The 144,179-nt window shown below is 38.5% G+C and overlaps 2 protein-coding genes and 1 long non-coding RNA gene across 8 annotated transcripts in view; all 3 read left to right on the top strand.

Moving 5' to 3' along the window:
- LOC131106868 (rod cGMP-specific 3',5'-cyclic phosphodiesterase subunit alpha) overlaps positions 1-3,186 on the top strand; it is a 21,696-nt gene extending 18,510 nt beyond the window's left edge. The window contains exons 20-27 of the mRNA XM_078788415.1: positions 1-62; positions 148-248; positions 1,135-1,242; positions 1,300-1,363; positions 1,456-1,530; positions 2,453-2,536; positions 2,616-2,775; positions 2,922-3,186. The exon at positions 1-62 is cut by the window's left edge and continues 26 nt beyond it. Of these exons, the coding sequence (XP_078644541.1) occupies positions 1-62; positions 148-248; positions 1,135-1,242; positions 1,300-1,363; positions 1,456-1,530; positions 2,453-2,536; positions 2,616-2,775; positions 2,922-2,959 (692 nt within the window). The 3' untranslated portion in view covers positions 2,960-3,186. The remainder of the gene's footprint in view (positions 63-147; positions 249-1,134; positions 1,243-1,299; positions 1,364-1,455; positions 1,531-2,452; positions 2,537-2,615; positions 2,776-2,921) is intronic.
- A 1,726-nt stretch (positions 3,187-4,912) lies between these two features.
- Positions 4,913-41,226, top strand: LOC131106890 (uncharacterized). 6 transcript variants are annotated; one of them, XM_078788548.1, is made up of 9 exons: positions 4,913-5,534; positions 5,620-5,734; positions 5,805-5,962; positions 7,394-7,650; positions 7,771-7,858; positions 8,835-8,947; positions 9,177-9,293; positions 9,448-9,544; positions 16,379-17,971. In XM_078788548.1, the coding sequence occupies exons 2-9, from the start codon at positions 5,644-5,646 to the stop codon at positions 16,574-16,576; spliced, it is 1,119 nt and encodes a 372-aa protein (XP_078644674.1). In that variant the 5' UTR covers positions 4,913-5,534; positions 5,620-5,643; the 3' UTR covers positions 16,577-17,971. The 6 variants fall into 6 exon arrangements, with proteins under 6 accessions (XP_078644674.1, XP_078644676.1, XP_078644673.1 ...); XM_078788550.1 differs by lacking the exon at positions 16,379-17,971 and adding an exon at positions 38,120-38,485 and having other exon boundaries at positions 4,913-5,734; XM_078788547.1 differs by having other exon boundaries at positions 4,913-5,734.
- Positions 41,227-58,574: 17,348 nt separating this feature from the next.
- Positions 58,575-119,395, top strand: LOC131119525 (uncharacterized). The gene is made up of 3 exons (XR_013625428.1): positions 58,575-58,684; positions 103,481-103,653; positions 119,326-119,395. It is a non-coding gene; the product is annotated as an uncharacterized LOC131119525 (long non-coding RNA).
- Positions 119,396-144,179: the final 24,784 nt, after the last annotated feature.

The raw sequence follows: 144,179 nt of genomic DNA, 5'->3' as shown, positions 1-144,179 counted from the left end.
ACGGCTCATCCATCTTGGAAAGGCACCATCTTGAATTTGGCAAGACGCTACTAAGAGACGAGGCATGTTGAAGCACACACACACACACACACACACACACACACTTGTGTACAAGCGTTTTGATGACGTATGCGTCCCGTCTTTCAGTCATTGAACATCTACCAGAATCTGAACCGCCGCCAGCACGACATCGTCATCCACCTCATGGACATCGCCATCATCGCCACGGACCTGGCGCTCTACTTCAAGTCAGTAGGAGGGAACAACTTTTAATGTTCCTTTTAAGAAGTATGACTGGTTATGATATGGGTGTCCAAAGCATGACGCCGGGCCCATTTGTAAAGATAATGGTAATGGTTTAATTTCATTTGAACATGCATCAGATTACAATTGAATGCATCACATAATCAGTTCACAGTTCCACATGTCCAAAAGGAGTAGGAAGAAGTAAAGCTTATTAAATCCTACCCCTCCATCTGGTACTTTTACAATCACTTACTGTTACACTTGTTCACTTCCTGCTTTGCTATTATAATTTAAGGTTTTTTTTTTATAATTTTAATAAATTTTTTTACAATCAGTAACTGTTACATTTGTTCACTTCCTGCTTTCCTAATATAATTTACGTTTTTTTTATAATTTTAATTTAATTTTTTACAATCAGTAACTGTTACATTTGTTCACTTCCTGCTTTCCTAATATAATTTAAGTTTTTTTATAATTTAAATTTAAATTTTTACAATCAGTAACTGTTACATTTGTTCACTTCCTGCTTTCCTAATATAATTTACGTTTTTTTTATAATTTTAATATAAATTTTTACAATCAGTAACTGTTACATTTGTTCACTTCCTGCTTTCCTAATATAATTTAAGTTTTTTTATAATTTTAATTTAAATTTTTACAATCAGTAACTGTTACATTTGTTCACTTCCTGCTTTCCTAATATAATTTAAGTTTTTTATAATTTTAATTTAAATTTTTACAATCAGTAACTGTTACATTTGTTCACTTCCTGCTTTCCTAATAAGTTTTTTTTTTCCCAATTTTTTATTATTTTTGTGTCATGTACCGAAGTATGAGATGATATGACCATACACACGTACACATAAAGTTGTGCGTGTTTGTTGGCAGAAAGAGGACCATGTTCCAGAAGATCGTGGACCAGTCCAAGACCTACGAGAGCTGGAACGACTGGACCAAGTACATGATGCTGGAGACCACGCGCAAGGAGATTGTCATGTAAGCAAACACAAAACACACAAATACGCACACAATTAAGCTGCGTCTTCCTCGCAGGGCGATGATGATGACGGCCTGCGACCTGTCGGCCATCGCCAAGCCTTGGGAGATCCAGAGCAAGGTGTGCGGGACGAACAGCGGCTCCACAAAGGATGATTCTGATGAGTTGTGAAATGTGTCGATTAAATGTGTTATTTCCCTCCCCGCCTGCAGGTGGCGCTGTCTGTCGCTGCTGAGTTTTGGGAGCAAGGAGACCTGGAGAGGACTGTCCTGGAACAACAACCCATTGTAGGCCTCGCATGGATCCTGTTTGCTTTACACCAGGACTGTCCAAAGTCCTGCCAGGGGTGCTATCCATTCTTAGCGGATTTTTTAATTTAAAAAAATAATAATTAATTAGATTAAAAAATATATATTTTGTCACAAAAAAATATTCAAAAAATCAGCAATAATTTTACAAGAATATAGTTAAATTATTACAGCAAAAAAGTTGTAATCTAATGAGCAAAAGGTGGAATAACATTGGAATATTATCCGGATAAATAACATGATTTTAATTGTATTAATTTGAAATATTTAAGAAAAAATACTTTTTGTAACTCAAAAAAAACCCAGCAAAAATAGAAAAATCTGCAATAATTTTACAAGAATATAGTTAAATGTATTAAAGCAAAAAAAAATGTAATTTAATGAGAAAAAGGTGGAATAACGATGGAATATTATCAGGACGAATAACATGATTTTAGTTGTATTAATTTGAAATATTTAAGAAAAAATACTTTTTGTAACTCTCAAAAAAACCCAGCAAAAATAGAAAGATCAGCAATAATTTTTCAAGAATATAGTTAAATTATTAAAGCAAAAAAAGTTGTAATCTAATGAGAAAAAGGTGGAGTAACGTTGGAATATTATCAGGACAAATAACATGATTTTAGTTGTATTTATTCAAAATATTAAAAAAAATACTTTTTGTAACTAAAAAAAAAAAAACCCAGCAAAAATAGAAAAATCTGAAATAATTTTAATTAATTGCCAAAAGTTTGGGCACCCCTGGTTTTATGCCACCTTTTTGGCCCACCACACAAATTTGGCCACAAGTAGATTTGGCGCCACCTGTTGACCCTCATTCATAAACACATTATAATGGGACTTAGCTAGTGGTTCCAGCTTTGTACAGTAGACCCTTAATGACTTTTTTTTTGTCCTCCAGCCAATGATGGACAGAAACAAAGCGGACGAGCTTCCAAAGCTCCAGTGTGGCTTCATCGACTTTGTCTGTTCGTTCGTTTACAAGGTAAGAGTCACGATTCCCTCGAACCGACTCAAACTCCACTCAATGAGCGCCGTAGTCGAATGACGCGTTGGTGGCGCAGGAGTTCAGCCGTTTCCACACGGAGATCACGCCCATGCTGGACCGACTGTTGAACAACAGGAAGGAGTGGAACGCTCTGAAGGAGGAGCACGAGGCCAAGATGGCCGCCATCACGGCGGCCAAGGAAGAGGCGGCGGGGAAGGCCGCTGCTGCCAAACAAGGTGGGCATTCAATTTGTGCACTTCTTGTACTTTGAGTACTCATGTACTTTAAGTGTACTGACGGAAGTATTCCATTTTGAGACACAGTGAGGGAGATCTTTCCTCAAGAGAGAGCGTCTAATTTGCGTTTTTCTTTCTTCCTGCAGCGAGTGCGGCCCAGTCAAAGACGTGTACTCTCAGCTAGCGTGGTGACATCTACTGTACCATAAATATTAGTCTGACTGTAGCTTCACTGCACATACGTAAAGATACCATAACTATTCTAGATACGATATAATTAGACTCTGTATCAATCATACAGCTTCCATGTATTCAATGATTAGATGTTATGTAGATGCGCTTATTCTAACAAGTGTATCGTTGCTGACCAAAGAGTAGTAAATAGTAAATGATGCTATTTTCATACTGAAACATGTTTGTTGTATTTTGGCATGTTTTAGATTGTGAGACTGCATTCTACTAGATGCTACATTTGAGAGGATGCTACATTTAACTAGATGCTACATTCAAGTAGATGCTACATTCAAGTAGATGCTACATTTGACAGGATGCTACATTCAAAAAGATGCTACATTCAACAAGGTGCTACATTCAACTATGTGTTACATTGAACTAGATGCTACATTTGACAGGATGTTACATTCAAGTAGATGCTACATTCAACACTGTGCTAACATTCAAGTAGATGCTACATTTGACAGGATGCTACGTTCAAGTAGATGCTACATTCAGCTATGTGTTAAATTTAACTAGATGCTACATTTGACAGGATGCTACATTCAAAAAGATGCTACATTCAACAAGGTGCTACATTCAGCTATGTGTTACATTGAACTAGATGCTACATTTGACAGGATGCTACATTCAAGTAGATGCTACATTCAGCTATGTGTTACATTGAACTAGATGCTACATTTGACAGGATGCTACATTGAACTAGATGCTACATTTGACAGGATGCTACGTTCAAGTAGATGCTACATTTAAGTAGATGTTACATTCAAGTCGATGCTACGTTCAAGTAGATGCTACATTTGACAGGATGCTACATTCAAGTAGATGCTACATTTGACAGGATGCTACATTCAACAAGGTGCTACATTCAACAAGGTGCTACATTCAACAAGGTGCTACATTTGACAGGATGCTACATTGAACTAGATGCTACATTTGACAGGATGCTACGTTCAAGTAGATGCTACATTCAGCTATGTGTTAAATTTAACTAGATGCTACATTTGACGGGATGCTACATTCAAAAAGATGCTACATTCAAGTAGATGCTACATTCAACAAGGTGCTACATTCAACTATGTGTTACATTGAACTAGATGCTACATTTGACAGGATGCTACATTCAAGTAGTGCTACATTCAAAAAGATGCTACATTCAGCTATGTGTTATATTGAACTAGATGCTACATTTGACAGGATGCTACATTCAAGTAGATGCTACATTCAGCTATGTGTTAAATTTAACTAGATGCTACATTTGACAGGATGCTACATTCAAAAAGATGCTACATTCAACAAGGTGCTACATTCAGCTATGTGTTACATTGAACTAGATGCTACATTTGACAGGATGCTACATTCAAGTAGATGCTACATTCAGCTATGTGTTACATTGAACTAGATGCTACATTTGACAGGATGCTACATTGAACTAGATGCTACATTTGACAGGATGCTACGTTCAAGTAGATGCTACATTTAAGTAGATGTTACATTCAAGTCGATGCTACGTTCAAGTAGATGCTACATTTGACAGGATGCTACATTCAAGTAGATGCTACATTTGACAGGATGCTACATTCAACAAGGTGCTACATTCAACAAGGTGCTACATTTGACAGGATGCTACATTGAACTAGATGCTACATTTGACAGGATGCTACGTTCAAGTAGATGCTACATTTAAGTAGATGTTACATTCAAGTCAATGCTACGTTCAACTAGATGCTACATTTGACAGGATGCTACATTCAACTAGATGCTACATTTGACAGGATGCTACATTCAAGTAGATGCTACATTTGACAGGATGCTACATTCAAATAGATGCTACATTTGACAGGATGCTACATTCAACAAGGTGCTACATTCAACAAGGTGCTACATTTGACAGGATGCTACGTTCAAGTAGATGCTACATTTAAGTAGATGTTACATTCAAGTCGATGCTACGTTCAAGTAGATGCTGCATTCAAAGATGTAGGTGCTCCATTACCCAAGATGGTTTTAGAGCTGTGGCCATTATTCGTGATTGGCCGGGCCCTGCAGATTCTTGGAAGGTAACCCCCACAAATAGCGAGGACACAAAAATGTGTGAAAATGAACTTATAGAGAGCTAAAAAATGTCAATGACGCCATGCAAGTGTAAACCTGGTATGGATAAAATCCTTTAGATGTGACTTTAGAGGCGTCAACACTATAGTCCTGCTTTTACTTTACAGGTTTATAGTCATAAAAGCAGATGAAAACACAATCAAGTAGTACTCAGGTGTGGTGTTGCACATGTGACTCACTAAAATGTGTTTTTACCTGCCGGTGGTATTTTCCTCAGGCGTGTAGTTTACTTTTATTAAAGTGCTGACTTGAGGTTGCTTTTGTTGCTGTAAATCCACCACGCTCAACACAACATGCCCCGGCTTTGCAAAATCACTCAGTTTAAGGACGAAACTCAGCATCCGTGGGCTGAGACACGGCTTTTGTTTTGACAACAACCAGCGGGATTAACGCCGCAACGTACCTTCTGGGTAAAAAATACTCCAGTCTGCTTGAAGTCTCCCTGGGGAAGGTCTCAGGTGTGCATTTGTTTGACCATTGTTTGATCACGGGAAGGCGCTGGAAGGTTTAGAGGGCACCATGAGAAGGTTTTTCCGAGCGCAGAGGGACGAGGACTACAGCCAGATCCAGTATCTGACTGCCAAGTGCACCCGTTTGGCTCGTGACAAAGGTAAGCGGAACATCTACAATTCCACCTTCCGTCCTCTGAGTGACTTACAAAAGTGCTGCTGTGCTTGCAGCCATGTCGGACAGAGAGGTTTTGGTGTCCAGAGAGCGGGAGAAGAAGCTGCAGAATGACTTCCAAACTGTAGCGGCTCAACTTTTCCACCTGGAGAAGACAAACTCGGAGCTCAGGAGGACCCAGGAGCACCTAGTTGCCACCATTCATCAGCAGCAGGTGAGGACACAACAAAACCAGATGCAGTACAGTGGATCCACTTGCACAACCGATATAGATACTGTAATTGGGGGGAAAGTAAGGGACTTAAGATAGAACCTTGGGGTACTCCACATGAAATTTGCATGTAAAGCCGGGGTGTGCAACTTTTTCGCTACCGGCCACATATTGGAAAATGAAAAGATGTAACTTTGCCACTTTAATATTTTGTTATTATATTATATTTATTTTGCAAAGAAGGAAAAACCTGCACCTCAGCTTTGTCATATATACGTGAAAAGACATATTATTAATATCAACATTGCTTTTTTTTTTTCAATTAAATATTTAAACTTCTTAAATAATCAGAACAAACTTCCTATCCTATTAATTTTCAAAAAACATCATTTTTGTTTTGGTTATTTCTAACAATATTATGACAAAAAAAGAGCCAGTTTTACTCACTTATGGAACTAAAATTATATTATTTTTCCTCATAATATTACAAGTATATACTCGTAAAAATTGTATTTTTTTTTCTTAAGAAAATTACAGCTCTTTTTTCCCATTTTTGCTTCTGCTGTTTTTGTTTTTTTTTTAATATTTCAAGTTTTTTTTCATTTTATTCACATAATTTCCACTTAATTCTCATAATATTCTATATTCTAATTCTCATAATATTCTCATAATATAATGCCGTAACCAGGAAAATCCGAAAGACAAACAAAATATACTTCTGTAACTTTATTTTGTTTGTTTCTCATAATATTACAACTTTGAAAATATAATAATAATAATAATAATATAATTATTAATTAATTAATTAAAAATAATATAATATCTAAAGTTTATGCTACTAAAATACCATTAATTTTCCTCATAATATTAGGACATTGTACTCTTAAATTATTACTATTAATTCATGTAAAAAAAATTGTATGTAAGATTTTAGTTATATTTATACTCACTTTAATATATATATTAGTTATATTTATATTTTAGTTGATGAGAGGGTATTTTTTTATGCATACAATTGTCCAGCATGACCATAACAATAACGAGCAGCAATGGATGTATGTGCCAAGGAAGTGCCGAGCTTTTGACTGCAAATATTCACATCGTTTTTAGGTGAAAGTTTGCTACCAGAAGCAGCAGCCGCCAGTTTAAATAAACATATTTTTTGACACAAACCCAAGTCAGATTTCTTTTTTTTTTTTTTTTTCTTTTTCCATGATGATTACTTCATGATGCATTGTGCTCTTCTCTTGTTTTCATTACGGAGGTGCTCTTATAAACATTTCTGAGGAATTTTTGCTCGGCTGACTCACTCCTGCCTGGCATCAACAAACATCACATGTCACGTTGAGGCTTGCCATGAGCTCATTCGATGAACTTTAGACCGATGTTCGAATCTACGTACTTTATAAGCTATGTGTATGTATACCTTCCTAGGAGCTGGTGGAGCGCTTGCAGCATCGTGCTCTTATTCTGGTGGAGGAAAGCGAGCGAGACGCCGAGCTGCTGCGTCAGGTAGCTTCAGAGCTGCTGTACCTTCAGAGCTCAGAGGTGCAGCTGGAGGGCCTGGTGGAGGAGCTGCATGTGGAGGCCCGGAACGGAGGTGATGCGGATGACAGCCTCAGGGCGGAGCTGCACACCGAGGCCCATTGCAGAGATGTACTGACAGAGAGCCTCCTGGCGGAGCTGCAAAGGTGAAAAGCGTTCCATGCAGATCTTGCACAAAAAAAAATGAAATACAAAGTTATTTAGGTAGTAAATACTCAAAACTAAAAGCTTTATTTTCTTAAAAATGACTTATTTTCCGCCAACAGCAAAAAGGGAGAGTTAGAAGAGCTTCGGGACGCCAACAAGATGCTTGTGGAGGAACTGAAGCATTCACGTGTTGCGTATGAAGAACAGGTGAGTCAATGAAGGACAATGTTGTGAAATGTGGGCCCTTTAAAACCTAAAATGAGCATTGTTTTCATTATTATTATTATTTATTATTATTATTTATTATTATTTATTATTATTATTTATTATTATTTATTATTATTTATTATTAATTATTATTTATTATTATTTATTATTTATTATTATTTATTATTATTTATTATTATTATTTATTATTATTTATTATTATTATTTATTATATTTGGCAATATTTTTGTGCAGCTGTACCTAATGATATGCCCCTTTTTTGTCATCAATACACATATTGCAATTAGAACTATGAAATATATCATGCATTTAATCTTAGAAATCATGTAGGCCAATAATACCCCCAAAATTTGTTTTATTTCCCATTACTTTTAATATGAAGTTAAATAAAATCAGAATATTTGTAATTTTGTAATATATTATTTGTCTTAATTATACATTTCTGGATAAATGTAATCATAAAATATATAATGCATTTAATGCAACACATTATTATAGTCCTAAAGTACATAAAATATAGCAAAAATTCATTTAGTGTTATAAAGAGTGTAATACCATGCAGTGCCGCTTTTATCCAGCAGAGGTCAGCATTGTCCACACTTGTCTTGTAGCTGGCAACGTTGCTTTCAAGTGTTGGTTGTTTTTTTTTTTTGTCTTTGTCAACCTTGAAAGCCAAGTTCCTCCACAAATGATGAAGATTAGGAATCGGGGAAATCGTGAAACGCTTCTCTCTTAGGATTTTTATTTTTATTATTTTTTTAAACAAAATTTACACTTGACTTGGAGAACTCCACCATAGCAGTTCATCAAAGCACAAAAGCTCCAAGGTCTACACAATCTTTCATTGTATGCGCACACATCCAAGAGCATTAAAAGCATTAATGAGAACATGTCATTATATTTAATACATGTCAAGGTCAGTGCGGGTATGAATGCTAAAGCCGTGTCTGTGAAGGTGAAGGCACTGCAGGGGCAGAACGACAGCGGCGTGAAGAAGCTGCAGGAAACGTTGGAGCAGTTGGAGTGGCTGTGTCAGCAACAACGTTATTGGATGGTGCACATCAAGAGGTGAGCTGCAATGCACTCTGGTTCAAAGTTCATCACACACACACACATTTGGTATGGGTGGGTAATTTGGAGTTTTCAATGCTAGCTCTTGTTGCATTGCATTGCTATTAAAATTGTATTAATTAAAAATTGTAAACATTTTCGCTATACGGGACTTCTCATGCATGTTACGCCCCCCCCCCCTAAAATATGAGAAAAATACTGTAAAAGGACTGTGTGTACTTGCCAGGTTCAAAGACCGCTTGATCACGGAGAGAGAAGATCTGGTGCAGCAAGTCCGCACCTTGGAGAGAAAGGCGGGAAAATGGTCGCACAACCGCCTCCTACAGGACGCCAACTCTCATAGGTTAGAGAATGACATCATGTCATTTATCTTTTTTTTTTTTTTTTTTTTTACAGTAACGCAAAACAACTTCCATGTGTTGGAAAAAGTATAAACAGGTATGACAAAAAAAAATGACCCGCTAGTGAAAAAGTTGAAATCTGTGTATCATCCTCAGAGGCTTGTCCTCGTGGGAGAATAATGACGAAGAGGAGGAGATGGACCCTGAGATGATGTCAAAGATCACGTACGACGAGGCGCACCCTGTGGACGAGGTAAGAGTCTTTCTCGATGTTATGTGTTGGATCAAAAATAAATGGATCAAAAAATTGACTGTAATATTGTTTTTTTTAAATAAAATAATTTTAATAAAATAATAATTTTTAAAATATTTTATTTTAAAATTATATAAAATAATTTTAATTTTAATAAAATTAATAAAAAAAACAATATTACAGTTAAACAACTTACCTCGGTTCTAAGGCATTCAGAAGGTGCATTCAAAGATGTTGTGATGATATACAGTATTGTAGTATCCTACACCGGCCACCAGGTGTCAGTAATACTCCACACGCGACCCTCGTGAGGATAAGCAGTAGAAAATTAATGAATGGAGTACTGTACAGAACAGGAAGTGAGTATTATAGTATATTATATCTTATTTATGTCTTATTTTGTCTTCAGATGTGTACTGTATAGTAATATGAGTAATATGTGTAAAGGGGACATGTCTAGATGCCTCTAATAATGTTAAAAATGTATTTGAACGTGGTAAAAAAAAAGTGTTTTATATGCTCTAATTACTAAAATATTCCAATTATCAATAAGGAATCTTATTTTGTGTAAATTTACTTACCATGGTTGGGTTTGGAAGGGATTAACCGTGGAAAAAAATGATTCCATTTATGAATGAGAACTAATTAAAATGGAAATAAAAAATTAAAATTAAATAAAATTAAATTAAATAAAATTAAATAAAATTAAATAAAATTAAATAAAATTAAAATAAAATAAAATAAAATAAAATAAAATACATTAAATTACATAAAATAAAATAAAATAAAATACCCTCTTTCCTCTTAGAAATGGTCAACTTTTGCCTTTGATGGCCTTCAGCTGGTCTATTCTTGGACAATAAAGACTCACGTTTCCGTATAAGAACCCAAAAAGCTAAGCTGTGTTTTCCTCATTAGGAAAAGATTCCCATCTGGAAGGCTTGTAACAATAAGAAACTTGGGGAAAAAAATGGTTGGACATTGAAGAAATCATATGAAAACATGGTGGATGACCTAAAGAGAGTGGCGTCTGGGTTTTTGGTGGCGGGACAAAAATACATAAAAATAAATAAATAAATAAATATTTCTCAAGTTGCAGAACCTAGACGTCATCTTAGATGCTTCTGTGGGCGTCTCATCATCGTGTTTTTGTCCTGCGGAATGGGACAAACACGGCGCTAATAAGGAATTAGCATATTAGCAGTGCTAGCATGCACATGTGGACGTGCTGTGGTGTTTTTGTAGAGTTGGCGTGGTCAGTGACACAGGTGTGTGGAGGCCGTCTATCATCCGCAGTGGACGCTTACGCTTTTTGGCAGCGTGCGGCGATGTAAATCTTTCACAAGCTAAGCCGAAGAGGCCGCCGTCTCTTCCTCCAGGCCCTCCTCGCTCGCCAGGATCCGCCCCTCCCCCCCCCCCCCCCCCGTACTTACCGCTACAGGTCCTGCTGGACCTCATCTTCTGAGCTTTTGCAATGTCCGACCTTGAGGAGGAAAGCAGGTGAAAATATTGGAGACGTTGCTTCACAGCGGGCGAGCGGCGTTGCCAGATAGCTCAAATGTTTTTTTTTTATTGTGTCTGTCTGCGGCGTATTTTAACTTTAACAAAGACATAACTCTGACAATCTGTCTTCAACGGCACGACGCAGGCAACGCTAGTTTTCATGATTTCAGGTCGCCGTTCGCCTTCCGGGAATCCTGAGTTCAAACGTGGAAATGAGAACAAAACTGATGCATCACAGCCTATAATAGCAATCTTCTAGATAGTTCAGAGTGACTATGAACGAGATAAAAACAAAAAAAATTTTTTTAGACATTTTCTAATATTTATTTGTTTATTCATTCATTTTCTACCGCTTATTCTCACAATGGTCGCGGGGGGGGGGTTGCTGGAGCCTATCCCAGCTGTCTTTGGACAGCTGGACTGGTCGCCAGCCAGCCAATCACAGGGCACATATAGACAAACAACCATTCACACTCACATTCATACCTATGGACAATTTGGAGTCGCTAATTAATTAACCTAGCATGTTTTTTTTTGGAATGTGGGAGGAAAACCGGAGTACCCGGAGAAAAACTACGCATGCACGGGGAGAACATGCAAACTCCACACAGAGATGGCTGAATTGTGGAATTGAACCCTGGTGTCCTAGCGGTGAGGTCTGCGTAATAACCACTTGTGCACCGTGCAACCCATTATTTCATTTGTTATATATTTATTATTTTTCATAATTATTATTATTTTTTTTATAATATATGTTAATTGGATATATTTATTATATATTTAAAATTATATTAGTATTTATTTTTATGGGGACAAAAAGTAAGAAAACATTTTTTTTGTGTTTTTTCTTATGTGGGAGGGTCCAACAAGACAAGAGCAATATGTGCTTTTATGTTTTTTTTATGTGGAATATTTATTTGTAATTTTATTAATTTTTTTTAATTAAAAAAAACACATTTATTTCAGAATGTTAATTTTAGAATTTTAGAAAATTTTATGTACTAGGAATGTTATTATTATTATTATTATTATTATTATTATTATTAAAAAAAATGTGGTCCACTCAGGATGGCCGTGGTTTCAGTCTGCATATTCCTTTCATAGCAAATGGAAGGGAAAGTTTTCCAAAGGTTTGTTTAACATTGATGTCTGTTATTATACGGAGAACATTCCGTAACATTGTCTCATTGTCGTACGAACAACAAGCGGTTGCTTTCGTACTTTGGGTGTGTTTGCTGTGATTTATAATTTCAGCACTGACAGCACTTTGCAATTTTTTTGATCCTTGTTGAGTATGAAGTGTCCATTTATTATCTGACTGGAATCTTCCCGTGATGTCCCAACTCTAAAAGAACCATGACCCCTTTTTTAATAGCATCTGAGATCTCCCGTTCACGGTGACGGGTTTCCATCGTTGGGGTCGTGCGGGGATTAATTGGAACTCCGATATAAATTAAATCTTCCAGATGAAACACTCTTAATACACAAAGTATTCATTCAGACTTACAGTACTTATTTGTTGATATGATGCACACAGAGCGAGGAACAACTTGTTCCTGTATCCTTCCTGCTGCGATCTCATTCTACTGTGAGGCGTTCAGGCGCACTCGGAATTTTGAGTGTTAGGTGGTACTTGTTTTTCATTTTTATTCACATACTCGTCTGTGTGATGACATCATGTTTTTAAATATTTATTTTATTTATGTTATTGGTTTAATTGACGATGTACATTAATTAGCATTGTTGGAAATGTACCAGAATTAGCCAAAACGCTATTTATTTATCATATGTCGTCTGTGGACAGATATTAAAATCTGGCTCGCTAAAAACAGCGGTACAACAATGAAAATATAAAAAAATAAGCACTTAATTCTTATTATGTGCAGCAAACAAAGAACTTTAACTTCAATGTTAGCACCACAGCTAATACGCTAACAAAATGTACCAGAATTAGCCAAAACGCTACTTATTTATCATCTGTCATCTGTGGACAGATTTTAAAATCTGGCTCGCTAAAGACAGCAGTAAAACAATTAAAATATATTTAATATGTCAAATTTCATGTGCGGCAAACAAACAACTTTAACTTCAATGTTAGCACCAAAGCTAATACGCTAACAAAATGTACCAGAATTAGCCAAAACGCTATTTATTTATCATCGGTCATCTGTGGACAGATTTTAAAACAATGAAAATATATTTCAAATTTCATGTGCAGCAAACAAACAACTTTAACTTCAATGTTAGCACCAAAGCTAATACGCTAACGAAATGTACCAGAATTAGCCAAAACGCTAATTATTTATCATCTGGCGTCTGTGGAAAGATTTTAAAACAATGAAAATATATTTCATATTTCAAATTTCATGTGCGGCAAACAAACAACTTTAACTTCAATGTTAGCACCAAAGCTAATACGCTAACAAAAAGTACCAGAATTAGCCAAAATGCTATTTATTTATCATCTGGCGTCTGTGGACAGATTTTAAAACAATGAAAATATATTTCAAATTTCATGTGCGGCAAACAAACAACTTTAACTTCAATGTTAGCACCAAAGCTAATACGCTAACAAAAAGTACCAGAATTAGCCAAAACGCTATGTATTTATCATCTGTCGTCTGTGGACAGATTTTAAAACAATGAAAATATATTTCAAATTTCATGTGCGGCAAACAAACAACTTTAACTTCAATGTTAGCACCAAAGCTAATACGCTAACGAAATGTACCAGAATTAGCCAAAACGCTATTTATTTATCATCTGGCGTCTGTGGACAGATTTTAAAACAATGAAAATATATTTCATATTTCAAATTTCATGTGCGGCAAACAAACAACTTTAACTTCAATGTTAGCACCAAAGCTAATACGCTAACGAAATGTACCAGAATTAGCCAAAACGCTAATTATTTATCATCTGGCGTCTGTGGACAGATTTTAAAACAATGAAAATATATTTCATATTTCAAATTTCATGTGCGGCAAACAAACAACTTTAACTTCAATGTTAGCACCAAAGCTAATACGCTAACAAAAAGTACCAGAATTAGCCAAAACGCTATTTATTTATCATCTGTCGCCAGTGGACAGATTTTAAAACAATGAAAATATATTTCAAATTTCATGTGCGGCAAACAAACAACTTTAACTTCAATGTTAGCACCAAAGCTAATACGCTAACGAAATGTACCAGAATTAGCCAAAACGCTAATTATTTATCATCTGGCGTCTGTGGACAGATTGTAAAACAATGAAAATATATTTCATATTTCAAATTTCATGTGCGGCAAACAAACAACTTTAACTTCAATGTTAGCACTAAAGCTAATACGCTAACGCAAGGTGATCTGGGGCCGCCGTGACTTATTAGCATCAACCTGATTTTTAATGCTGTTATCTTAAGGTCAGATGATGTTTCTTTAAACGTCGAAGAGGAACGTAAATAAAGTTGCGGGCTCCTAAATGAGTCTAGGAGGACCTTTTTTGATTATTTTCTTTTAAGGCGAGATCCTTCCTGGACAAAGAAGAGTCTGGAACGTGACGACACACACGGCTCTCTGGGGGTGAAATAGAAATGTAAAACATGGAGATATTCATCAGAGGACGGCTGCCAGTTCCCCTGTGGATTTGTAGTCCGGGCCAAAGTGGAATTTTTCGTTTACTTTCAGTTTAGGTCGACAAAGCTCTTGCGAGGAGCTTTCACACAGTGACAGTGACGCCGGAACGCCGTCTTTGTTTGGAATGACGTTTGATGGACAATTCTGAAGTTTGCCAATGCCTTCAACTTGTTAGAGTTTGCTGCTTTTCAGGACTGTGGATGTTTTTTTTTTTTTGTCCCTCATGGCCCAGATCCCAAACCATCCTGGTGTGCTTCCAAAGCGGCAGAGATGAGTAATAATAAGGAGCGCAGGCTGGCAATTGCCAATGGCTTCATTCCACTTCACCTCGTATGCTAGCTCTGCTCCTTCACGGGATAATTAATATAGTTTTTTTTTTATGAGAGAGAATCCTGCTGGAGGATCAGGGACCGCTGGAGGGGAAAAACATTAGGATATAAGAGACTTCCAGTCTTGCGTAAACACATCCCAGGATTTATAAAACAGACGTTCCAGTCGTCTGGTAAACCTGAGATTCCGTCTACAGCAGATTCCGATTTTTGGGTACCTAGCCGTTGGTGTGTACAAATTTCTGGTTCGGGACAGGAAGTGTAAATTCAGCACCTTCACATGCCCGGATAGTTTGAAGGAGAGATCTGGATGTACGGAATGTCTCGGAATCACAGCTAGCAAGACGCTAGGGAGAATCCAAAGCCTAGAGAGGTTCTTCTGTGGGTAAAGTCTTGAAAGACAAGCGGATAAGACAATAGAGATCCATCCATCCATTTTCCTCCGCTTATCCGGGTCCGGATCTTAGTAGGGAAGCCCAGACTTCCCGGTCCCCGGCCACCTCCTCCAGCTCCAGCAACCGGGAGGACACCAAGGTGTTCCTAAGGCCAGCTGTGAGACATAATCCCTCCAGCGTGTCCTAGGTCCTAGGTCACCAGGGAGGCGTCCGGGAGGAATCCGGACTAGATGCCCGAGCCAACTCATCTACATCTGAGCTCCTCACCCTACAATAGAGATGAGGAATCAAACTTCTTCTCCTTTTCTTGGGAAGTTTCATGCCAGCAAAGCGTTGAGCCCACTAGAGTGACCAGGAGCGGGAACCTCCTTTGGCGACTGGTTGATCTGCAGGATGTCTTTGTTGGACCAACCGATCTTCAGTCGGACTCTGACGGTTCAAACTCCTGAGCATTGAGGATGTTGAGATGGTCAGTTCTTTGGCCGTAGAACCTCAATGGTTCTGAGGGTATGGAACTCAAAGCCATGGATATGGGAAGTCTTGTCCATGAAGGAGCACTGGCACTGTAGATCCGGAGATTGGTGCTATGGGGAAGAAATCATAAAAATCATAAAAATCCAAGTCATTTGTTCCAGCAGTAATCATCAAAGTATTCTTCCAACACAACGACTGGTCTTATCAAGCAAAAAGTTTCCAGCATGTCAAGCAGACATAAAAATGCTAAGTAATTACTTACATATTCCGTTCAGTAAACATCACCGAGATTTATGTCTGTGATGTCAGCTGTCTCGAGTACGGGAATAAAACTACCTTTCATGTGGCTCAAACGCTTTTCATAACATCCAAACGATGAAGCAAGCATAAATTTAAGAGTTCGCGACCGGGGTCGAGGTTTGCGCACAGATGCAGGCTGCAAACCGCCTGGCACCTGAACGTCACACCGTATTTGTGTCAAAATCAATTTCCCTTCTTGGTTTTCCGTATGTAGTTTGAAGCGACGGACAACGCGCTGGAAAACACGAGCGATCATCAATATGTCAGCGGCGAGAGATGCTTTCACATTACCGGAACACGTTCATGGACATGGAAGAACATCACCGAGGTGGCTCGTCAAAAAGAAATACAGTACCTCCCAGTTTGTTTGGTCACCAGTAGGATTTTTATACTGGACTCTACTGGAACGTGAATGGTTGAACAACTTGAAATTACTCAAAATATACACTATCCCTCCAAAGTTTGGGATGACTTGGGAATGTTTTTGTGCAGTCTGAAGTCCAGCATCCTGAAGTCGCCGCTCCACTGTTGATACTGACACTGGTGTTTGACGGCTACTATTTAGTGCAGCTGCCAGGTGACGACCTGTGGAGGCGTCTTTGTCTTCTCTCTCAGATATTTGTGCAGCGTTTTTCTGTCCTTGTTAGACCCAGTTTGTGCCGCTCTCTGAAGGGAGTAGTTAACAGCATGGTAAGAGATTTTAGTTTTAGTTAATCTATTAGCCTTATAAAATGATGAACTTGGATTAGCAGCCATACCAGGAGATTGATGCAGAGGACTGACAGTTGTTGATAGTAGGCCTCTATGCTAAAATGTACATACTTCTTTCAAAATCATATCATTCATTTTCATTGTTTGGGAAATGGAAAAAACTGTTTGTAAAATGCATGAAAATGTGTTTTTCTTTGGAAAACACACTCTCAGATATTTGTGCAGCGTTTTTCTGTCCTTGTTAGACCCAGTTTGTGCTGCTCTCTGAAGGGAGTAGTTAACAGCATGGTAAGATATTTTAGTTTTAGTTTAGATTTTTAAATGGGTTTATTAATCATCTATTAGCCTTATAAAATGATGAACTTGGATTAGCAGCCATACCAGGAGATTGATGCAGAGGACTGACAGTTGTTGATAGTAGGCCTCTATGCAAAAATGTACATCCTTCTTTGAAAATCATATCATTCGTTTTCATTGTTTGGGAAATGGAAAAAATTGTTTGTAAAATGCATGAAAATGTGTTTTTCTTTGGAAAACACACTCTCAGATATTTGTGCAGCGTTTTTGTGTCCTTGTTAGACCCAGTTTGTGCTGTGAGAATGACGGAAAGTGAGTTCGATAGGAGGATTGTTACGGTGTCCAAGAGGCCAAGATCATAATGGAGCCAGATGAGGTTGCTCGGGCATTGAGTCAGGATGGACGGGAGGGGTTCAGACCACGTCTGATGGGTAGGAAGTCTTGGGGTAGACCATTGGAGAGGTTTCACTGCATGATAACGGTTTTAATACAGGCTATGTCTGTTTCTGTTATTCAGACTGACGAATGGTGATGGTTTTTATTTTTTTTCTAAGACTCTTGCTACTGGAAATTGGATGAGGTATTAGAAACTCTTAGAAACTTTTCCTGCTATAAACTTTCCTTTTTCCGTTTGGAAGCATTGATTATTCCAGGCTGTAAAAATGCAGTATTTTTTGCTAACCCGGTCACCCGTCGAACTTTTCTCCATTAATTCAAAATGTTGCACGTGATTACAAACACATAAAATAAAGCTTCACTGGAATCCTGAATGAGGAAGCAAATTTAGTGCGCATTTTTTTTTTTTACTCCAACTTCCTGTCGTGGCCGTAGTTTGTGTTTATTGTTTTTGATCATCCTCACTCTGCGTTTATTATTTTTGCCCTCAGGCGGGGAGTCCTGTCAACAGATATCAAAAACCTCCTTGAGGATTCCAGTCTGCAGCCTAGACAAGGTCACCTTCTTCTTCTTCTTCTTCTTCTTCTTTGTCTTCTTCTTCTTCTTTGTCTTCTTCTGCAAACAATGTAGTGCAACACACGACTTTGTCAAAATAAAAGCATTCATCACCATTCATTCGTCATCTGGAATCTTCCACCACTCCTCCATGCTGGAGCCTATCCCAGCTGTCTATGTTTTATGAATTATTGGAATATTGTGGGAAAAGTTACACTATTATGGAAATTAAGTCAAAATATTATGGGAATAAAGTCTTAATTATGAGAGTAAAATATTCAAGAAGAAATTTGAAATAGTAATGGAAAACAGCTGTAGTTTGATGAGACTAAAGTCCAAATATTCAGAGAAAAAATATTTTAAAATTATTAAAAAGTAGTAAAAATATTCAAAATAATTTGTAGCATAGAATTGAAATATTCAGTAATTTTTAAAAAAATTTGGAATATCATGAAAAAGTAACAAAATCAAACTCATTCATTTTCTACCGTTTTTCCTCACAAGGTTCGCGGGCATGCTGGAGCCTATCCCAGCTGTCTGTTTTTTTTATTTGTAATATGAGAAACACAAAACAATGAATTATTGGAATATTGTGGGAAAAGTTATACTATTATGGGAATTAAGTCAAAATATTATGGGAATAAAGTCATAATTATGAGAGTAAAATATTCAAGAAGAAATTTGAAATAGTAATGGAAAACAGCAGTAATTTTAAGAGACTAAAGTCCAAATATTCAGAAAAAAATTATTTAAAAATATTAAAAAGTAGTAAAAATATTCAAAATAATTTGTAGCATAGAATTGAAATATTCATAAATTTTAAAAAAAAATTTGGAATATCATGAAAAAGTAACAAAATCAAACTCATTCATTCATTTTCTACCGCTTTTCCTCAAGGTTCGTGGGCATGCTGGAGCCTATCCCAGCTGTCTTTGTTTTTTTATTCTAATATGAGAAAAACAAAACAATGAACAACGCTGTAATTATTGGAATATTGTGGGAAAAGTTATACTATTATGGAAATTAAGTCAAAATATTATGGGAATAAAGTCATAATTATGAGAGTAAAATATTCAAGAAGAAATCTGAAATAGTAATGGAAAACAACAGTAATTTTATGACACTAAAGTCCAAATATTCAGAGAATTTTTTTTTTAAAAATATTAAAAAGTAGTAAAAAATATTCAAAATAATTTGTAGCATAGATTTCAAATATTCAGTAATTTTTTTTCAATTTTGAATATCATGAAAAAAAAAATCCAAATATAATTCCGGTAAGAATATCATAGTGTAAGTCCCTGGACTCTTCACACGCTGCTGACCCGCGGTGGGCACGGCTCGGCGGGGTACGGGAGCGTGACGCCAGGGCCTCAGACATCTGCTCGGACGGTGTAGTGCGGCAGGTGAAGCGCGGCGGCGACGATGTTGGTTCCAGTTGCTGGGCAGGCAAAAGACTGCTATTGTCGTAACGGAGGCCAACATCAGCGGCCTGGAGGACAGATGTGTTCCATCCAGACTTGGCGTTCCCGTCTGCCGACTGTTGACACTGGCAGCACCCACGTTCCCCTCGCAAACCGTGACGAGCATTCACGCTAGCCGTCGACTTGAAAAGATTCATCAGAACCTTCATTCAGACCAGCGAGCGTCGGGTCTACTTTATGTCTCAAACCTGAAACATTTGAGGAGCTTTTCTTCCTCTTTTTGCCTGCTGCCGTCTTTTCACACCACGTCTCAAAGACGGCAAAGGACATGTCAGACAGGAATCCTCCATGCACTGTCAGATGTTGTCATGCACTTTTACATTTCTTTCACACCACTTTCTTCTCTTTTTATATCCGAGGAAGCCAATAAGTAGCAGGCCAGTGCCCTGCAGGCGCCATCATGGTCGGAAAAAGAACATCCATACATGCTACAATACTGTTTGCTACACTCTGGCTTGGCTGCAGAATCATGTGACTTCTCACAGCCAATCGCAACTTAGATTTCAAAGAACATTCTATGTCTTTATTTTATTTTATTTTATTTTGAAATCCTCAATTCAAAAGTTACACACAAGTAACTTTTGTAAATTTTTATACACGTGTATAAAAATTCAATACTTAAATAAAGAGCTTAAAGAACATTCTATGCCTTTATTTTATTTCATTTTATTTTTAAATACTCAATTCAAAAGTTAGCCATAAATGACAAGTAAAAAATTTGTATAAAAATTCAATACTTAAATAAAGAACTTAAAGAACATTTTATGTCTTTATTTTATTTTATTTTATTTTATTTTATTTTATTTTATTTTATTTTATTTTATTTTATTTTATTTTATTTTATTTTATTTTATTTTTAAATACTCAATTCAAAAGTTAGCCATAAATGACAAGTAACAAATGTGTAGAAAAATTCAATACTTAAATAAAGAACTTAAAGAAATGTATTTTATTTTATTTTATTTTATTTTATTTTATTTTATTTTATTTTATTTTATTTTATTTTATTTTATTTTATTTTATTTTATTTTATTTTATTTTATTTAAGAACATCAACATAAAGAACATCTATACATGCTACAATACTGTTTGCTACACTGGCTTGGCTGCAGAATCATGTGACTTCTCACAGCCAGTCGCAACTTAGATTTCAAAGAACATTTTTTATTTTATTTTATTTTATTTTATTTTATTTTATTTTATTTTATTTTATTTTATTTTATTTTATTTTATTTTATTTTATTTTATTTTATTTATGTATTTATTTATTTTTTAAATACTCAATTCAAAAGTTAGCCATAAATGCCAAGTAACAAATGTGTATAAAAATTCAATACTTAAATAAAGAACGTAAAGAAATTTTATTTTATTTTATTTTATTTTATTTTATTTTATTTTATTTTATTTTATTTTATTCAAAAGTTAACTATAAATGACAACTAATAAATAAATAACAAGGTAAAAACACATAAAAACAAGGTCGCCTTTTGGTGTTATGCCTAAATCGGCCACTGGAGGCCACCCTTGCACCACAGTTCGCCAATCCGAGTCGTCTCAAATCTTCAATGTGTCTTCAATTAGCAGCCCAGTCAACACCTTCCCCTCAATCGGAATGTCAGCTCAGCCTTTGCTTTCTTTCCGCTTTCTCTCCCCTCTAATCACTATACAGTCACAAAATTAACTACTTCTTGCATTCGGGGGGGGGGGGGGACACATTTTTACTTTTCACTGTCGGTGCCTCGGAACGTTGTCATGGATCTTATATGTCCTGATAGTCCATAAAAGTGATGGTCCTAATGCGTACAAATGGCAGGAATTCAGCGTTTCCAACCGCAATTAGATGTGGATCACAGCGGGAAAAGAATGAAGTTCTAGACTGGAATCTTGACAAGTACAATTATCTTTGGATTATTTCTCTCGTTTAAAAAAAAATTATATCAGTAGTGAAAACCACATCTACGAAGTAGCACTTAATTATTTGCCAAAATAAGCATTTTTCAGCAAGTAAAAAGGCTAATTTAGAATTAAAAAAAAAAAATCAAAATCACTGTTGCACAGCTAACACATAAAAAAAGCACAAATTTAGCCGATGCTAGCGTGTCGTTGACATTGACGAATGCGCCGCTATTGACATCGCTAACACATTGATGGCCTGCAAACACGCAACAAGCAAAGGCTAACACGCTGTAAACGTTCAGATAACGCCACACAAAGCTATCACGCCGCTAACATATCACTAGCATCGCGGTCTGGACCGGACCGCTTTAAAAACATTTTAAAAATGATTTTTTTTTTTTTTTTTTTACACATTTTTGCACAATTTTTCTGTGCAAATCCTTCATCCAAAGATTCTGCTTTCAATAAAGCTGAACAATAAAAAAAAAAAAAAAGAGTGCGTGGCACGCGTGCTACCGCCGCCACGGCGAGGAATATGTTAGCAATTAAAAGGAATATTAATGCGCGGGTGACTCAGTGTTTGTGAGTCAGTGTTGTCGTACGCTTTGTGCACGTTGCCTGGCAATGATACTGCAATCTTCTGATAATGACTTTATTGCAAGTAAATTTATTATTTATATTATATTACGACTAGATTATTATTATTATGTTTTTTTTACATTTTTTCAACATTTTTTAAAATTTTTTAACTTTTTTAAAAACTTTTTTTTTAAGTAGTTTTAATGTAAATAATCAAACTATGCTGTATAGTGTATAATTGTAGTGCCATATTGTTGGACTAAATGATGGCGGATGTATCAATGCCAAGAAAAAGAAAAAGCGAGAATGGTGACATGGGAACTGAACCATGTGCATCTCCCCTGCTGGTCTTGCAGCGACGCGGTCCCGGCTGTCTGGGATCCGGAGCCGTTCCAAAGGCACGGTACCGCTCTTATAAAAGATTGAAGGACAGGCTGGAAAAATGAAGGCGGTGTGAGCCAATGCAGATGTAAATGGTCTCTTTTACTCTTGTCAATCCCGCCAAAAGCTCACGTTTCCACCTTCTGTTTCCTGTTCACACCGCAACCGTCACAAACACTTTTATTTTTTGGACAGTTTAGGCCAAGCTGGTTGTACTGGTTTGGAATCCATTACAATATTGGCAACTAAATACCTGCCTTTAAAGTGTCGCAAAACGTCAGCAAATCGCCGAGATGTCAGTGCAGTTAGCATGGAAGCCTTCATTCTGCATGAAGTTTTTATTTTATTTTATTTTATTTTATTTTATTTTATTTTATTTTATTTTATTTTATTTTATTTTATTTTATTTTATTTTATTTTATTTTATTTTATTTTATTTTATTTTATTATTAAATACTTAATTCAAAAGTTAACCATAAATGACAAGGAACAAATTGTATAAAAATTCAATACTTTATTGCCTAGATGTCAGCACAGTTAGCATGGAAGCATTCATTCTACATGAAGATTTTATTTTATTTTATTTTATTTTATTTTATTTTATTTTATTTTATTTTATTTTATTTTATTTTATTTTATTTTATTTTATTTTATTTTAACTCTATCCAAAAAAATGCTAGCATAAGTTGCGGATTCACGTTACAAAAGCAGTACTTGTTCAGCATCAGTTAGTTATGGACTCCTATAGAGCAGCTACACACAATAACCCGTACAAAAAACTTTCAAGATCTTCCATAATTTGCACCTATTCCAGTTGTATTTCCTTGGATTTGTGCTTCTTGCCAAAACTGTTTTAATTAAATTTTTATTTTTATTTTTATTTTTATTTTTATTTTTATTTTTATTTTTATTTTTATTTTTATTTTTATTTTTATTTTTATTTTTATTTTTATTTTTATTGTAACTGTTGCACTTTGCACTTTAAATTTATTATTTTTGTTATTATTATGATTAATTTATTCCACCCATGGCCCGCCTCCAGGCACGCCCACGAACTAACCACTTTTTCTAATATAGTGGGTATAGGAGTTGATAATAAATGAATAAAGTATTTGGAGTATTTTGTTAAATATATACATATTTAATATTAATATTTAAAAATATATTTAATATTTAATATTATAGTATTTTGTTAAATATATAAATATTCAACATTAATATTGTTAAATATATAAATATTTAATGTTAATATTTATAAATATATTAAATTTTTAATATTATAGTATTTTGTTAAATATATAAATATTGAATATTAATATTGTTAAATATATAAATATTGAATATTAATATTTATGAATATATTTAATTTTTAAATATATAAATTATATATTGTTTTTCCATGTAGTTCTCACGGTGGCGTGCTAACCATAAACCTCTCCAGAGCTGCACTAAGCCAAATTCTCCATTGAATGTTAGCGTGTTTAACAATAGCGTACTTATTGGCTTCTTGGGGTAAGAACATGCAGTAGTCAGCACGTGGATTCAGATCCAACGTCATAAATCTGCTCCAACGTTTCCTGGCCGCTTCACCTCCGTCATTTGCAAAATGAAGAAAATTGCCGGGGCAAGTGCTTGGACCTGGTTTGGGGGGGGCGCGGGCGTCTACGCCAACGCACGTAAAGCTCTTTAGGACCAGCGGCTCCCTAAAAAAAATAACAATATTCACTGCAAGGTGTTTCTGTTTCATGGCTTCATGTCAAGGGTTGGCGGTTGACTCCTACACCTCAGACAGTCTGACTATGAAAAACGGGGCAAGGTATGTGGGCGTTTGGAGTCTGGGGGAGTAAAGTGTGCTATTATCCACTTTGCAGGTTTTTCCAAGAGATTCCTTCTATGGATGTACTGTACTGGATGCACCGTTAGCGACCATGTTGGGAGCTCTTTTTCTAACAACCCGGCTTCAGGAAGTGAAAAAAAAAAATCACTATGTACGGTATCATCAAAACTTAAAACGTACTTATTCAGTAAGGGCCACCAGTGTTTACATAGCATACGATCCCGCTTCTGACACCAACATGGTGAACTCCAGGACCTCAGCTGCAACTCCTGCAACCTTGTAAAATCTTACCAGATCCAAAAAATGAGTGTCTTAGATTGTTTACATAGCATACGATCCCACTTCTGACACCAACATACTGAACTAATATATTATCTGACTGCCGGAAAGTGCGTTTCGTACAAGAAAAAGGCAGTAATATCGTAACACTCATAGTCCATCGAGATAATCACGTTACCGTTTGTGTGTTAAGCATGTTTACATAGCATGTGATCCCGCTTCTGACACCAACAGGGTGAACTAAGATAGTATCTGACTGCCGGAAAGTACGTTCTTACAAGATGGACTCGCAGTCCATCGAGATAATCACTTGACCATTTGTGTGTTTTAACCATGTTTACGTAGCATACGATCCCGCTTCTGACACCAACACATTGAAGTAATATAGTATCTGACTGCTGGAAAGTATATTCTTGCAAGAAAGAAAGACTCATAGTCTATCGAGATAATCGCTTGACCATTTGTGTGTTAAGCATGTTTACATACCGTACGATCCCGCTTCTGACACCAAGACGCTGAACTAATATAGTATCTGACTGCCGGAAAATGCGTTCTTACAAGAAAGTAGCCGTAATATCGTAAGACTCATAGTCCATCGACATAATCACTTGACCATTTGTGTGTTACCCACGTTTACATAGCGTACGATCCCGCTTCTGACACCAACAAGCTGAATTAATATATTATCTGACTGCCGGAAAGTGCGTTTCGTATAAGAAAGAAGGAATCGTAGTCCATCGAGATAATCACTTGACCATTTGTCTGTTAAGCATGTTTACATAGCATACGATCCCACTTCTGACACCAACACACTGAACTAATATAGTATCTGACTGCTGGAAAGTGTGTTTCGTACAAGAAAGAAGTACTCATAGTCCATCAAGATAATCACTTGATCATTTGTGTGTTAACCATGTTTACATAGCATGTGATCCCGTTTCTGACACCAAGAGGGTGAACTAATATAGTATCTGACTGCCGGAAAGTGCGTTTCGTATAAGAAAGAAGGACTTCGTAGTCCATCGAGATAATCACTTGACCATTTTTGTGTGTTAACCATGTTTACATAGCATGTGATCCCGCTTCTGACACCAACACGATGAACTAATATAGTGTCTAACTTCCGGAAAGTGCATTTCGTACAAGAAGGACTCGTAGTCCATCGAGATAATCACTTGACCCTTTGTGTGTTTAGCATGTTTACATAGCATACGATCCCGTTTCTGACACCAACACGCTAAATCTAGTATCTGACTGCCGGAAAGTGCATTTCGTACAAGAAAGAAGGACTTCGTAGTCCATCGAGATAATCACTTGACCATTTTTGTGTGTTAACCATGTTTACATAGCATGTGATCCCGCTTCTGACACCAACACGATGAACTAATATAGTGTCTAACTGCCGGAAAGTGCATTTCGTACAAGGACTCGTAGTCCATCGAGATAATCACATGACCATTTTTGTGTGTTAACCATGTTTACATAGCATACGATCCCGCTTCTGACACCAAGAGGGTGAACTAATATTGTATCTGACTGCCGGAAAGTGCGATCTTACAAGAAAGTAGCAGTAATATCGTAAGACTCGTAGTCAATTGAGATAATCCCTTCACCATTTGTGTGTTAACCATGTTTACATAGCATGTGATCCCGCTTCTGACACCAACATCCTGAATTAAGATAGTATCTGACTGCCGGAAAGTGCGTTTCGTACAAAAAGGACTCGTAGTCCATTGAATAATCCCTTGACCATTTGGATGTTAACCATGTTTACATAGCGTGCGATCCCGCTTCTGACACCAACACCCAATGACTATAGTTCCTATTAGAAAGGTTGGCAAGGCAGCTTACGAAGCGGCCATCCCATCTGTTTATCAGAAGATGGTCCACATTGTTTCCACGGTTACCCCTAGAAACAAAGTGCTTCCAACCAACAGATCATCTCCGCTAAGCTTTGGAGGTACGCTGCGTGATGGTTTGAGTCCAGACCAGTAAATATCAAACCCTGTTCAAGCCAAAGTGGATGAAAGATGGACTGCAGCGGTTGGAAGGTGGCGTTTGGATCGCTTTCTCTCAAGACGCTCAGCATGCGCCCACGCCAGTGATGCCTCACCACGCCAAAACTCCGAGCGAATTCACTGTCAGCTGATGGATGAAGTTATTCTGACGAGCTCGGGGGCAGCTGGCACGCGGGTGGATGCGAACCGGCGGCAAATCAAACCCAGCGAGCGAATCGTGTGATTGTTTCTCTCGTTGGCAAAGAGGGAAGGAGACATGAACGATGATGTGATGGACTCGTGCAGACGGCTTTGGAGAAACGAGCTGCGATGGTGTTCCCATCACGAATGTTCCCACGACGTGTAGACCACATGTTTTATACGCAAAAACATGGGAACGTTGGTGTTTGATCCACCATGTCTGCTTTCCAAGCTTCCTTGGACGACCTTTGGCGAGAATGAAGGGGATCGTCGCGTTAGTCAGAGGCGTCACTAGGTTCTGAGGACAGGGGGTGGGGGGGCCTTAGCCCCCTGAATATGCACAGGATATGAATGAATGTAGTTGACGTTAAAAAAAAAAACAAGAACAGGGGTATAACTTTCCCACTTTTGGACAGATTTAGTAGAGATAATTGTTTTAGGACAGCGTTCAATTATATCAATTATATAATAATACAATTATTATAATAATTATTATTATATTTATTATATTATTATTATATTATATATTATTATTAGATATTATTGGATATTTTTTATAGATTTTTTTTTACAAAAAAATCTGACAAATTTTATATAATAGAGAAAAAGCAGGCTAATAAGCAAGCCAATAAGCAGGCTAATACTAGCCTACTGCTAGTAGTAGTAATAGTAGTAGTAATAATCAGAAGAAGAATAATGATGATAGTAATAATAATAGGCTAATTAATAATATAATAATTATAATAATAATTATTATATTATTATTATTTTATATAATAATAAAATAACATATATAGATAATATATATAATATATAAAATCACATATATATATAATAATTATTATATTTATTATATTACTATTATTAATATATTATATAGCATTAATATTATTATTATACTATAATAATAATATTTATTATGTTTATTATATTCTTGTTAATATATATATTAATATAATAATTATAATATTATAATACTAATTATTATTATATTTATTGTGTTATTATTATATTATGCTAGTAGTAGTAATAGTAGTAGTAATAATCAGAAGAAGAATAATGATGATAGTAATAATAATAGGCTAATTAATAATATAATAATTATAATAATAATTATTATATTATTATTATTTTTATATAATAATAAAATAACATATATAGATAATATATATAATATATAAAATCACATATATATATATAATAATTATTATATTTATTATATTACTATTATTAATATATTATATATCATTAATATTATTATTATACTATAATAATAATATTTATTATGTTTATTATATTCTTGTTAATATATATATTAATATAATTATAATATTATAATACTAATTATTATTATATTTATTGTGTTATTATTATATTATATATTATGAATGTTATAATTATATTATAATACTAATTATTATATATTTATTATATAATAATAATATAATAATATAATAATAATATATAACAATAATAATAATATAATAATAATTATAATTATTTTATGGACGCTGTTAGGGACCAGAAGTGAGCAAAAACATGAAAAGCAAAAAAAAAAATGTTTAGAAATAGAAATTAAGTCTCTTTCATTCTTTATTTTTATGTGTTATTTTATGTCATAAGCACTATAATCGCCTCAACTTTGCCCCCTAGTGGCTGCAGCTGTGTATTACATAGCTAATACTGCATTTCTATTCATTTTTTCAACGCTTTTTTGCGTGCATATTTATTTAAAGCGACCCCTGCGGTTGTGAATCAGTGTTCTGGTATGCCTCGGAAGTTTCTGGAAAAATACACAACCTCGGAAAGGTTTTCGCCGCGTTTCCGCTTTTCACTTTTTAAAAGGGAAACAGAAAAAAAAAACCGGCGGCATTGACCTGAATGCACCCCCCCCCCCCCTCCAATCCCCGAGTTCCGTCGGCTAGCGCAACGACGTTCCCGACCGAGTGACGCTTGCTTATTCTGGACCGGCTTCATCCTCGAGTCCGACTGCCAGACAAAACCCGAACGCGAGCTTCCAGGGAGCAGCGACCACCAAGAATAACAAACATAGCTAAATACGTTAGAGCGAGCTAAAATAAGCACAGCGAGGATGGCGTTGGTGGCGTGGGCGCGGGACCAGCCTTGGGAGTAAATCCCCGGGGGCGGCCGCCTCGGAAATTGATTAGGCCAGAAAAACAGAAGCATTGTGGGTAAAGCTTTGGTTAGGCGTTTTATCTAAGATGTGGCTTTAAGCTAATAATATGGTAATTAGATCAATATGTTTGTAATGATTGCGAGGAAAGGGGACACCGGGCCGGCCCCTGGTGGGGGTACGATGGTCGACCCAGATCTTGGTCTTTTGCAAACAGGACATAAAAGAACGCAATCTTTATTTTAGGAATGAAACATTTTCAGGAAAACAGCCATTGTTTGCTTTGAGTGGCAAAGCTAACATCCATCGTTATTATTATTATTATTATTATTATTATTAGCTATGAGCTTTCATATTCGCATAAAATCATAGCACATTTGGCACTTAGTGTGACACTGCTAGGTGCTAGCATGCTAACTGTTAGCATGTGATTATTTTAGTTTTACTCATAAAACGCTAATTTATGCATGGCATGATGTAGTTCCACTAAAAATGCCCTAGCACTTTTGACACTTATTGTGACATTGCTAGATGCTAGCATGCTAACTGTTAGCATGTGATTATTTTAGTTTTACTCCTAAAATGCTAATTTATGCATGGCATAATGTCGCTCCACTTAAAATTCCACAGCATATTTGGCACCTAATGTGACGCTGCCAGGTGCTAGCATGCTAACTGTTAGCATGCGATTATTTTAGTTTTACTCATAAAATGCTAATTTATACATGGCATGATGTAGCTCCAGTAAAAATGCCCTAGCACTTTTGGCACTTAGCGTGATGCTTCTAGGTGCTAGCATGCTAACTGTTAGCATGTGATTATTTTAGTTTTGCTCATAAAATCCTAATTCATGCATGGCATGATGTAGCTCCAGTAAAAATGCCTTAGTACTTTTTGCACTTAGTGTGACGCTGCTACGTGCTAGCATGCTAACTGTTAGCATGCAATTATTTCAGTATTACTCATAAAATGCTAATTTATGCATGGCATGATGTAGTTCCACAAAAAATACGTTAACCCATTTGGCACTTAGTGTGGCACTGCTAGGTGCTAGCATGCTAACGGTTAGCATGCCATTATTTTCGTTTTACTCATAAAATGCTCATTTATGCACGGCTTGATGTAGGTCCACTAAAAATGCCTTAGCACTTTTGGCACTTATTGTGACGCTTCTAGGTGATAGCATGCTAACAGTTAGCATGCGATTATTTTAGTTTTACTCAAAATCCTAATTCATGCATGGCATGATGTAGCGCCACTAAAAATGCCTTAGCACATTTGGCACTTAATGTGACGCTGCTAGGTGCTAGCGTGCTAACTGTTAGCATGCGATTATTTCAGTTTTACTCATAAAATCCTAATTCATGCAGGGCATGATGTAGCGCCACTAGCACATTTGGCACTTAATGTGACACTGCTAGGTGCTAGCATGCTGACTGTTAGCATGCTAATAATACAAACCAAGGTAGCACTGGAACTGCATTTCAAGCATAACGAGTGGTCGGAATCCTTTAGCTAGCTCTGACTCCATCTTGGATGAGAGGCCAAACTGTCCAGCGGACATGAGAATATTCCCAGGGAACGTTTATGGAAGACGTTCCCGAGTCAGAAAACATGTTAGCGTTTGGCTAAATTCATTCATGCTGAGATGCGGTCGTTATCTTCCATACATATTTAGCTCTCGAAGATTTTCATTGAGTTCTTTCTTTTTTTTTTTTAAATGGGCCCTTTTTGTGCCGCTGTGCCAAAAAATGCCCCCCCCCCGCCCCCCCACATGTCCCAAATAGAGACACAGACATCAATCCCAGCGTGTATTTTTGAAGGTATAATATCCGCAGAGCAAATTATGGCTGAAAGATTTTTAGACTCCCAAGAACCGCCCTCAGAATATGCATTTTGCGTCTGTAAATAGATTGTAGTGTGAGCGTGGACCAGAACCACTGGTTTATGGACCAGAACCACTGGTTTGTGGACCAGAACCACGACGGGCGGATCATTTATCAAATATGACGAATCTTTCATAAGCAACACAGCATGCTGGTTAGTCCCTCTCCTCGCTTTCACCCCCCCCCCCCCCATCTCCATGCAACCCTGACAGCTCGCCACCATGCTAAGGTTGACTCCAGCACGAGCAGAGCCAACTCTAGTTTCACTCTTTGTCGTTTAAATACCCTCCCCCCCCCCCAAAAAAAAACAATATAGCACTGCCTTGGCACTTTGTTGTTATGCACACTAACTGTTAGCATCATAGCATTTTAGCAATCTTACTTGCAAATTGACACGTGGCATCCTGTATGTAAACTATAGCAAGGCTTTAGCATGTTTGATACTTAATGCAGCGCTGCTAGGTGCTAGCATGCTAACTGTTAGCATGCCATTATTTTAGTTTTACTCATAAAATGCTAATTTATGCATGGCATGATGTAGACCCACAAAAAATGCCTCAGCACATTTGGCACTTAGTGTGACGCTGCTACGTGCTAGCATGCTAACTGTTAGCATGCCATTATTTTAGTTTTACTCATGAAATGCTAATTTATGCACGGCATGATGTAGACCCACAAAAAATGCCTAAGCACATTTGGCACTTAGTGTGACGCTGCTACGTGCTAGCATGCTAACTGTTAGCATGAGATTATTTTAGTTTTACTCATAAAATGCTAATTTATGCATGGCATGATGTAGCGCCGCTAAAAATGCCCTAGCACTTTTGGCACTTAGCGTGACGCTACCAGATGCTAGCATGCTAACTGTTAGCATGCGATTATTTTAGCTTTACTCATAAAATCCTAATTTATGCAAGGCATGATGTAGTTCCACTAAAAATGGCTTAGCACATTTGGCACTTAGTGTGATGCTGCTACGTGCTAGCATGCTAACTGTTAGCATGCGATTATTTCAGTTTTACTCATAAAATGCTAATTTATGCATGGCATGATGTAGTTCCACTAAAAATGCCTTAGCACATTTGGCACTTAGTGTGACGCTGCTAGGTGCTAGCATGCTAACTGTTAGCATGCCATTATTTCAGTTTGATTTCTAAAATGCTAATTTATGCACGGCATGATGTAGTTCCACTAAAAATTCCACAGCACATTTGGCACCTAATGTGACGCTGCTAGGTGCTAGCATGCTAACTGCTAGCATGCGATTATTTTAGTTTTACTCATAAAATACTAATTTACGTATGGCATAATGTCACTCCACTTAAAACTCAGCATATTTGGCACCTAGTGTGATGCTGCTACGTGCTAGCATGCTACGTGCTAGCATGCTAACTGTTAACATTATTTCAGTTTTACTCATGAAATGCTAATTTATGCACGGCATGATGTAGTTCCACTAAAAATGCTTTAGCACATTTGGCACTTAGTGTGACACTTCTAGGTGCTAGCATGCTAACTGTTAGCATGCGATTATTTTCGTTTTACTCATAAAATGCTAATTTATGCATGGCATGACGTAGCTCAAAGTGCAAAGCATGAACAGCCCCAAAGTTTTTTTCACGAATATCATGGCCGTTGCGGTGGGACGGCGAGGAAGTGAAGCCGGCGCGGCGTTGACGTGAAGGTGAAGGTTGCCAGTCGTAGTGCGGAGGATGGGAGGCAGCTGCTTTATTCAGGGAGTGACACGGCGAAGAGTGACGGGACAGACGTGAACCGGCCCGTGTGTGAGGTCTTTGGTGGTCGCCGGGTGCAGCACAAGGCCCCGCGGCGACGCACTTCCTCCTCCACTCGCCCGTACGCCCATTTCCTGTCTGAGCAGGAATATTACGCCAACCGTAATGACATGTAAAATAATAACACGATGAAGACACTCGGCCTCCGACCCCGGGCGGATTTAGGTCCGACTTCAGTGGTGCGTGGAGGGAATCAGTGCCTTTGCTTCATTATGTGTGGGCTCAGGAAAGGGGGGGGGGGGGGGGGGGGGGCGTTGTGGTCACGACTCAATTTGTCCCATATGAGGACGAGCTGAAGCTGCAGGGATGACTTCACTGTTGTTGTGTGCTCGCGTTTTGGCATCTCAGCTATGCAAAATGACTTTTTTGGTGTGACATCACTGCTTTTTAAACTCGTGGATTTATGTAATCCTTTATAACGTAATCCCTCGTTGATCACAGTTAATTGGTTCCAGACCCGACAGTGATAAGTGAATTTCAAAGAAGTAGGATTCCTTGTTTATAAATGGATTATTTGACAACAGCATATAAAACCTACAAGCTTCTAAGTTTGGTTTATAACATTATTAGAGCCCTCTGGCCATGAAATAACACCCCTATGGTCACCTTTATACTACGTGATAAGTGAATTTCAAAGAAGTAGGATTCCTAATTTATAAATGGAATACTTGACTACAGCATAGAAGACCTGCAAGCTTTTAAGTTTGCTTTATAACATTATTAGAGCCCTCTGGCCATGACATAACACCCCTATGGTCACCTTTAAAATTCATATTTAAGCAAACTGTAGGATTTTTTTTGCCTTAATTAAGCATTTTAGGCTGCACGGTGGTCGAGTGGTTAGCGTGCAGACCTTACAGCTCGGAGACCAGGGTTCAATTCCACCCTCGGCCATCTCTGTGTGGAGTTTGCATGTTTTCCCTGTGCATGTTTTTTTTTATTCTGGGTACTCCGGTTTCCTCCCACTTTCCAAAAAAAAAAACATGCTAGGTTAATTAGCGACTCCAAATTGTCCATAGGTATGAATGTGAGTGTGAATGGTTGTTTGTCTATATGTGCCCTGTGATTGGCTGGCTGGCCACCAGTCCAGGGTGTACCCCGCTTTTCGCTCGAAGACAGCTGGAATAGGTTCCAGCAACCCCCGCAACCCTTGTGACGAAAAGTGGTAGAAAATGAATGAATGAACATTATTAGAGCTCTCTGGCCATGAAATAACACCCCTATGGTCACCTTTAAAATGCATATTTAAGCAAACTGTAGGAATTTTTTTTTTTTGTCTAAATGAAGCATTTTAAGCTGCACGGCGGTCGAGTGGTTAGCACGAAGACCTCACAGCTCGGAGACCAGGGTTCAATTCCACCCTCGGCCATCTCTGTGTGGAGTTTGCATGTTTTCCTTGTGCGTGCATGGGTTTTCTCCTAGTATTCCGGTTCCAAAATTCCAAAAACATGCTAGGTTAATTACCATTACTCCAAATTGTCCATAGGTATGAATGTGAGTGTGAATGGTTGTTTGTCTATATGTGCCCTGTGATTGGCTGGCTGGACACCAGTCCAGCGGTGTACCCCGCCTCTCGCCCAAAGACAGTTTTTGGAATGTGGGCGGGAAGCAGGAATCCATGGAAACGCTGCATGAACGGGTTATTGTGTGTAGCTGCTCTATAGTAGTCCACAACTCAATACAAAGTGCCATAAATTAGCATGTGGTCCCCTTTTAAAGAAAAAAACAATAATATTTCAATCATAATTTTCTATATTTTGATTGAACTCGATTTATTCCTGAAACTTTATCATATAAAATATAAAAAATGTTGATTTTTCGATGTTTTTGCGGCGTCGCTTTAATCGCTACTTCCCAAGTCGAATCCGACCCAAGCAAAAACTTGGCGCTGTAAAAAAATAAGATTGTCTTTGGCGCATCGTCTGAGGCGCAGGTACTCGGTGTTCACCTCCAGGCTCGTAAGCCCGCGTCTGGAAGAGAAGCTAACATCTCCGTCCAAGAGCGCCGCGTGATGCCTAAGTGGCAACTTTTCAACGCAGCAAGGAAATGAAAAAAAAAAAAACAAGCAAAAGGCTCCTTTTACTTCATTACATCGAGTCCCTAGAAGTTTTGAGATGGTGGAAATGAGAGGTTTTTGCAGTAAGTCGTATTAGTCATCATTAGCTGCGTTTTGATTTGTTTTCCAGATTGTTGCCGACCCGTATCGCTCCCAATTCTGTCATCGCTCCCCAGATAGATGACGTTTTTTTTCTCATAGAACATCTTTTTACGCGTCTTCGTGTCGCTTCAATTATGGATCACATTTAATAGCTAACATATGTGACATTATGAGCACTTTTATTGTGATATATGTCATGTTTTGTTATGATTTTGTGTCGTGTTAGCCCGGCGGGTTGCTTCAGGAAATGAGCAAACGACTACGAAAAAAAAAAATAGGATGCTAGGAAACAGGAAACGGATAAAAGAAATATAAAACAAATTTATTTTATTACTATTATTATTTTTCTTCCAGTATGTGTAACGAATCTCTGTACTTGTATTCAGGAACGTGCCTTCAAAATAAAGTACAACGCAAACTACGTGAAGGTTAAGACGTTAAAACGCCTGCTTGCTGTTTTTGAAGATCGTTATAAAGGTCATCCACCTTTCCCCCTTTTTAAATATAACCTGTCACCACGTCAGTTTATTCTGTTAGCTTTTTGCGATTAGCATCGAGTTACCTGACGTCACATTGACTTTGACCTTTGACCTTTTGGAGCATGAAAATCTAATCAGTTTCAGGCCTAATTTGACACAAATACGCTCCTGCCTGGAGGAGACGAGAACTGACGTTTGGATGAGCAACCAAAGCAAGAAATAAAGTTTTTTCCGGACTATAAGTCGCTCCGGAGTATAAGTCGCACAAGGCCAAAAATGCATAATTAGGTAGAAAAAAACATACATAAGTCGCACTGGAGTATAAGTCGCACAAGGCCAAAAATGTATAATTCGGTTGAAAAAAAAACATACATAAGTCGCACTGGAGTATAAGTCGTACAAGGCTAAAAATGCATAATTAATTAGGTAGAAAAAAAACATACATAAGTCGACCTGGAGTATAAGTCGTACAAGGCCAAAAATGCATAATTTGGTCGAAAAAAACATACATAAGTCAACCTGGAGTATAAGTCGCACAAGGCCAAAAATGCATAATTAGGTAGAAAAAAACATACATAAGTCGCATTGGAGTATAAGTCGCACAAGGCCAAAAATGTATAATTCGGTTGAAAAAAAAACATACATAAGTCGCATTGGAGTATAAGTCGCACAAAGCCAAAAATGTATAATTCGGTTGAAAAAAAACCATACATAAGTCGCACTGGATTATAAGTCGCACAAGGCTAAAAATGCATAATTAATTAGGTAGAAAAAAAACATACATAAGTCGACCTGGAGTATAAGTCGTACAAGGCCAAAAATGCATAATTTGGTCGAAAAAAAACATACATAAGTCGACCTGGAGTATAAGTCGCACAAGGCCAAAAATGCATAATTAGATAGAAAAAAACATACATAAGTCAACCTGGAGTATAAGTCGCACAAGGCCAAAAATGCATAATTAGGTAGAAAAAAACATACATAAGTCGCATTGGAGTATAAGTCGCACAAGGCCAAAAATGTATAATTCGGTTGAAAAAAAAACATACATAAGTCGCATTGGAGTATAAGTCGCACAAGGCCAAAAATGTATAATTCGGTTGAAAAAAAAACATACATAAGTCGCATTGGAGTATAAGTCGCACAAAGCCAAAAATGTATAATTCGGTTGAAAAAAAACCATACATAAGTCGCACTGGATTATAAATCGCACAAGGCTAAAAATGCATAATTAATTAGGTAGAAAAAAAACATACATAAGTCGACCTGAAGTATAAGTCGTACAAGGCCAAAAATGCATAATTTGGTCGAAAAAAAACATACATAAGTCGACCTGGAGTATAAGTCGCACAAGGCCAAAAATGCATAATTAGATAGAAAAAAACATACATAAGTCAACCTGGAGTATAAGTCGCACAAGGCCAAAAATGCATAATTAGGTAGAAAAAAACATACATAAGTCGCATTGGAGTATAAGTCGCACAAGGCCAAAAATGTATAATTCGGTTGAAAAAAAAACATACATAAGTCGCATTGGAGTATAAGTCGCACAAAGCCAAAAATTTATAATTCGGTTGAAAAAAAACCATACATAAGTCGCACTGGATTATAAGTCGCACAAGGCTAAAAATGCATAATTAATTAGGTAGAAAAAAAACATACATAAGTCGACCTGGAGTATAAGTCGTACAAGGCCAAAAATGCATAATTTGGTCGAAAAAAAACATACATAAGTCGACCTGGAGTATAAGTCGCACAAGGCCAAAAATGCATAATTAGATAGAAAAAAACATACATAAGTCAACCTGGAGTATAAGTTGCACAAGGCCAAAAATGCATAATTTGGTTGAAAAAAAACATACATAAGTCGCACTGGAGTATAAGTCGCACAAGGCCAAAAATGCATAATTAGGTAGAAAAAAACATACATAAGTCGCATTGGAGTATAAGTCGCACAAGGCCAAAAATGTATAATTCGGTTGAAAAAAAAACATACATAAGTCGCACTGGATTATAAGTCGCACAAGGCTAAAAATGCATAATTAATTAGGTAGAAAAAAAACATACATAAGTCGACCTGGAGTATAAGTCGTACAAGGCCAAAAATGCATAATTTGGTCGAAAAAAAACATACATAAGTCGACCTGGAGTATAAGTCGCACAAGGCCAAAAATGCATAATTAGATAGAAAAAAACATACATAAGTCAACCTGGAGTATAAGTCGCACAAGGCCAAAAATGCATAATTAGATAGAAAAAAACATACATAAGTCAACCTGGAGTATAAGTTGCAGGAACAGCCAACCCATGAAAAAAAGTGTGACTTTTTGTCGGGAAAATACGGTATATAAATTTACATATAAGTCGCTCTGGAGTATAAGTCACAGGAACAGCCAACCTATGAAAAAAAGTCCAACTTATAGTTCGGAAAATACGGTATATAAATTTACATATAAGTCACTCTGGAGTATAAGTCGCAGGAACAGCCAACCCATGAAAAAAAAGTGTGACTTATACTCCAAAAAATACGGTATATAAATTTACTTATAAGTCGCTCTGGAGTATAAGTCGCAGGAACAGCCAACCTATGAAAAAAAATTGTGAAAAAAAAAAAAACACTTTAAAGAGTATAAACAAAAAAAGAGATAATAACTTCCATTTCCATGAGTTGCGTTCAATAACATAACAGGAGGCAGGTGGCGTTGAAGCCACTTCCAGAATCCCAAAAGTATGAATTCACGGAATTTCCACCACTCCCAGCTTGTAAGGAAGTGGGTGGTCATCCGTCACCTTTTGAAGAGCGACATGCTTTCAACGCTCATCGTGTGTTTTTTTTTTTTCTTCCAGCAAATATCCATTGATGGATGTACTTTTCCTGGTTCTTTTCCTATCCAGACCTCGTTAGATCCTGGCCTGGGCCTGTTATGCTCTTCCAAGGTTCCTCATCGGGGGCCTGCTATTGCAATCAAGCCAAACCTGCTCAGACATAAAATATAATGGACAGGGAGGAGGGAATGTCAAGAGTTATTGGATCGGGATGAACCGTTTCCTCTTTTGCGTTGGTTCCGTTTTGCTGGGATTTATTGGTCTCACAAAAAACAAAAACCCCCGACCTGAACGCCACGGCTTTGTTTGACGTCCAAGCGTCCAAGTGAGAATCGACCCGCACCGTCGTCATCCTCCTTGTCACCGCGCGGCTTTGTCACCCATGTTGTTTACATCGGGTTCCACTTTTTAGCCCAGACTTCCCGGTCCCCCGGCCACCTCCTCCAGCTCCACCGGGAGGACACTAAGGCGTTCCGAAGGCCAGCTGTGAGACATAGTCCCTCCATGTCCTAGATCTGCCCCGGGGCCTTTTCCCGGCTGGGCATGCCGGGAACACCTCACCAGGTCAAAGGTCCTCAAGCTATGTTGTCTAGGGCTATACGCCCCTGGTGGGGTCTCCCAAGGCAAACAGGTCCGAGGTGACGGGACAGACCAAGAGGAGGAACCGTACCTCGCCCGGATGTGGGATACCGGGGCGTCACCCTGGAGCCAGACCCGGTGGGAGGGCTTCGCAGGTGGAACACCAGGGAGGTGTTCCGGGAGGCATCCGGACTAGATCCCCGAGCCACTTCAACTGACTCCTCTCGATGTGAAGGAGAAGCGGCCCCACGCTGAGCCCCTCCCGGGTTGGCTGAGCTCCTAGGGTGAGTCCAGCTACCCTACGGAGGAAACAGATTTGGCCACCGAATACCAGGTCGCCTACGCATCCGCCCTTGACCGCCACCCAACATACAAAGCACCGGACCCTTATACTTCCCCCTCGAGGTGGTGGGTCCACAAGGGGGAGATCCCGTGTGGCTTCTTCGGGCTAGGCCCTGGCCGGGCTCCACGGATGAAGACCCGACCACAAGGCGCTCGCCTGCGAACCCCTCCCACCGGGCCTGGCTCCAGGGTGACGCCCCGGTATGCCACATCCGGGCGAGGTACGGTTCCTCCTCTTGGTCTGTCCCGTCACCTCGGACCTGTTTGCCTTGGGAGACCCCACCAGGGGCGTATAGCCCCAGACAACATAGCTTGAGGACCTTTGACCTTGTAGTTAATATAAACGTCATCATCCATATTCGACACAGCCCATTAAAAATAATAATAAGCATCCGTTTCCTTTTTAGATATCTTTTATATATTATAGACAGTCACTTCCTTAAAGGCCACGATGATGTCATTCGACATCCTCGCCAACGCCATCCAGGCCCATCATCATCATCATCATCATGGAGGATATTAGGGGAAAGTCCACAAGTAATGGTTTTGGTGGTTGGTGGGAATTATTTCTGGGAAGGACAAGGAATTTTTAACATAATGAAAGGTCCACTATGATGTAGTCTATCCATGCATTTTTTTTTGGGGGGGGGGGCATCAAGATCAGGGTCTTCAAACTGCACCCTGGAGGCCATGTGGAATCTAATACTAAGAATCCACTGGGCCGGTGCCAGTTGGTGCCAGTTCAGTTCACGCCAATCCATTTTGCCGTGGCGCCAAGTGTCACCAATAAGGTGCCTAGTGGCTCAAACTGCCTCCCAACTGGCTCGTGCTATTCTTGTAAAATGATAACTTGTTCTGTTAAGCTAGGAGTCCACTGGGACGGCGCCAGTTGGTGCCAGTTCAGTTCACGCCAATGCAATTTGCCGTGGCGCCTAGTGTCACCAATAAGGTGCCTAGTGGCTCAAACTGCCTCCCAACTGGCTCGTGGTGGCCCGTAATACAAAGGCGGCAAGAACATTTCAAAATGTTGAAAATTTTCGTGTCCATCAAGTGGAACCAAATTTTGCAAACAAGCTGCCCGCCTATTGGAATCCACTGGAATGTAATGGCACGAGCCAAGTTGCGCCAACGATGCTAGGAGTCCACCGAGCCGGCGCCCAATAATGTTACTTTCATCATAGTATTACATTTTTATTCTTGTAAAATGATAACTTGTTCTGTTAAGCTAGGAGTCCACTGGGCCGGTGCCAGTTCACGCCGATGCAATTTGCCGTGGCGCCTAGTGTCACCAATAAGGTGCCTAGTGGCTCAAACTGCCTCCCAACTGGCTCGTGGTGGCCCGTGATATAAAGGCGGCAAGAACATTTCAAAATGTTGAAAATCTTCGTGTGGAAGATCAAGTGGAACCAAATTTTGCAAAACAAGCCGCCCGCCTATTGGAATCCACTGGAATGTAATGGCACGAGCCAAGTTGCGCCAATAATGTTACTTTCATAATAGTATTACACTTTTATTCTTGTAAAATGATAACTTGTTCTGTTATGCTTGGAGTCCACTGGGCCGGCGCCAGTTGGTGCCAGTCGGTGCCAGTTGGTGCCAGTTGGTGCCAGTTGGCGCCAAATATTATGTGATTGAATCGTAGTGGCTCGCTGTTCAAGTCCATCCGACTTTTAAGGGGTGCATGTCTTGACACATTTTCCCACTTTTGTGTGTCGCGGTTTTCCGAGTAGAAGATGTCCAACATGAGGTGTCCTAATTTTTTCCTGATGGATCCATTCTGAACATGAAGAACAACAACAACATCTGGATCATAACAGAAAAGCACAAACAGACAAGAATCCTGAAAAGGTTCCAGACGACTTAAGCCCTTGACTAAACCGGAACGTTAAAACCCGACACGGCTCTTAAGGATGAACGACACGTCAGCTGGGAATGTTTCCACAACAGACCAAACATGTTTTGGAATTGAATTCCTTCAATTGAGATTTCCTCGCCAATGTTTGACACTCAAGGTGATAATTAGGACAACCTCGGTGGGGGATCAACCTCCCTACCGATTTGATTTTGGTCTGTTTTGGCTTTGGGCCACCTCCACGGGTTTGAACCATCTGCTCATCTCACCGGGTGAGTTAGATTTAGATGAGTAATAAATGACCTCCTCTTTCTAGAAGACGTCCTTCAGACGAGGAGAGTTGTGTGTGGAGTCTGACGTTCCAACTTCGTTGGAGCCCTGACGGACACATCCGCTGCCGGTCAGTGTACTCGCATGCTTTTAACCCTTAGATGCATAAGTGGGTCAAAAATGACCCGGTCAGGTTGTTTTCTTGAAATATCTTTGTAATGAAAAATTGTTATCATTTCATATTATTATTATTATTATTATTACAAATAAATATATAAAAATTAAAATACATTTTGTATTTATTATATAAGCATTTAATTTTCATATTTATTTTATTTTAAATATTTAGATTTATGCTCTGTTAAATTTTAAATAAACTTGTGAACTCAAATTAAATTCTAAAATTAATATATATTTTATGTATAATGTATATTTTTTGCATATGGGGAAAGTAGATTTAAATGATTTTTACATGCAAATCTATTTTTATTTCTTTTTCTTTTCTGTAAAGCGCTATACTATACTGTACTATAGCGCTATATTATTATTTTATTTTATAATAATAATAGTAATATTATAATTAGTACTACAAATAATACATACATAATAAAATACATTTTGTATTTATTATATAAACATTTTTATTTTATATTTATTTTATTTTAAATATTTAGATTTATGCTCTATTAAATTTTAAATAAACTTGTGAACTCAAATTAAATTCTAAAATTAATATATATTTTATGTATAATGTATATTTTTTTGCATATGGGGAAAGTAGATTTAAATGATTTTTACATGCAAATCTATTTTTATTTCTTTTTCTCTTCTGTAAAGCGCTATACAAATAAAATTATTATTTTATTTGTATTATTATTTTATTCTATAATAATAGTAATTATTATTATTATTACAAGTAATACATAAATAATAAAATACATTTTGTATTTATTTTATAAACATTTTATTTTATATTTATTTTATTTTAAATATTTGTATTTATGTTCTATTAAATTTTAAATAAACTAGTGAACTCCAATTAAATTCTAAAATTAATATATATTTTATGTATAATGTATATTTTTTTGCATATGGGGAAAGTAGATTTAAATGATTTTTACATGCAAATCTATTTTTATTTCTTTTTCTCTTCTGTAAAGCGCGATACAAATAAAATTATTATTTTATTTGTATTATTATTTTATTCTATAATAATAGTAATTGTTATTATTATTACAAGTAATACATAAATAATAAAATACATTTTGTATTTATTTTATAAACATTTTATTTTATATTTATTTTATTTTAAATATTTGTATTTATGTTCTATTAAATTTTAAATAAACTAGTGAAGTCCAATTAAATTCTAAAATTAATATACATTTAATGTATAATGTATATTTTTTGCATATGGGTAAAGTAGATAGTTCTAAAGTAAGTTCTGCTATAATGGTGGAGACCATGATGAAGTCAGCTATACAGACTATAATAAAAATTGCATATAATGTTCATAATAATAATAATAATAATAATAACCTTTCCTCTGCTGGAGAAGCAACCCAGTGAAAGGGAATATGTGACATACTTTAATAAAGTTTTGCTTCCCGCAATCCCCTCCAATGTCATTTAAAACCGTCCAGAAGCCATAATAAGCACGTAGAACTCCAAGCGGGTCTTATCCGCGGCCCGAATAGGAAAAACGTGACCTGTAATAACACACGCAGACATGACAGGAAGGGGATTTACCTGCACGGAAAGGAAATGAAATGTCCGTGCCCACGCTGGCAAGCAAACACACCACTGACAGCTCAAAGTCGTTTTTTTTTTGTTACAATTCATCTGTCAGCGACTTTAACGAAGGTCATTAGAGAGTCCAAGGCCGCAGACGTCGTAGCCGTCGTGACCGCGTCTTCTATCCGACCACGCTAACGCGTACCTGCAGCTCACGCTGAGACGACAAAGCGTCGCTTTCCGTAAAGTGCTGACCCGCTGAAAGGACTTTTATGTCTTTTCTTTCGAGCCGCTGAGTGGTTTTCCTGCGTAATTGGAGCGCACGCTTCAAACCTGAAATTTGCTGATTCACAAAAACTTCTTTCAAAGTCGCCATTGTGGAAAGGGTGGAGACGTTTTCCCAGCCGCTCCGAACCTGACATGTGTTCTCGACTAAATTGCCCAAATGGATTCTTTGTACGCCAACGCGGCGTTTCATCGCCGAATGGAAAGACGACCCTGACAAGAAGCTTTAGAGAACGGCGGGAAACCTTTCATTATGTCACAATTTGACGACGCCGGATGTGCCGCGAACGCCTCGATTGTTGGCGTACGACGGAAAAAGGCTGCGGAGGAAAGTTACGACTTTCAGAATGATGGAAAACTGGTGACAGAAAGTAAGAACTGGCAGCAAATCTTTGTCAAAATTAATACATATATAAATGTATATATATATACTATATATATATTATAATATTAATATAATTATATAAATAAAATAAATGAATAAGAAAAATTGTCCATGGTCTCTCCATGGTCTTTCCATGGTCTCTCCATGGTCTTTCCATGGTCTCTCCATGGTCTTTCCATTGTCTCTCCATGGTCTCTCCATGGTCTTTCCATGGTCTGTCCATGGTCTCTCCATGGTCTCTCCATGGTCTCTCCATGGTCTCTCCAGGGTCTCTCCATGGTCTCTCCATGGTCTTTCCATGGTCTCTCCATGGTCTCTCCATGGTTTCTCCATGGTCTCTCCATGGTCTCTCCATGGTCTCTCCATGGTCGCTCCATGGTCTCTCCATGGTCTCTCCATAGTCTCTCCATGGTCTCTCCAGAGTCTCTCCATGGTCTCTCCATGGTTTCTCCATGGTCTCTCCATGGTCTCTCCATGGTCGCTCCATGGTCTCTCCATGGTCTCTCCATGGTCTCTCCATAGTCTCTCCATGGTCTCTCCAGGGTCTCTCCATGGTCTCTCCATGGTTTCTCCATGGTCTCTCCATGGTCTCTCCATGGTCTCTCCATAGTCTCTCCATGGTTTCTCCATGGTCTCTCCATGGTCTCTCCATGGTCTCTCCATGGTCTCTCCGTAGTCTCTCCGTAGTCTCTCCATGGTCTCTCCAGGGTCTCTCCATGGTCTCTCCATGGTTTCTCCATGGTCTCTCCATGGTCTCTCCATGGTCTTTCCATGGTTTCTCCATGGTCTCTCCATGGTCTCTCCATAGTCTCTCCATGGTCTCTCCAGGGTCTCTCCATGGTCTCTCCATGGTTTCTCCATGGTCTCTCTATGGTCTTTCCATGGTCTGTCCATGGTCTCTCCATGGTCTCTCCATGGTCTATCCATGGTCTCTCTATGGTCTCTCCATGGTCTCTCCATAGTCTCTCCATGGTCTCTCCATGGTCTCTCCATGGTCTATCCATGGTCTCTCTATGGTCTCTCCATGGTCTCTCCATAGTCTCGCCATGGTCTCTCCATGGTCTCTCCATGTTCTCTCCATGGTCTTTCCATTGTCTCTCTATGGTCTCTCCATGGTCTCTCCATAGTCTCTCCATGGTCTCTCCATGGTCTATCCATGGTCTCTCTATGGTCTCTCCATGGTCTCTCCATAGTCTCTCCATGGTCTCTCCATGGTCTCTCCATGTTCTCTCCATGGTCTTTCCATTGTCTCTCCATGGTCTCTCCATGGTCTCTCCATGGTCTCTCCATGGTCTCTCCATAGTCTGTCCATGGTCTCTTCATGGTCTCTCCATAGTCTCGCCATGGTCTCACCATGGTCTTTCCATGGTCTCTCCATATTCTCTCCATGGTCTCTCCATAGTCTCTTCATAGTCTCTCCTGGGTCTTCCCTGAGGACCCCCAATGTGGATGCCTGAGCAGCCTCATCTGGCTCCTCTCAAAACGAAGGAGCAGCGGTTCTACTCCAAGCTCCTCACCTGATCTCCAAAGGAGATAAAAGGAGACCAACCAAGACAAGACAAAAAGGGCAAACACAAAGGTACACAAAAGCCAAAGATCTGACCCAACTCTGGCAACAACAAGCGACGAAAGGTATCGTCGCTCATGTCGATGTTTCAAACTTCGAAGTTCCGTACGACCTCAGGGACTTTTCGAGGTCCGTCTTGTAAGTTCCAGTTTCACAATCCAACCAACGTGGATTTTTTTTTTCCCATCCCTGACTTTGCCCATAAATCATCAGCAGCTGGAGGCCGCAGATGCGTTTCATTCAAACCCTCACAGTCTGGACATGATGATGGACATGAAAAGCAAATATTTCTGGAATATTCCTTTATGAAGTTTCCAGCTCTCATGCCTTTTTTCCTAGCTCCGTCGGAGCTCCTGTGTTGTCTTTGGATGCTTCAGTGTCAACAGCGCCGTGAAATGTTGTGTATTCGATGTCTGGAGATGGTCGTCCATGCAATCACACAATCTTTGCTTGTTTTTTCTTCCGGACTGTGAAGATGTCGCTGCAGTCTCTTATATATATATATATATATATATATATATTCGCTTTTGTTTTTTATGGTAGTACTTTTGGCTCCCAAAGACATCAGAGGAGGGCATGGAGAAACATCCACAGCAATCACTTCAAGCAAAAATGCAGCAATTTGCTTTTTTTGACTGCATTTTTATTGCACCGTCGGGATGATTTAGTCCCGCCTTCAAAGTCCTGTTGTTTTTGAGACCTAATAGGGAGTTCGGGCTACAAGAAAAACACTTTTCTTCACGTACGTTATTACAGCGGCTGTAGTCGACTGAAGTTTTATCTCTGGGAGTCGGCGTTGGCGGTGATGGCGTTGGCGTTGGTGGTGGGAGTCTGATAAAAACACGCCGTCTTTTCAAGAAGATGGGTGGTCTGAGGCGGCGGCACGGACGGGTGATTTGTGGTTTTGGTGGAGACTCAGAAATCAGAAGGGATAAGAAAAGATTTGCTTTTTTTTTCCTTCCTTTAACGGAAGGCTTGGAAGGGGGGAAATTGATGGGAAACACGGAGGCTAAGTGGCTATGTTGGTACTAAAATACTACCAGGACCGTTGTTGGGTATGTTATATGTTTTATTTTCTCGTACTATACCTACTATATTGGCTAATAGGAGAGTAAAGGTGGATATAGGGGTGCTATATCATGTATGGAGGGCTCTAATAATTCTAATAATGTCAAAAAACAAATTTACATGTATTTAGAAGGTTGTAAACTAGCTTTCTATGTCTTATATGTTTTATTTTCTCTTACTATACCTACTATAAGAGAGTAAAGGTGAATATAGGGGTGCTATTTCATGTATGGAGGGCTCTAACAATTCTAATAATGTCATAAAACAAATTTACATGTATTTAGAAGGTTGTAAACTAGCTTTCTATGTCTTATATGTTTTATTTTCTCGTACTATACCTACTATATTGGCTAATAGGAGAGTAAAAGTGGATATAGGGGTGCTATATCATGTATGGAGGGCTCTAACAATTCTAATAATGTCATAAAACAAATTTACATGTATTCAGAAGGTTGTAAACTGGCTTTCTATGTCTTATATATGTTTTATTTTCTCTTACTATACCTACTATAAGAGAGTAAAGGTGAATATAGGGGTGCTATTTCATGTATGGAGGGCTCTAACAATTCTTATAATGTCATAAAACAAATTTACATGTATTTAGAAGGTTGTAAACTAGCTTTCTATGTCTTATATGTTTTATTTTCTCGTACTATACCTACTATATTGGCTAATAGGAGAGTAAAGGTGGATATAGGGGTGCTATATCATGTATGGAGGGCTCTAACAATTCTAATAATGTCATAAAACAAATTGACATGTATTTAGAAGGTTTTAAACTGACTTTCTATGTCTTATATATGTTTTATTTTCTCTTACTATACCTACTATAAGAGAGTAAAGGTGGATATAGGGGTGCTATTTCATGTATGGAGGGCTCTAACAATTCTAATAATGTCATAAAACAAATTTACATGTATTTAGAAGGTTGTAAACTAGCTTTCTATGTCTTATATGTTTTATTTTCTCGTACTATACCTACTATATTGGCTAATAGGAGAGTAAAGGTGGATATAGGGGTGCTATATCATGTATGGAGGGCTCTAATAATTCTAATAATGTCAAAAAACAAATTTACATGTATTTAGAAGGTTGTAAACTAGCTTTCTATGTCTTATATGTTTTATTTTCTCTTACTATACCTACTATAAGAGAGTAAAGGTGAATATAGGGGTGCTATTTCATGTATGGAGGGCTCCAACAATTCTAATAATGTCATAAAACAAATTTACATGTATTTAGAAGGTTGTAAACTAGCTTTCTATGTCTTATATGTTTTATTTTCTCTTACTATACCTACTATAAGAGAGTAAAGGTGGATATAGGGGTGCTATTTCATGTATGGAGGGCTCTAACAATTCTAATAATGTCATAAAACAAATTTACATGTATTTAGAAGGTTGTAAACTAGCTTTCTATGTCTTATATGTTTTATTTTCTCGTACTATACCTACTATATTGGCTAATAGGAGAGTAAAGGTGGATATAGGGGTGCTATATCATGTATGGAGGGCTCTAACAATTCTAATAATGTCATAAAACAAATTTACATGTATTTAGAAGGTTGTAAACTGGCTTTCTATGTCTTATATATGTTTTATTTTCTCTTACTATACCTACTATAAGAGAGTAAAGGTGAATATAGGGGTGCTATTTCATGTATGGAGGGCTCTAACAATTCTTATAATGTCATAAAACAAATTTACATGTATTTAGAAGGTTGTAAACTAGCTTTCTATGTCTTATATGTTTTATTTTCTCGTACTATACCTACTATATTGGCTAATAGGAGAGTAAAGGTGGATATAGGGGTGCTATATCATGTATGGAGGGCTCTAATAATTCTAATAATGTCAAAAAACAAATTTACATGTATTTAGAAGGTTGTAAACTAGCTTTCTATGTCTTATATGTTTTATTTTCTCTTACTATACCTACTATAAGAGAGTAAAGGTGAATATAGGGGTGCTATTTCATGTATGGAGGGCTCTAACAATTCTAATAATGTCATAAAACAAATTTACATGTATTTAGAAGGTTGTAAACTAGCTTTCTATGTCTTATATGTTTTATTTTCTCGTACTATACCTACTATATTGGCTAATAGGAGAGTAAAGGTGGATATAGGGGTGCTATATCATGTATGGAGGGCTCTAACAATTCTAATAATGTCATAAAACAAATTTACATGTATTTAGAAGGTTGTAAACTGGCTTTCTATGTCTTATATATGTTTTATTTTCTCTTACTATACCTACTATAAGAGAGTAAAGGTGGATATAGGGGTGCTATTTCATGTATGGAGGGCTCTAACAATTCTAATAATGTCATAAAACAAATTTACATTTATTTAGAAGGTTGTAAACTAGCTTTCTATGTCTTATATGTTTTATTTTCTCGTACTATACCTACTATATTGGCTAATAGGAGAATAAAGGTGGATATAGGGGTGCTATATCATGTATGGAGGGCTCTAACAATTCTAATAATGTCATAAAACAAATTTACATGTTTTTTGGTCATCCCAAATTAATTCTATTTATTTATTTATTTATTTATTTATTTATTCATCTGCATGTAAAAATAATTTAAATCTACTTTCCCCATATGCAAAAAATATACATTACAAAAATATACATTACACATAAAATATATATTAATTTTAGAATTTAATTTGAGTTCACTAGTTTTTTTAAAAATTTAATAGAACATAAATATTTAAAATAAAATAAATTTAAAAAATGGTCATATAATGAATACAAAATATATTTTATTATTGTATTATTGTATTGTATTATGTATTATTAAAAAAATAATTATCATTATTATTATACAATATTATTAAAATATAATATAAAATTATTATATTTAATTATTATTAATTATTGATTATTGTAGTCATAATAATAATAATAATAATAATAATAATAATAATAATAATAATAATAATAATAATAATAATAATTATTATTATTATTATTATTATTATTATAGAATAAAATAATAATAATTTTATTTGTATAGCGCTTTACAGTAGAGAAAAAGAAACAGTCGAGAAAAATAAATAAAAATAGAGTTGAGTAAAAACAGAGTAAAAGATGCATTCAAATATTTTTAGCAATTTTATAGAAAAATATTAAAATTCATAAAAGGGTCACACGGGTGCAAAAAGAAGTACACCCTGGCTAATTACAGGAAGTAACAACAACAAACTTAAAATAAATTTAAAATTAAATAAATGTAAATAAATAAAAAATAAATGTAAATAAATTTAAATAAATTGAAAATAAATGTAAATAAATTTAAATTAAATTAAAAAATTTTAAATAATAAAAATAGTGAATATCAGTAGCTTCTAGCGCAGACGTCACCTCGTGTTTTCTTAGTTTTGTTTTTTTTAATCCGCCCATTCTTCGTTCCACGCTTTGTTTTCGGTGAGCACAAATTTCCAGCCAAGCTTCCTTGTGAGACCTAATCAACTCTTCCTGTTGGGCATGGAATTCCGAGATAGGCCGCGTCGCCTTGCGCTGATTAGGAGTGAAAATAAAAGCAAGAACCCCCCCCCCCGCCCCCCATATGCGCCCCCACCCATCTACTACACGGCCCGCCCCGTTTGTAGCGCCTGCTTGTGGCGGACCACATCAGTCACCGCAGGTCACCCCTCACTTCCTCTGCTTTCTAAACGGCGGCGGTGACGGACGTCTCCGAGCGCCGGGCTGCTTTCTTCCCTCGCTTGTTACCGAGAAAGTCAAAGCGTGTGAAAAAAAAAAGGCGCCCTGGGATGAAGAAACGATAGCGGCTGCAGACACATCGAAAATAAACCGCTTTCAATGGGTCAGTTTGCATGTCAGTACGCTTATTCCCCCCCCCCGGCTGCCATCTTTTTACTGCATTAAGACATTTTCCGGGCTGCACGGTGAACGAGTGGTTTGCGCGTAGGCCACACAGCTACAATACCCGAGTTCGACTCCACCCTCGGCCATTTCTGTTGGGAGTTTGCATGTTCTCCCCGTGCATCCTCGTACTATACCTACTATATTGGCTAATAGGAGAGTAAAGGTGGATATAGGGGTGCTATTTCATGTATGGAGGGCTCTAATAATTCCAATAACATCAAAAAAATGAATTTACATGAATTTAGAAGGTTGTAAACTGGCTTTCTATGTCTTATATGTTTTATTTTCTCGTACTATACCTACTATATTGGCTAATAGGAGCATAAAGGTGGATATAGGGGTGCTATATCATGTATGGAGGGCTCTAACAATTCTAATAATGTCATAAAACAAATTTACATGTATTTAGAAGGTTGTAAACTGACTTTCTATGTCTTATATATGTTTTATTTTCTCTCACTATACCTACTATAGGAGAGTAAAGGTGGATATAGGGGTGCTATTTTATGTATGGAGGGCTCTAACAATTCCAATAATGTCAAAAAAATGAATTTACATGTACTTAGAAGGTTGTAAACTGGCTTTCTATGTCTTACATGTTTTATTTTCTTGTACTATACCTACTATGTTGGCTAATAGGAGAATAGAGGTGGATATAGGGGTGTTATTTCATGTATAGAGGGCTCTAATAATTCCAATAATGTCAAAAAAAAATGAATTTACATGTACTTAGAAGGTTGTAAACTGGCTTTCTATGTCTTATATGTTTTATTTTCTCTTACTATACCTACTATAGGAGAGTAAAGGTGAATATAGGGGTGCTATTTTATGTATGGAGGGCTCTAATAATTCCAATAATGTCAAAAAATGAATTTACATGTATTTAGAAGGTTGTAAACTGGCTTTCTATGTCTTATATATGTTTTATTTTCTTGTACTATACCTACTATGTTGGCTAATAGGAGAGTAAAGGTGGATATAGGGGTGCTATGTCATGTATGGAGGGCTCTAATAATTCTAATAATGTTGAAAAATGAATTTACATGTATTTAGAAGGTTGTAAATTGGCTTTCTATGTCTTATATGTTTTATTTTCTCTTACTATACCTACTATAGGAGAGTAAAGGTGGATATAGGGGTGCTATTTTATGTATGGAGGGCTCTAACAATTCTAATAATGTCATAAAACAAATTTACATGTATTTAGAAGGTTGTAAACTGGCTTTCTATGTCTTATATGTTTTATTTTCTCTTACTATACCTACTATAGGAGAGTAAAGGTGGATATAGGGGTGCTATTTCATGTATGGAGGGCTCTAATAATTATAATAATGTCAAAAAACAAATTTACATGTATTTAGAAGGTTGTAAACTGGCTTTCTATGTCTTATAATTGTCCATAGGTGTGAATGTGAGTGTGAATGGTTGTTTGTCGATATGTGCCATGTGATTGGCTGGCCACCAGTCCTGGCTGGGATAGGCCCCAGCACCCTCGTGACTCTTGTGAGGATAAGCGGTAGAAAATGAATGAATATTTTTTAGTTTATGTCAAACCAAGTTTGTTTTTGTCATCGTTTGGATCATGAAAACATATCCAAAATGTACTTTAGAGTATTAATAAAGTGTAATATTTGCCTGGGTATCACGTAAGAGTAGTACTAAGGTGGTATTCCTCCCAGGTATGTTCCATCACGTAAACAGACAGGTGGCTTGCAGCTGATGGAAACTTTACTCCCGCTCGCCTGCTTGAGCGCCGCTCTGCACCTCCAGCCGTCCTCGTCAAGGTAAGCCCCCCCTTGTTGACCCCCCCCCGCCCACCACCACCACCCCAAAAAAACGATGCTGAGGTCAATTCCCAGCGGGGGCAACTGGATACGGTAGCCGGGGCAGCAAATGGAGCAACGTAGAGTTCACGGTGCGTAGAGTTTCATGTCTTGTTGACAGCCAACTGGGAGCCTGAATGCATCATCTGACACTTCTTTTTTTTTAGTATGCGGCCTTCATGGCGAGATACACGCCCACGCCCACGTAGGGCATAGAAAACCTGTTTACAACCTTCTAAATACGTTTTTTTGACATTATTAGAATTATTGGAGCCCACCATACATGAAGTAGCACCCCTATATCCACCTTTACCCTCCTATAGTAGGTATAGTAAGAGAAAATAAAACATATATAAGACATAGAAAGCCAGTTTAAAATCTTCTAAACACATGTAAATTCATTTTTTGACATTATTGGAATTATTAGAGCCCTCCATACATGAAATAGCACCCCTATATCCACCTTTACTCTCCTATAGTAGGTATAGTACAAGAAAATAAAACATATATAAGACATAGAAAGCCAGTTTACAACCTTCTAAATACATGTAAATTCATTTTTTGACATTATTGGAATTATTAGAGCCCTCCATACATGAAATAGCACCCCTATATCCACCTTTACTCTCCTATAGTACATATAGTAAGAGAAAATAAAACATATATAAGACATAGAAAGCCAGTTTGCAATATTCTAAATACATATAAATTCATTTTTTGACATTATTGGAATTATTAAAGCCCTCCATACATGAAATAGCACCCCTATATCCACCTTTACTCTCCTATTAGCCAACATAGTAGGTATAGTAAGAGAAAAATAAAACATATAAGACATAGAATACAGTTTACAACCTTCTAAATACATTTAAATTTCTTTTATGACATTATTAGAATTATTAGAGCCCTCCATACATGACATAACACCCCTATATCCACCTATATTCTCCTATTAGCCAATATAGTAGGTATAGTAAGAGAAAAATAAAACATATAAGACATAGAAAGCCAGTTTACAACCTTCTAAATACATGTAAATTTGTTTTTTGACATTATTGGAATTATTAGAGCCCTCCATACATGAAATAACACCCCTATATTTACCTTTACTTTCCTATTAGCTGGTATAGAAGGTATAGTAAGACAAAATAAAACATATATAAGACATAGAAAGCCAGTTTACAACCTTCTAAATTTGTTTTTTTTGACATTATTAGAGCCCTGTAGACATGAAATAACACCCCTATAGTCACCTATACTCTCCTGTTACCCAATATATAACATAATAAGAGACAATACAACATACATTAAACATAATATGGACCCACATTTATTTTATTTTTTTTATTACTTCCTGTTCTGGCCAGTATTTCCTGTTGTGGCTATTGTCTCAGTAATGTAACATTACTACTACACATTATCACGTCTTTGAATGTGTCTTCTGAATGCCTTATATTTGTATTTTGCTTCATTTAGCGATTGTTATGCTTTAAAATGTGTCAAATGTACTTAAATATGCATATTTATTCATTTATAAATATTTGTTTGCATTATAGAAAGTACAATAAAAATATGAGGTCTGTCTCCTCACCTCCTCAACGTTAAAAAAAAAGTATTTGATCTTAACGCCCTTAAAGCCGTCTGCTTCTGACACGCAGAGAAAAAGCTCACAATAACGAGGCGTTCACGTGACTCGCGCTATTCCAGCGTGTTTGCACAGGAGGTGGACGTTAGCGGGAAGATTTAGGAGCACCTGCGTGCGTGCGGCCTGCAGGTATGCGGCGATCCAGCTCTGCGGGCCACACGCGTTGCCGACACGCTCCACCACCAAGATGGAGAGCCGAGAAGATACGATACTGCCAGTAAATGTAAACAAAGTAGATTATCAGCATGTTATTGTGTGTAACGCTATCATTGGGGTATTTACTTGTTACATGTCGTGTTAAAAAAGGCCCTTATTTAAATGGAAAATATGGCCGCTAATACAAACCTAACATCCAAAAAGGATATATCGACATTATTATGTTCATTTCTATGAAATATTGGTCACATCAGGGTGCTTGCAGTTCTCCTCCTAGACTCTAGGGGCAGTAATTTCTACAACTCAAAAACAAGCTATTTTGCTTCCTGTTTAGTTGTAGTGAACAATGATTGTTGTTGGAGCTTGAAAGTGGAAAATAGTAATAGAATTTATTTATATAGATTTATATATTATATGTTATTTTATTCGCTTATAATACCCTTTCATATCATTATAAATTTATATATATAAAGTATAAATAAAATTATAAAATAAGCTAACACTCGTTGGTCAGCGTTATGTGAATGAGTCATGTGATTCTGTACACCCAATCAGGGTTTCATCTTTCGATCACATGACGCCCAAGAACCAATAAATAACAGGAAGACGCTAGACAAACACACATTGGGAAACACTTGCGTCAATGTGATTCCGTGCACCCAATCAGGATTCCACCTCTCGATCACATGACGCCTAAGATCCAATAGATAAACAGGAAGACGCTGGAAAAACACACCGGGAAACACTTGCGTCATGTGATTCCGTGCACCCAATCAGAATTCCACCTCTCGATCACATGACGCCTAAGATCCAATAGATAAACAGGAAGACGCTGGACAAACAAACATGGGTGAAACACTTGCTGCACAGGTAAGTTAAAAAAAGAAAAGAAAAAGTTATTTCAACGCAATAATTAGTTTTAACACTGCTGAATTAACTCCATTGTAGGCATCAGCTACCATTGTAGTGACTGGGAGGACTGCCAAGGAGCATTTCATGTATATATATATATATATATATATATCGAAGGGAACTGGTAAGTGTTGCTAACATTGGCTTCACTTAGCTTAGCTACCTAGCCTCATTGAAATGTGTGGGCTGGTTAGCATGAATAGCAAATGCTAGATTTTTTAAAAGGTGCAAATGGATTAAATATGTTAGAATTGTTGCATTTCTGTGAAAGGTTATATTGAACTGATTGTATTTTATCACCATTTTGAATGAGTTATGGATGAATACACTTTATTATTGTATAGCATTCATATAGAATAATGGGATGAATAATATAGTACAATATTATGTCATAGATTTTTATATTCTAGATACTTTATGCATTTAGTATATTATGAGTATTGTGAGCACACTGACACTTAACACTAACTAGTACTGCCTGTAGTCGGCAAGGATTGATTGATTGATTGTGGGTCTGTGTTTATACAAGACAGAATTTTTTTTTGGTACAGAAAAATTGATGGCAAGCTAAGCGTCAGAGCTTTTTTCTTTATTTTGTGTTTTTTTTGTGTTTTTTTCGTCATCACCGAGCGCTCTAAACACTAAAAGCATAAATGATGTTAAAGTTTATTATGGAGACAATTGACTTTCATTATATTTTCCACTTGTGGAATGAGGCCTTGCTAATCAACTGGAGAGTCTTTGCCAAAGTGACATGAGCTAGCAAATATTCCCAGTAAACCAGACAGCTGGAAGCGATTGTGCATTTTCGAGGCGGGAGGTCACGAGGCAACGACAAGCCGTGCGTGCGTGCTCGCTCGCCGCGCGTAATTGTTTTATTCTGAAACAACCTTGGAATGAGAGAGGGGTTACAGAATGTAATAATGCAAGAATGAATGAATGAATGAAGGAAGGCACTTGTTTTTCCTGGCGAGTACACGAGACCCTGAAGGCACCGCTGCACCGCGTCTGTTTTAAAATGTCCTTTCACACTACATTAGTAATCTCATTTAGTTGGTGAAACGTGACGCCAATGTGGAGGTCTTCTGAAGACGTGCTACCGTTCCTGTGAACTTTGGCGTTCCACGTCTGTCGTCTTTGCCACCCTTCACCACCGTCGTCCTCCCACCCCCTTCGTAAGCCGAGACCTTCGCTTGAGGATGCCAGCAGCTGAGCGGCAGCCATGACCTGTCAGGCGGCATTAAGTCTCAGCGTTGGTCGGCGTGGCGTCCAAAACAGACCTCCATTCAGGCTCTTTACCCTCGGGATGGGGGGACTTGACTTCGAAAAGGCCGCCCCCTTTTCCTCAACCCTGATATGAACCCTGAGAACGCTGCTTGCCCTCAACCCCGGTTGCCCTCCCTGAAGTGAATTTTGGGTAATTCCCTTACATAATGGGGCACTATACCGCCACACCAGAACGTTTTTTTTTTTTCTTTCATGTCATCAACATTGTTATATCGAGCAGAACCTAATCAAAAATACTTTATGAGGCATAGTGATGCAATTTACGGTGAAATTATTGTTGGATTTTGCACATACGTCATAAAACTATAGTAATATTAGACGTTTGTGTGTGTAATTCTGAAAGAAAAGGACATTACAAGCAGTTGTCTGAGAGCAGAAGTTTATCTTGGACCGGTTCCACATGGACTGGCCTCTTGGACAGAGATTAGGAACGAGCCACCCAGAGAGGCAAAGAATGGTTTTAATAAATTTACTCAGCAAATAACCCAAAGAAATACTTGTTTTCTTCTTGGGCCAAATGCAATATTTACTTTTTGGAAGCCCTGAAATGACCCATTAAACACCAGTTTGCTAAAGTGTACATTTGGTGGTTTAAAAACCTTCTCTGGAGATGTTTCGTTCATCCCCGAAAATGATCTTCATGAAATCTGCAAAGTAGGAAATCAGATGATGGTTATTGGAAAGCTAAAGTCATATTTATTAGGCAATCTGGTTCACTTCCATTGGCACCAGCATCAACTCCTGTTGCGCTCATGAAGTCTACAGACGCCTGGATCGAGGAACGGGATCTGAAAACCCAACTGTATTTGATGTTTACATCCAAAAACAAGAACTATGGCCGCGAAAACCGGCCATTGGACATCGGAATAGATCTGCCGCTCCTTGACGTCAAGAAAATCCAGTTGCGACGGTTTGTAGATAGCAGCTGTATCCTGGGATTATGTCTCGCAAATGGCCTGGGAATACTTGGTGGAAGTGGAAGAGGTTGTTGAGGTCCGGGAAGTTTGGTCTTCCCGACTGACACTGCTGCCCTCATGGATGGATGGATGGATGGATGGTATAATGTCTTTGAGGAAATTCCCGACTTGTGTCAGTCCAACGATTCGATTCTTGTGCCACACTTTCCACATGGAATGATCGGAACGATGGGGGGGGGCTCAGAGTGGAGCCGTTTCCAATAAGCCGAAGTCCAATAAAATTGGCTGTGGTTATCAGAAATCTAGACTTATAACTATATGGTAATGGTTTAATTTCATTTGAACATGCATCAGATTACAATTGAATGCATCACATCATCAGTTCCACATGTCCAAAAGGAGTAGGAAGAAGCAAAGCTTATTAAATCCTACCCCTCCATCTGGTACTTTTACAATCAGTAACTGTTACATTTGTTCACTTCCTGCTTTCCTAATATAATTTAATATTTTTTTTAATTATTTTTTTGTAATTTTTACAATAAGTAACTGTTGCATTTGTTCACTTCCTGCTTTCCTAATGTAATTTAATATTTTTTTAATTATTATTTTTTTATTTTTACAATCAGTAACTGTTACATTTGTTCACCTCCTGCTTTCCTAATATAATTTAATATTTTTTTAATTATTTTTTTTAATTTTTACAATCAGTAACTGTTGCATTTGTTCACTTCCTGCTTTCCTAATATAATTTAATATTTTTTTAATTATTTTTTTTTAATTTTTACAATCAGTAACTGTTGCATTTGTTCACTTCCTGCTTTCCTAATATAATTTAATATTTTTTTAATTATTTTTTTTAATTTTTACAATCAGTAACTGTTACATTTGTTCACTTCCTGCTTTCCTAATATAATTTAATATTTTTTAAATGATTTTTTTTTAATTTGTACAATCAGTAACTGTTACATTTGTTCACTTCCTGCTTTCCTAATATAGTTAAGTTTTTTTTTTTTCATTTTTTTTTTTAAATCAGGTACCGAAGTACGAGGTGATATGACCAATCCATTCCATAGTTTGATTCCACATACTGAAATGCTATGGCTTTTTAACGTAGTCCTAGCATAGAAGTGTTTCAGATTTAGTTCTTCCCTGAGATCATATTTCTCCTCTCTTGTAGAGAAGTACTGGATGACATTTTTAGCTAATGAATAACTTTTTTTACCCCGTTTATTTGTGGGCAGTACGAGGGTGGAAATCGGGTTGACTTTCCCATTTTATCCTGTGCTCATGAAGTCAACAGAAGCTTGGATTGAGTCATGGAGTCTCTTAACCAAAGTCAAAAGTCATTTGAGTTCAAGTTTCTTTCCGAGACCTGGACATGAACTAGTGGCTTTCGGGGGAAAGAGTGGACTGATTTGGGATGAAGTCTTTTAAGGAAAATCCCCAAGTACCGATGGGACGGTGGTGTCAAAAATCAGATACTCAAAAACAAACCTGTGAACGACAAATGAGAATCCAGATGGCACGATTTCAGAAAGAAAGAACCGATCCAAGGTGTCAGCCTGAGAGGTTGCTGAAGAATATGCGACAAATATCCATACGCAGATATGAATCACCGTCATATCTGTGTCGACTTATTTGGTTTAAGTATTTTTCAATACAATATTAAGACTGCTAAACAGATCAGAGCTTAAAGACTTACACGGTCGTCAACTTGACTGCAAGGTTTGAGAACCTTGTTGAATCCAGGTGGAATATTTATTTTTTTTGTCCTTCCCAGGAATCTCGAATGCACCATATAAGTGATGACACCGAAATAAAGAACTACCCTGTCTACCAAGAAGACTTTCCCACACGGCCAGACAACAACTTCCTGCACACTTTTTTTTTTACGTGGCGTTGGCCAGCTGTATCACGTAAGTCCCCGCCACACTGTCATGGCCGTGTTTCTACAGATTTCAATGTCGACACGCATCTCGGACTGCGGCGTTATTAAGACGTATTTCACACGGGCTTCCCACATTTGCCGGGAAAAATGTTTTTTTTTTTACGAGGGGTCGAGGTCTTAGTGAGTTAAATGCAATTAGGCGGTCATCTGTACAAACACGCTTGGGGGCAAGAACCACACAGGCGGGAGAGAGGGGTGGAAAAAAAAATGGACTCTGCCGCACGAGAGATGCCGTCTGACAGTTACACTGTCAAGACTCGTACATTCTTACTGATTGTCGCCAGATGTGCTGCCTCTGCTTCCTGTCATGTGATGGCACGGCAACACATGGACCGTAAATGCATTACACCCGGATAGGTGATTTGGTAATGGTGATGGAAATTAGGATACTTCCTGTCGCGGAGACACATCTGCTCAATGCTCTATTGTGAAACTCATACACGGTTTAGGGGGGTGATTTTATCAACATGGCATGTTCTTCGGACCTGGTGTGGGCTCCAGAGCTCGAAAACCTCGAAAAAACCAGATGGACTGTGTCAAGAAAGACGGTGTTTGACACATCATCCATGAAGGAAAACAACAAAAGCACTGATTGGATCTGTTAGGGGGGCATTCGGATCAACAAGTCGGACACTCATTCTGATAAAACTGCTGCCACGGAAACCCAAAGTAAAGATCAGCTTTTGTTTCCTGCTGCTTGTTTTCATCACCTTTTTTGCAGTGCTAAAGTTGGGAATAGGTACCCACAGATCTGTGCCATGCAAAAAAATTATGGAGTAAAAGTATGTCCAAAAAGGAGTAGGAAGAAGCAAAGCTTATTAAATCCTACCCCTCCATCTGGTACTTTTACAATCAGAAATTGTTACATTTGTTCACTTCCTGCTTTCCTAATTTAAATATTTTTTAAAATTAAAATTATAATTTTTAATTTTTTATTCAAAAATATTTCTTAGTTGGGGTAATGGTTTTATTTCACTTGATTCACTTCCTGCTTTCCTAATATAATTTGAGTTTTTTTTTTAATTTTTTTACATTTTTTTTATTCAAAATATTTCTTAAGTTGGGGTAATGGTTTTATTTCATTTTGAACATGCATCAGATTACAATTGAATGCATCACATAATCAGTTCACAGTTCCACATGTCCAAAAGGAGTAGGAAGAAGCAAAGCTTATTAAATCCTACCCCTCCATCTGGTACTTTTACAATCAGTAACTGTTACATTTGTTCACTTCCTGCTTTCCTAATTTAAGTATTTTTAAAATTATTTTTTTAAATTAAAATTATAATTTTAATTTTTTTATTCAAAATATTTCTTAGTTGGGGTAATGGTAATAATGTTTTTTTTAATTTGATTCACTTCCTGTTTTCCTAATATAATGTAATATAATAAAAAAAAAATATTTTATATTTTTATTTAAAAAATATTTCTTAGTTAATAAGCAAAGCTTATTAAATCCTACCCCTCCATCTGGTACTTTTACAATCACCAACTGTTACATTTGTTCACTTCCTGCTTTCCATAATACAGTTTAAGTTTTTTTTTTTTTTTTTAAATAATGCACCTCGTTCCGAAGTACAAGATTGTAGAATTTTAGTGGTTTTGAAACCGTGACTTTTTCGTGCCATTGTTTACCTTCAAACCGCTAAGCGGCCTATTCCTATTTTAACGTAACCCGAGGATAAAGTCAAAGTGAGTTGTAGAAGCGTTGGATGTACCGTTTAATTGCGGTTTTATCGGAATGGAACAAGAATTTTTTTTTTCTGAACTAATCAGAGATGGACTGACAACAATACGGATTCTGTTAGAATTTCGTGAGTCTCTCCGTTTTTTTTTGTTTTTTTTTACTTGAATGCGAAGTGATCCTCCAGCTGGTCTGATACTTCCAAGGTTTGTTTACATTCCCTTAAATGACTTTAATGTTTCCTGCCATATGTTCAGGGAGGTATATATGATATCTTTTTTTTTTTTTTTTTTTTTTTCCCCCAGCTCTAATTTACAGAAAGCTAGCTGGCGTTTACTGGCGCGTGATAGAAGCACGGTCGTGAAGGAGGACTGTTTGATGAAGTGACATCACAATGGATGCAGCGGCGGCGTACGAGTCTGCAAAAACAACCATGCGGATATTTGAGCTAAAGCAAATAGGAACGCTACTTTTTTTTTTTTTTTTTTTTTTTTTTTAAAGCTGCAAATTATGCACGGGCAGGAAATATTGAGTGACATCTCGCAAGATTCCTGAGCTAGCGTGAAAAAAACCCTAGCTCCATTTGAGCGTATTAATTGGTTGTTTTTGAAAAAAAAAAAAAAAAAAAAAAAAAAAAGTAAACGACATGTAACAGCTGCAGCTGGGCTACGTTATGAAAACAATGAAAGTGCTGCTTCTGATTTTTTTTTTTTTTTTTTTTTTTTTTTTCCCAGCCAAAAAAACATAACGTGAACCACACAGGAAAACGAGGATATGGTCAGTGCTCTGTCGAGGAAAGGTTTCTGGCCGAAGGATTTGGGTTTCCACACAAGCTGTCAAAATGTGGGTCAGGAAAACGCATTGAGTGGAGCTGCTGCAGGACCCGACTCGTGTGACTAACATACAACACCTGCGCGCTACATTGAGAACGTTCATGTCACTGAAACATAAAAACTTTATTTTTTTTTGCTAAGCCCGAATAGAACCTCGGTGCTCGGTTTCATAAGGCGGTACCGGGTACCGACACCTGCGGCTTAGCCTACAGATGCTAATCACATTTCCTTTACCGGATTTCATTTCATGTACTTTTTCAAGTGTTTTTTAAAGTGGTAGAAAACATTCGGCGAGAAAATGCTACAATTGTTCCTGTCGGGCTGTCAGTGTCGATTCAAGGAAGTTGACTTTTAGACGATGTTGACGTGTGCGATTGAAGAACGAGACGACACCAGTGCCAAAAGTGTCAGTATATTCCGCGGTTTCGATCCAACCCAAAGACCGTATAGGTGATGAGCAGTGGGGTCGGGGGTGGCGTGCCATCGATCTACATCGCTTTTTTTTTTTTTTTTTTTTACACGCCACAAAGTAAAAAAATGTGAGTGTCAGTAAATTGACTATATAAATTATATATATATATATATAATATATAATTTTTTTTCCCATAAGAAATAATGTAATAAATATATATATGACATATGTTCAAGTACTGTCCGTTTTGGTTATAATCAAGAGCTCGGACAGATGAAGCTTTGCATGCGGTCCGCTGGTGGGGATTGAGCTCGGGAGCCGCAATCGAGACCCGCCACTCGAGAGGAAGTGGTCACCTGCCAGAGTATGCGTGACCAGCAACACGGAGCCACTAAAACACGATAAGATCCGCATGAATCCCATAATCCCTGGCGGGCCCAAAGCACTTTTTTTAGGCCACCGTGAGGCATACATACCCTAGTACAAGGTTCAAATTCCACGTTGCAGAACACTCTTGAGTGTTTTTGGCTTTGCCTTCAAACTCTTTTGCTGTTTCTGCCATTTCTTTATGACTTGCCAAATAGTGAGAAGCCTTAAATCTGTTTGCACTGGCGGTGCTGAAAGAATGTACATGTGTTTCATTTCAACTCTGATAAGACCACAACTTGTCAGTCCGAGGCTCCGAGACGCGCCTCGCCTTGGGTTTTGTCGTTGCTGTGTTTTCTTAAGCTTTGGACGTGGCCGCCGTTTGTGTGATGATGGAGGAAACGCTTTGAATATTACGTCGTTTTGGCTTGGTGACATTTCGGCCTAATACGCACAATAAAACCTTCATTGGGTATTTAGTCATCTGAAATATACTTTTGGGGAGAAACCGGGGTGGTTATAAGACGTTGATGAGCGTGGAGGCCATGTTTCCATCAAGTCTCCGCTGGTCCAACGTGTTTGGAGGTAGAAGTCTTTGTGTTTCCAGTGTGTGGAGATACGGTCCAACTAGAAACTCGTTCCTTTAACTCTTAGATGCATAAGTGAAATATCTTCATAATTCATTTTTTTCATTTCATATTCCTCAAAAAACATTTTTTTGATTTCATACCATTCACATTTTTAACTTACTTTTTATACATTTTAAGAAATTTTAGTTTTTGTGTTACTACCCCAACCTTCCATAAGTGGGTCAAAAATGACCCGGTCAGGTTGTTTTCTTGAAATATCTTTGTAATGAAATTTTTTCGTCATTTCATATTCCAGGTATTCCACAAAAAAACATGTTTTTGCTATCATACCATTTTTAACTTTTATAAATTTTAAGAAATTTTAGTTTTTGTGTTAATACCCCAACCTTTCATAAGTGGGTCAAAAATGACCCGGTCAGGTTATTTTCTTGAAATATCTTCGTAATGAAAATTTTTCATCATTTCATATTCCAGGTATTCCACAAAAAAACATGTTTTTGCTATCATACCATTCACATTTTTAAAAATTTTAAGAAATTTTAGTTTTTGTGTTACTACCCCAACCTTCCATAAGTCGGTCAAAAATGACCCGGTCAGGTTTTCTTAAAATATCTTCTTAATGAAAATTTTTCATAATTTTATATTCCAGGTATTTCTAAAAAAAAAAAAAAAAAAACATGTTTTTGCTATCATACAATTTTTAACTTACCTTTTTAAAAATTTTAAGAAATTTTAGTTTTTGTGTTACTACCCCAACCTTCCATAAGTGGGTCAAAAATGACCCGGTCAGGTTGTTTTCTTGAAATATCTTCGTAATGAAATTTTTTCGTCATTTCATATTCCAGGTATTCCACAAAAAAACATGTTTTTGCTATCATACCATTTTTAACTTTTATAAATTTTAAGAAATTTTTATTTTTGTGTTAATACCCCAACCTTCCATAAGTGGGTCAAAAATGACCCGGTCAGGTTGTTTTCTTGAAATATCTTTGTAATGAATTTTTCATCATTTTATATTCCAGGTATTCCTAAAAAAAAAACATGTTTTTAATATCACAAAATTCGCATTTTTAACTTTTTTTTAAAGAAATTTTAGTTTTTGTGTTACTACCCCAACCTTCCATAAGTGGGTCAAAAATGACCTGCATGTATTTTCTATGGAATCCAATCGGAACCTTTGATTCTTATCAACTCCTAAATATAATACTAAATATCATACAAGTGATTATTCCTAACCAAAATTGGCATAAAAAGGTATTGATTCTAGTATGGGTCATTTTTGACCCACTTATGGAAGAGTGTAGGGTCCAGTCACTCGTGCATCTAAGGGTTAAGTACTGCATGGTTCTTCATGTTCTTCCGACCGGATGGACGACTGTGGTTGGTACCGAATGAAAGGGTGACTGGCATAGTGGTCGTCCCGACTGGAAAGTCGCTGGTTCGATCCTGGGTCACCGCCTTTCCGTGACCTTTCCGTACCGAATGTGCATTTAAAAAAATCCCTGTCAGCAAGTAGATCGGAAGATCCGTATAAATCCAGTGCATGCGTATGGGATATAATAAGAATAATAATAATAATATAGAGGGCGTAGAAAAGTACGCCAGATCCGCTCGGCACCGGTTGACCTTGGTACATATGTTCAAAGCCGCAAAGTCGTGTACCATTTGCGGTCTAACTTCTGTGGATTGGTAGTTCTCCGATACTTCAAGTCGTCCAGAGGGACCCCCGTTCTGTAGAAATCCGTTTTTTCTGGGGTTCTGTTCCGAGTACTTGTTATTCCTGTGGTGGAAATAGACCGGTGTGTGCTTTGGATGGCACATTGATCAGGCGCCTTTCTGCTGGGTCCATAAAAGTCTGCCTGAACATTTACGAGACCACCAAATGTGGCCCCTCCATGTTCTCGTCTCTCTTCCATTGAGAAAATCTCAGAGTTCCACCGAATTTTGGACTCTACTTTTTGAGTCTATACCCTCCAAGAACAATTCTGATCCCCGTCCCAGCCCAGCATCACCTGATGTACTATAGTCTAACAAGCACTGACAGATGACTGGATGCTGTGGAAACGAGCCCACTGGACCTCACATCTCGTCCACTCCGGATCATATATAAAAGAAACATTTGGGATTTTTTTTTTTTTCCGAAACCTTTTCCACCGTAAAAACGCTGGAAGAGCTCATCAGGCTTTTTTATGATACGACACCCACGAGAACGATAAACCGAAGCGTCCAACTTTGATACGACACTTTGAAATGAACCGCAGGATATCACACCGTAACCACGTATGTACTACGCCTGTACTGCGCCTGTACTGCGAATACTCAATCCACACCTAGCCTCGCATGAACTGAATATTTTAGTCGTATTTTAACACAATTGATGGATTCAACTTTGAGGTAAATGCTAACAAATACTTCAATTCAGGAACGTTGTGGTAATTAGTACCTCTGTTTTTCAGGTAGTGCTTCCCAAATCAGTCATTTTTTTAATTTAAAATTGTATTATTTTCTAATTTTTTTTTATAAATTAAACATTTTCTTCAAGATATTATGATTTATGTTTAATTGCAATATTTCTTGTAAAAATCTGGATTTTTGTAATAATTTACATTCTTTTAATGTTATGTTTGAAATATTTTTTTTCTTGTAAAATTATGTTTTTTTTCCCCACTATGCAATGTTTAGGTAAAATTAGTATTTCCGTAATATTCTGACTTTAATATTTCTCATACAATTACACTTAGATTAGGAATTTTTTTTAATATATATATTGAATTTCTTCAGTTAAAATTATTAAAATTTTATTATTTTCTAATTGTTTGTATAAATTAAACATTTTCTTCAAGATATGATTTTTGTTAAATTGCAATATTTTTTGTAAAAATCTGAATTTTTGTAATAATTGACATTGTCTTAATGTTACAACTTTATTTTTGTAAAATTGCGTTTGAAATATTTTTTTTTCTTGTAAAATTATGACGTTTTTTTTCCCCCGCACCTTGCAATGTTAATTGTTTCAGGTAAAATTTGTATTTCCGTAATATTCTGACTTTATTATTTCTCATACAATTACGCTTTCTCAGATTAAGATTTTTTTTTAATATTTTGAATTTCTTCAGTTAAAATTATTCAATTATTATTTTCTGTTTTTTTTTGTATGAATTAAACATTTTCTTCAAGATATGATTTTTGTTAAATTGCAATATTTCTTGTAAAAATCTGAATTTTTGCAATAATTGACATTCTCTTTTATTCTCGTAAATGTGTAAAGTGTTGTTTTTTTTTCATGTAAAATTATGACTTTTTTTTCCCCCACCTTGCAATGTTAAATGTTTCAGGTAAAATTAGTATTTCTGTAATATTCTGACTTTACTATTTCTCATAGAATTACTCTTTCTGAGATTAGGAATTTTTTTTTAAATATGTATTTTGAATTTCTTCAGTAAAATTATTCAAATTGTATCATTTTCAAATTTTTTTGTATAAATTAAACATTTTCTTTTGTTAAATTGCAATATTTCTTGTAAAAATCTGAATTTTTGTAATAATTGACATTCTCATAATGTTACAACTTTATTCTTGTAAAATTACGTTTGAAATATTTTTTTCTTGTAAAATTATGTTTTTTCCCCCCACCTTGTAATGTTTATTATTAAAATTAAATTTAACTAATTTAAAAATGTTTAAAAACTAATTTTAATAAAAGGTAAAATTAGTATTTACGTAATATTTTGACTTTACTATTTCTCATACAATTACACTTTCTCAGATTAGGAAAAAAAAATTATATATATTTTCAATTTCTTCATCTAAAATTACCAATTTTTCTTCATAATGATACAACTTATATTAAATTGCAATAGTTTCTTGTAAAATTCTGTTTTTTTTCAGAATTTTCTGACTTTGAATTTGTAACTTTAAGTCTAAATTTGTAATTTTTTTTCACATTTTCACCTTGTTCTTCTAATAATAATTGCAAAAAACATTAATAATAATTATTCATGTTTTTTTTGCACAATATTCCAGATTTAAACTTATAAAGAAAAAAAGGACGCAGAAAAGTGTAACATTAAGCGTGTGAATGAAGATTTTATTTTGTAGTTTCTTCATGCCTGAATTGCAGTATTCATAGTTCCTGCTTGTAGCCCCGCCCCTCTGTCTCTACTTTTGTCTTTTCCTTGGACCGTCGCTAGCCAGTGGAGCAATGATTCCCTGGATTACGTTGGATTTGTTCACTAAGTAGACTTTTATTGTGAAGCGTGTGGGATATTGGTACCAAAACCAAGATTTCCATACAAAAAAATGCGACATAGTAGTAGACATAGTAGTATTCTATGTGTATTTACTACACACAAGATACAGCTTTGGGTTTTTTTTTTTTTTTTTTTTGGTATGCGGTGTCTTGCTTGAATTAGGCATCGAAATAAGAATAAAGTGCGTGCGTGAGCCGTATTAATCGTCCTTCAAAGAGCGTTTGCGTGAAAGGAGAAACAATGAAGCATCTTGTGACATCCGACAGGAACACGCAACACGAACGGGACGCATCAAAGCCAGACTCAAACATCTGCAGCCAAGGCATGCGACACGCTGGTGCTTTATGGAGACACCGTATGAAAAATGCTTTGTTTATGTAATTAGCGTGTAGCACAGTAGCCCATTCAGTAACACAGTAACCCGAAAAGTGTTGCAGATTCACCGTCACTGCAGTTTCTATTGAGTGTGACTGCTAAATAACCCGCCACGGGGCCAAGGAAGACACACGTGTGTGGTATTACTATTATGTTTTCACTTCTTTTTACACTTACATGACAGTAAAGAATCATTTTCCTTGGAAGTCAAAACTCAAAATTTTTGATGCTGTTCATTGACGTCAACATTTTCCTGCACGAAGATGCTTTAGCAAATATGTTTTCTGCCGTGTTATGATGTACTTTAAAGTATTCCTTCACTTCTTTGAGTTCTTATTGGGTTCTGCTCATCGTTAGGATCTGCTGTATTGGTGGTAGTTTGACCCTGGAACATACATATAGACAAACAACCATTCACACTCACATTCATACCTATGGACAATTTGGAGTCGCTAATTAACCTAGCATGTTTTTTTTTTTTTTTTTTGGAATGTGGGAGGAAACCGGAGTACCGGTAGAAAACCCACGCATGCACGGGGAGAACATGCAAACTCCACGCAGAGATGGCCGAGGGTGGAATTGAACCCTGGTCTCCTAGCTGCGCGCTAACCACTAGACCACCGTGCCGCCCTATTTAACAAAATAGTGATATCAATTTGAAAAACAAAATACCTGCAATATCACAGTACTACTTTTGTAGTATACAGGTTCTGCTCATAGTTAGGATTTGCTGTATTGGTGGTAGTTTGACCCTGGAACAGACTAATTCTATTGCCATTATTACATTCATTTTTTACCGCTTTTTCCTCACGAGGGTCGTGGGGGGTGCTGGAGCCTATCCCAGCTGTCTTCAGGCGAGAGGCGGGGTACACTCTGGACTGGTCGCCAGCCAGCCAATCACAGGGCACATATAGACAAACAACCATTCACACTCACATTCGCTAATTAACCTAGCATGTTTTTTTTTTTTTTTTGGAATGTGGGAGGAAACCGGAGTACCCGTAGAAAACCCACGCATGCACAGGGGAGAACATTCAAACTCCGAGGGTGGAATTGAACCCTGGTTTCCTAGCTGTGAGGTCTGCGCGGTAACCACTCGACCACCGTGTTATGACATACTTTAAAGTATCCCTTTGCTTCTTTGAGTTCTTTTTGGGTTCTGCGCATCATCATAATGATCTGCTGTATTGGTGGTAGTTTGACCCTGGAACAGACTAATTGTATTGCCTTTATGACATATGTGAAATTTGATGATGTTTTCAGAGCTCAGCATCAAGTGAAGATAAATAGATTGTGTTCATCAGTCGGGTTTATGGATGTTGCTCATAAATGTTCATTAATGTCGGTTTGCCGCAAGCGTCCTCCGGAATAAATGCGAGAGAGACGCTTAGACGACCGCAAAAAAGCACACTGAAAGGAATTCCGCTCCCGAGTAAAGGATGCTTGTCGTTTCTGTTGGCTCGGTAGCCGGTCTTTACATGCGCTGTCAAACATTTGCAACATTTCTGCTTTTATTAAAGTTGAGATTTTTTTTTTTTTTTTTTTTTCGAGAAAGAGGGTGTTTTCCTGCTGACACGTTGAAATAAATGATGTGCTGAGCTGTGGTGCCCCCCCCCCTCTGTTTTCACAGTGGCCGCGTTCTGTACAGTAATCCGGAGCCTCTTGATTTATACGGACGTCCCCCCCGGATTAACACGTCTCTCAAAGCAGATTAATTCAGGACTAGCCGATGCGAGAAGACGGTCCGAGAGGAAACCGCAGCCTGGTTTTTCCCATATTTGTGTTGATTCTTCCTTCACGCCTTTACAAAGTTCATGTTAGCTACTGGAAAAACACCAAAGTCTGGAATTTTCTGCTTCTGGTTGGCTTGCTAAAGTCACTTTTACTTTCTCTAGTCCAGTATAGTCCTCAAAAGTCAATAGTTGGTCAAAGGACTGCAAGCTATTTGCGGCAGAGATGGCGTGAAGGAGGAGCTAACAGCTCATGCAGAAATGACATTTGTGCTTTTATGTGAGCGTCTTTTCGCTAGATTGGCTGTTTGACGCAGTTTCGGAAAAAAATATCAACGCCATCATTGTCTTCCTCGCTAGCACAGCAGGTGTGTAGGAGTTGTTTAAAAAGCAGTATTACAATGCCGTCTACTGTACAGAGTTGGAACGATAAAGTATGACCAGACAGTCCCGTTATAATGGGTTAATTTCTAAGCAAAATTAATATTAATTAATATTCACCATTTTTCTACTATTTTGCCACCAAAATTTTTTTACTGTTTTTCCACTATATTTTTCCACCATATTTGTTAGTCATTTTTCCACACATTTCTTTCTACTGTTTCATTGTTTTGAACCATTTAAAAATATTTGTTATATATATTTTTCAATTTTTTTTCTCGGTTTTTCCACTTTTTTATTACATTTTTACAAATGACTTTTTCACAATTTTTTTCCCCTATTTTTAAAACACTTAAATTTTTGTCTGCTGTTTCATTGTGTTGAACCATTTAAAAAATATTTGTTATATATATTTTTCAATTTTTTTTCTCGGTTTTTCCACTTTTTTATTACATTTTTACAAATGACTTTTATATATATTTTTTCACAATTTTTTTCCCCTATTTTTAAAACACTTAAATTTTTGTCTGCTGTTTCATTGTGTTGAACCATTTAAAAAATATGTGTTATATATATTTTTCAAATTTTTTTTCTCAGTTTTTCCACTTTTTTATTAAATTTTTACAAATTACTTTTATATATTTTTTTCACAATTTTTTTCCCCTATTTTTAAAACACTTACATTTTTGTCTGCTGTTTCATTGTGTTGAACCATTTAAAAAATATTTGTTATATATTTTTCAATTTTTTTTCTCGTTTTTTCCACTTTTTTTTAATTAAATTTTTACAAATGACTTATATATATTTTTTTTCACAATTTTTTCCCCTATTTTTAAAACACTTAAATTTTTGTCTGCTGTTCATTGTGTTGAACCATTTAAAAAATATTTGTTATATATATTTTTCAATTTTTTTTCTCAGTTTTTTCACTTTTTTATTAAATTTTTACAAATGACTTTTATATATATTTTTTCACAATTTTAAATTTTTTGTCTGCTGTTTCATTGTGTTGAACCATTTAAAAAAATATTTGTTATATATATTTTTCGAGATTTTTTTTCTCAGTTTTTCCACTCTTTTTTTTTATAAATTTCTTTTTTTATGAATGACTTTTATAAATATTTTTCCACATTTTTCCCCCCCTATTTTTAAAACACTTAAATTAGTTTTCTACTGTTTCATTGTTTTGAACCATTTAAAAATTTGTTATATATATTTTTTTCTCACAGTTTTTCCACTTTTTTTTATTTCTTTTATTTTTACAAATGACTTTTATAAATATTTTTCCACAATTTTTCCCCATTTTTAAAACACTTGAAAAAATTCTACTTATTTATATAAATGTGAAATGATTAATTAAATTATAATTTTTTTATCAATTTGTCAAAAACGATATTTTCTTCCACCCCGAGTCAGTTCATTGTTGGATAAGTGAATCGGATTGGGTGGGGCCAGGCTTTGGATACTCTTCCCAAAATCAAAGCAGCCATCTAATTTGGGATCGACCACGGGAATGTGCGGCTCGATAAATGATATCAAACGATGGCGGATTGTTGATGGAAAACTGCTTTTTCCATTGGATTGCGATCTGGGAAACATCCCTAATAACAACAGTCTGCATGTTCGGATAAAAAGTCCAACATTCTGTGGAAATCAGAACCGATCAGGCATGGTCGATGTCCGCGAATAACGACATCAATCAGTCGTAGGATCCTAACCAGGCGGGTGCCAGACGTGGAGCATCCAACCCATTGTGGGCCCATGTGGTGTTTTTCACGATCCTGTGGTACTCGGAAACTGAAACCAGTCCTCACGGCCTCATCAGTCAAATGTCTCGTTTTGACCCACTCGAACACTTTTTTTTGGGGGGGGGGACGGCGTCTTTTTTGGTTGACACGTCCGCGGGTGACGGGGATGGATCACCCGCACAAGCGGCTACTAATGACGACGTGAGCCCGGAGGGCAACGCCGCGGCATCCATCACATCAAATGCATCGGGAACTTTATGGATGACCTGCCATGCTGGGGTTTAATCTCCAGCACATGCTAGGATGCTAACGGTAGCCGCTACTTTGACTTTAGCTCTGAGGTCCGCCTCTATCTATACATCTTCCGAGGAAAAGCCGGTTTCTCTGCGGGTGTTCCTTTCGCCTTGAGAGTCGGCGACCTTCGGAAAAAACAGGAAAATGTCCCAAACATATGGGAATTTGTACCAAGATGGGAAAGTGCTTAGCAGCCAGGACAGAGAATGGCAGTCATTGGAGCGTAGACCTCCTCCAAGGCCAAACACTTCCAGCACGGTTCAGCACTAAATTGCACACCTTCACGGATAACTAAACTCCAACCTCACACGCCCTTGAACGCACCATAGACTCAAATGTATAAACTTATATATACTGTCTGAAACGCTACAGTGTTGAATTGGAGGTAAAGGAAGCCATTATTTTGCATATTTTTCTGGATATAAAACCAACTATTCTCTAAAAAGTAAATTTTTGCTCATATTTCCGGTTGTCTGGAAATGATTCATTGGTTTGACATTATTTTTTTTTTTAGGAAAAATTGCCTCGGTTTTTGTATGTTTCAGTTTTTTCAGACCGTTTCTGTTACTGTGTTGGACGTTGACAGCAAAATATGGTCTGATATTGCACCTATAAAATGTTCCAATTTGGCATTCAACACTGGGTGCCGTTCAAGCACCAGACTTGATCGCCAGAACAACAGGCTTTTATTGCAGATTTGAATTATAAATTATTGTATTTTCTGGACTATAAGTCGCACAAGGCCAAAAATGCATAATTAGGTAAAAAAAAAAAACATAAGTTGCACTGAGTAAGTCACACAAGACCAAAATGCATAATTAGGTAGAAAAAAAACATACATAAGTCGCACTGGAGTATAAGTCACACAAGACCAAAAATGCATAATTGGGTAGAAAAAAAACATACATAAGTCGCACTGGAGTATAAGTCGCACAAGACCAAAAATGCATAATTAAGTAGAAAAAAAACATACATAAGTCGCACAAGGCCAAAAATGCTAAATTAGGTAAAAAAAAAAACATACATAAGTTGCACTGGAGTATAAGTCGCACAAGACCAAAAATGCATAATTGGGTAGAAAAAAAACATACATAAGTCGCACTGGAGTATAAGTCGCACAAGACCAAAAAGGCATAATTAAGTAGAAAAAAAACATACATAAGTCGCACAAGGCCAAAAATGCTAAATTAGGTAAACAAAAAAAACATACATAAGTTGCACTGGAGTATAAGTCACACAAGGCCAAAAATGCATAATTAGGTAGAAAAAAACATACATAAGTTGCACTGGAGTATAAGTCACACAAGACCAAAAATGCATAATTAAGTAGAAAAAAAACATACATAAGTCACACAAGGCCAAAAATGCATAATTAGGTAGAAAAAAACATACATAAGTCGCACTGGAGTATAAGTCACACAAGACCAAAAATGCATAATTAGGTAGAAAAAAACCCATACATAAGTCGCACAAGGCCAAAAATGCATAATTAGGTAGAAAAAAAAACATACATAAGTCGCACTGGAGTATAAGTCGCACAAGGCCAAAAATGCATAATTAGGTAGAAAAAAAACCATACATAAGTCGCACAAGGCCAAAAATCCTAAATTAGGTAGAAAATAACATACATAAGTCTCACTGGAGTATAAGTCGCACAAGACCAAAAATGCATAATTAAGTAGAAAAAAAACATACATAAGTCGCACAATGCCAAAAATGCATAATTAGGTAGACAAAAAACATACATAAGTCGCATATAAGACACAAAAAATAAACATGAACAGAAAAGGTGTCCAGTGTTTATGTAACATAAAGTTTTTTTTCATTTATAAGTCGCTCTGGAGTATAAGTCACAGGAACAGCCAACCTAGGAAAAAAACTGCAACTTATAGTCCGGAAAATACGGTATGCAATAATCCTAACGACTAGTTACTACGTAACCCACGCCAAGCTGAAACTCAACTCTGAACCACCGACGTCACTTCCTGTCGAACCTGTCAATCTGATTCAACTAGCTTTGTGTTTCTGGGCATGTGAGTCTGCCCTTCACTGTGGCCTATATTATTAACATTTTTCTGGTCAACTTGTACTGATTTGTCTCCTTGCATGCAACTTTTATTCCATTTTTCCTTGACGAAAAGCAAACTTTTATCACTCAAGTTGATCCTTTTGTCAATAAAGTTTGCATGTTATTGTGTAAATCGTGTCAAATTGTCACGTTTTAGTGGTCATCATTTCCCCAGGAATGCACTTTCAACTTTATGAACGATTATTAAAAGCATTTTTGTGGCATTTTCACAGCATTATGAGAAAAACATGGACGTTATTCCTATTCCTCAACAAACACATCCACTGTTAGCTAGCTCCATTTATTGCTTTCTCCTCGGGAATTCCATGGGAAAACCGCAAAAAAAGAGTCCATGTTGTTAGAACACAAGACTGCACTTAGTTTTTTACAAGTTGTTGTTATTTCAATGATGCGACTGCACGATGCCGTGGAAGTGTTGAAATGTATACGCGAGGGTTAGGGAATCGACAAGTGGAATTTGCACACTCGCCATTCCCTGCCTTGCTTTGTAATTAGGATGAAAATGTGTTGCGGTTTTGTACGCTAAAGCGGGAGCAATCGGGACCAGATGTGTTTGGAAGCAACCATCCAGACTGAATAGTTTGTTCTGTTAAACAATCACTTCAAAGATGCTGCGTGTGTTACTGTGTTCGTTTTGTTTACGTTCCACCTGCAGCATCACTTTCTGACCACACGGGGCAGTATCGCACCACGAGGGGAACCGTGTTGTTGACATGTGGCTTTCATTGTCTTTCCGTACGGGAAGCTGACTCCCAGCTGTCGAGTGCGGAGCATCCACTTTAGCTCCGACTTCCGAGAAGCGTCGGAGGTGTCTTCACCCTCCAGTGAGCGTCTTTAGTAGTCGGTTGTTGCCGGGTAGACTCCCCACAGTAAAAGCAGCTGCTGATGACAATGGAGAGTCGGGTTCAAACAAACGATTCAAACGATTCAACTCGTTTTGTTTACAGATGCCTCTAGATTTTGTTAAATGTGGAAATTTAAATTAAAAATAAAATGAAATAAATGATAAAGTAACTAAATTAAATGTAATTAAATTGATTAAAAATTTTAAGTCAATTATTTAAAATAATAAATTATGTGGAAGTGGAAATTTGAATTAACAAGTAACATTAAATGAAAAATTATTAAAATAAAATATAATCATAGCCTCTGTTAAATGTGAGAATTTAAATTAAAAATGAAATTAAATAAATGATAAAGTAATTAGTCAACTAAATTAAATGTAATTAAATAGGTTAAAAAATTTAAGTTAATTATTAAAAGTAATAAATTAATTAGTCAATTATTTAAATTAATACATTATGTGGAAGTGGAAATTTGAATTAACAAGTAACATTAAATAAAAAATTATCAAAAAAATATTAAAATAAATAAAATATAAAATATAATCATGGCCTCTAGATTTTGTTAAATGTGGAAATTTAAATGAAAAATAAAATGAAATAAATTCTAAAGTAATTAGTCAACTAAATTAAATGTAGTTAAATAGGTTAAAAATTTTAAGTTAATTATGAAAATTAATAAATTATGTGGAAGTGGAAATTTGAATTTACAACGTTGAATGAAAAATTATGAAAATAATTAGTAAAATAATAATTATAAAATAAAACATAGTCAAATAAAATGTAAATAAAAAATAAAAGAACATTAAATGAAAACTTATACAAATAAAAAAATATTGAAATAAAATAAAATGTGCTTAGTCAAATAAAATGTAAAAAAAATATTAAAATAAAAATTATTAAAATAAATAAAATTTGTAATTCAGTTCCAACAGTGGTAGATACAAGCTATTCCAATGCCAGCACCGGAGCGAGCGATTGGTTTAACAAAGTCCAATGGATCTTTGAAGTGGATGACTTCTGTCAGAACGGTGGTGCAGTGGGTGTGAACTTTGAACCCTTTGTTTAATTTTTGTGATATTAAGCAGCTAATTGCTAATGGTGAGTTTTGTGTTGCTTGTGTGAAGATGCTACTCATACTTAGACATTGTTTACGATTACTTTTCTGTTTACGTTTAGCGACATAGGCGAGGAAAAAGTCAAATGTAGGCCATCCGACTTGATTATTTGGACGTCTTTTCGCCCGACAAATGCAAACGCAGCCCAGATTTCTCTTTTTTTTTTTTTTTGTTCTCTCCAGTTGATTTTGATGATTCCTTTCCCACAGCGTTTATCCGTCCTCCAGGTGCTTCAGCCTCCGTGAAGCAGACTTATGGAGTGTATGGATCATGTTAAATGTCCGCAAAAACAGCGTGAGTCGCAGACAAGAGCTCAGTGAAAACAGACGTTTCAGTAAATCTTATTTTAAGTTACGAGATGCCGCATCGAGGACGCCATTTTTCCTCCACGGGGAGACCCGAGCACGTTCTGCAATGTTGTCGTTCATATCTCAGCAGTCTTTATGATCCCGCGACCCGTATGAGCGTATTATTACCGATGACAGGCGGGGGCCCCCAAATATATGTGTTTGTACTGCGATGAAATGCTACTGTCCTCAGGATTTTTTCAAAGCAATGGGATTGGGGGCGGGGGGAGGGGGGGCGGTTAAGTCGATCTCTCAATGCCGTGTAAAACGTCCCCCCCGGGAGTCGCCGTGTCCCTGTTTTGACCCTGCGTTGGCGCCTTCACCCCCACGTACGCCGTATTCTTGTTGTTTACGTCCCGCTTGTCTTCTAAAGCGTCTTCGCTGCATTCTGCTTCAGCTATGCAGCCCAAAGTGCCAGCGCCGACCCGTTTGATTCCCAGTGCAAAGACATGTGGTTGAAATCTGAGGCCGGTTTCTCTGCCAAGCCACATTGCAGGCCCCATAATGGAGGACTGGCGCAGAAGAATAAGCCATTGTTCTTCCTGCACGTTGGCGGAGGAAAGGCAGGAAAGGAAGGGTGAGGGGGGGGGTTGACTCTTGCTGAACACGGACCCTAAGGTCAAAGGAGAGCCCAGTAATCTTCTTGTAAATCCCACTCGTGCCTGGGAATCATTTGCAGGAGGCGATGCTAACATGTTAGCAGAGTTTTGACGTCCTGCTGTCAAGATGGACTCCAAAAAAAAAAACAAAAAAAACACCCTGAGCTTGCCCACTTTGGAATTTTCAGGAATTTTTTCTCATTATATTTAATGTCCTAATGCAGATATGTGGAAATGTAAATTAAAAATTAAACAAAATAAACTATTTAACGTAATTTACATTTAAATGTATCAGTCCTACCTCTCAGAATATTATACTACATTTTGTTAAATGTGGAAATTTAAATTAAAAATAAAATTAGATAAATTATAAAGTAATTAGTCAACTTAATTAAATAGGTTAAATTTTTTTTAAGTCAATTATTTAAATAAATAAATTATGTGGAAGCGGAAATTTTGAATTAACAAGTAACATTAAATGAAAAAATTGTAAAAAAAAAAATTAAATAAAATATAAATATAAAATAAAATGTAAAAAAATGTGAATAAAAATAGTTGGTATCTAAATGAATGAATTATGTGGAAGTGGAAATTTGAATTAACAAGTAATATTAATGAAAAATTATCAAAATAAAAATTATTAAAATAATTAAAATGTAATTATAAAATAAAATGTACTTAGTCAAATAAAATGTAAATAAAAATAGTTGGTATCTAAATGAATAAATTATGTGGAAGTGGAAATTTTGACATAAAATTAAATGAAAAAATAGCTATAATAATAATTAGCTATAATAATAATAATTAACTAAATAAAATGAAATTCAATATAATTAAATAAAAGTAAAAAAATATATATATATAATTAAATATAAGTAGTAGTCAAATTAATTTTAGTTTTTAATATTTTAATGATTTCAATTTAATTAATTAATTTAAAATCAAAAAGTCTAAAATTAAACATTTATTTATGAAATTCAAGATTTATGGTAAAGACTGTAATGAGAGTATTAATTGTTAATTAATCGTGTATTAATTCCGACTTGGCACTAACGACTTTGTCGTTAATTGAAGAGAAGCTTTAACTGGAGCTTTTAAAAATCATTCTAAAGTGGATTTACGCTACCACTCAAAAGTTTGGAGACACTTTCCCATACAATAACATGATGAAGTGTCTCTAAACTTTTGACTTGGCATACATTGCAATATCAGAAGCTGATAGAACATCATGGACACCCCAGAGGCAGCCTTGGAGGACCAGGTGTCCCCGACGAGGTCTAAAGCAACGTGACGCCGATGTTCCCCAACATCCGTGGGGGTCCTGGTTCCACTTTGCGGTCGTTTACTCTCGATGCTCCTCTCATCTTCATCTTCGTTTCTCATCCAGGCTACAGAAATGGGTTTCCTTGCTCAATTACACTCAAGCAGCTCAGATTGGGGTTGAAGGTGAAGTGCAGCGCTAGGAAACGCCAAAGGAGGGCGGGGTCAAGTCTGCGAATATATAATGAGGTAGAAAAAAAAGATGTGCATTCAAGTCAGTGTCCTCCTTTAGGAAGCATCTCCTGGAAATGGTTAGCATGTGTGGCTTGAACTCTTTTTCTGTGTTGCTTTGAGCAAGAAATTACAAAATGCCGCAAGGCATGCTGGGAGCCGGTATGACTCCTGTCACTGGGAGTGCTACCCAGCAGACCTTGTGGCACTTGTTTTGCAAAAAGTTGCTCTTGTTAGTTGTTTATAATTAACATAGTTGTTTATTTCCCATAGTCATAGTGGTTGCCCAGCATGCTTTGCGGCACTTTTTTTGGTAAAAAGGTAGCGTGTTTAAAGTTAGCATAGTTGCTGTTTATTGTTCGGCATCGTCACAGTAGTTACCCAGCATGCTTTGCGGCACTTGTTTGGTGAAAAGTAGCATGTTTACAATTAGCATAGTTGCTGTTTATTGTTCTCCATCGTCACAGTAGTTACCCAGCATGCTTTGCGGCACTTGTTTGGTAAAAAGTTGTGCTTACAATTAGCGTAGTTGCTGTTTATTGTTCGGCATCGTCACAGTAGTTACCCAGCATGCTTTGCGGCACTTTTTTTGGTAAAAAAGTAGCGTGTTTAAAGTTAGCGTAGTTGCTGTTTATTGTTCGGCATCGTCACAGTAGTTACCCAGCATGCTTTGCGGCACTTGTTTGGTGAAAAGTAGCATGTTTACAATTAGCATAGTTGCTGTTTATTGTTCTCCATCGTCACAGTAGTTACCCAGCATGCTTTGCGGCACTTGTTTGGTAAAAAGTTGTGCTTACAATTAGCGTAGTTGCTGTTTATTGTTCGCCATCGTCACAGTCGTTACCCAGCATGCTTTGCGGCACTTTTTTTGGTAAAAAAGTAGCATGTTTAAAGTTAGCGTAGTTGCTGTTTATTGTTCGCCATCGTCACAGTAGTTACCCAGCATGCTTTGCGGCACTTTTTTTTGTAAAAAAGTAGCATGTTTAAAGTTAGCGTAGTTGCTGTTTATTGTTCTCCAACGTCACAGTAGTTACCCAGCATGCTTTGCGGCACTTTTTTGGTAAAAAGTAGCGTGTTTAAAGCTAGCGTAGTTGCTGTTTATCGTTCGCCATCGTCACAGTAGTTACCCAGCATGCTTTGCGGCACTTGTTTGGTGAAAAGTAGCATGTTTACAATTAGCATAGTTGCTGTTTATTGTTCTCCATCGTCACAGTAGTTACCCAGCATGCTTTGCGGCACTTGTTTGGTAAAAAGTTGTGCTTACAATTAGCGTAGTTGCTGTTTATTGTTCGCCATCGTCACAGTAGTTACCCAGCATGCTTTGCGGCACTTTTTTTGGTAAAACAGTAGCATGTTTAAAGTTAGCGTAGTTGCTGTTTATTGTTCTCCATCGTCCCAGTAGTTACCCAGCATGCTTTGCGGCACTTGTTTGGTGAAAAGTAGCGTGTTTACAATTAGCGTAGTTGCTGTTTATTGTTCGCCATCGTCACAGTAGTTACCCAGCATGCTTTGCGGCACTTTTTTTGGTAAAAAAAGTAGCATGTTTAAAGTTAGCGTAGTTGCTGTTTATTGTTCTCCATCGTCACAGTAGTTACCCAGCATGCTTTGCGGCACTTTTTTTGGTAAAAAAGTAGCGTGTTTAAAGTTAGCGTAGTTGCTGTTTATTGTTCTCCAACGTCACAGTAGTTACCCAGCATGCTTTGCGGCACTTGTTTGGTAAAAAAGTAGCATGTTTAAAGTTAGCGTAGTTGCTGTTTATTGTTCGCCATCGTCACAGAAGTTACTCTGCATGCTTTGCGGCACTTTTTTTGGTAAAAAAGTAGCGTCTTTAAAGTTAGCGTAGTTGCTGTTTATTGTTCTCCATTGTCACAGTAGTTACCCAGCATGCTTTGCGGCACTTGTTTGGTAAAAAAGAGCGTGTTTAAAGTTAGCGTAGTTGCTGTTTATTTTTCGCCATTGTCACAGAAGTTACCCTGCATGCTTTGCGGCACTTTTTTGGTAAAAAAGTAGCGTCTTTAAAGTTAGCGTGGTTGCTGTTTATTGTTCGCCATCGTCACAGTAGTTACCCAGCATGCTTTGCGGCACTTTTTTTTGTAAAAAAGTAGCGTGTTTAAAGTTAGCGTAGTTGCTGTTTATTGTTCTCCATCGTCACAGTAGTTACCCAGCATGCTTTGCGGCACTTCATGTTTTATTATTTTTTTAAATTGTAATTTAAAAAAATGTCTCAGGATGATCCTGGACGAACCTTTCTGACGCCCCCCCCACACACACAGTTTACAGCCCATATAGCCCCTATTATTCTTCCCCCCACCCCGTCTCCCCGTATAATTTAGGGCGTCAAAAAGCAGTTTAACGCATTTTGGCAAACTTCCAGAGTCGGACAGACGTCGACCACACCTGTGCCCGGCGCTTAACAGCTCGCCGTTATTTAGTGTCGAGCATGCCCCCCCATAGCCCCCGCCCCCCGTGAAATTTATGAACATAATCGAGTATAAAATGGCTGGAGTTTTATGGAAAATCAGTGTGGGGGGGGGGCGAAGCTAGCAGGTAAAATTCATGTTGAGGTTGTTGTGGAGGCCAGAATTTAAGCTATAGGCTTTGTTTGAAAAAAAATAAAATAAACTTAACTTTATGCTCATTTTCTCATTATATTACTTTATTAATATTTAGAATTTATTCTTGTAAAATTATTACTTATTTTTACTTTTTTTTTTTAAGTTTTGAATCTGTCGATGGCCAATAAAAAAACAGCCATGGGCTGCAAATGGCCCTGAGCCGCACTTAGGACACCCCTGATGGAAATGTGATAAAACAACCTCCATGTTGTCTGGCGCTAGCCCTCCTCCGTGTTGTGTAGCGCTAGCCTTCCTCCATGTTGTGTGGCGCTAGCCCTCCTCCATGTTGTGTGGCGCTAGCCTTCCTCCATGTTGTGTGGCGCTAGCCTTCCTCCATGTTGTGTGGCGCTAGCCCTCCTCCATGTTGTGTGGCGCTAGCCTTCCTCCATGTTGTGTGGCGCTAGCCTTCCTCCATGTTGTGTGGCGCTAGCCTTCCTCCATGTTGTCGAGAGCTAGCCTTCCTCCATGTTGTCGAGAGCTAGCCTTCCTCCATGTTGTCGAGAGCTAGCCTTCCTCCATGTTGTCGAGAGCTAGCCTTCCTCCATGTTGTCGAGAGCTAGCCTTCCTTTATGTTGTCTAGCACTAGCCTTCCTCCGTGTTATGTGGCGCTAGCCCTCCTCCGTGTTGTGTGGCGCTAGCCCTCCTCCATGTTGTCTAGCGCTAGCCCTCCTCCATGTTGTGTGGCGCTAGCCCTCCTCCATGTTGTGTAGCGCTGGCCCTCCTCCATGTTGTGTAGCGCTAGCCTTCCTCCATGTTGTGTGGCGCTAGCCCTCCTCCATGTTGTGTGGCGCTAGCCCTCCATGTTGTGTAGCGCTAGCCCTCCATGTTGTGTAGCGCTAGCTCTCCATGTTGTGTAGCGCTAGCCCTCCATGTTGTCTAGCGCTAGCCTTTCTCCATGTTGTCTAGCGCTAGCCCTCCTCCATGTTGTGTAGCGCTAGCCCTCCTCCATGTTGTGTAGCGCTAGCCCTCCTCCATGTTGTGTAGCGCTAGCCCTCCATGTTGTGTAGCGCTAGCCCTCCATGTTGTGTAGCGCGAGCCCTCCATGTTGTGTAGCGCGAGCCCTCCTCCATGTCGTCTGGCGCTAGCCCTCCTCCATGCCGTCCGGCGCTAGCCCTCCTCCGTGTCGTCCGGCGCTAGCCCTCCTCCGTGTCGTCCGGCGCTAGCCCTCCTCCGTGTTGTCCGGCGCTAGCCCTCCTCCGTGTCGTCCGGCGCTAGCCCTCCTCCGTGTCGTCCGGCGCTAGCCCTCCTCCGTGTCGTCCGGCGCTAGCCCTCTTCCGTGTCGTCCGGCGCTAGCCCTCTTCCGTGTCGTCCGGCGCTAGCCCTCTTCCGTGTCGTCCGGCGCTAGCCCTCTTCCGTGTTGTGTAGCGCTAGCCCTCCTCCGTGTTGTGTAGCGCTAGCCCTCTTCCGTGTTGTGTAGCGCTAGCCCTCCTCCGTGTTGTGTAGCGCTAGCCCTCCTTCGTGTTGTGTAGCGCTAGCCCTCCTCCGTGTTGTGTAGCGCTAGCCCTCCTCCGTGTTGTGTAGCGCTAGCCTTGCTCCGTGTTGTGTAGCGCTAGCCTTGCTCCGTGTTGTGTAGCGCTAGCCTTGCTCCATGTTGTCAGGCGCTAGCCTTGCTCCATGTTGTCAGGCGCTAGCCTTTCTCCATGTCGTGTAGCGCTAGCCCTCCTCCGTGTCGCCTGGCGCTAGCCCTCCTCCGTGTCGCCTGGCGCTAGCCCTCCTCCGTGTTGCCTGGCGCTAGCCCTCCACCATGTTGTGTCCAAGAGGCCAGTCAGTAGTGCTGCTAGAATAAAAATGCAACTGTTTATGTGTGTGACTTGAATGCTAAGGACCAAGCTGAGAACGAGCACATGAAAATTATTACATCAAAAACTCAGACGGGACCACAAATTCTACCAGCTGCATTTTCAAATTAAGTGCACGTAAAGTGAGCACATAAAAGTTCGTAAAATTGCCAGCTTTCTAAAAGAAAGCAATTATTCCCATACAACTCCTTACTTATTATCACTGTGGTTATTTAGTGGTTTTGTTTTCCCATAAATACGACCTGCATGACTCATGCACGCACCACTGAGGGCCTTTTTTACACCATATGCACTCAACTAAACACAATGAAAACTTTTTTTAAATACAGGTACAGTAATGCCTTGCTTATGGTGATTTAATTGGTTCCAGGCACGACCGTGATAAGTGCATTTCCGTAAAGTAGGATTACTTCTTGATACATGGAATATTTCTATAATTACAACATAGAAAGCCTGTTTGAGCTACTAAATATGCTTTTTAACATTATTAGAGCCCTCTAGACATGAAATAACACCCCTATAGTCACCTTTACATTCCTGTTTCCCAATATAGTAGATATAATGAAAGAAAATAAGACTTGGGAAACAGTCTAAATATGTTTTTTGACATTAGAGCCCTCTAGACATGAAATAACACCCCTATAGTCACCTTTACACTCCTGTTTCCCAATATAGTTGACATAATAAGAGAAAATACGTCTTAAGAAACCGTCTAAATATGTTTTTCGACATCATTAGAGCCCTCTAGACATGAAATAACACCCCTATAGTTACCTTTACACTCCTGTTTCCCAATATAGTAGACATAATGAAAGAAAATAAGACTTAGGAAGCCATCTAAATATGTTTTTTGACATCATTAGAGCCCTCTAGAAAAGCAATAACACCCCCAGAGTCACCAGTACACTCCTATTATATTGTAGACATAGTAAAAATAAGAACCATAGAAACTTGTCGCAACCTAAATACAGTTTTTAACATTATTAGAGCCCTCTAGACATGAAATAACACCCCTATGGTCACCTTTACACTCCTGTTTCCCAATATAGTTGACATAATAAGAGAAAATACGTCTTAAGAAACCGTCTAAATATGTTTTTCAACATCATTAGAGCCCTCTCGACATGAAATAACACCCCTATAGTTACCTTTACACTCCTGTTTCCCAATATAGTAGACATAATAATAGAAAATAGGACTTAGGAAGCTGTCTAAATATGTTTTTTGACATCATTAGAGCCCTCTAGAAAAGCACTAACACCCCCAGAGTCACCAGTACACTCCTATTATATTGTAGACATAGTAAGAAAAAAAACCATAGAAACTTGTTGCAACCTAAATAGAATTTTCAACATGATTAGAGCCCTCTAGACATGAAATAACACCCCTATAGTCACCTTTACACTCCTGTTTCCCAATATAGTTGACATAATAACAGAAAACAAGACTTGGGCAGCCGTCTAAATATGTTTTTGACATCATTAGAGCCCTCTAGACATGAAATAACACCCCTATAGTTACCTTTACACTCCCGTTTCCCAATATAGTAGACATAATAATAGAAAATGGGACTTAGGATGTCGTCTAAATATGTTTTTTGACATCATTAGAGCCCTCTAGAAAAGCAATAACACTCCCAGAGTCACCAGTACACTCCTATTATATTGTAGACATAGTAAGAAAAAAAACCATAGAAACTTGTTGCAACCTAAATAGAATTTTTAACATTATTAGAGCCCTCTAGACATGAAATAACACCCCTATAGTCACCTTTACACTCCTGTTTCCCAATATAATAGACATAATAACAGAAAACAAGACTTGGGCAGTCGTCTAAATATGTTTTTTGACATCATTAGAGCCCTCTAGACATGAAATAACACCCCTATAGTCACCTTTACACTCCTGTTTCCCAATATAGTAGACATAATAATGGAAAATGGGACTTAGGATGTCGTCTAAATATGTTTTTCGACATCATTAGAGCCCTCTAGAAAAGCAATAACACCCCCAGAGTCACCAGTACACTCCTATTATTATATAGTAGACATAGTAAGAAAAAAAACCATAGAAACTTGTTGCAACCTAAATAGAGTTTTTAACATTATTAGAGCCCTCTAGACATGACATAGCACCCCCATAGTCACCTTTACACTCTATTATAAAGTAGCCATAGTAAGAAAGAAAAAAAACAAAGAAACTTGTTGCAACCTAAATACAGTTTTTAGCATTATTAGAGCCCTCTAGACATAAAATAACACCCCTATATTCACCTTTACATTTCTATTATTCAATAATAGTAGAAAATAAGATATAAAATAAAAATCTTTTTTACATTCTGTTCTGTACAGTATTTCTTGTGACGTAAGTAATGCTTCATTCAGGCAGAAATATGTATTAATATGTAATTAATATTGGCTTAAATGTGGTGGATTTTTAGACACTTTCTGAGAGGAGATTTCAACTCGTGTTGCAATGCACTGCTGAAGTTGCGCGTCCTTTAAAAAAAAAAAAATGGCCGCTATTACTCTGTCATGTTGTTGTAAATTCTTTTTCAAATCCAAAATATTTGCCAAAGGAGAGAACCCACTGACTTTAGGGATGTTTTTCTTGTTATCCCGGGAAATATCACATGGATTCTGGCAAGCGTTGTCCTTTTTTCCAGTGATCATATTTGCTATTGTTGAAAGTGTGGATCCGATACCGAGTCATTTTCTTTATTTACATTTAGCCAATCAGCAGGCTGCGTTGGGTTCTTATTGGCAAAGGTCTTACTGGCTATTGTGGACTTTATTTGTTCTGGAGGTCCCTGGAGATGGGATTGGATGTTTCAAGGACGATGTGGCCAACCTTGCACGCCATTGGTTCCTGTTGCTGAAAGAACCAAACAAAGGTTAGCGATTGTAGCCGTGCATCGTTGTCACTCGGGCCTGGTCTTGTTAGTGCGGGTCTTGGGTAGTACAGTGCGTACAGTTGGCCGCACGTACACCAAGTGCAGGAACGACACAAAACGTGTTTTTGTTTGCACATGCCAGTGGACCTCGTTCAACGTCGGCGTGCCAAGTTATTGTTGGAGGAAGTGAAAACAGCAGAGCAGCGTTCAATGGCAGGAAGTGAAGGCCCAACAACACAATGCTTGCATGGCTGCTTGTTGCCGTTTCGCTGGCCTTCCTACAGCGCTTTGATATAAAGACTCTTTGACCCCTGAGGGCCGCCATTGTGGGGCACATGAGGTCCGAGTGTGATGCACTTCCTGTCGTTTGTGATACCAACCGCTGTCATGACAACGTATATGTACGTACGTACGTATGTATGTATAGATGCCCCATATCCGTACATATGTATGTATGTATACATGCATAGATACATGGGTTCCCCATATCCGTACGTATGTATGTATGTATGGGTGCCCCATATCCGTCCGTACGTATGTATGTATGGATGCCCCATATTCGTACGTACGTACGTACGTATGTATGTATGTATGTATTGATGCCCCATATCCGTCCGTACGTACGTATGTATGTATGGGTGCCCCATATCCGTACGTACGTACGTATGTATGTATGGGTGCCCCATATCCGTACGTACGTACGTATGTATGTATGGGTGCCCCATATCCGTACGTACGTACGTACGTATGTATGTATGGATGCCCCATATCCGTACGTATGTGTGTTTGGATGCTCCATATCCGTACGTACATACGTACGTATGTATGTATGTATGGGTGCCCCATATCCGTATGTACGTACGTACGTATGTACGTATGGGTGCCCCATATCCATATGTACGTACATATGTATGTATGGGTGCCCCATATCCGTATGTACGTACGTATGTATGTATGGATGCCCCATATCTGTATGTACGTACGTATGTATGTATGGATGCCCCATATCCATATGTACGTACGTATGTATGTATGGATGCCCCATATCCGTACGTACGTACATATGTATGGATGGATGCCCCATATCCGTAGGTACGTACGTATGTATGTATGGATGCCCCATATCCATACGTATGTATGGATGGATGCCCCATAGCCATACGTACGTACGTATGTATGTATGGGTGCCCCATAGCCATACGTACATACGTATGTATGTATGGATGCCCCATAGCCATACGTACGTACGTATGTATGTATGGATGCCCCATAGCCATACGTACGTACGTATGTATGTATGGATGCCCCATATCCGTACGTACGTACGTATGTATGGATGGATGCCCCATATCCGTACGTACGTACATATGTATGGATGGATGCCCCATATCCGTACGTACGTACGTACATACGTATGTATGGATGGATGCCCCATATCCGTACGTACGTACGTACATACGTATGTATGGATGGATGCCCCATATCCGTACGTACGTACGTACGTATGTATGGATGGATGCCCCATATCCGTACGTACATACGTATGTATGGATGGATGCCCCATATCCGTAGGTACGTACGTATGTATGGATGGATGCCCCATATCCGTACGTATGTATGGATGGATGCCCCATAGCCGTACGTACGTACGTATGTATGTATGGATGCCCCATAGCCATACGTACGTACGTATGTATGTATGGATGCCCCATAGCCATACGTACGTACGTACGTATGTATGGGTGCCCCATAGCCATACGTACGTACGTATGTATGTATGGATGCCCCATAGCCATACGTACGTACGTATGTATGTATGGATGCCCCATAGCCGTACGTACGTACGTATGTATGTATGGATGCCCCATATCCGTATGTACGTACGTATGTATGTATGGATGCCCCATATCCGTATGTACGTACGTATGTATGTATGGATGCCCCATATCCGTACGTACGTACGTACGTACGTACGTACATACGTATTTTCAACAGTCTATTCCCAAATCAGCTAAATTGGACAAAAGACCTCCCACTGGGTCGCTCCATCTTTTACGAAGCTTTCAAACTGGGAATCGCCTGGCTTTCCCCTAACTTGTCTGTCAATATTTTTTTGGCTAGGGAGCCGTTCATTGGACCTGAGATGTAGCGAAGGGACGACTGTTTATTGTTTATGTGCTGCTATGATGAGCTGACGTGAACGATGTGTTCATTTTTAGTCCTTGTCTTTCTTCTCCTCACCACATTCGTCCATGAATTCCTTGGTGAGTCTTAGTTTGTGTGTGTTCAAGGAAGCAGATCCTTTTCCAGATAAGGTGACATTCTTTATTTGGGCGTCGGAGCGGAGAGGAAACGTTCATCCAAAAAGCGTGCACGTGCGTGCGCACGGCCGGGGTGCTGATGTGTCAGAAGATGCGTGAAACGACTCTCGCTTCTTCCTTTTGGATTCTTCAGGGAGGCCATAAAGCAATAACTGCGGGATATTGTGTATGATTTCACTCTTGGATTCGATCCTGATCGGCGCCGCAACGAAGCGCTTATCTCAGCGCTGTGATGCGGAACACATGGCTGGCCTTGTGGCTCCGCACCGTTTAGCTAGCAGGAGGGTGGGGCGCCTTGTCACCAAAGTGTGGGTGTAACGTGACAGACTCTGGCGGGAAGACGAGCTGACTCAGTGGCTACTTTGCATGGGGGCGGGGGGTGCAGGGGGGGGTCCACTACTTCCAGCAGATGGTGCTGTTTTGTATTCCTTATATTGAATTTTAGCACTTTTTTTTTCAACTATTGCTAACATTCTGTTCCTGTCGCTTCTCCCTGTCCTTTCTCTGTAATGTGAGGCGGAAGCAGCATTAGCTTGACTGGTATAGGCCTTTTTTTTTTTTAAATCTGGCCTGCTAGCTAGCTAGTATAGGATAGCCTGCTAGCTAGCTTAGTATATTTTATTAGCTACTTTGAAAAAAATCATGAATAAAAATTTATTATAATTCATATTTATTACCTTAAACTATTTTTAAATATATTTTTCTAGTTTTTATCTTAATTTTATTTTGATTTTTAAACAATGTTTTAAATTAAATTTTCAATAGCTAGCATACACTTACACAAAAATCTAGCTTAGTATATTTTATTAGCTACCTTGAAAAAAATCATAAATAAAAAATTATTAGAATTTACATTTATTACCTTAAACTATTTTTAAATATATTTTTCTAGTTTTTATCTTAATTTTATTTTTATTTTTAAACAATGTTTTTAATTAAATTTTCAATAGCTAGCATACACAAAAAAATCTTAGCTAACCTGAACTTTTCTTCTTTGATTTTTAAATTTTTTGTATTATATTTTTTTATTCTTATTATATATTTTAATATATATATCTTATAATCTATAATATAATCTTATATATTTTATAAATCCTACAAATTGGCGTCGTGGAGCTAGCTGCGTAGCTTCGACTCGCTTTTCGCCGGCAGCTTTAGAGCTTTAGAATTTATATTTATTACCTTAAACTTTTTTTTAAATATATTTTTCTAGTTTTTATCTTAATTTTATTTTGAATTTTTTAAAAATGTTTTTAATTAAATTTTCAATAGCTAGCATACACTTTTTACAAATTTTTCCTAACATTTTTTGAAAAAAAATCTTAGCTAACCTGAACTTTTCTTCTTTGATTTTTAAAATTTTTGTATTATATTTTTTATTCTTATTATATATTTTAATATATATATCTTATAATCTATAATACGTACATATAATCTTATATATTTTATAAATCCTACAAATTGGCGTCGTGGAGCTAGCTGCGTAGCTTCGACTCGCTTGTCGCCGGCAGCTGCTGCTGGTTAGCGTCAACGTGCAGTCAGGTAAAACGCTCGCCGTACCCCCCCCCCCCCCCCCCCAGCAGGGGGCGGGCGGCGGCTAATTATCTGCGGCTAACAACAATACACACTGGCAGCGCTTCACACGCCGGGGAAAACATAATATTTACTCTCGTCTTTGTCCTGCTTTCTTTTGCAAAATTACTGAACACTACTGACCTGGTGGGACCCCGGGGCGCCCCTTTGCTACCTTCCCTAAGAAAAATGCCCCCACTGCTCAGACCTCACCTTTGACCCGGGGGTAGTAAATTGTGGACTAGCTGGGGTACCCCGGCGCCACGCTCCTGAGGGACCCGGGGGCTATGTCGCTAAAGTTCCAGTCTTTGCGTCGTATAAGTTTGTGGGGCCGGGACTTTGGGGGCGCAGCAGCAATATTTAAAGAGGTGTGGGTGGCCTGTGAGCATCTTTGTGTGTCTTTTCACACACGACTTTGACCACATCGGAGGGAAAATCCAATCAGCAAGTAGCAATCACTCAAACGAGCCGGGTTCAAATCCGCCAACTTTTAAATCTGTTTCAAATTGAGCATGAAAAATCCCCTTTTTTTTTTTTCCTCTAAACCTCACATCAAGAAACGTACGCTATAGCTAGCATGCGGGCGTTTTAATTCAAGCCACAAACAAATAAACGCGGCGAGGAATCCAGCCGAGGTTATCACGCTCGTTCGACCGCTCGACCGCACGCTCCCGTCCAGGGTCCATCGGGCGATGGCCTCGGGCGCCAAGTCTCCCCGGGAAAATAAACAAAGCAGCAAAACAAGGGTTAGTGAAACGGCAACAACTTGAAGGAGTAAAAACAAGCTCAGGTCAGGTGACGTCGTCGCCAAGTATTGGCGCTGGTGCCGTGCGTGCGACGGCGTCTTATGTCACTTTCATCTTTTCCGCTGACATTTCCTTTTCCCGATGCAACATTTCACGTTGAAGTGTTTTATGTTACGTGTTTTGTGTGCTAAATGTTGTGTTTTGTGTTAAATTTCATGTTACAGCGTTTCATACAGTTACATGTTACGTGTTACATGTTACATGTTACGACATGATTTTATGTCGCAGTGCTTTGTGTGGCGATGTTTTGTTACATTTCGTTTTACAGTGTTTTGGGCTGCATGTCGTGTTACATGACATGTTACAGCGTAAAAATAAAAAATAAAAATTGATAAGAAATTATATTAGTTACCTTTTATATTTTTACTTGTTTTAAAAAAATAATTAAAATTATATAATTTTTTTTAGGATGTTTTAATAACATTTTCAAAAGCTAGCATACACTTTTAAAACATTTTTATTAAAATTGTTTGACAAAAAATCTTTGCTAACCTGAATTTTTTTAAATTTGATTTTTAACAATTTTTTTAAATTTTTTTTTATTCTGTTTAAACTTTTTTTGTTGACATTTTTCAATCATTTTAATGAGCTATCTCTATACTTTTATTCATTCATTCATTTTCTACCGCTTATCCTCACAAGGGTCCCGGGGTGGGGGGTGGGGGGGTTGGAGCCTATCCCAGCTGTCTTACATGACATGTTACAGCGTTTGGTATTGTGTTTTGTGTTACATTCCCTGTTACAGCCTTTCATGTTACATGTTACATGTATTTAATTTTACAGTGTTTTGTGCTACATGTCATGTTACATAACATGTTACAGTGTAAAAGTACAAAATACAAATTGATAAGAATATATATTACCTTAAACTTTGAAGAATTATATTTTTACTTGCTTTTTAAAAAAAAATATATATATATGTATTAATTTTATTTTAAAAATGTTTTTAATTACATTTTCAATAGCTAGTATACACTTTTTAAACATTTTTATTAAAATTGTTTGAAAAAAAAATCTTCGTTAATCTAAACTTTTTTTTTTTATTATTTTTTTATTCTGTTGTTTCAACTTTTTTTTTATTTGACATTTTTTGACCTCACAGCTAGGAGACCAGGGTTCAATTCCAGACTCGGCCATCTCTGTGTGGAGTTTGCACGTTCTCCTCGTGCATGCGTGGGTTTTCTCCGGGTATTTCGGTTTCCTCCCACATTCCATAATTAGCGACTCCAAATTGTCCATAGGTATGAATGTGAGTGTGAATGGTTGTTTGTCTATATGTGCCCTGTGATTGGCTGGCCACCAGTCTCTCGCCCGAAGACAGCTGGGATAGGCTCCAGCACCCCCCGCGACCCTCGTGAGGAAAAGCGGTAGAAAATGAATGAATGAATGTTTTATACTCAGCTGCATGGCGGTCGGGTGGTTAGCGCGCAAACCTCACAGCTAGGAGACCAGGGTTCAATTCCAGACTCGGCCATCTCTGTGTGGAGTTTGCATGTTCTCCCCGTGCATGCGTGGGTTTTCTCCGGGTACTCCGGTTTCCTCCCACATTCCAAAAACATGCTAGGTTAATTAGCGACTCCAAATTGTCCATAGGTATGAATGTGAGTGTGAATGGTTGTTTGTCTATATGTGCCCTGTGATTGGCTGAATGTGAGTGTGAATGTGAATGGGATAGGCTCCAGCATACCCATGACTCTTGTGAGGATAAGCGGTAGAAAATGAATGAATGTGCACTTGGGGGGGAGGGGCGTACAACAATGAATCTCACACACAATAAAACTAAAATAAAGTAAAATTCCAACAACATGCATGCTAGGTTAATTAATCGGCGACTCCAAATTGTCCATAGGTATGAATATGAGTGTGAATGGTTGTTTGTCTATATGTGCCCTGTGATTGGCTGGCTGGTCACCAGTCCAGGGTGTACCCCGTCTCTCGCACTGAAGACAGCTGGGATAGGCTCCAGCACCCATCGCGACCCTTGTGAGGAAAAGCGGTAGAAAATGAATGAATGAATGAATGTTTACTGTAAACATTCCACTTTGGGATAGAAAAAGTTCCACTTCTGATCCCAGTCTGAGTGTTTCCTTAGTGGCCAGCAAGTGGCAGTAGTGCACGCTTCCAGTGAGCCATCCAATCATTGCCTGCAGCTGCATGAAAAATGAGCTTGAACGCTAATAAAGAAGCCCAGAAGAGAGAAGAAGGTAAAGCAATTAAAAGAGCAAAACTTCTTGGCTCCTGCAGTGTGAGAAAAACGTTACCTTGCTGGACCACAACTTTTTTTTTCTGATGAGTCACATCCTGCTGAAGAACAAACAAAAGCATCTTCAGGCATCCAGTACAAACAAAATGAAGACCGAACGTCTATCTCTCTTTACATGTTTGGAGTGGAAACACCCGCGGAGATAAGGCGGGGACGTCACCTTCCGTTTGACTTTCATCACCGTCCCCGACCTTCGGGCTGTGAGAGTCTGGGAGCCGGTCCAGTTAGAACCCCGGTGGACGTTTTAAAGGAGGCCGCGGGACACTGAGGTCATTCTCCTGAAGGATGCTAAAAAGAAGAAAAAAAAATGTGACGACTCGCACGCTTTTTATACGTAATCGTAAATTTAGCTGCTGTGAAGAGAACCTCGTTTGCCGCAATGCTGGAAACAACGAGCAGAAGTTCAGGTTTTGAACACCTCCCCATTTAAGGGGTCCAGGAGGCATCCTGATCCTGATCTGGCTCCTCGCAATGCAGAGAAGAAGCAGTTCTACTCCCGTTTGTACTCCTGATCTTGTTCTTCAAGTCACAACCCAAAGTTCATGACTATACTGGTGAGACTGGGACCAGTAAATTGAGCATGATGGACCGAGGCGTAGCCAGCATGACTGCAGATGCTGCACCGATCTACCTGTCAATCATGCGTTTCATCCTTCCCCCATCGTTGAACAGGACCTCATCCCAAGACCCAAGGTACTTAAACTCCTCTACTTGGAGTAGAACGTAATTCCCAACCAGGAATTGGCACTCTACTATTTTCCAGGCGAGAACCGTGGACCCCCCAGAATTAGGGGGGTACTGATTCTCATCCTCCCTTCTTCACACTTCAAAAACCGATCCAGAGAGTGTCAAAGATCACAGCCCGATGAAGCCAGCTGGACACCCGATCCTGTAGCCACCCAACTAGAGACCCCCTAGAAATTCAGTCCATAACAATAATGAACAGAACCAGCGACAAAGGGTAACCCAAAGTCCAGCTCTCCAGTCGTCCAGCTCTGACACCGCCCCAGTTAGGTGGTCAAATACCCCATACTCCTAGAGTACTCCCCACATGGTTCCTTAAGGAATCCCTTCTCCAAGTCCAAAAAAAAACATATGTGGACTGGTTGGACTTCAAAGACCCTATTGAGAGTATAGAGTTGGGTCTTGAAAACCATACTGGTTCCTCTTAAACTCCAGTTCAACTACCTGGCAGACCTTACCTTACCAGGGACCTCGACCCTGAGCTGCCAATCCAGAGGCACTGCCCCTCATGTCCACTGCTTCGTGGCCTACTGTCAGGTTCAAACTCCTGTGACACTTGGAAAAACACTTAAGTACACAACTACAGAAGAGACAGAAAACAATATTCAAAGTTACTCGCAGCGAGGAGAGTGAAACCACAGTTCACACTCCTCTCTTTTTATTCTCTTTCGGGGGTCCCTACTACATGGTCGTGCAACTCCAAGGGGGGGGGGCAGTTGCACGAGCTGTATTTGTTTATGTGTGTGTGTATATGTGAGAGTAATTACTTTTATTGTTTTATGAGTTCTTATCTTGACACATTCTTGCAGGATTAACATCAACATCTGCAGGGTTGCTGTTGGCGCATCCAGGCACCTCCAGGACCTGGGGGGGTCGCTGGGGGTCTCTGATCAGGGTCACAGGAACATTTCTTCTATTGTCTAAGCAAATGGATATTAGGGTGATAACTAACATTATATTCATCTACATTTTATTCTAATACTTACGTTACCACCAAGTCACAGGTATGATTTGGTAGGTTGGTGACCTCCAGGACTTAGGGGTCTCTGATCAGGGTCACGGGAACATTTCTTCTTCAGCACATTCAAACACTTTCTATTGTCTAAGCAAATCTATATTAGGGTGATAACTAACATTATATTCATTCTATCTACATTTTATTCTAACACCTACGTACCACTGAGTCATGGGTGTGATTTGGTAAGTTGGCGACCTCCAGGACCTGGGGGGTCGCTGGGGGTCTCTGATCAGGGTCACGGGAACATTTCTAACTTTCATTCAAACACTTTCTATTGTCTAAGCAAATGGATATTGGAGTGATAACTAACATTATATTCATTCTAGCTACATTTTATTCTACTACCTACGTACCACCAAGTCACAGGTATGATTTGGTAAGTTGGCGACCTCCAGGACCTGGGGGGTCGCTGGGGGTCTCTGATTAGGGTCACGGGAACATTTCTTCTTCAGCACATTCAAACACCTTCTATTGTCTAAGCAAACTGATATTAGGGTGATAACTAACATTATATTCATTCTATCTACATTTTATTCTAACACCTACGTAACACCAAGTCACAGGTATGATTTGGTAAGTTGGCGACCTCAAATACCTGGGGGTCTCTGATCAGGGTCACGGGAACATTTGTTCTTCAGCACATTCAAACACTTACTATCGTCTAAGCAAATGGATATTAGGGTGATAACTAACATTATATTCATTCTATCTACATTTTATGGACGAACAGACGACAACAAACACTTAAAACGAGCATTTGGTTCGGATTCATTTAGCGGTGTAAAGATACTGACCATATTGTGTGTCTTGAGCAGATAAATCATCAACTTGATGGTGAGCTTTCTTCATAAATGGCAAACAAACGAAAGTTTGCAGCACAGGAAGTTGAAGGAAGCAGTTGAAGACATGAGAGTGAGATTGATGAAGAAAGCAGACGTGTTTGTGAAGATTAGCAATTCCCCCTTCCGGCTTATCTGGACTCATTTTATATCAACTTATATAAACGTACTTGATCATCAAAGGAAGCTTGTGAGCCTGTGAAAGATTTTTTTTTTTTTTTTTTTTTAGAAGTTTTATTCCTGCTTTCTTCTCAGCTTCCACGAAGGAAAACTGATCAGAAAGCTCGGAAACAAACAGAAACATCCAGAAGAGACTTTCTTTGTAGTGCAGTTAAAAACACATCAAGGGACATCGTCCTGTTTGTGCACAAGGTAGCAGGTGAGGGGGTGCGTTTTCCTCTTTAACATGAGGATGTGTTTCCCCCCCCCCCCCCCCCCCTTAACGACAGCATCTGGCAAACAAAACTCTCCCCCTGCCGACACGTAATTGCTTTGTAACGTCTTGGCAGCGCTTGAAAGAGCGCGGGGAATACACCTGTTGGCTTCATTATGTCACACACACACGTGCCTTTTAACGGGAACGTGGACCCCCCCACCCCCCCTTTTTTTTCCACCTTACCAAGCAGTCCTTTAACATGCTTGGACAATTTATTAGGTACATCTGTGTACACTTGGCCTCAATTAGGATTTTTTTTTCAGGACAAGCCAACACGAGTAGTACGTTTTTTAGGAATGGAATATTTTGCACTCGCCATCTATCCATTTTTTTATACTTATCCTCAATAGGGCCAACCTGTACTACCGCTTTAAAAGTTTGGGATCACTTGAAAATTTCTTAGTTTTCCAAAGAAAAACAAATTTTCATGCATTTCACAAACAATTTTTTCCATTTCACAAACAATAAAAATGAATCAGATGATTTTCAAAAAAAGGATCTAGGCTAATAGATGATTAGAAAACTAAAACTAAAATCTCTTACCATGCTTTTAACTACTCCCTTCAAAGAGCAGCACAAACTGGGTCTAACAAGGACAGAAAAACACTGCACAAATATGATTGTGTTTCTAAAGAAAAACACATTTTCATGCATTTCACAAACAATGAAAATGAATCAGATTATTTTTAAAAAAGGATCTAGGCTAATAGATGATTAGAAAACTAAAACTAAACTAAAACTAAAATCTCTTACCATGCTTTTAACTACTCCCTTCAGAGAGCAGCACAAACTGGGTCTAACAAGGACAGAAAAACGCTGCACAAATATAGTGTGTTTCTAAAGAAAAACACATTTTCATGCATTTCACAACAATTTTTTTTTAAACAAAGGTTTGACGGTGTTCTAAGTTCTTAAGGGTTCTTTCTGGTTGTAGTGACCTTGCTAGTGACCGCTATCATGTCATATTATTCTGTAGAAATGTCTATGTGTGACGTTTTTGTCATTTTGGCAATCGCTAGTGAGAAGAAATGTCAGAATTTAACCCAAAATTACCTTCCGTAAATTCCGTTCTTCTTGCCAAATTCCAAGAAACCAACCTCAAAACCGTAACGCACAGCCTGCTGTTTCTCGATTTGTCCGTTGCATAAAAAAAAAAAAAACATTACCAAAATTCTGATGTGATATTGAGTAACTTTATTGAGGCGAGCTTGAAAAACCCCACCTGGTTCCAATCAGTCGGTCTTTTAGGACGCTACCGTGACTCAGAGCTCATCACCAGAACAAAAGATGGATCCGAGAGTTCATTGAGACTTTTATTGACCTCCATGATGCCCCCATGGCGGGCCGTCGTAAAGTTTTTATAGTCTTGTCACACGGACAATAACCTCAGTATTGTCCTCAGCATGGACCACATGACCACATGATGACTCAGCGCTTCTTTAAAACACATTAGCGTACTCGTCAGCTGCAAGGTTAAGCAACATTGGCATCGCATTACAAGAGAGGTGTGAAACTCGAGGTCCGGAGCCAGATTCGGCCCGCCATAGTTTTTTTGTGGCCCACAAAAGTCAGGAAATGTATTTTGTTTTGTTATTTTGTTTGTATTAATTATTATTATAACGAAAAATATTATTATTTATATATTTTTAAAATATATTTTATATATTATAATTTTATTTATATTTATAACTTTAAAAAATATAATAATAACAAAAAAAAATCTAACTTGACTCTATATTCGTGAGCTGGAGCCAAAATACTGCCGCCATATTGTTTTTTTGTGGTCCACAAAAGTCTGGAAATCCTTTTTTTTTATTATTTATATATATTTTTTATATTTTATATATTATCATTTTATATTTATAGCTTTTAAAAAATAAAATAGAATAAAATTAGTTAAAAATAAAAAAAATTAAAACATAGTTTTTAAATATAATTAATAATTATTTCAAATAATAATTTTAAATATGATAACAAAAAAAATCAAACTTGACTCTATATTCTTCGGCTGGAGCCAAAAACTTACTCAACTAACAACAAACACATAACTTTATTTATTTATTTCTTTTATATTTTATATTTATAGCTTTTAAAAAATAAAATAGAATAAAATTTGTTAAAAATAAAAAAAATAAAAAAATGTTTTAAATATAATTTATATTTATTATAAATAATAATTTTAAATATAATAACAAAAAAAATCTAACTTGACTCTATATTCTTCAGATGGAGCCAATAACTTACTCAACTAACAACATACACATAACTTTAATTGGTAGTCACAAAGTGCCCGCAAGGCATGCTGGGTATTCCAGCGGTGACCAACTACAATATTTTTTTTTTAAAATGAAACAAGACTAAGTCAACTAACTCTGCTCTTGTTGCATGAGATTTTTTAAAAAGAGATATAGTCACAAACAAAAAAAAATGATATCATATTTTTATTTTTAAGTCCATCCATTTGACATTGTAAAATTTCGGTCATCACTCGTGACATCACACACGGAATCTCGACACATCGCATCCCGTGTATTTAAATTCATTTTCAAAGTGTCTTTTTGTTTTATTATTGTGCTTTTAATTCATCGGCGCTGCAATTGATGGCAGCTGTCGGCCGATCCGTACCACATGTGAGGCCTTTTTATGAAAATATTCAAGCCTGCTTTACACCCCCCCCCCCCCCCCCCCCCCCCCCCCCCGTTCCCAACGCAGGAGCCATGGCGGTACGCTATCAACGTGCTGCCGGCTTCTAGTTTCCATTTGTAGCAATTAGGACTGATATCGTATTTCATACGCAAACACTGTGTGACGCAACCAAAGAAGGAGCGACTCGCCGCAATTGGCTTTCATCTTGCTGGGATTGGAAGGATTGAATATCACGTTCCTTCTTCAAGACCGTGCAGGGTTTTTGTTTCGTTTTGGTCGATGCTTTGGTTCAGTGGTCCTCAACTGGTTTGGCTGTGGGACCCCTCATTCTTGTAATTATTCCCGACTTAATTCCCCTTCAGTTTTGACTTTATAATATTAACTTTTAATGATACTTAATTCTTCAAAAATAATAATAATTGACTATAGTTGGTGGAATCACGCTCCCAGAGGCTGCACGAGTGCTGGGTGCTGTGGTAAACTGGGCCACATGGACAGATAATTGTGTCTTGCCTGCAATCAAGCACGGTCGCAGTAGCGTCATGATCTGAGGCTGCACGAGTGCTGCTGGCACTGGGGAGCTGTATTCCATTGCAGGAAAATCCTGAATTCCAACACAAACGAGTGTCAAGATAATTGCGTCTTGCCTGCAGTCAAGCACGGTCGCAGTAGCGTCATGATCTGAGGCTGCACGAGTGCTGCTGGCACTGGGGAGCTGTGTTCAATTGCAGGAAAATCCTGAATTCCAACACAAGCGAGTGTCAAGATAATTGCGTCTTGCTTGCAGTCAAGCACGGTCGCAGTAGCGTCATGATCTGAGGCTGCACGAGTGCTTCCCACTCTAGTAAGCTTTGCTTCAATGCAGGAAAACATGAATTCTTACACAAATGAGTAGCAAGTTCATTGTGTCTTGACTATCCATTGTGTCTTGACTATAGTTGGTATCATCATGCTTCCAGGCTGCACGAGTGCTGCTGGCACTGGGGAGCTGTGTTGAATTCCAACACAAGTGAGTAGCAAGATAATTGCATCTTGCGTGCAGTCAAGCACGGTCGGTTGCAGTAGTGTCATGAGCTGAGGCTGCACGAGTGCTGCTGGCACTGGGGAGCTGTGTTCAATTGCAGGAAAATCCTGAATTCCAACACAAGCGAGTGTCAAGATAATTGCGTCTTGCCTGCAGTCAAGCACAGTCGCAGTAGCGTCATGATCTGAGGCTGCACGAGTGCTTCCCACTCTAGTAAGCTTTGCTTCAATGCAGGAAAACATGAATTCTTACACAAATGAGTAGCAAGTTCATTGTGTCTTGACTATTGCTTGTGTCTTGACTATAGCTAGTATCATCATGCTCCCAGGCTGCACGAGTGCTGCTGGCACCGCGGAGCTGTGTTGAATTCCAACACAAGTGAGTAGCAAGATAATTGCATCTTGCGTGCAGTCAAGCACGGTCGGTTGCAGTAGTGTCATGAGCTGAGGCTGCACGAGTGCTGCTGGCACTGGGGAGCTGTGTTCAATTGCAGGAAAATCCTGAATTCCAACACAAGCGAGTGTCAAGATAATTGCGTCTTGCTTGCAGTCAAGCACGGTCGCAGTAGCGTCATGATCTGAGGCCGCACGAGTGCTTCCAACTCTAGTAAGCTTTGCTTCAATGCAGGAAAACATGAATTCTTACACAAATGAGTAGCAAGTTCATTGTGTCTTGACTATCCATTGTGTCTTGACTATAGTTGGTATCATCATGCTTCCAGGCTGCACGAGTGCTGCTGGCACTGCGGAGCTGTGTTGAATTCCAACACAAGTGAGTAGCAAGATAATTGCATCTTGCGTGCAGTCAAGCACGGTCGGTTGCAGTAGTGTCATGAGCTGAGGCTGCACGAGTGCTGCTGGCACTGGGGAGCTGTGTTCCATTGCAGGAAAATCCTGAATTCCAACACAAGCGAGTGTCAAGATAATTGCGTCTTGCCTGCAGTCAAGCACGGTCGCAGTAGCGTCATGATCTGAGGCTGCACGAGTGCTTCCAACTCTAGTAAGCTTTGCTTCAATGCGGGAAAACATGAATTCTTACACAAATGACTAGCAAGTTCATTGTGTCTTGACTATTGCTTGTGTCTTGACTATAGTTAGTATCATCATGCTTCCAGGCTGCACGAGTGCTGCTGGCACTGCGGAGCTGTGTTGAATTCCAACACAAGTGAGTAGCAAGATAATTGCATCTTGCGTGCAGTCAAGCACGGTCGGTTGCAGTAGTGTCATGAGCTGAGGGTGCACGAGTGCTTCCAACTCTAGTAAGCTTTGCTTCAATGCGGGAAAACATGAATTCTTACACAAATGAGTAGCAAGTCCATTGTGTCTTGACTATTGCTTGTGTCTTGACTATAGTTAGTATCATCATGCTCCCAGGCTGCACGAGTGCTGCTGGCACCGCGGAGCTGTGTTGAATTCCAACACTGCAAGTGTCAAGATAATTGCGTCTTGCCTGCAGTCAAGCACAGTCGCAGTAGCGTCATGATCTGAGGGTGCACGAGTGCTTCCCACGCTGGTAAGCTTTGCTTCAATGCGACAAAACATGATTTTTTTACACAAGTGAGTAGCAACATAATTGTGTCTTGACTATAGTTGGTAGAATCACGCTGCCGGAGGCTGCATGAGTGCTGGGTGCTGTGGTAAACTGGGCCACATGGACAGATATTATCTTATACTGTCCGTGTTAAGGGACTATTGGAAGATACTGCATGAATACGCTATTAACGAACAGAGTGTTAGTGTTCTGACATGTCCAAGCATGCATATTTTGGACAGGGTCCTCGGGTTCCTGGCGGGTCACTGTCTCGAAGTCCCGAATCCAAGCCCCGGCTATCATAAAAAGGAATCAACTGCAGTAGTAAAAAAAGGAACATTATTAATACGCGCACATGTTGAAGTGAAATGATGTGTTGTAATGGGATAAACATGGCCGCTGTTTTCACACACGTCCTGATTCAGAAACAAGATGTTGCTCTGAACCTTTCCGCTAAAGGTCAGTCTGTCTGAATCATTGGCTTCTTTGTTTTTGTTTTTTTTTTTGGCACCTGCAGCTTTATGACCAGCAGACAGTCGCCGCTCTTTTCAAAAACATTTTGGTGTTACTTCCTCGCATGATCCAAAACGCAAACACCTGTTGCTCATGAGCAACTCGGCGTTATCGATTGAAAAGACGCCTTCAGGAACATCCTTGCTTTGATTATGTGACCATGTGGCGCGCCATGACTCCAAGGCCAGAACGCCTCTTTGTGTTTATGATCAAAAATGTCTGACTTGGCCATGAATGTGAGGACCCTGTTCTCTACCTTGTAGGACATCCACTGTACAATATGTTTATTATCATCCTGATTGTACCATGCATTGCATCATACCGAGACCTGTTTCTAATAGACTCCGACCTCCGTGTGCTCATTTCTTAACAAGTATACTAAATTGACATAACACCTTATTTTTTTGTAATAATGATTCGGGGTGCATGAGAAAGTGGAGAAGAAAACATTTCTTTCTTTGGCTGCACGGTCCTCAGTCTACGTACGAGTACTGAATGAAGACCTAAGTCACTCTTATAAAATACAAAAATATTAATATTAAATCCAAAAATTAAATAAAGTTGTAACCTGAAATGTAACGCAAAAAGTCGAGCATAAAATGTAACATGAACCATCATAACAGGAAATGTAAAAATCAAAACATCATGAAATGAAACACGATAACGTGAAATGTGACACCGATTGTTGTAAAGTGAAATTCTCTAACATGAAATGTTGTAACTCAAATCGTCATAATACAAATCGATATAAAGTGCTGTAACATCAAATGTAACACAAAACGCGACTTTGAACCGTAACACAGAACATGACACAGAATTCTGTAACATGAAATGCTGTACCACAAAATATCATAACATGAAATATTTTAACAGAATGTAACACAAAATCTCATCGCACAACGCTGTAACATAACTGACGTAACATGGACTGTAACACGAAATTTCAAAACGCAAAAATGCCGAAAGATGAAACGTAAAACTAAACGTCATCAACATGGAAAAATGAACATGAAATGCAACGCGTCATAAAACGCGACACAGAACGCTGTAACTTGAAATGTTGTAACATGAAATGCAGCACTAAATGCCATAGCACGAAACGCTACTTTGAACTGTAACACAAAACGTCATAACATGAAATATTTTAACACACAATGTAACACAAAATCCCATCGCACAACATATGTAACACAAAACATCATAACATGAAATATTCTAACACAGAATGTAACACAAAATCTCATCGCACAACGCTGTAACATCAATGATGTAACATGAATTGTAACACAAAAATGCTGTAACATGAAATGTAAAGCTAAACGTCACCACGTAGACAAATTAACATGAAATGCAACACGCCATAAAACGCGACACAGAACGCTGTAACTCGAAATGTTGTAACATGAAATGCAGCACGAAATGCCATAGCACGAAACGCTACTTTGAACTGTAACGCAAAACACGACACAGAATTCTGTAACATGGAATGTAACACAAAACATCATAACATGAAATATTCTAACACAGAATGTAACACAAAATCTCATCGCACAACGCTGTAACATAAATGATGTAACATGGATTGTAGCAGGAAATTTCGAAACGCAAAAATGCTGTAACATGAAATGTAAAAACGAAACTTCACCACGTAGAAAAATGAACATGAAATGCAACGCGTCATAAAACGCGACACAGAACGCTGTAACTCGAAATGTTGTAACATGAAATGCAGCACGAAATGCCATAGCACGAAACGCTACTTTGAACTGTAACGCAAAACACGACACAGAATTCTGTAACATGGAATGTAACACAAAACGTCATAACATGAAATATTCTAACACAGAATGTAACACAAAATCTCATCGCACAACGCCGTAACATCAATGATGTAACATGGATTGTAACACGAAATTTCAAAACGCAAAACGTAACATAAACGCTAAACATGTAACATGAAATGTAACACAAAACGTCATAACATGAAGTATTTAAAAACACAGAATGTAACAGAAAATGTCATTGCACAACGCTGTAACATGAATTGTAACATGACATTTTAAACGCTGACATGTTACATAACATTATAGGGTGTAAGGCTAAATGCAACAAAACATCGTAACGCTGTAACATGAAACCAAACACACAACCTCGTCGCGCAAAACACTGCAACCTGAAATGTACCACAAAATGTCACAGTGTGAAACGCTGTAACCTGAAATGCTGTCATCTGCAATGTAACACGTAACATCCAACATCGTAACGTAACATCTGCACAACAGAACCAATGTTGTAGCAGCAGTATGCGTATGACTTTCGCAGCAACATTTTAAAGCTGCTGGATTCTTGTCACTATACATTGACGGGTTGCCTACAGCCACAGCTGTTAAAGCCAGTGTTGTTTAACATATTAACAATACATTTGATTGAGTATTACTGCAGCACCTACAGTACATGTAGTAATATTGCAGTATTGATCGCCTTTTGGACCTTGAAGTGCGTTCAAGAACTGAGTAGAAGTGACATTTGTGGTTCCGTTTGTGGAAAACTGGGTGAATAATCTGTTTTTTTCCCAAATGTTCCCATCGATTTGCAGCCTCCCAGAGGACCTCGGTCAACGTTTGTCAGCAAACGCCCTCATCAGGACGAAACTTGGCGTAACCCAATCGTCCACCGCAAGGAAATGTCGACGTGGTTTCTGATCAAAACAAGTCACGCGGTGTTGAGAGGGTTGGAAGAAGAGGAAGTGCGTCGCTATCGGGACTTGAGGTAAAAAACAGGCACGCTTGCTCCGAGCTTTGAGTGGGTTGAGGTGCCGGATGTCCTCGTTGCGCTTTCACGGTGCTGCTCGGGTTCTGGTCTGCATTGATTTAGCACGTGTGGCTGCGCTGGGATTGCTATCGCAGTCGCCGAATTGGGATTGCGGTCACAGACCGTATGCATATTTATATGGATTCAGGTCATTGTCTTTGTCAAGCTCACTTTGGCTTCTCGGCACACAACTGTGGGGCGTTCAAAGACTTACAAACAAAGTGTATTCAACTGATTAAAATTAAAATTGAATTAAATTAAAACTGAAATTGTATTAGGAAAGCAGGAAGTGAACAAATGTGACAGTTACTGATTGTAATTTTTTTAAATTCAAATTCAAAAACTGAAATTATATTGGGAAAGCAGGAAGTGAACAAATGTAACAGTCACTGTTTGTAAAAATTAAAATTAATAAAATCAAATAAAATCAAAAAATCAAATAAAAAAATAATAATAAAATAAAATTAGAAAAAATTTAATTATATTAGGAAAGCAGGAAGTGAACAAATGTGACAGTTACTGATTGTAAATTTTTTTATTCAAATTCAAAAACTGAAATTATATTGGGAAAGCAGGAAGTGAACAAATGTAACATTCACTGTTTGTAAAAATTAAAATTAATAAAATCAAATAAAATCAAAAAATCAAATAAAAAATAATAATAAAATAAAATTAGAAAAAAAATAATTATATTAGGAAAGCAGGAAGTGAACAAATGTGACAGTTACTGATTGTAATTTTTTTATTCAAATTCAAAAACTGAAATTATATTGGGAAAGCAGGAAGTGAACAAATGTAACAGTCACTGTTTGTAAAAATTAAAATTAATAAAATCAAAAAATCAAATAAAAAATAATAATAATAAAATAAAATTAGAAAAAATTTAATTATATTAGGAAAGCAGGAAGTGAACAAATGTGACAGTTACTGATTGTAATTTTTTTAAAATTCAAATTCAAAAACTGAAATTATATTGGGAAAGCAGGAAGTGAACAAATGTAGCAGTCACTGTTTGTAAAAATTAAAATTAAAATGAATAAAATCAAATAAAAAAAAAATAATAATAATAAAATAAAATTAGAAAAAAATTAATTATATTAGGAAAGCAGGAAGTGAACAAATGTAACAGTTACTGAAGTACCAGATGGAGGGGTAGGATTTAATAAGCTTTGCTTCTTCCTACTCCTTTTGGACATGTAGAACTGGGAACTGATTATGTGATGCATTCAATTGTAATCTGATCAACTATTTTTGTAACATCAAAACGTTTTTTATTGGAAAAAAAAAAAGACTTGGAAGTCTTGAAATAAAAAATCATTCCTCTTGGAATAATCCACAAGAAGGTGAAGTTTGACTTTTTTCACCAAAAACGTGAACAAACTTCAACTTTTAACCTTCTTACTGTGCTATTAATAAAAACGTATATGATATCCAATTATGGTTAAAGTGCGGTGGCGTTTTCTAATTACACGCTTAGCGTACATGTATGTTTTTTTAACATAAAATGAGAAGGCGCTTTTTTTTAATGAATATGTGGCACATGTCTAGACCCGGGACCACATCTTAGGAATATTTGATCTTTTTTTTTTTTTCCCAAATGGGACAAAGATTTTGGCTGTACCTGGATGTGCTCGGGATGGCGAAAGTGAGGACGAACGCTATCAAGGACGTTTCTTTGGCGTGTGAGGAAGCCTGCTTTGCTTTCCAGGCGTCTTCTGCCAGACGTCACGTAGTAAAAAACAAACTTGCGGGGGGAATGACGTGGGGCAGCAAGCGCAACTCTTGGAGATAAAAGGAAGATGTTTACGTCGGAGCGGCTTGCGTCGGTCTGCAAATCAGGAAGTATTGATTGAAAGATTCCCCTGATGCTTCATGCATTATCAATCAAACACTTTTTCCATTGCAGATCTAGTTATATTTCTATCTAGATTAATTATACTTCAAATACAACTCATGAGTTACGGAGGTCATACAAAATTTTGTTAGACATGACAATGTTTTTTTAATGAAAATTAAAAAACTGAAAATATATTAGGAAAGCAGGAAGTGAACAAATGTAACAGTTACTGATTGTAAAAATTAAAATTAAAATTAAAAAACTGAAATTATATTAGGAAAGCAGGAAGTGAACAAATGTAACAGTTACTGATTGTAAAATTAAAATTAAAATTAAAATTAAAATTAAAATTAAAATTAAAATTAAAATTAAAATTAAAATTAAAATTAAAATTAAAATTAAAATTAAAATTAAAATTAAAATTAGTAAAGCAAGAAGTGAACAAATGCAACAGTTACTGATTTAAAAAATTTAAAATTAAAATTAAAAAACTGAAATTATATTAGGAAAGCAAACACTTTTCCATTGCAGATCTAGTTATATTTCTATCTAGATTAATTATACTTCAAATACAACTCATGAGTTAATTCATACAAAATTTTGTTAGACATGACAATGTTTTTTTTAATTAAAATTAAAAAATTGAAATTATATTAGGAAAGCAGGAAGTGAACAAATGTAACAGTTACTGATTGTAAAAATTAAAATTAAAATTAAAAAACTGAAATTATATTAGGAAAGCAGGAAGTGAACAAATGTAACAGTTACTGATTGTTAAAATTAAAATTAAAATTATAAAAAAAATATATAAAAATTATAAAACTAAAATGATATTAGGAAAGCAAACACTTTTCCATTGCAGATCTAGTTATATTTCTATCTAGATTCATTATACTTCAAATACAACTCATGAGTTAATTCATACAAAATTTTGTTTTTTTTTTAATTTTTAATTTTTTTTTAATTATTTTTTTTTTAGCTAGAGCTTCTCGGTATAAGTGTGAGAAGTTATGGACACCATTGAGTTTCTAAAGCAAGTCTTTGAAGGTGTTTTGTTTTTTTTTTCTCCAATGTTTGGTTGGATTTCAGCACTCATACTGCTGGAGTCCGAGGTTAGATTCTCTACTGACGGAAATGGCGTCGCGCATGTGGGGCTTAAGCAGGTGTCAAAAGCTCAAATCCCGGCTTAGAACCCGGCAAGTGTTGGCTTTGAAAGAAGCGACCCCCAGGCCCCCAACCCCACCCCGTTCACGCCACGCGTCCGCAAAAAGAGCGATGCTGCCGCACAGCTGGAAGTGTTGGAACGGTGCTGTGTTGACAGGTGTGTGTGTGTGTGTGCGTGTGTGTGTGTGTTTTTTTCTGCACGCGCTCGCTTTATACTCCACATAAACAGAAACACCTGAAGTGCAGCTTTCATGTAAATGTGAAATATCTGCAGCGGCTGACGGACGGCAACACTGCAACATTGACCTCAAACGTCACTAGCATGTTTTATTTATGTATCGCCCGCCCGTCCGCGCTCCGGCTACAGCTTTTGATGTTTATATGTTAGCGTTGGATAATATGGAAAAATATATACAGTACAGTAATCCCTCGTTTATAGCAGTTAATTGGATCCAGACCCGACTGTTGTAGTTACTTAGAAATGTAATATTTTCATAGTTTACAACATTCTAAATAAAGCCTTGAATGTTTTTTTAAATGTTTTTATGTTGTTTAAATGTATTTAAAATTATATATAAAATTTATAACCCAAGGCTGTTTTTTTTTATTGGCTCGCGACGCATTCTGAAAGTATAATTTAACAAGAAAGCAACAAAATGTTTTTAAAAAATCAGTAGTAATTTTACAATAACCATAAAGAAAAGAAAGAAAAAAAGTTGGAATCTAACGAGATTAAAATTAAAATTAAAATTAAAAAATGAAATTATATTAGGAAAGCAGGAAGTGAACAAATGTAACAGTTACTGATTGTAAAAATTAAAATTAATATATATATATATATAAAATTTATAACCCAAGGCTGTTTTTTTTTATTGGCTCGCGACGCATTCTGAAAATATAATTTAACAAGAAAGCAACAAAATGTTTTTAAAAAATCTGTAGTAATTTTACAATAACCAAAAAGAAAAGAAAGAAAAAAAGTTGGAATCTAACTAAAAAATAATAATAATAATGTTATAATATAAATAATAAAAATAATAAATAATAAAAATAATGTTATAATATTGTTATAATATTATGAGGGAAAATAACATAATTTTAGATATATAAAGTTGTAAGTTTATTATGTTTATTAAACAAACAAAACAGATACAAATGTTGGAAAGTTAGGTGGGGAAAAAAGTTTTGAGAATAAATTCAAATGGGGAAAATCATATTTGAATGTTACGAGAATAAATTCAAATTATGAGAAAAATATTAAATATATATATTTATTCATATTTCAAATATTAAAAATTAAGAAATGTTGAAAAATATTTACAGAAGAATATTTACAAAAAGAAAGTAGAAATTGAAACAGAAGAAAAAAACTGAAATTTAACATGAATAAACTTGTAATATCAATAAATATCACAAGCATAATGGAGTTGAAATATAAAAGAAAAAATAATATTCATAGCCAAAGTGTGTAACAAACACAACAGTTAAAGCTGTATTTTTTTGGAAAATTGGGTTCAAGAAAATTTACCAAAAGAAATATAAATGAAAAAAAAACAACTGGAATTTTATAAAAATAAAGTCAAAATATTGAGAGGGGAAAAAAAAGTTGTGTTCTAAAGAGAAAAAATATATACATTTTCCAAGAATAAACCTGTAATATTATGTCATTTTAGTAACATGGAGTTGAAATAATAAAAAAAAATTATAATGTTATGATAAGCAATACAGAATTCTATTTGTCACAATGTGGCCTTCGCTGGGAAAAACATTGGGACACCCCTGGCATCAACCCGAGGCAGGAACGGGGGCATCAAAGACATTTAAGTAAACACATTCATGTCCCGCTTCAGCGTCATCCGTCTGGCCCGTTTGGGTCTTCAGACCGCCATTAGCGACTAGCCGGAGCGGCGAGGTCACGTCTGTCAAAGCTGAAGCTGTGATTAATGGGCCGGCCCTTCCAGCCTTCCTTCTGGTCGCGGCCCACGCGGCGCTCGCCGCAAATACTCAGCTTGAGCTACTGAGGCCTGACCTGACCCGAGGGTTCAGAGGTCAACAACAGGAAGAAATATGGCCTCCGAGCCGCCACAGAAATATAAGACAGCATAAACGGTTGTGTGTTTGACACGGTAATGATGACAACGCTGTAAAAAGATCTTTCTTTTTACGCCAAGGAAGTCTGGTCTTAAAACCAGATTGTTCCTTCATGCATAAAAATTGCACGTTGTTTTGTTATGCTCATTGTTATTTTTTTTAGGTGAACCAGATGATACTCGCTTGTTTACTCAAACGACAAGCTGAGATTAATCAGACACAATCAGACCCGCTTCTAATTCCAAACAGGCACTGCAACGTAGTACACAACGTAGTAATACACAATGCCTCTTGTACCGGACTTCAATGGAAACAATGGCAAGATATTTTAATAAATAATTTCATAAATATTAGCTGATAAAACGTTTTTTTTGTACTTCTTACACAGTAATTGTTTTGTTGGTCATGAATAGAAAACGTGAATAATTCTCATTTTAATTATGATAATAATTCTGGTAGTGAAGTTTTCAAGCTGAAGTTAGCTGAAGTACCTCGGTTAGCATACACCTCGGTTAGCATACACCTCGGGTAGCATACACCTCGGTTAGCATACACCTCGGTTAGCATACACCTCGGTCAGCATACACCTCGGTCAGCATACACCTCGGGTAGCATACACATTGTTTAGCATACACCTCCGTTAGCATACACCTCCGTTAGCATACACCTCCGTTAGCATACACCTCGGTCAGCATACACCTCGGGTAGCATACACATTGTTTAGCATACACCTCGGTTAGCATACACCTCGGGTAGCATACAACTCGGTTAGCATACACCTCGGTTAGCATACACCTCGGTTAGCATACACCTCGGGTAGCATACACCTCGGGTAGCATACACCTCGGGTAGCATACACCTCGGGTAGCATACAACTCGGTTAGCATACAACTCGGTTAGCATACACCTCGGGTAGCATACACCTCGGGTAGCATACACCTCGGTTAGCATACACCTCGGTTAGCATACACCTCGGGTAGCATACACCTCGGGTAGCATACACCTCGGTTAGCATACACCTCGGTTAGCATACACCTCGGTTAGCATACACCTCGGTTAGCATACGCCTCGGGTAGCATACACCTCGGTTAGCATACACCTCGGTTAGCATACACCTCGGTTAGCATACACCTCGGGTAGCATACACCTCGGGTAGCATACACCTCGGTTAGCATACAACTCGGGTAGCATACAACTCGGTTAGCATACAACTCGGTTAGCATACACCTCGGTTAGCATACACCTCGGTTAGCATACACCTCGGGTAGCATACACCTCGGGTAGCATACAACTCGGTTAGCATACACCTCGGTTAGCATACAACTCGGGTAGCATACACCTCGGTTAGCATACACCTCGGTTAGCATACACCTCGGGTAGCATACACCTCGGGTAGCAGACAACTCGGTTAGCATACACCTCGGTTAGCATACAACTCGGTTAGCATACACCTCGGGTAGCATACAACTCGGGTAGCAGACAACTCGGGTAGCAGACACCTCGGTTAGCATACACCTCGGGTAGCATACACCTCGGTTAGCATACACCTCGGTTAGCATACACCTCGGTTAGCATACACCTCGGTTAGCATACCGAGATTAACATTTATTAATCATCATCAAAACTCCTCATGTAAACATGGCTACTGTCGAGTGTCCGTGGTGTAAAGACTGGGAGAGCAATGTAATGTTGGTCCGTGTGGCAACACCGAGCTCCTTCCTCCTATAGACTTATTGATGTTTTCCAATGCAAAAAAAACGTGCCGTGGATCAAAAAAGGTTGAAAAACACTGGACTAGTAAGGGCATTACGGTAATCAAGGTAAGAGGAGTCCAAAGCATTCATGCGGATTTCTGTTGAATGCTTTGTGAGGGAATGACAGAGTCGCAAGATGTTCCGAAGATGCGTGAGATATTATTATGTCTGATTTGGAAAGACAGTGGGCCGTCAAGGATGATTCCAAGGCTCTTGACGTGAGAAAAGGAAGGAACTGAACAACCGTTGATTGTAATGTTGAGGGAACGAACCTTGGAGCCTCCGTGAAGGACTTCACGTGTTCATCAGTGATCTCCAGGAAAACCTGCATCCCTTGGTATTCCTGGCAGACATTCCAGAATATATTTGTCATTTCCAAGTAGTGACTTCACTTCACAGAAGACCCGAATCTTAATTCTGTTTCTGAATCTCTTTGATGCTTGATGGTCAAATGTTGAAGTCAACATTCGATTCTTGTTACAAAGTCGGGAACCCGACATCGGTCACGTATTTTCCCTTCATGTTTTGCTTGTCTTTGGGTTTGATGAACAGCATGGATGATGTCAGGGACATCCGGGTAGTTTTTTGGAAAAAACAGCTGGAAACGACGAGCTTTTTGCAGCTCGACAGCTGTTTGATACCGTTAGCAGAGTCTCAGCTGCGAGACCCCCGCCGAGAAACTGGGCTATAAAACTCCTGTAATCTCATGACCTCAACCCTCTTTTAATCAGGCTTTGCTTTTCCTTCCTTACTTCCTTCCTTCGGAGAACGAGGAGAAAAACATGCAAGCAATTTGGAGGAATGCAGCAAACCACATAATATCGGTGGCATGACATTGATATGCACGAGTGCTGCCGGCCTCAGGGCCCGACAGTTTATTGAGGGACAAATGAATTCCATCACATTGTGAAGCAGACCATCCCCTACCTTTCACTAACGAGGCAGAGCAGCATGCAGCATATCATGCACTGTCTTTTGTAATTGTGTATTGCCTGTAGTAAACCAATGGTGCTGGTAATGTGCATGAGTGCTGCCAGCACTGGGACAACTTTGGTTGATTTAGGAGTCAGATGAATTGCAGCATGAACTGTGTTATTATGAATTAGAAACTGGGCTGTCGTCAAGCAAGAAGGTGGTTGGGTGCACGAGTGCTGCCAGCATGAACTGTGACATTATGAACTAGAAACTGGGCTGTCGTCAAGCAAAATGGTGGTTGGGTGCACGAGTGCTGCCAGCATGAACTGTGACATTATGAACTAGAAACTGGGCTGTCGTCAAGCAAGATGGTGGTTGGGTGCACGAGTGCTGCCAGCATGAACTGTGACATTATGAACTAGAAACTGGGCTGTCGTCAAGCAAGATGGTGGTTGGGTGCACGAGTGCTGCCAGCATGAACTGTGACATTATGAACTAGAAACTGGGCTGTCGTCAAGCAAGATGGTGGTTGGGTGCACGAGTGCTGCCAGCATGAACTGTGACATTATGAACTAGAAACTGGGCTGTCGTCAAGCAAGATGGTGGTTGGGTGCACGAGTGCTGCCAGCATGAACTGTGACATTATGAACTAGAAACTGGGCTGTCGTCAAGCAAGATGGTGGTTGTGTGCACGAGTGCTGCCAACACTGAAAGAACTGCAGTTCATGGAAGGGAAAGATGAATTCCAAGATGAACTGTGACACTATGAAGCAGAAAATTGGCTGCAGTCAAACATGGTAGGGGTAGGGTACACGAGTGCTGCCAGCACTGGGACAACTATGGTTGATTTAGGAGTCAGATGAATTCCAGCATGAACTGTGACATTATGAACGAGAAATTGGGCTGTTGTCCAGCAAGATGGTGGTTGGGTGCACGAGTGCTGCCAACACTGAAAGAACTGCGGTTCATGGAGGGAGAACATGGATTCCAACATGAACTGTGACACTATGAAGCAGGAAATTGTCTGCGGTCGAACATGATGAGGGGGTAGGGTACACGAGTGCTGGCAACACTGGGAAAAATGCGGTTCATTGAGGGGAAAGATGAATTCCAGCATGTACCGTGACATTATGAACTAGAAACTGGGCTGACGTCAAGCAAGATGGTGGTTGGGTGCACGAGTGCTGCCAACACTGAAAGAACTGTGGTTCATTGAATGGAAAATTTTGGATTTTTGGTGTTTTGTCCAAAAATTGTGAATGAGCACTCTTGCTTGCGTTCAAATAACACAAAGATTAGAAATTATCGACATGTTTTCATGACAAATGAGCCATTAATATGTGTGCTGATACATAACAATAATAGTGCATGTATTTTTCAATAACGTTGCGTAATAATACAAAATAGTCACGAACTGAGACGGCCAATCGGCTTTGCTTCATTGACTTCAAAGATGAAGTTTTAGTATAAAGCCTTAAAACTTGAAATTCTTTCAAAAGTCAAGTGAAAAAAATATAATTTTCTTTCGGGGCAAAGGTTGTCTTGATGCAATAAATGGAGAGTTTTACCTTTGGACTCTTCATGATTCCATCAGGCAGCTTGCAGGACACCCCTGGAAAACGCAGCACAGACGTCAAACTTTAATCTTGGAAAAAGAGCCATCATCTCCTGAAGCTTCTTTATTTTTTTTCTCCTACCAGGTGAGCATTAAGAAAAGTAGTTTGGGCCGCCCCCCGCCCCCCCCCTTCATCCATCCATCCATCAGTGCGGTCTCCCAGCATCTGCAGCTCGCAGATATCGAAGTCACACGCTTCATAGAAAAATCACTTTCAAGACGTCCAAGCCTGATTTGGATTTACACCTGGCAATTTGAAGATGAAGAATTAGCTTCTTTAAAGTTCACAGTCCCAACGATGGAATTGATTTTTTTTTTTCACCTAAATCACGTCTGACTGTCAAATTATGCAAATCCTCCCCAGGGATTGGGATGTGCACTTTTAAAAAAGAAAAATGCTTAGATTGCGAGCAGAGCGACGACATTCCTATATCTATTTCAGGGACCTTGCTGAGTGCGATGCATCGTGTCGAGAAGTACACAAGTGTGTGTGGGAAGCTCCAAAACCGCCTTCCCTTACTTACTTGACTTACTTGACCTGATCTTGACCTTATACTCCAGTGCGACTTATGCATGTTTTTTTTTCTACCTAATTATGCATTTTTGGCCTTGTGCGACTTATACTCCAGTGCGACTTATGTATGTTTTTTTCTACCTTATTATGCATTTTTGGCCTTGTGCGACTTATACTCCAGTGCGACTTATGTATGTTTTTCTGTACAAAATTATGCATTTTTGGCCTTGTGTGACTTATCCTCCAGTGTGACTTATGTATGTTTTTTTTCGACCTAATTATGCATTTTTGGCCTTGTGCGACTTATACATGTTTTTTTTTTCTACCTAATTATGAATTGTTGGCCTTGTGCGACTTATGTATGTTTTTTTTTCTACTTAATTATGCATTTTTGGCCTTGTGCGACTTATACTCCAGTGCGACTTATGTATGTTTTTTTGTACAAAATTATGCATTTTTGGCCTTGTGTGACTTATCCTCCAGTGCGACTTATGTATGTTTTTTTTCAACCTAATTATGCATTTTTGGCCTTGTGTGACTTATCCTCCAGTGCGACTTATGTATGTTTTTTTTCAACCTAATTATGCATTTTTGGCCTTGTGTGACTTATACTCCAGTGCGACTTATGTATGTTTTTTTCTGCAAAATTATGCATTTTTGGCCTTGTGTGACTTATACTCCAGTGCGACTTATGTATGTTTTTTTTTTTGACCTAATTATGCATTTTTGGCCTTGTGCGACTTATACTCCAGTGCGACTTATGCATGGTTTTTTTTCTACCTAATTATGCATTTTTGGCCTTGTGCGACTTATGTATGTTTTTTTTTTCTACTTAATTATGCATTTTTGGCCTTGTGCGACTTATACTCCAGTGCGACTTATGTATGTTTTTCTGTACAAAATTATGCATTTTTGGCCTTGTGTGACTTATAATCCAGTGCGACTTACGTATGTTTTTTTTCTACAAAATTATGCATTTTTGGCCTTGTGTGACTCATACTCCAGTGCGACTTATGTATGTTTTTTTCTACAAATTTATGCATTTTTGGCCTTGGGTGACTTATACTTCAGTGCGACTTACATATGTTTTTTTTTCTACCTAATTATGCATTTTTGGCCCAGTGCGACTTATGTATGTTTTTTTCTACAAATTTATGCATTTTTGGCCTTGTGTGAATTATACTCCAGTGCGACTTACGTATGTTTTATTTCTACCTAATTATGCATTTTTGGCCTTGTGCGACTTATATTCCGGAGCGACTTATAGTCCAGAAAATCCAGTATTATGTTTAATATAAACTCTACCAAAAAGTCCTTTACAATAAATAACCATGCAATAAACCGTGCAATAAACGCCTGGCTTGAAATATATAACTTGATTTTACACTTTTGCTGTTTTTGTGTACTTTTGTACTCTGCTTTTGCTGCCGTAAACCTGGAATTTCCTTTAGTGGAACTAATAAACGCATATCTTACATTAATGACATCGCATCAATTATTCCACTTTGACATAAATTGTTGGAATTGCATATTTTGCAATTAAAGAAAGGGAGTAAAAGATCAAACCTTTATAGAAAAAGATATAGCCGAGGTTGATCTGGAGATTTAAGCATCAGAAGTAAAATAAACAAATTTACATATGACTTACTTACATCGATGGTTTCTTAGAGCTTTCGTGCGCCAGAATCCATATGCATTTTGCGGTTAAAGAAGAAAGCGCCTGTGTTGTGTGTTCCGCTTAGTTTTGTGTGTGCAGATGTACAGTATGTGTTTGGGAATGCGGTGGGAATGTGTCATAACGCAACAGCACCAGCGTGATGGATGAGCAGGATGCGGCGACCAATCAATGAGCTCCTCTTGATCACGCTAACAGAAGACAGAATACGATATGAAAAGTATAAGCTGAAAAATGTAACTACTATGACAGTCTCTCCGTGGGAGCCAAAAGAGACACGGGAGTTTTTTTTTTTCTTTCTTCCTCGCGTCGGCCACATCACAGCAAAGCAGCAAATGGCGCGTGAGTGCCAGCTCTGGCGGCGGCGTCTCTTCCGTTCTTTTTTTTTTTTTTTTTTTGGAGTACCGAACATCTGCGTCGCCCCCCGACGACCCTCCGCAGAACACGAGGCCTCGGTGAGGTCGTGGCCGAACGGAGGCACGGCGCGTTTGAACTCTCGACTCATCTTCTGCACTGTGATGCTCCGCATGGAAAAAGTTTGCTTCTGTAGTCACAGCTTGTTACGCACACGTTTTTTGCAGACGTTCTGGCAAAAGGCAGCATCCATATTGCTTTAATCCCAAATGTTCCTCTGCAGCAGTGGAAAGATCAAATCTGAAATGTGGGGGGGGGGGGGGCTTTACTTTCTTTTTGGAACCAATGAGGAATTAATTTAGAAAGTGATTTAAATGCATTTTTAAGGCTCGTTCCATAGACAATTTTCACAAAATGAATAAAAAAAATAAGGTAAATTATAAAATAAATAAATTTTAAAAAATAAGGTAAAAATATAAAGGAAATAAAAATTTTAAAATTCTCTGGACAATAAGAGAAATAAATAATAAGGGGAATTTTCCTGGTGTGGGTGGTTGGAAAGACGCCACTGCCAATGTACTGCATCATGTCCTTGCAGATTGCTGTGGATGGAGTGTAGACGTTCTGGCAAAAGGCAGCATCCATATTGCTTTAATCCGAAATGTTCCTCTGCAGCAGTGGAAAGATCAAATCTGAAATGTGGGGGGGGGACCCATACCTTTTTTTTGGAACCGAGGAATTAAGTTAGAAAGTGATTTAAATGCATTTCTAACGCACGTTCAATAGACAATATTTTAAAAAATAAGGTAAATTATAAAATAAATACATTTTAAAATATAAGGTAAAAATATAAAGGAATTAAAAATTAAAAAAATTTCTGGACAATTGGAGAAATAAAAAAAGGGAAATTTTCCTGGTGTGGGTGGTTGGAAAGACGCCACTGCCAATGTACTGCATCATGTCCTTGCAGATTGCTGTGGATGGAGTGTGGTGGATATTGTCATACTGTCACCACACCATTGTCATCTGCAGCGCCAGAGATGCCTTTTTAACGAGTTAAATATGGAACATTTACGAGAAACTGCTTAAATAAGAAGCTGATGCAATAAAACAAAGCAAAATCCATGGAAAAAAAAAAACAGAAGGATGGACGATTATGCCTCTTTAACGTTCCATCCATCACTTTTATATGTCGTTTATTCTCATTCGGGTCGGGGGGGGGGGTGCTGGAGGCAGTCCAGGGTGTACACCCCTGCCTCTCGCCCGAAAACAGCAACCCTCGTGAGGCTAAGCGGTAGAAAAATGAATGAATGAATGAATGAGTGAGTTCTCCTATTTTGTGTGGAAGTGGTAACTTTTTGGCTTCTTATTTTGTCTTTCCCCACCCTCGGCCATCTCTGTGTGGAGTTTGCATGTTCTCCTCGTGCATGCGTGGGTTTTCACCGGGTACTCCGGCTTCCTCCCACATTCCAAAAAACATGCTAGGTTAATTAGCGACTCCAAATTGATGACCTGTGACCTGTGATTGGCTGGCCACCAGTACACCAGCAAAAAGATTATTTGGCAAAATGTTGCGTTTTTTTTGGATGGAGTTGCATGTATTTCCTTTTCGTAACAACATCCGGACCACTAAGAAGATCCGAGGGTACCACGGAACCTGTCGGGATTTGATCCTGATGAATTATTCTTCCAAGTTTACGACGGTTCCTGCAGACCAAATCCAAATGAAGGAATTTCCACTCCGATCTTTCCCTCGCTCTGTGATAGTGGGGGCCGCTCCCTGAGTGGAAAGTTCACCTCATGCAAAGATAAGACTAAGGTTGAAGGGGGGCCGGTTTTGGGGGGCTCAGCACAGCTGGAAGACATTACCAGGACTACCAGGCGTCCTCGTTGGAAAACCAAGTACAAGAACCAGGAAAAATAACATTCAGGTGTTATTAGTTATCAAAGACAACCCCCTCCTTCGTTGGACTCCTAGTTCGATCCCCTCATGACTAACTCATTGAAATTGTTATATTTTATATGTTATGTTTTATATAATTGTACTTGTGTTGTTTAGCAGATTGTTTTTCATGCCATTGAGTAACATATAGCTCCCAAACAACATAGCTAGTCAGTTAGCAATTCACAGCTTACCATAGCCATTTTATAGTTAGCTAACAGGCTATATTAAATCAATTAGTCTCATTTTTTCCAAGTAGGCAACAGATAAATCTTCAAGTTGATCCTACCGAAGCACCGTAATTGACAAACGTCTTCATTTCTTCTGGTTTTATTTTCCCAAACAACCTAGCTAGTCAGTTAGCAATTCACAGCTTACCATAGCAATTCTATAGTTAGCTAGCAGGCTATATTAAATCAATTAGTCTCATTAATCTTGAGTAGGCAACAGATAAATCTTAAAGTTGATCCTACTGAAACACGTCGTTTTATTTTCCCAAACAACATAGCTAGTCAGTTAGCAATTTACAGCTTACCGTAGCAATTCTATAGTTAGCTAGCAGGCTAACAGGCTATATTAAATCAATTAGTCTCATTAATTTTGAGTAGGCAACAGATAAATCTTAAAGTTGATCCTACCGAAGCACCGTAACTGACAAACGTCTTCATTTCTTCTGGTTTTATTTTCCCAAACAACCTAGCTAGTCAGTTAGCAATTTACAGCTTACCGTAGCAATTCTATAGTTAGCTAGCAGGCTATATTAAATCAATTAGTCTCATTAATCTTGAGTAGGCAACAGATAAATCTTACAAATCTGACAAACGTCTTCATTTCTTCTCGTTTTATTTTCCCAAACAACATAGCAAAGTTAGCAAAGTCAGTTAGCAATTCTATAGTTAGCTAGTAGGCTATATTTAATCAATTAGTCTCATTTTTCCCGAGTAGGCAACAGATAAATCTTCAAGTTGATCCTACTGAAGCACCATAACTCATGAACTAATCTGATAAACGTCTTAATTTCTTCTTGTTTTATTTTCCCAAAACAACATAGCTAGTCAGTTAGCAATTCACAGCTTACCGTAGCAATTCTATAGTTAGCTAGCAGGCTATATTAAATCAATTAGTCTCATTTTTTCTGAGTAGGCAACAGATAAATCTTAAAGTTGATCCTACCGAAGCACCGTAGTTCAAGAACTAATTTGACAAACGTCTTAGTTTCTTCTGGTTTTATTTTCCCAAAACAACATAGCTAGTCAGTTAGCAATTCACAGCTTACCATAGCAATTTTATAGTTAGCTAGCAGGCTATATTATATCAATTAGTCTCATAAATCTTCAAGTTCATCCTACTGAAGCACCATAGCTCAAGAACTAATCTGACAAACGTCTTAATTTGTCCTCGTTTTATTTTCCCCAAACAACATAGCTAGTCAGTTAGTAATTTACAGCTTGCTAGAGTTAGCGAGCAGGCTAGCAGGCTATATTAAATCAATTAGTTTCATTAATCTTGAGTAGGCAACAGATAAATCTTACAAAAACTTCATTTCTTCTTGTTTTATTTTCCCAAACAACATAGCTAGTCAGTTAGCAAAGTCAGTTAGCAATTTACAGCTTACCATAGCAATTCTATAGTTAGCTAGCAGGCTATATTAAATTAATTAGTCTCATTTTTCCTGAGTAGGCAACAAATAAATCTTCAAGTTGTTCCTGTTGAAGCACCATGAACTAATCTGACAAACGTCTTCATTTCTTCTCGTTTTATTTTCTCAGGGTGAAAACTGTGACCAAAGACTAACAGCGTCGGCCATTTTTCATCTGTTTGCCTTGAAGTGAACTTGTCCTTGTTGTTGGCGCTGTAGTAGTTATTTCTCCAGATGTACCCACAAGACACCGGCAGAGGAAGCACACCAGCCCGACTTTGAAACGGCGAGGAAACCTGCGTGGGCGCAACAATTTATTTAGCGTCTTGTTTGCCGATGGTGTCGGCAGCTTCATTTACTCACAAGAGACGTCTTAAATGTGGCATGGGAGGGGAAAGATTGCTGTGGTTTCATGTGGCGAGACGTTCAAGTGCGGCGCGGAACTTTTGACGAGTCGTGTTGACTGCCACTTCCTGTTAGCGTGGTGTTATTTTCTTGTATTAAAATGCCCTTAATAAGATACCATTAATTTATACTCATAAGTAAACAAGGTTTTGGACCAATACAGCGAAGAATTAGTAGTCCGCTTAAAGGAGAATGATCAGTGGTGCTCATTTCACACAGCACACGTCACCGTTGATAAAGTGCCACAATGTGACTTTTACACAATACACTCGTTTGTCTGATTTCTCCATCTGGACGCGTCCACAAACCTGACAACAGTAAACTTTTATGGCAGAAAGGGGACACACGTTCTGGACGGGCCATGATGTTTCCTTGGGTGGGCTGGTGGTCTCCATCATCATCATCATCATGCATCTGGATCCCACTGCAGACATGGAGCGAAGACCAGACCGCAGTGGCTACTTTGACGTGTGCTGAAGCACTTTTTTTTTTGTCGCCAAAGCCCCTAATTGGGATGTTTTTTAACGTTACTACATTAAAAAAAAAAGTGTAAAAGATGGGCCGTTCCGTGTGAAAAACTTACATTCGGCATGAATGTAAGTATTTGGCGTCATTTCACCTCAGTAAAGTCGTTCAAAAGTTTTCGGAAAATTCCAACTAAACATTTCCCATGTCGTTTTTTTTTTTTTTTTAGTTTTTTTTTGAGTGTTGATGGAAAAGTTTATTCTTAAATTGTCTAAAACTGGGTGCGGCACGGCGGTCGAGTGGTTAGCGCGCAGACCTCACAGCTAGGAGACCAGGGTTCGATTCCACCCTCGGGCCATCTCTGTGTGGAGTTTGCATGTTCTCCCTGTTTTTTTCCGGGTACTCCGGTTTCCTCCCAGATTCCAAAAAAAAAAAAAAAAATGCTAGGTTAATTAGCGACTCCAAATTGTCCATAGGTATGAATGTGAGTGTGAATGGTTGTTTGTCTATATGTGCCCTGTGATTGGCTGGCCACCAATGAATGAGTGTTGATGGAAAAGTTTATTCTTAAATTGTCTAAAACGGTCAGTCCAGTTTGAACAATGAAGAGAAATATTGTTTTAGAATCATTAAACAAAAAGTTAATGATTTTTATCAATGACAATTATCACCAAAAATAATAGTTCTGCTTTCAAACAAACAAAAACATTTATAGTTGCGGTGTGTTGTTCATGAACGAACGGATCAAAAGAACTAGTTCTTTTTTGTGAACGGAATGAACCAGGTCACCGATCCCTAAAATACCCGTTCAGTCCGTTCAGAAAAACGAACTAGTCTACTAACTACTCGTATCCTATTGTGGGTGGGTGGGGTTAGCTGACTGAAAAACCCGATACCGAGAGATCGACCGGGTCAATAACGTTGAGACGCTCGGATCCGGAGAGCTGTCATAATACTTCCGATTTCAAGGTCAACAGTCAACGGACTGTGACTAGGACGACCAATTGACCGAATGAACCGGAATTATCCGGTTCACTGAAATGAACGGTTTTGCCTACAACTAATTTATAGGCTGAAACTTCGGAATATTTGTCCAATATTTGTTCAACGATATTCCAAAGGGTTTTGACACATTTTTATGAATATTAATGCACTTAATGTCACGGCGCGGTATCTCAGTGTTGCGATGCGACCCCAGGATGCAGAGATGACGACCAAATGCAGGTCAAAACTGACTCAAAGGCTCAATGCACCAAGTAAGGAAGACTCAATCAACAATTACTATCAGGTGCGTGGAGAAGGGAATGTTTTTGGCAGGAAACAGGGCAGACCAACACAGGAAGTAATACAAAATAAGAGCACGAAAGCAGGAACTGAGGATGAGCATCTGATCCTGTAGATTTAAGTCTTTAAGTCGTTTTTTTTCATTTTTTCAACTTAGTAAAAATGCACTTTTCTGGTCAAAAAAACACCAGAAACCTCACACACACTCACCAGGGGGCCCAGAGGCACCCAAAAAGCGAATAAAACGCCAGTATTTCAGGGCGTTGATTTTTGAAAAAAAACGCAAGGGATTTGTACGTCGTTTTTTTTCATTTTTTCAACTTGCACTTTTCTGGTGAAAAAAAACAGGGGAAACCTCACACACACTCAACAGGGGCCCCAGAAGCATCCAAAAATGGCATAAAATGCCAGATTTTCAGGGTGTTGATTTTTGAAAAAAAACGTAAGGGGTTAGTATGTCGTTTTTTTTCATTTTTTCAACTTGCTGAAAATGCACTTTTCTGGTCAAAAAAACACCAGAAACCTCACACACACTCACCAGGGGGCCCAGAGGCACCCAAAAAGCGCATAAAACGCCAGTATTTCAGGGCCTTGATTTTTGAAAAAAAACGCAAGGGCTTAGTACGTCGTTTTTTTTCATTTTTTCAACTTGCACTTTTCTGGTGAAAAAAACAGGGGAAACCTCACACACACTCAACAGGGGCCCCAGAAGCATCCAAAAATGGCTTAAAATGCCAGATTTTCAGGGTGTTGATTTTTGAAAAAAAACGTAAGGGGTTAGTATGTCGTATTTTTTCATTTTTTCAACTTGCTGAAAATGCACTTTTCTGTTAAAAAAAACACCAGGAACCTCACACGCACTCACCAGGGGGCCCAGAGGCACCCAAAAAACGCATAAAACGGCAGTATTTCAGGGCGTTGATTTTTGAAAAAAAACGTAAGGGGTTAGTATGTCATTTTTTTTCATTTTTTCAACTTAGTAAAAATGCCCTTTTCTGATCAAAAAAGCACCAGAAACCTCACACACACTCACCAGGGGGCCCAGAAGCACCCAAAAAGCGCATAAAACGCCAGTATTTCAGGGCGTTGATTTTTAAAAAAAAACGTAAGGGGTTAGTATGTCGTTTTTTTTCATTTTTTAAACTTACTGAAAATGCACTTTTCTGGTCAAAAAAACACCAGAAACCTCACACACACTCACCAGGGGGCCCAGAGGCACCCAAAAAACGCATAAAACGGCAGTATTTCAGGGCGTTGATTTTTGAAAAAAAACGTAAGGGGTTAGTATGTCGTTTTTTTTCATTTTTTCAACTTAGTAAAAATGCCCTTTTCTGATCAAAAAAGCACCAGAAACCTCACACACACTCACCAGGGGGCCCAGAAGCACCCAAAAAGCGCATAAAACGCCAGTATTTCAGGGCGTTGATTTTTAAAAAAAAACGTAAGGGGTTAGTATGTCGTTTTTTTTCATTTTTTCCAACTTACTGAAAATGCACTTTTCTGGTCAAAAAAACACCAGAAACCTCACACACACTCACCAGGGGGCCCAGAGGCACCCAAAAAGCGCATAAAACGCCAGTATTTCAGGCCGTTGATTTTTGAAAAAAAACGTAAGGGGTTAGTATGTCGTTTTTTTTTCATTTTTTCAACTTAGTAAAAATGCCCTTTTCTGATCAAAAAAGCACCAGAAACCTCACACACACTCACCAGGGGGCCCAGAAGCACCCAAAAAGCGCATAAAACGCCAGTATTTCAGGGCGTTGATTTTTAAAAAAAAACGTAAGGGGTTAGTATGTCGTTTTTTTTCATTTTTTCAACTTGCTGAAAATGCACATTTCTGGTCATAAAACCACCAGAAACCTCACACACACTCACCAGGGGGCCCAGAAGCACCCAAAAAGCGCATAAAACGCCAGTATTTCAGGGCGTTGATTTTTGAAAAAAAACATAAGGGGTTAGTATGTCGTTTTTTTCATTTTTTCAACTGAGTAAAAATGCACTTTTCTGGTCAAAAAAACACCAGAAACCTCACACACACTCACCAGGGGGCCCAGAAGCACCCAAAAAGCGCCAGTATTTCAGGGCGTTGATTTTTGAAAAAAAAACGTAAGGGGTTAGTATGTCGTATTTTTTCATTTTTTCAACTTGCTGAAAATGCACTTTTCTGTTAAAAAAAACACCAGGAACCTCACACGCACTCACCAGGGGGCCCAGAGGCACCCAAAAAACGCATAAAACGCCAGTATTTCAGGCCGTTGATTTTTGAAAAAAAACGTAAGGGGTTAGTATGTCGTTTTTTTTCATTTTTTCAACTTAGTAAAAATGCCCTTTTCTGATAAAAAAAAGCACCAGAAACCTCACACACACTCACCAGGGGGCCCAGAAGCACCCAAAAAGCGCATAAAACGCCAGTATTTCAGGGCGTTGATTTTTTTAAAAAAACATAAGGGGTTAGTATGTTGGTTTTTTTTCATTTTTTCAACTTGCTGAAAATGCACTTTTCTGGTCAAAAAAACACCAGAAACCTCACACACACTCACCAGGGGGCCCAGAGGCACCCAAGAAGCGCATAAAACGCCAGTATTTCAGGGCGTTGATTTTTGAAAAAAAACGTAAGGGGTTAGTATGTTGTTTTTTTTCATTTTTTCAACTTGCTGAAAATGCACTTTTCTGGTCAAAAGAACACCAGAAACCTCACACACACTCACCAGGGGGCCCAGAAGCACCCAAAAAGTGCATAAAACGCCAGTATTTCAGGGCGTTGATTTTTGAAAAAAAAACATAAGGGGTTAGTATGTCGTTTTTTTCATTTTTTAAACTTGCTGAAAATGCACTTTTCTGGTAAAAAAAAACACCAGAAACCTCACACACACTCACCAGGGGGCCCTGAAGCACCCAAAAAGCGCATAAAACGCCAGTATTTCAGGGCGGTGATTTTTGAAAAAAAACGTAAGGGGTTAGTATGTCGTTTTTTTTCATTTTTTCAACTTGCTGAAAATGCACTTTTCTGGTCAAAAAAACACCAGAAACCTCACACACACTCACCAGGGGGCCCAGAGGCACCCAAAAAGCGCATAAAACGCCAGTATTTCAGGGCGTTGATTTTTGGAAAAAAACGTAAGGGGTTAGTATGTCGTTTTTTTTCATTTTTTCAACTTGCTGAAAATGCACTTTTCTGGTCAAAAGAACACCAGAAACCTCATACACACTCACCAGGGGGCCCAGAAGCACCCAAAAAGTGCATAAAACGCCAGTATTTCAGGGCGTTGATTTTTGAAAAAAAAACATAAGGGGTTAGTATGTCGTTTTTTTCATTTTTTAAACTTGCTGAAAATGCACTTTTCTGGTCAAAAAAAAACACCAGAAACCTCACACACACTCACCAGGGGGCCCTGAAGCACCCAAAAAGCGCATAAAACGCCAGTATTTCAGGGCGTTGATTTTTGAAAAAAAACGTAAGGGGTTAGTATGTCGTTTTTTTTCATTTTTTCAACTTGCTGAAAATGCACTTTTCTGGTCAAAAAAAACACCAGAAACCTCACACACACTCACCAGGGGGCCCAGAAGCACCCAAAAAGCGCATAAAACGCCAGTATTTCAGGGCGTTGATTTTTAAAAAAAAACGTAAGGGGTTAGTATGTCGTTTTTTTCATTTTTTCAACTGAGTAAAAATGCACTTTTCTGGTCAAAAAAACACCAGAAACCTCACACACATTCACCAGGGGGCCCACAAGCACCCAAAAAGCGCATAAAACGCCAGTATTTCAGGGCGTTGATTTTTGAAAAAAAAACGTAAGGGGTTAGTATGTCGTATTTTTTCATTTTTTCAACTTGCTGAAAATGCACTTTTCTGTTAAAAAAAACACCAGGAACCTCACACGCACTCACCAGGGGGCCCAGAGGCGCCCAAAAAACGCATAAAACGGCAGTATTTCAGGGCGTTGATTTTTGAAAAAAAACGTAAGGGGTTAGTATGTCGTTTTTTTTCATTTTTTCAACTTGCTGAAAATGCACTTTTCTGTTAAAAAAAACACCAGGAACCTCACACGCACTCACCAGGGGGCCCAGAGGCACCCAAAAAACGCATAAAACGCCAGTATTTCAGGGCGTTGATTTTTTAAAAAAAACGTAAGGGGTTAGTATGTTGTTTTTTTTCATTTTTTCAACTTGCTGAAAATGCACTTTTCTGGTCAAAAAAACACCAGAAACCTCACACACACTCACCAGGGGGCCCAGAGGCACCCAAAAAGTGCATAAAACGCCAGTATTTCAGGGTGTTGATTTTTGAAAAAAAACGTAAGGGGTTAGTATGTTGTTTTTTTTCATTTTTTCAACTTGCTGAAAAAGCACTTTTCTGGTCAAAAGAACACCAGAAACCTCACACACACTCACCAGGGGGCCCAGAAGCACCCAAAAAGTGCATAAAATGCCAGTATTTCAGGGCGTTGATTTTTGAAAAAAAACATAAGGGGTTAGTATGTCGTTTTTTTCATTTTTTAAACTTGCTGAAAATGCACTTTTCTGGTCAAAAAAACACAAGAAACCTTACAGACACTCACCAGGGGGCCCAGAAGCACCCAAAAAGCGCATAAAACGCCAGTATTTCAGGGCGTTGATTTTTGAAAAAAAACGTAAGGGGTTAGTATGTCGTTTTTTTTAATTTTTTCAACTTGCCTAAAATGCACTTTTCTGGTCAAAAAAACACCAGAAACCTCACACACACTCACCAGGGGGCCCAGAAGCACCCAAAAAGTGCATAAAACGCCAGTATTTCAGGGCGTTGATTTTTGAAAAAAAACGACATACTAACCCCTTACGTTTTTTTTCAAAAATCAACGCCCTAAAATACTGGCGTTTTATGCGCTTTTTGGGTGCTTCTGGGCCCCCTGGTTAGTGTGTGTGAGGTTTCTGGTGTTTTTTTGACCAGAAAAGTGCATTTTAGGCAAGTTGAAAAAATAAAAAAAAACGACATACTAACCCCTTACGTTTTTTTTCAAAAATCAACGCCCTGAAATACTGGCGTTTTATGCGCTTTTTGGGTGCTTCTGGGCCCCCTGGTGAGTGTCTGTAAGGTTTCTTGTGTTTTTTTGACCAGAAAAGTGCATTTTCAGCAAGTTGAAAAAATGAAAAAAAACGACATACTAACCCCTTACGTTTTTTTTCAAAAATCAACGCCCTGAAATACTGCCGTTTTATGCGCTTTTTGGGTGCTTCTGGGCCCCCTGGTGAGTGTGTGTGAGGTTTCTGGTGGTTTTTTGACCAGAAAAGTGCATTTTCAATAAGTTGAAAAAATGAAAAAAAACGACATACTAACCCCTTACGTTTTTTTTCAAAAATCAACGCCCTGAAATACTGGCGTTTTATGCGCTTTTTGGGTGCTTCTGGGCCCCCTGGTGAGTGTGTGTGAGGTTTCTGGTGTTTTTTTGACCAGAAAAGTGGATTTTTACTAAGTTGAAAAAATGAAGAAAAAACACGACATACTAACCCCTTAGGTTTTTTTTCAAAAATCAACGCCCTGAAATACTGGCGTTTTATGCACTTTTGGGTGCTTCTGGGCCCCCTGGTGAGTGTGTGTGAGGTTTCTGGTGGTTTTTTGACCAGAAAAGTGCATTTTCAGCAAGTTGAAAAAATGAAAAAAAACGACATACTAACCCCTTACGTTTTTTTTCAAAAATCAACGCCCTGAAATACTGGCGTTTTATGCACTTTTTGGGTGCTTCTGGGCTCCCTGGTGAGCGTGTGTGAGGTTTCTGGTGTTTTTTTGACAAAAAAACGTAAGGGGTTAGTATGTCGTTTTTTTTCATTTTTTCAACTTAGTAAAAATGCCCTTTTCTGATCAAAAAAGCACCAGAAACTTCACACACACTCACCAGGGGGCCCAGAAGCACCCAAAAAGCGCATAAAATGCCAGTATTTCAGGGCGTTGATTTTTTTAAAAAAAACGTAAGGGGTTAGTATGTCGTTTTTTTTCATTTTTTCAACTTACTGAAAATGCCCTTTTCTGATCAAAAAAGCACCAGAAACCTCACACACACTCACCAGGGGGCCCAGAAGCACCCAAAAAGCGCATAAAACGCCAGTATTTCAGGGCGTTGATTTTTGAAAAAAAACGTAAGGGGTTAGTATGTCGGTTTTTTTTCATTTTTTCAACTTGCTGAAAAAGCACTTTTCTGGTCAAAAGAACACCAGAAACCTCACACACACTCACCAGGGGGCCCAGAAGCACCCAAAAAGTGCATAAAACGCCAGTATTTCAGGGCGTTGATTTTTGAAAAAAAACATAAGGGGTTAGTATGTCGTTTTTTTCATTTTTTAAACTTGCTGAAAATGCACTTTTCTGGTCAAAAAAAACACCAGAAACCTCACACACACTCACCAGGGGGCCCTGAAGCACCCAAAAAGCGCATAAAACGCCAGTATTTCAGGGCGTTGATTTTTGAAAAAAAACGTAAGGGGTTAGTATGTCGTTTTTTTTCATTTTTTCAACTTGCTGAAAATGCACTTTTCTGGTCAAAAAAACACCAGAAACCTCACACACACTCACCAGGGTCCCAGAAGCACCCAAAAAGCGCATAAAACGCCAGTATTTCAGGGCGTTGATTTTTGAAAAAAAACGTAAGGGGTTAGTATGTCGTTTTTTTTCAAAAATCAACGCCCTGAAATACTGGCGTTTTATGCACTTTTTGGGTGCTTCTGGGCCCCCTGGTGAGTGTGTGTGAGGTTTCTGGTGTTTTTTTGACCAGAAAAGTGCATTTTAGGCAAGTTGAAAAAATTAAAAAAAACGACATACTAACCCCTTACGTTTTTTTTCAAAAATCAACGCCCTGAAATACTGGCGTTTTATGCGCTTTTTGGGTGCTTCTGGGCCCCCTGGTGAGTGTCTGTAAGGTTTCTTGTGTTTTTTTGACCAGAAAAGTGCATTTTCAGCAAGTTGAAAAAATGAAAAAAAACGACATACTAACCCCTTACGTTTTTTTCCAAAAATCAACGCCCTGAAATACTGGTGTTTTATGCGCTTTTTGGGTGCTTCTGGGCCCCCTGGTGAGTGTGTGTGAGGTTTCTGGTGTTTTTTTGACCAGAAAAGTGCATTTTCAGCAAGTTGAAAAATGAAAAAAAACGACATACTAACCCCTTACGTTTTTTTTCAAAAATCAACGCCCTAAAATACTGGCGTTTTATGCGCTTTTTGGGTGCTTCTGGGCCCCCTGGTGAGTGTGTGTGAGGTTTCTGGTGTTTTTTTGACCAGAAAAGTGCATTCTCAGCAAGTTGAAAAATGAAAAAAAACGACATACTAACCCCTTACGTTTTTTTTCAAAAATCAACGCCCTGAAATACTGGCGTTTTATGCGCTTTTTGGGTGCTTCTGGGCCCCCTGGTGAGTGTGTGTGAGGTTTCTGGTGGTTTTTTGACCAGAAAAGTGCATTTTCAGCAAGTTGAAAAAATGAAAAAAAACGACATACTAACCCCTTAGGTTTTTTTCAAAAATCAACGCCCTGAAATACTGGCGTTTTATGCACTTTTTGGGTGCTTCTGGGCTCCCTGGTGAGTGTGTGTGAGGTTTCTGGTGTTTTTTTGACCAGAAAAGTGCATTTTTACTAAGTTGAAAAAATGAAGAAAAAAAACGACATACTAACCCCTTACGTTTTTTTTCAAAAATCTACGCCCTGAAATACTGGCGTTTTATGCACTTTTATGGTGCTTCTGGGCCCCCTGGTGAGTGTGTGTGAGGTTTCTGGTGTTTTTTTGACCAGAAAAGTGCATTTTTACTAAGTTGAAAAAATGAAGAAAAAAAACGACATACTAACCCCTTACGTTTTTTTTCAAAAATCAACGCCCTGAATTACTGGCGTTTTATGCGCTTTTTGGGTGCTTCTGGGCCCCCTGGTGAGTGTGTGTGAGGTTTCTGGTGGTTTTTTGACCAGAAAAGTGCATTTTCAGCAAGTTGAAAAAATGAAAAAAAACGACATACTAACCCCTTACGTTTTTTTTTCAAAAATCAACGCCCTGAAATACTGCCGTTTTATGCACTTTTTGGGTGCTTCTGGGCCCCCTGGTGAGTGTGTGTGAAGTTTCTGGTGTTTTTTTGACCAGAAAAGTGCATTTTCAGCAAGTTGAAAAAATGAAAAAAACCGACATACTAACCCCTTACGTTTTTTTCCAAAAACCAACACCCTGATATACTGGCGTTTTATGCGCTTTTTGGGTGCTTCTGGGCCCCCTGGTGCGTGTGTGTGAGGTTTCTGGTGTTTTTTTGACCAGAAAAGTGCATTTTTACTAAGTTGAAAAAATGAAGAAAAAAAACGACATACTAACCCCTTAGGTTTTTTTTCAAAAATCAACGCCCTGAAATACTGGCGTTTTATGCGCTTTTTGGGTGCTTCTGGGCCCCCTGGTGAGTGTGTGTGAGGTTTCTGGTGGTTTTTTGACCAGAAAAGTGCATTTTCAGCAAGTTGAAAAAATGAAAAAAACGACATACTAACCCCTTATGTTTTTTTTTTCAAAAATCAACGCCCTGAAATACTGGCATTTTATGCGCTTTTTTGGGTGCCTCTGGGCCCCCTGGTGAGTGTGTGTGAGGTTTCTGGTGGTTTTTTGACCAGAAAAGTGCATTTTCAGCAAGTTGAAAAAATGAAAAAAAATGACATACTAACCCCTTACGTTTTTTTTCAAAAGTCAACGCCCTGAAATACTGGCGTTTTATGCACTTTTTGGGTGCTTCTGGGCCCCCTGGTGAGTGTGTGTGAGGTTTCTGGTGTTTTTTCGACCAGAAAAGTGCATTTTCAGCAAGTTGAAAAAATGAAAAAAAACGACATACTAACCCCTTACGTTTTTTTCCAAAAATCAACACCCTGATATACTGGCGTTTTATGCGCTTTTTGGGTGCTTCTGGGCCCCCTGGTGAGTGTGTGTGAGGTTTCTGGTGTTTTTTTGACCAGAAAAGTGCATTTTCAGCAAGTTGAAAAAATGAAAAAAAACGACATACTAACCCCTTACGTTTTTTTTCAAAAATCAACGCCCCCGAAATACTGGCGTTTTATGCGCTTTTTGGGTGCTTCTGGGCCCCCTGGTGAGTGTGTGTGAGGTTTCTGGTGGTTTTTTGACCAGAAAAGTGCATTTTCAGCAAGTTGAAAAAATGAAAAAAAACGACATACTAACCCCTTACGTTTTTTTTCAAAAATCAACGCCCTGAAATACTGGCGTTTTATGCACTTTTTGGGTGCTTCTGGGCTCCCTGGTGAGCGTGTGTGAGGTTTCTGGTGTTTTTTTGACCAGAAAAGTGCATTTTTACTAAGTTGAAAAAATGAAGAAAAAAAACGACATACTAACCCCTTACGTTTTTTTTCAAAAATCAACGCCCTAAAATACTGGCGTTTTATGCGCTTTTTGGGTGCTTCTGGGCCCCCTGGTGAGTGTGTGTGAGGTTTCTGGTGGTTTTTTGACCAGAAAAGTGCATTTTCAGCAAGTTGAAAAAATGAAGAAAAACGACATACTAACCCCTTACGTTTTTTTCCAAAAATCAACGCCCTGAAATACTGGTGTTTTATGCGCTTTTTGGGTGCTTCTGGGCCCCCTGGTGAGTGTGTGTGAGGTTTCTGGTGTTTTTTTGACCAGAAAAGTGCATTTTCAGCAAGTTGAAAAATGAAAAAAAACGACATACTAACCCCTTACGTTTTTTTTCAAAAATCAACGCCCTGAAATACTGGCGTTTTATGCGCTTTTTGGGTGCTTCTGGGCCCCCTGGTGAGTGTGTGTGAGGTTTCTGGTGTTTTTTTGACCAGAAAAGTGCATTTTCAGCAAGTTGAAAAAATGAAAAAAAACGACATACTAACCCCTTACGTTTTTTTCCAAAAATCAACACCCTGATATACTGGCGTTTTGTGCGCTTTTTGGGTGCTTCTGGGCCCCCTGGTGAGTGTGTGTGAGGTTTCTGGTGTTTTTTTGACCAGAAAAGTGCATTTTCAGCAAGTTGAAAAAATGAAAAAAAACGACATACTAACCCCTTACGTTTTTTTTCAAAAATCAACGCCCCCGAAATACTGGCGTTTTATGTGCTTTTGGGGTGCTTCTGGGCCCCCTGGTGAGTGTGTGTGAGGTTTCTGGTGGTTTTTTGACCAGAAAAGTGCATTTTCAGCAAGTTGAAAAAATGAAAAAAAACGACATACTAACCCCTTACGTTTTTTTTCAAAAATCAACGCCCTGAAATACTGGCGTTTTATGCGCTTTTTGGGTGCTTCTGGGCCCCCTGGTGAGTGTGTGTGAGGTTTCTGGTGGTTTTTTGACCAGAAAAGTGCATTTTCAGCAAGTTGAAAAAATGAAGAAAAACGACATACTAACCCCTTACGTTTTTTTCCAAAAATCAACGCCCTGAAATACTGGTGTTTTATGCGCTTTTTGGGTGCTTCTGGGCCCCCTGGTGAGTGTGTGTGAGGTTTCTGGTGGTTTTTTGACCAGAAAAGTGCATTTTCAGCAAGTTGAAAAAATGAAAAAAACGACATACTAACCCCTTATGTTTTTTTTTCAAAAATCAACGCCCTGAAATACTGGCATTTTATGCGCTTTTTTGGGTGCCTCTGGGCCCCCTGGTGAGTGTGTGTGAGGTTTCTGGTGGTTTTTTGACCAGAAAAGTGCATTTTCAGCAAGTTGAAAAAATGAAAAAAAATGACATACTAACCCCTTACGTTTTTTTTCAAAAATCAACGCCCTGAAATACTGGCGTTTTATGCACTTTTTGGGTGCTTCTGGGCCCCCTGGTGAGTGTGTGTGAGGTTTCTGGTGTTTTTTTGACCAGAAAAGTGCATTTTCAGCAAGTTGAAAAAATGAAAAAAAACGACATACTAACCCCTTACGTTTTTTTTCAAAAATCAACGCCCCCGAAATACTGGCGTTTTATGCGCTTTTTGGGTGCTTCTGGGCCCCCTGGTGAGTGTGTGTGAGGTTTCTGGTGGTTTTTTGACCAGAAAAGTGCATTTTCAGCAAGTTGAAAAAATGAAAAAAAACGACATACTAACCCCTTACGTTTTTTTTCAAAAATCAACGCCCTGAAATACTGGCGTTTTATGCACTTTTTGGGTGCTTCTGGGCTCCCTGGTGAGCGTGTGTGAGGTTTCTGGTGTTTTTTTGACCAGAAAAGTGCATTTTTACTAAGTTGAAAAAATGAAGAAAAAAAACGACATACTAACCCCTTAGGTTTTTTTTCAAAAATCAACGCCCTGAAATACTGGCGTTTTATGCGCTTTTTGGGTGCTTCTGGGCCCCCTGGTGAGTGTGTGTGAAGTTTCTGGTGTTTTTTTGACCAGAAAAGTGCATTTTCAGCAAGTTGAAAAAATGAAAAAAAACGACATACTAACCCCTTACGTTTTTTTCCAAAAATCAACGCCCTGATATACTGGCGTTTTATGCGCTTTTTGGGTGCTTCTGGGCCCCCTGGTGAGTGTGTGTGAGGTTTCTGGTGGTTTTTTGACCAGAAAAGTGCATTTTCAGCAAGTTGAAAAAATGAAAAAAACGACATACTAACCCCTTATGTTTTTTTTTTCAAAAATCAACGCCCTGAAATACTGGCATTTTATGCGCTTTTTTGGGTGCCTCTGGGCCCCCTGGTGAGTGTGTGTGAGGTTTCTGGTGGTTTTTTGACCAGAAAAGTGCATTTTCAGCAAGTTGAAAAAATGAAAAAAAATGACATACTAACCCCTTACGTTTTTTTTCAAAAATCAACGCCCTGAAATACTGGCGTTTTATGCACTTTTTGGGTGCTTCTGGGCCCCCTGGTGAGTGTGTGTGAGGTTTCTGGTGTTTTTTTGACCAGAAAAGTGCATTTTCAGCAAGTTGAAAAAATGAAAAAAAACGACATACTAACCCCTTACGTTTTTTTCCAAAAATCAACACCCTGATATACTGGCGTTTTATGCGCTTTTTGGGTGCTTCTGGGCCCCCTGGTGAGTGTGTGTGAGGTTTCTGGTGTTTTTTTGACCAGAAAAGTGCATTTTCAGCAAGTTGAAAAAATGAAAAAAAACGACATACTAACCCCTTACGTTTTTTTTCAAAAATCAACGCCCCCGAAATACTGGCGTTTTATGTGCTTTTTGGGTGCTTCTGGGCCCCCTGGTGAGTGTGTGTGAGGTTTCTGGTGGTTTTTTGACCAGAAAAGTGCATTTTCAGCAAGTTGAAAAAATGAAAAAAAACGACATACTAACCCCTTACGTTTTTTTTCAAAAATCAACGCCCTGAAATACTGGCAGTTTATGCACTTTTTGGGTGCTTCTGGGCCCCCTGGTGAGTGTGTGTGAGGTTTCTGGTGGTTTTTTGACCAGAAAAGTGCATTTTTAGTAAGTTGAAAAAATGAAAAAAAACGACATCCTAACCCCTTAGGTTTTTTTTTCAAAAATCAACGCCCTGAAATACTGGCGTTTTATGCACTTTTTGGGTGCTTCTGGGCTCCCTGGTGAGTGTGTGTGAGGTTTCTGGTGGTTTTTTGACCAGAAAAGTGCATTTTTAGTAAGTTGAAAAAATGAAGGAAAAAAACGACATACTAACCCCTTACGTTTTTTTCCAAAAATCAACGCCCTGAAATACTGGCGTTTTATGCACTTTTTGGTTGCTTCTGGGCCCCCTGGTGAGTGTGTGTGAGGTTTCTGGTGTTTTTTTTTACCAGAAAAGTGCATTTTCAGCAAGTTGAAAAAATGAAAAAAAATGACATACTAACCCCTTACGTTTTTTTTCAAAAATCAACGCCCTGAAATACAGGCGTTTTATGCACTTTTTGGGTGCCTCTGGGCCCCCTGGTGAGTGTGTGTGAGGTTTCTGGTGTTTTTTTGACCAGAAAAGTGCATTTTTAGCAAGTTGAAAAAATGAAAAAAAATTACATACTAACCCCTTACGTTTTTTTTCAAAAATCAACGCCCTGAAATACTGGCGTTTTATGCGCTTTTTGGGTGCTTCTGGGCCCCCTGGTGAGTGTGTGTGAGGTTTCTGGTGTTTTTTTTAACAGAAAAGTGCATTTTCAGCAAGTTGAAAAAATGAAAAAAAACGACATACTAACCCCTTACGTTTTTTTTCAAAAATCAACGCCCTGAAATACTGGCGTTTTATGCACTTTTTGGGTGCTTCTGGGCCCCCTGGTGAGTGTGTATGAGGTTTCTGGTGCTTTTTTGACCAGAAAAGTGCATTTTCAGCAAGTTGAAAAAATGAAAAAAAACGACATACTAACCCCTTACGTTTTTTTTCAAAAATCAACGCCCTGAAATAGTGGCGTTTTATGCACTTTTTGGGTGCTTCTGGGCCCCCTGGTGAGTGTGTGTGAGATTTCCTCTGTTTTTTTCACCAGCAAAATGCATTAGAAGCAAGTTGAGAAAAACAGAAAAAAACGACACGTACCTTCAGATTTTTGTCAAAAATCAGCGCCGTCAAACATCGCCATTTCCTGCCGTTTCTGGATGGTTCTCAGATCGTAGATCGTAGATTGTAAATCGGGTGAATCATCGCATCGTATCACCAGAAAATTCCATGTATGGTAAAAATTTCGTATATCGCTGGCAGTGCATCGAGATGTGCATGGAATCGACCTCAGTGCTTAGATTCACACCCTTCGTGTATACTGGATGAAGCTGATTTGGCCTCCCGTCTATTCCATGCTGCTGAAAGACCCATTCAGGTTCAAGTCAGCCAAAAGAAAACTCCAAAATGCATAAAATTAGTTGGAACCCGAAACAATGATCTTCCCAAAAGCCAATTCACAGCACGTTGATGCAACTTTAATGACTGCCATCCCAAAGTTTAAAAAGGTTGTTTTAAAGTCGGATAGGATTTCTCCGCACCGTGCCGGGCATTATTATTCATTCATGTGGCGATAAATAATAAAGCCAATAAAGGCATAAAGAGCCATATTGTTTAAGCATGCATCATTTGCACAATAAACCAAGAGCCAACTTGTCATTGAGCATGATGGATCGCCACATCGTTGGTCCCTGGCTTTGCAGAACGACAACAGTTTGGCACAGTGTTGAGCAATACAACAAACCATATGCACGTGTGCAATGTGCATAGAATGCAATTAGATGAATCCGCGGTTTTGTGATCGCACTCCTGTGAGCTCAGCTCGCTGCATATTACCTTCGGTGAATACTTACAGTATGTGAAATATATTTTTTTTCCACATCACCATGCAACATATTTTCCATCCGTATCGGTCTTTTAGGGAATCACTAAAGACAAGTTTTTCCCTGCATTTGCTTCCTCCATCTAAGCAAAAATTTCTATGCCGCTTATCCTATGCTGGAGCCTATCCCAGCTGTATTTGTGCGAGAAGCGGGGTACCCGTTGTATTGATCGCCGACCAATCACATGGCACATATAGACAAACTTTATATTATTTTGTTGTGACGTTGTGCAATGTTAATAAAATTGACTTGACAGGATTTTACTTTTTTTTTGATTGACTTATTAATTCTGGCAAAAATACTAGTAAGTTGCAGTATTATTTACAATTTTTTTTATTTAAGGCTTAGTGGGTCCAATCACATGGCACATATAGACAAACAACCATTCACACTCACATTCATACCTACGGACAATTTGGAGTTGCTAATTAACCTAGCATGAAATCCCACACAAGCACAGCGAGAACATGCAAACTCCACGCATAGATTCAAACCCAGGTCTTCCCAATATATATTGACCGACCAACATGCTAACCACTGGACCACCGTGCGGCGAAAAAGTGAGTCTTGTACTTTATATTAGTTTGTTGTGACGTTGTGCAATGTTAATAAAATTTACTTGACAGATTTTACTTTTTTTTTGATTGACTTATTAATTCTGGCAAAAATACTAGTAAGTTGCAGTATTATTTACAATTTTTTTCATTTAAGGCTTAGTGGGTCCAATCACATGGCACATATAGACAAACAACCATTCACACTCACATTCATACCTACGGACAATTTGGAGTCGCTAATTAACCTAGCATGAAATCCCACACAAGCACAGCGAGAACATGCAAACTCCACGCATAGATTCAAACCCAGGTCTTCCCAATATATATTAACCGACCAACATGCTAACCACTGGACCACCGTGCGGCGAAAAAGTGAGTCTTGTACTTTATATTAGTTTGCTGTGACGTTGTGCAATGTTAATAAAATTGACTTGACAGGATTTTACTTTTTTTTTGATTGACTTATTAATTCTGGCAAAAATACTAGTAAGTTGCAGTATTATTTATTTATTTATTTTATTTAAGGGTTAGTGGGTTTGCTTAATTTTTTTTTTTTTGCAGTGGTTAAAAATGTTACAATTTACTCCTGGAACAAATGAATTCATGGGATAAACGTTTTATAATTAGAACAACTTGCTAGCCAACTAGTGTGTTTCGGCTGTATAAGACACGCCCCCCCCCCTCGACCATGTGCAAACAGGTCGGTTAGCCCTTCACAGCCAAGGGGCGTCATGTTCGTCATTACTTTATCGCTCCTCCGCTGCCTAACAGGCATTGCCCTTTCATGTGGCCTGCGTTCCGACGCCAAAGCTGCACAAAGTGCGGTTTGAGCGGAATCCCTCTTCCCTCCTACGCTAAAAAAGCCGACCCACGGCTGGCTCAGCTCCGTGGTACCGCAGATGTGGAGTGGAGTGGCTGGCACACGATGCTCCGTTGGAGCGTTCCGGACTGAGAAACCTCACTGTGGCAATCAGAGGTGCGTTTTGGACTGGGACTGCAGACACTAAGCAATCTGCTTGCCAGCGCTTTGAACTGCAAAAATAAATACAGGAACGGTTTTGCAAGCCAGGTTTAGAGACCCATAGTCATGTGTCTCAGGGTGTGCGCACCGGTGAGTGTTTGCCTTGGAGGGGAGCCACTTTATGTGGTAGCTGCTGGATCTTCCGAGACATCATGGCTAACACTTTCTTAAGTGCGTGTTTGATCAAATTGACATTCCTTTGTGCATAAAATGCCTGTCCTTGTCAAGGATGAGGCCTGTGCAAACATCCTGATGGCCTCAGCGTCTGCTGGAGACGTTTGGCTGAAAGAGTGATCAGTAGGGGAGGGAACGGGGGGAGAGGATGTGGGCCACTCAAAGGAAAGAGGCAAACGAAGCACCTGGGACAGGTTCATTTGGCTATTTGGACGTGGAAGAAGGGGAACTTGTCAGCCGGCCAAGACTCTGTTTCTTCACACAGATGAGGAGAACTGACGGCGCTCTGCACAGTAGTAGTGAGAGGTAGAGCGAGAGTACGAGATTGGATGTCAGTGTAAACATTTACAGGGCATTTCGGAGGATTTCGTTGCCTGTCTTATGTGTGCTTTATCTGCTGCAGCGTGGAGCTGCTCCAACAATCATAAAGGATTTCATATCAGCATGAGTGAGGAGATTCAAATCACTGCAAAAGGAGTCTTGAAGTGTTTACTTTAACAGGTTACAGGGAGGATTCAGGGCTCTGGTGGAAAAATTAGGACGGCGGTAAAGAAAATAAGTTCAAGTCCAACCAGAAGATGACTAAAAAGCATGTGGTACCATGGTCTCTGTTATTAATTTGTTCCAAAAATTCTTGGACAAAGACTGAAACATTCGGAAACTAAAGCAATTTTTTCCCAATAATGTGAATCAAATGCCAGACTAACAAAGGAACATCTCAACATCTCAAGTGTAGATTCAAAAATGACAAAATGTCAAAAATGACAAAATTCAAAAATTCAAACACTGGCATTTTATGCCATTTTTGGATGCTTCTGGGGCCCCTGTTGAGTGTGTGTGAGGTTTCCACTTTTATTTTTGACAGAAAAGTGCTTTAAAAGTACGTTGAAAAAAATGAAAAAAACGACATACTAACCCCTTACGTTTTTTTCAAAAATCACCAAATTCAAAATCTGGCATTTTATGCCATTTTTGGATGCTTCTGGGTCCCCTGTTGAGTATGTGTGAGGTTTCCCCTGTTTTTTTCACCAGAAAAGTGCATTACAAGCAAGTTGAAAAAAACGAAAAAAAACGACATTTACGATTTTGTCAAAAATGACAAAATTCAAACACTGGCATTTTATGCCATTTTTGAATGCTTCTGGGGCCCCTGTTGAGTGTGTGTGAGGTTTCCTCTGTTTTTTTTTTCACTAGAAAAGTGCATTAGAAGAAAGTTGAAAAAACTGAAAAAACGACATAACCCCTTACATTTTTTTTCAAAAATGACAAAATTCAAAATCTGGCATTTTATGCCATTTTTGGATGCTTCTGGGCCCCTGTTGAGTGTGTGTGAGGTTTCCCCTGTTTTTTCACCAGAAAAGTGCATTAGAAGCAAGTTGAAAAAAACTGAAAAAAACGACATACTAACCCCTTACGTTTTTTTTCAAAAATCACCGCCCTGAAAATCTGGCATTTTATGCCATTTTTTGATGCTTCTGGGGCCCCTGTTGAGTGTGTGTGAGGTTTCCTCTGTTCTTTCACCAGAAAAGTGCATTACAAGCAAGTTGAAAAAATTGAAAAAAACGACATACTAACCCCTTACGTTTTTTTTTCAAAAATCACCGCCCTGAAAATCTGGCATTTTATGCCATTTTTGGATGCTTCTGGGGCCCCTGTTGAGTGTGTGTGATGTTTCCCCTGTTTTTTTCATCAGAAAAGTGCATTAGAAGCAAGTTGAAAAAAACTGAAAAAAATGACATACTAACCCCTTACGTTTTTTGTCAAAAATCACCGCCCTGAAAATCTGGCATTTTATGCCGTTTCTGGGTGCTTCTGGGGCCCCTGTTGAGTATGTGTGAGGTTTCCTCTGTTTTTTTTCACCAGAAAAGTGCATTCGAAGCAAGTTGAAAAAATAAAAAAAACGACATACTAACTTTTTCAAAAATCACCGCCCTGAAAATCTGGCATTTTATGCCATTTTTGGATGCTTCTGGGGCCCCTGTTGAGTATGTGTGAGGTTTCCTCTGTTTTTTTTCACTAGAAAAGTGCATTAGAAGAAAGTTGAAAAAACTGAAAAAAACGACATACTAACCCCTTACGTTTTTTTTTAAAAATCACCGCCCTGGAAATCTGGCATTTTATGCCATTTTTGGATGCTTCTGGGGCCCTTGTTGAGTATGTGTGATGTTTCCCCTGTTTTTTTCATCAGAAAAGTGCATTAGAAGCAAGTTGAAAAAAATTAAAAAAAACAACAAAACTTACGTTTTTTTTCAAAAACCACCGCCCTGAAAATCTGGCATTTTATGCCATTTTTGGATGCTTCTAGGGCCCCTGTTGAGTGTGTGTGATGTTTCCCCATGTTTTTTCACCAGAAAAGTGCATCATAAGCAAGTTGAAAAAAACTGAAAAAAAAGACATACATATTTTTTTTTCTTACGTTTTTGGTCAAAAATCACCGCCCTCAAACTCGGGCATTTTATGCCGTTTCTGGGTGCTTCTGGTGCCCCTGTTGCGTGTGTGTGAGGTTTCCTCTGTTTTTTTTTTACCAGAAAAGTGCATTAGAAACAAGTTGAAAAAAAAACCCTGACACATAACTTCTGATTTTTGTAAAAAATCAGCGCCCTCAAACATCGCCCATTTAGTCTTAAAACTCAGCAGTGTCGTGAAGCTGTAGCATGTAGCATGTAGCATGCACTAGGTAGTATGCACTAGGTCAATGAAAGAACCCAAAACAAAACACCAACATCTTATCTGTATTACAGATGACAAAGTGTAATATCTAATAATATATCTAAATACTTCATGGTTGTCATGGCTACCGTGGTCACTGTCCCGCCACCCCACCAGTGGCGGAGCGATGTGGAGACAGGTATCATGTCAGTAATGGTCTGCACAAAACTGACTCCCAGTGGCATGCATCTTCACTGTAACACATCTTCATTCTTGTGTCCCCAGACGAGCGTATAATCTGTACATCTTTCTTTCCAAGAATTGAAACAGATCCGCCCACAATCAGAGCTGCCAAAACGCAATAATTTTCACTTGGCTCATGCTGCACACCTCCACCAATCTGGATGGAAATGGGTGCCTTCATTTTGGTTTTAAAGGCAAGCAATTCCTCTTCTCTCAGCCAACACTTTCAAGACTTTGTTGACATTCCAGCTTTGAATTTTTTTGCATTTTGTGTTACGGGTTCTCCTTTTTTTTTTGGGATGTAATTGCTGCGGCCTGTAGCGGTTCACAGACCAAATACCAAACATGAAACGCATTGTTGTGATGTCGTTCCATGACTGTCATGCTTCAACACCCTTTTTCGACGGGAGTCAAGGTTGTGACCTTTATCTACAGATGGGAACAGCTTGCGAGTCGGAAGCGGCTCGGTCGGATGCTTTCAGATGTAGATTTGTTTCTGCTATCCAGATTTTGACAGATGACCTTGACAATTTTTTTTTTTGGGGCATTTTTCAAGGAGTGTAGTCATCCCGTCTTAAAGAGAAATATATAGGAAAACTGGCAGGACGATCGTACAAAAGCCAGTCCATCTTTCTGGGCAACAGGTGCGGAACTGACTTTGTATGCACGAGTTGAAAGAATTCATGGCAGCCCCGCACAAGGAAGCAGGATGCTCATGTGTCTGACATGAAGGCATTAAGGTCGGGATAAAGAAGCAGATGTCCGTAATAAATCTACATCCAGTCAACTGCCTTCCCTGAGAAACATTTATATGCATTCATGTGGTAATGTAGATGGACACAATTTATTTTCATGTCTTTTAGCAAATAAAAAATAAAAAAAAAATTTTTTTTTGGTTGTTTTGCTTTTTGTTCTGGATGCGTATTTGAGGAATTTACAACACGGATGGCATTTTTTGTGATTATAACAATATATTTTTATAACTACTTAATTTGTTTACTTTTTGTTTATTTATTTAATTATGCTTTTTAACTTTAAATTGTTATTATTTATTCAAAATTTTTATTATTATTTATAATACATTTTATTTATACATTTGTATTTATTATTATTTATTATTATACGGGACATTTCGTTGACAATTTCACTGCTGTGTTATTGTGCAATGACAACAAAGAAAATCCATCCATCCATCCATCCATCCATCATTCCGTCCGTCCATCTGTCCATCTGTCCATCTGTCCATCCGTCCGTCTGTCCGTCCATCCGTCCGTCTGTCCGTCCGTCCGTCCATCCGTCCGCCCGTCCATCCGTCCATCCATTCATCCATGTATCCATCCGTCCATCCGTCCATCCGTCCGTCCATCCGTCCATGTGTCCGTCCGTCCGTCCATCCATCCATCCATCCATCCATCATTCCATCCGTCCGTCCATCTGTCCATCCGTCCATCCGTCCATCCGTCCGTCCGTTCATCTGTCCGTCCGTCCGTCTGTCCGTCTGTCCGTCTGTCCGTCCATCCGTCCGTCCGTCCGTCCGTCCGTCCGTCCGTCCGCCCGTCCATCCGTCCATCCATCCATCCATGTATCCATCCGTCCGTCCATCCGTCCATCTGTCCATGGGTCCGTCCGTCCATCCGTCCATCATTCCATCCGTCCGTCCATCTGTCCATCCGTCCATCCGTCCATCCGTCCATCCGTCCATCCGTCCATCCGTCCGTCCGTTCATCTGTCCGTCCGTCCGTCCATGTATCCATCCATCTGTCCGTCCATGTATCCATCCGTCTGTCCGTCCGTCCATGTATCCATCCGTCCATCCGTCCGTCTGTCCGTCCATCCATCCATCTGTCCATGTGTCCGTCCGTCCGTCCATTCATCCATCCATCATTCCATCCGTCCGTCCATCTGTCCATCCGTCCGTCCGTCCATCCGTCCATCCGTCCGTCCGTCCATGTATCCATCCGTCTGTCCATCCATGTATCCATCCGTCCGTCTGTCTGTCCATCTGTCCATGTGTCCGTCCGTCCATCCAGCCGTCCATCCATCCATCAATCAATCAATTAGGGTGACCATACTTTGATGAGCAAAAACCAGGACACTCTGCCCTGATCTGCTATACTCAAGTGATACTCCAAGTTGACTCAAAAAGAATACAAATTCCAGAGGAAGAATGTTAAAATGATTCCCAAAAGTCCTAGAACCCAAAGTCAGTTGCTTGTTAAGTTTGTGTACGTCCACAACGGGCAAAAACGCAGCCTACTGTTTGACATGTTGGTTCAGGGGTATATCCTTTGTAGTTTTATAGCTTTGTCGCAATAACCTCTAGCATGCTAACTAGCTGCTTTGATCCTGATCTAAAATGTGAGGTTTTTTTTTTTTGCTTTGGCAAAAAGTTGGACGATTTTTTCAAACTTTCATCCAATGGAGTGTAATTAATACTGAGGTGGTTCCGGTCAAAATCCTACAAGGTTTTATTACCTCATGGTGACGGACGCTAGCCTGCTAATTAATGGCTTTGAGCTTCATTAAAAAAAAAAAAAAGAGGTCAGTTGCTTTGACATGTTGGGGGATCGGTTCAAGTGCAATTAATAGATTGCTTTCGGGTCGGAATGCTATGAAGATTTATTACTTCTTGATAACGTAAGCTAGCGGCTTTGAATGCTATAAAAACGTAAGGTTATTTGCTTTGACAAGTTGGACGATCAGTGTAGAAATGTAGTTGATAGATTGCAGCCGATGCTGACACGGTTCAAGGCTAAATCCAAAGAGGTTCTATTGCTTCATGGTGACGGAATCTAGCATGCTAACTTGACAAGTTGGACAGTCGGTTCTGAAGTGCAATTAATAGAGTACTTTCCGGTCTAAATCCAAATCCAAACAGGTTTTATTGCTTCTCGGTGTCGGAAGCCAGCAACTTTGATCCCTGTAAAAATGTATGGTTATTTCCTTAGACAAGTTGGACGGTCAGTCTAGAGATGTAATTGGTGGAGCACAGCCTGTCGTGACATGGTTGAAGGCTAAATACTGTGAAGTTTTATTGCTTCATGGTTAAAGAAGCAAGCATGCTAACTAGCCACTTTGGCTTTGATGTGACAGGTAATTGCCCCGATTTGAGTAAGAACACGCCCACTAAAGCATAGGTTGTTCAAAGTTTTCCATTAAAAGTGTCAATGTGATTTCTTTTCCTCTGGAATCAGCTCGCTCCAATCTGTTTCTGCTCTTGACTTGGCCTCAATGCTTCTGCGACCGCGTCCCGGGATGGACTTGGACGCCGCAGCCACGGTGGCCTTGACTTCACATGTGCACTTTCATGTGTACAATTCATCCCTTGGCTTGAGAGTAGACTGCAACAAGCTGCCGTCTTCACGGGGCTTTGACAATGTGCTTTTCATATGCACCCACGTCGTGACTTCAAGCGGGATGGGGGACGCACTTCATGTGCTTCATTACAAACAGTGATGGCTGGAAACGGTCGCGGCGTGGAGGAAAATAAATAACCCGATTCTGGCACAAGGCTAGTTCACGGAACGGCTTCGGTCTGCTCGGACGTGAAGCAGCTGCTGGTGTGTGTTGCGTTGTGTTGGGTTGCATCGTCCTCAGCGAGCAAGACTGTGATTGTTGTGCATGACTGGTACCGAGTGCCGGGCGACGTTTGGCTGAACCCATCGTAACACACGTGGGTTTGATTTACGGTCTTAGTTTGGAACGGCGACATCTCCGCTGACGTCATGTGTTTGTCAAGCTTTAAAATACAAACAGCATTTTGTAAGGCTAATACTCCCTTGAGAGAGCAGCACAAACTGGGTCTAACAAGGACAGAAAAACGCTACACAATTGTGCAAGAAGACATATCTGAAAAATTTCATGCATTTTGCGAACAATATTTTCCATTTCACAAACATTTTTATCCATTTCCCAAACAATGAAACTGAATGAGATGATTTTCAAAGAAGGATGTAAATTTTTGCATAGAGGCCTACGATCAACAACTGTCAGTCCTCTGCATCAATCTCCTGGTATGGCTGCTAATCCAAGT

The sequence above is a fragment of the Doryrhamphus excisus genome, linkage group LG23, assembly GCF_037039965.1.
Source record: "Doryrhamphus excisus strain RoL-2023G ecotype Guam linkage group LG23, RoL_Dexc_Guam_v1.1, whole genome shotgun sequence".
NCBI lineage: Eukaryota > Metazoa > Chordata > Actinopteri > Syngnathiformes > Syngnathidae > Doryrhamphus > Doryrhamphus excisus.
Note: the sequence above shows the minus strand (reverse complement) of the source record. Positions and strands in the feature narration are given on the sequence as shown.

Coding starts and splice junctions, on each gene's coding strand:
- LOC131106890 (XM_078788548.1), top strand. CDS start 5,644: ATGAGAAGGTTTTTCCGAGCGCAGAGGGACGAGGACTACAGCCAGATC. Junction 5,735..5,804: donor CCGTTTGGCTCGTGACAAAG/GTAAGCGGAACA, acceptor CTGTGCTTGCAG/CCATGTCGGACAGAGAGGTT. Junction 7,651..7,770: donor CTCCTGGCGGAGCTGCAAAG/GTGAAAAGCGTT, acceptor TTCCGCCAACAG/CAAAAAGGGAGAGTTAGAAG.